Source organism: Eubalaena glacialis, chromosome 19, assembly GCF_028564815.1.
Source record: "Eubalaena glacialis isolate mEubGla1 chromosome 19, mEubGla1.1.hap2.+ XY, whole genome shotgun sequence".
In the NCBI taxonomy this organism is placed as follows: Eukaryota; Metazoa; Chordata; class Mammalia; order Artiodactyla; family Balaenidae; genus Eubalaena; species Eubalaena glacialis.
The window spans coordinates 14,194,087-14,335,018 of record NC_083734.1 but is presented as its reverse complement, the minus strand read 5'-3'; the positions used below and the strand labels follow the sequence as shown (position 1 = coordinate 14,335,018).

Sequence of the window (140,932 nt, the reverse complement as noted above, 5' to 3'; positions counted from 1 at the left end):
AGGCAAGGAGAGGTCACACAGGGTCACCTCAAGATTGGGGCAGAATCAAAGAGAAAAACAAAGACCCATCTTGCTTTTAGACAGGACTGTTAGGATTCTAGAACCTTTCGGCCTTGGGGGCGGGGAGATTTCCCTCTCCTGAAGAGTGACAGGTTTTTACTTGTTTTCCTTCTGTCTTACTCCACTCCACACCTCTTTAGATGGCTGTCACCAATTCAGAGAGCTGTTCCCTGTACAGGAGAGGGTGGATTCCAGCCACTCCCAAAGAATAAAATTCATAAACGAATAGGTGCTCCCCCAAACGTTCTCACAACCCTCCTCCTCCACCAAAACCCCATTAAACCAATGGGGCTGGGGGCATCCCTTCATTTCTTCCACACCCACCTCTCCAAAAGTTTTAAAAATTACACTGATTCTTTTAAATTTTATTATATGAAAGTCATACACAATTAATGTAGAAAATTTGGCAACTACAGAAAACCAAACAGGAAAATTACAACTACTTTATTCCATCATTCAAAGATAACTACTATTATTAACAATTTGGAGTATGTCTTCAGTCTTTTTCAAACTGTTTTATGTATAAAAACAAAATTGAGATCACATAATATACACCATTTTTATATCCTTTTTAATGTTCAAGGAGCATTTTTCTTTCCAGTCAAATGTTCTTCTACGTGACTTTTAATGGCTGCGCAGCACTCCACCCCACCATCCGGATGGATATACAGTAATTTACTTAAGCAACCCCCTCTTGCAAATTTCAATTATAGCAGAAAAGAAATCAATTCCCAACCAGATAGTTGCTTCTCATTTTTCTCTACTGCAATGCTGGGGTGAACATCGTTTAAACTAATCTTTAATTATTTCCTTAGGATAAATTCCCAAATGTAGAATTACTAGGTCAAAGGCCATGGAAACGTTTAGGATGTTTGATACATATTACCAAACTGACATCAGTAAGGCTGTACCAATTTGTACGCCCATATGCAATGTAGAGAGTGTTATTTTAGTACTCCTTTGCCAATAACTGGGTCTTATTTTTTTCTGTTATAGTTTGCTACGGGAAAAATGCTTTCAGCTATATTTGCCTCTCTTTAATTACTAATGAAGCACACATTTTTTCCCACACATTCAAATCCATTTGAATTTCTTTTAAGAATTTTCTGCATATGTCCTTTCACAGCTAAATGACATGGTGGGGAGAGGTGGAAGCAGCAGGATGAAGCCAAGGACGCTTTAACATGGTCCCACATCGCTGAGGGAGGCAGAACGACTGGAGAGCAACGGAGAATGAAGTAGATGGCTGGAAGCTTGTCCTCGATGGAGGCTGGCTGTCCTCCCTCCTCCTGGGGCTCTCCTGGCCTCTATGGGCCCCCCTCTGCAGATGTCCAGACAGGGCCCTGTGCTCTCCAGGCCTGGTCCTTCACTAGTCTTCTGCCTGCCTCTGTGTTCCCTCTGTGTTCTCATTTCTGCTCCATGATGGGTGAGGATGGCAGAGCCACATACCCAAGGCTGGAGGGAGACACTGTGGCCAGTGAAGCGAAGAGGGGAAGAAAGGACGGAAGCAATGTCCAGGGACAGAGCGACCCTTGTGGCAGCCTATGAGTGGACTCAGTCTACCCACCCCCCTCTACCGCAGTCCCACACACATCCAGCTTAGGCTGCAGAAGGGTGGGTTCAGTGATCTACTCTGCCCTAAATCTGTTTCTCATAAATGGAGAATAGGACCCACCTCCCTGCACAACTTCTGCCCCCAAACGGAACAAACAGCTTCCTGTAACCCCTGAACTTGGTCACCTTCAGACAGGGAGACTGGGCCAAGGCTGAACCACACCAGAGCCTGAGCCTGAGAGTGACATTAGATCAGGAGCTGGGGGTGGCAGGTTTACTCTGCCTGATGCCCCTAAAGGGATTACATCCCATAACCTATCTCTTCTGGTTGCTGGAGGGGAGAATTTCCAGCCTGCACAGGCCTGAGCTAAATCGCACACACTATCCTGGAAAAGTGAGTGGGGGAAGAGAGCAGTGGCAGCTGGAACCCCATCAGGGGCTGCAGCCCTGCTTTGGGAGGCAGGGGAAGCCTGGGCCACCTTTGCTTGGTGGGAAGTCAATGCAGAGACTGATTTCCCAGCAGCCCCTTGCATTGGTCTAACCCTATTCCCTCCCTCCAACCTCCACCCCCAGCTCCTGGGGTTCTGGTCAGGGATGGGGGAAGGGCAATAGCTTATGTGAAAAGCTGTTTTGTTCCCACCCACTGTGGAGGAGAGCCCAGGCTCTGAGTCCACACAAGTGGGCTTCTGATTCCCTCACGCATGCTCAACTGTGCGATTCCCCACCTCACAGGTGGAGAAGATGAGACAGGAGGTCTAAGGGTCTCACATAGAGGTAAGTATCCCTGAATCTAGAGTCTGGGCCAGACTAAGGAAATACGGGGAAAAATTAAGAGCAGGGGGATGACTACTCAGATGGGAGTCTCAGTATGACCTTTTCCCTGAAGAGGAAACTTACTTTTGAACTTGGAAAGGCCAATAGGAAAGAAGGGGGGATGAGGAAGGAAGGAGGGTCAGGAAAAGACATCTAGGTAAAGGGGTAGGCAGGGTTTTCTTTGCTCCACTTCTTCCCATTGTCACACAGAGACCAACTAACCTTGGGTGTAGTCAGAGCCATCTATTCCCCAATTCAGCCAAGGTCTCTAATCTGAAATTTTCTCTCCTGCTGGCTCAATCTGGGTGAAGGCTCTCCAGCTGAATAGGGTTCCCTTTCCCAAAGGTATCATCACGCTCGCTGTTCAGACCTTCCCAGACCCAGTTCTGTCACCTTCCAGATGAGGGGAAGGCAGCTCCTTCTCCTCTTCTTCCTCCTCCTCCTCGAAGCCAGGGGCAGAGGGCAACAGTTCTTCAACTGGCAGCTTTAGCTGGGTCAGGACATAAAGCTTGCCACTGAAGAACTACTGCGGCTCAGCCAGGTGAGGATGTGGGAGGTACAGGTTCCTAAAGGGAAAGGAAAGAAAAATGGGAAAGATCTGAGCAGGGCCATGTCACAGGGACACTGTCGCCCTGGCCATCAAAGTGCAGCCCCAGAAGATGGTCAACCTTCTAATGAAGGGTTCTTGGCTCTGACCTGAGCCCCTCAGTGAGAGACAAGAGGCAGCTCTAAACCTATTTCCTTGCTCCTCTTTCCAGAACTGAAGGCTGTAGAAACCCAAATCTGCTCTCACCGCCCGCCCCCTCCTTGCCCCAGCTACCCACAGGGGCCCCCAGCCTCCTCAGCACTGAGAGGGCAGGACTTGGGAGCCTGGACACACCTCACCAGTCACCCAGGTATTAGGTGAGAAGTTGTACCTCAGATCCAGAAATGCGAGTTCAGGGATCAGCCCAACTGACTTGGTCCCAGGGAGTTCAGCTGGAAGAAGAGTTTTGGGGGGCTTACATCTGGGGAAGAGTGAGGAAGGGAGGAGGTCTAGAGTTTGGAAGAAGGTCAGCAGAGGCTCCTGGGACTGTGAGGAGAGGACAGGGGACCAGAGGCTGGAGGGGAGGGAGGTAGGGCACGGTGGTTGGGCAGCTTCCCCAGGACTCTTAAATGCCAGGCATTCCGCTTGCACATTCCGGGTACATCTGGTATGAATTCCAGGCTGTCTGCCGTCCCCTCCATGTCTGAACTTTGTTCCAAGTTCCAAGCCCCGCCCCCACAGTTCCAACGCATGAATCAGCAGGAAAAGTCGGGCCCTGCAGCATGGCCCAGGGAGGGGGCTGGGGGTGTGGCAGTCTTGAGGGCTGTGAGCTAGGGAGGGTGGGTCTGTGCTGACACTTAGTCCAAGGGCACGGCCCATGCCAGTTTAAGGAGCCAAGACGGTCCTGCCTTGAGATTTCTATACTCCGAGGGTAAGAAAGATTAGGGTGGGAGGTTTTCAAATTACAAAACCCTCTTGGGAGGCATGAACTTTGTGGTATCTTCCTTCTCCCAGGTGACCAGTCCAGCTCCTTCCCACTCCTGTCTGAGCAGGCTCTGTTCAGCCCATAGGACTCAGCTGCTGCTGAGAGTCTGTGCCAAGCAGGTGCCCTTGGCTGCAGGGCGGGGTGGGCCCAGGGCACTGACCCTCTGACCAGCTGCTCCATCAGCCCTTTGGCACCCTGACAGCTCCTAGCCCAGTCTGACAGCCAGGATGACAGGCCAAATGAGTTGGAGGCTGGAACTACAGCCGAAGGGAGGTGGGGGCAATAGCCTAGCCAGAGGCCACGGGGAGGGGCCAAGAGTTGGCCGAGAGGTGGGGAGAGAGGGAGCCCAGTGATGACTAACCCAGGCGCCCCACCCAGCCAGCCGGCTTCCCAGGCGGTCAGGGCCAGGCCTGGGCTAGGGGCCCCACAACCGGACAGGCTGGGGGGAGGTGCAGAGGTGACCTTCTCTCGGCCCAAGACGGCCAGTTAGGCTGGGGAGGGGGGGGTTAGAGTTTCCAGGCTCTCCTCCTGCCTTCTCCCCCCACCAACCCGCGGTGAAACCCTAACCTTTGGGTTGCATAAGGCCCCCGCACCGCCGCCCCCTACTCCTCTCCCCTCCCCCCTTACATAACATCTCCTGGAGGGAACGAGAGGAGGGGCCAGCCCGCCCAGAGACCCCTTCCCTGCCAGGGCGCTCAACTGGCCCTGACCCAATGAATGCCGGTAGAGGCAAAGCACCTCCCCGCTACCCGCCCAGTCCAAATCCTCCCCAAGCTGGGAGGCCGGCTCCCGTATCCCGACCAGAGGGCGCCGAGGTTAGCCGCCCCCAGCCCTCTGGCCCCTCGTCTTTCTCCCAGCTACTCCGCAAAACCCTCCGCACGGCTACTGTCCCGGACTCCTTCTTTAAACCTCCTGACACACTACTCCAGCCAGTCCAGGCCCCTCTCCCCCGGAGCGCCCGAGCCTCCGCCGCCCCCTCTCCCCTCCCCCGGAAGGGCAGGGTGTGGCCGTCAGGACCCTACTTTCCCCCATTACCCCGTTAGCATGGTTCCCTCCTGTGCGGCCGGGACCCCATCTCACACCCACCTGGTGCTGGGTAGGGGGGGTGCTGAGGGTAGGGGAGCAAATCAGTGCGTCCGATCCCCACGGCCGGCGGCGCTGTCTCTTCCCAGCGCCCAGCACACCGGCTACAGTCTGCGATCAGCTGGCGGCGTCGTGACGCACAAGCTGCGATTGCACCGCCCAGGGCCAATCACCGCCCACTGCTGGGCAGCGTGACCACACCCACTCGAGGGCGCCAGCGCTTAGCCCTGGTCCCGCCTCCCCGACCGTCTTAGCTCTGACTGGCAAGGAAGCCACCCCTTTGCCTAGTGGAGTAGCGCTAGGCCGCGCCCACCAATTTGCGAGCTGGCCAATAGGTGAAAAGGTGTGGCTCAGCCCTCCGCCTAGGCTAACATGCTTAGAGGGGCGCTACGTCAAACCCGAGTCCTAAAAAGCAGAAGGAAGTAAAGGCGTGTGTGTTTGCAGTGCATACTGGTCAATGTAGTTCTCGGTCTGACACCTCGTTCCCAGAATCCAGCGCGCTCTGTGAGTTGGCATTTTTAAACTCATCTCTGAATCCATCCCGGCGAAGTCCTTAAAGGGCTACAGCCCCTCCTTTTCGGAGCCGTGAGTGGTTCTTTTAGACAGCCCCCAAACGGATTCACTGAACTCTTGCAGGAGGCGATAGATCTCTCAGGAAAGGTGGAGGAGGAGAGGCAGCAGGAGTGAGGAGAACTGAAGGTGGAAATCAGCCCCCAGGGCAGCCAGACCCTTCCTTTGGAATGAGGACTCCTGGGGGCTTTTGGGGGAGGGAGGACTGCCCACCTCGGCTGGCCCCAGCTTTCAATGGAGAGATCTGCTCCACCTCTCCTGGAGCCTTCCTAATCAGAGGAGACTTCTGGTAGAAGATGTCTCGCCCCAGTCACAGAGAGACAAAGCCTCTCAAGCAGCAACTTCCTAACGAAAGATTTATAGCAGAGTCTTCACCTGAGGGTAGAAGGAAGACTTGTGGTCAGCAACCAGGGGACGGGCCGGGCCAAAGTGCAACTGGCTAGCAGCCCTGTCCTCTGCCCAATACCCCCATTCTGTCCCGCCCCCCAGAAGCTTTTCACCGACTCAGGCCTACTTAGGGAAGAGATTTCAAAGGTGGAGACCAATGAGGAGGCTGCTCCTTCCCCAGAGGCCAATCAGAGCATAGAGGGGCGGGAGGATGGGCCAAAGGGGGGGGGGAAACGAAAAACGGAAAGGAACCCAATGACTTGGCAAAAGCTGCAGAACCGCTTAGTTAAAGGGGCAAGTCTGAGACCCACCCCACCTCAATCACTCGCATCTCTCCACCACCACCACCAAAGAGGAACGTGTGGAGAGGGATCCATGACTTTTCCATAAGCTCCCAATTGGCGGGGTGAAGATAACAGCCTGGAGTGTGAGATAGTTCCTTCCGTATTAAAGAGGGGCTCCACCAAGTGATTGCTATGGCTCCTAGGAGCTCCAGAATGCCGAACCTGTGTTCAGAACATTGTGCCTTTAAGGAAACTTCCTGCCTTCCACCCCAGTAACAGCTGATTGTTGGGAAGTGTGACCTCAGGGGACGAATCAGCTGTTACCACATCTTCCTCCAGTTCTGCCCTCCTTTATCCCTTTATCCCCACCCCGCCATGGGTGGTGAGGGAAGGAAGGAGATGAAACTCCAAATATGGGGGACCTGCTTGAGTGTTCTTTCCTCTTCCCTCTCACTCCAAGACTGTCTCCCTCCCCTGCACCCCCCTTCTCCCTCCCTCTTCTCTCCCCCCCTCCCTCCCCCAATCTGCTGGTTAGTTCTTCAGAGGCTCTGAGCCTGGAACGAGAGGTATTTCCTGTCGGCACTGTCTGCTCAGACCCGCCCTCCCCTGGTCTAGTTGGGAGGCCACTACTGGGGAGGCCCAGAATGGTGGCTGCCTGGCTGTGTGGGTGCTCTAGGAATGGGTACTGGGGAAGGTCCAGTGAAGCTGAGGACCAAACCTAGAGAAGAGGAATGGCTGTGGAAACAAGCCTCCTCGGGGTCAGAACCCTGCTCCCCAGGCCAGCTGCCCCCTACTTCCTGCTCAAGTTCCTCCCCAGGGAGGGTCCTGCTAAGGGAATCCTCCTGGCTTTGCCCGTTACTCCACTTCTAACTGTTCATAGACACCGCCTGGCCCTCCACGGCTCCATGTTTTACACTCTCACCCCCCCACTGCAAAGGTGCTAATGTGGAGCCTCCCAGGGGCTACAGGTGGAGCACAAGGGCCCCAGGAACCAGGGGCTTTGGCGGGGAAGTCCTGTGCCAGAAGACCCAGGTAAATATTTTGCCCCAGCTCTGAGCTGGGAGTCGGGGTCACTCCAGGACAAGCTTAGTGTGAAGTCCCAGGACTGACTTGGCAAGGTTGGGAGATACTGAGCAGGGTCTTGGCCAAGCTTGGAAGAAAGAGAAATCTCACCAGCTGCCCCCATTCTCCATTATCCTTAGCATAAAAGTCCCATTCCCTTCTCACCCAAGGCCCTTGGGGTAGGCCCTTTCCCATTTTGTTCTAACTTTCCATGTCCCCACCCTCCCACACTATAGGGCAAAAGCACAGGCTTTGAGTCCAGGGTTTCTCAATCACAGCACTTTTGGGCTGGCTAATTTCTTGTGGCGGCTGTCCTGTACATAGTAGCTTGTTTAGCGGTATCCCCGGGGCACTAGATGCCTTTAGCACCCCCCCCCACGACAACCAAAATTGTCACCAGACATGACCAAATGTCCCCTGGGGGCCAAAATCGCCCCTAATTGAGAACCACTGAGTTAGACAAACTTGGATTCAAATTCCAACTCTTACCAGCTGCGAGCTTGATGAAGATGCTTAACATCTCTGAGCCTCAATTTCCTCATCTACAAAATTGAATGAATAATAAACTCATGGCTTATTGTAGGGTTGTAGAAAGGAATATGTTTGAAAACACCTAGCACAGTACCTGGCCCACGGTTGGTGCACTAAACACTACCTTCCTTCACTTTTCTCCTTGCCAGATCAGCAAGAGCTAACCTCACTCAGCATGCGCGGACTGCTGGGGCTGCTGCAGCTTCCCTCCCCGGCCCTCCAAGCCATGACTTCCCAGAAACTCAATACCGAGTTTGGCGAAGGAGAGTGACTAATTTGGTACCAGATTCCCTAAAGCCCAAGTGTGCTTGGGTTGGGATTCAGGGAGCACTTGGGAATAGAGCTGTTACAGAACATTATATCTCAAGATGTGGACTGCAGATTGCCTGCATCAGAATTATCTAGTGCTTGTTAAAAATTCAGATTCCAAAAAAAAAAAATTCAGATTCCAGCGTCTCAATCAGAAGTACAAATAAAGTTTGAAAAACAATGGTTTTAGGGCTCAGACTGGGGAAGGTGTCAGTACCCCAGAAATCTTAGGGCACCAGTGCCCAGTATTGCAAGAACATCCCTGTTTAAGGGATGGAAAGAACTGTAAGAGATAAGGTTAGTTACACTCAAGGTCATTGCTGCATTGCAAGTCAAAACCACTAGAGGGCAGGGCACACACAAACTTGCAGAAAGAAAAAGTAACTCCTGTTCAGTCTAGGTAAACTGAGAGAAGAGCAAAGATCATGCAGACCAAAATTTTATTGGTACTAAGAAGCACGCACAAAGGAACTTCCCTGGTGGTCCAGTGGTTAAGACTCCGTGCTCCCAATTCAGGGGGCCCAGGTTCGATCCCTGCTCAGGGAACTACATCCGCATGCCGCAACTAAAAGATCCCGCATGCCGCAACTAAAGATCCTGCATGCCACAACTAAAAAAAAAAAAAAAAAATTCCACATGCCAAAACGAAGATCCTACATGCCGCAACTAAGACCCCGCACAGCCAAATAAATAAATAAGTATTAAAAAAAAAAAAAAAAAAAAGAAGCAGGCACTACCTCCAGACCATCCTTTGGTCTCAGGTACTCAGACCAATGTTGCAGATACAAGATTGTCAAGGAACACCTAATTTCCCTGGTGAAAAAACAATAGTGCATGATGGTTACCAAAGGGGAAATGTCAAGGAGGGGAGGGATAAATTAGGAGCTTGGGATTATATATATGGGATTATATATATATATTATATATATATAATAGATAACCAACAAAGACCTACTGTACAGCACATGGAACTCTACTCAGTATTCTGTAATTATCTATATGGGAAAAGAATCTGAAAGAGAATGAATATATGTATGTGTATAACTGAACCACTTTGCTGTACACCCGAAACTAAAACAACATTGTAAATCAACTGTACTGCAATAAAATTTTAAAAATAAAACAAATACTGCATGGCCAAGGAGTATGAAGAACATTGGTTTTAGAATGAGATAGGCCTGGGTTTGAATCCTGGTCTACCACTGCTTAGCTATGTGACCTAAGCAAGTTACCTAAGGTAGTCAGCTTCCTCATCCTAAAAGGGATCTAAAGCTATCTTCTTAAAAGGGGTTGTGGTGAGAGCTAAACAAATCAAAGTATGCAAAGTGCTTAGCACGATGCCTGGCTCCTAATCAGCGCTCATAAGTGGTGGTTGTGGGACTTCCCTGGTGGCTCAGTGGTTGGGAATCTGCCTGCCAATGCAGGGGACACGGGTTCGATTCCTGGTCCGGGAAGATTCCACGTGCTGCGGAGCAACTAAGCCCGTGTGCCACAACTACTGAGCCTGTGCACCACAACTACTGAGCCTGTGCTCTAGAGCCTGCGTGTCACAACTACTGAAGCCCGTGCGCCTAGAACCCCGTGCTCCGTAACAAGAGAAGCCACAGCAATGAGAAGCCCACACACCGCAACGAAGAGTAGCCCCCGCTCACCGCAACTAGAAAAAAGCCCATGTGCAGCAAGGAAGACCCAATGCAGCCAAAAATGAAAAGTAAATAAATTTTTTTAAAAAACGGTGGTTGTAAGTTATTACTGCCCAAGGTCATGTGACCAAGCACATCAGGGGCTCCGGCTGCCCCTTCAAGAAAGATAGATGGAATTAGATCATGGCTGAGCCATTCCTGTCTCCTCTCTAATTAGGACTTTATTTTTTTCTTAAGTGCCTTTATGGAGCCCCCACATCTCCACGCCAGACTCCTACATGAGGCAAGCTCTCCTTCTAGGAGTGGGACTCAAAAAACAGACAGTGGGTTCGCCGCAGACAACGGCCTATCTATCCTGCAAATGAGTCAGAACTGAGACCCCTTGAAGGAGTCCTGTAGTTTTGGTGCCAGCTCACTGGTTTCCGCTCCCTGTCCGTGCTGCACCCTCCCCCCAGCCACCGTGGCATCTGCAAGGCTCTGACCACAGCAGGCAGGCTCTGTAGCAAAGCAGAGGCAGATCTTCAACAGGAAGTCTTGGGGGAACATTTCCTCCCACGAACTTCAGGCCTTTGAGCCTGGGCCTCTTCTCTCCCCCAGACTGCCCAGAATTAAAAAAAAAAAAAAAAAAAGGCGTTAAGAGGTCTGTCAGTGGGGAGGACTCCACGGAAAAGGATCTGTGCGCCACCTTCTAAGTCTCCATTCTGCCTCTTGGACAAGCCTCTTTGGAGGCTCTTGGTTTTCACCTGTAAAATATAAATAGTAACCGTCCCTCCTACCTCACTGAGTGTTGTGAGGGCCAAATGGAATGTTACTGATGAAATATTTTGGAAAACTAAAAGCTCTTTTTTTTGGTAGGCAGCGTGGAGGCGGTGAAGGGACTTATGTCAAAAGTCCCATCTCGGCTTCGGGTTTCTTCTCTGTAAAACCAGAGGGAGGTGGGGTGGTGGCAGGGATGATCAGCCACTTAAAGTCGACCATCTCTAGGGAAAGCCTCCCTAGGTCCGCGACCCAGCACATGAAGAGGAAGTAGGGAGGGGAGGGGAAATCCCATGGGTCGCTCAGTATCCCCCTCCCCTGCCCCTTTCACCCCGAGGAAGCGAAGCCGCCACCGGGCCCAGCAGAGCGCTGGGAGGGAAGGCGCCGAGGCCGGCCGGGCGGTGGCGCGGGCGGGAGGCGGGGTCCCCCGGACTAGTCGAGCCACGTGCGGTTGTTTCCGTGCCGGGGCGATCACGTGAGCAGCGTCAGCTGACCCGTCACAGTGGAGCCCGGCGCTGGCGCCCCGCATCCCCCGCCGTGTCGCTCCCGGAATGCAGGACCTTGCTGAGGGGTAAGTGCGCCCCAGCGCCCCCTCTGTCCCCGGCCCACCCCCGCCTCCTCCGCCCCAGCCCCTGTCCCTCGCCCATCCCCACCCACCCGGCTTGGCACCCCGGAAGCTGTGGCGAGGAGGGCCGTGGCCGGGCTCAGCCCCGCGCCGCCCCCAGGCGGCCAGGAGGGGATGGCCCTGGGGAGCAGGGGGCGGGAAGTCGCTCTTACCACCGAGGCCGAGGGCTGGTCGCCGCCCCCGAGCCCCGACATGGAGGAGCTGCTCCGGAGCGTGGAGAGAGACCTGAACATCGATGCCCGGCAGCTGGCTCCAGCCCCGGGGGGCACCCACGTGGTGGCCCTAGTGCCTGCGCGCTGGCTGGCCAGCCTCCGCGAGCGCCGGCTGCCCCCGGGACCGTGTCCCCGCGCTGAAGGCCTGGGCGAAGCGGAAGTCAGAACTCTCCTGCAACGCTCCGTGCAGAGGCTGCCCCCCGGTTGGACGCGAGTGGAGGTCCACGGGCTGCGGAAACAGAGGCTCTCTTACCCGCTGGGCTCCCTGCCTTTTGAGGAGGGGTCCGGCAGCCCGGAGACCCTCACTCGCTTCATGCAGGATGTGGCTGCCCAGAATTATCGCAACCTGTGGCGCCACGCATATCACACTTATGGGCAGCCCTATAGTCATAGCCCTGCCCCTGCAGGTGTCCCTGCCCTGGACTCAGTACGACAAGCTCTGCAGAGGGTCTATGGTTGCCCCTTCCTGCCAGTGGGCGAAGCTACCCAGTGCCCATCACATGCCAGAGATAGCCCCTGTCCTCCTCGGGGCAACCCTGCCTCTCCCAGTCTTCTGAGAGCTGAGGCTCTGTTGGAGTCACCAGAGATGTTGTATGTGGTGCACCCCTGTGTGCAGTTCTCCCTGCATGATGTGGTCACCTTCAGCCCTGCCAAGCTGACCAACAGCCAAGCCAAGGTGCTCTTCATTCTCTTCCGCGTGCTGAGGGCCATGGATGCCTGTCACCGCCAGGGACTGGCCTGTGGGGCCCTATCTTTGCACCACATCGCTGTGGATGAGAAGCTTTGCAGTGAGCTACGGCTGGACCTGAGTGCTTACGAGAAGCTCAAAGAGGATGACAAGGAGGAGACCTCTGTGGCAAGAAATGGGGCAGGCATTGAGCCTGGAGAGGAGGGAGGAGGGGGACCTGGCTGTCCCACCTGCCAGGAGGAACTTAGGGACCTCGTGCTAGACTGGGTCCATGGCCGCATCAGCAACTTCCACTACCTCATGCAGCTGAATCGGTTGGCAGGTCGGCGGCAGGGGGACCCCAACTACCACCCAGTGCTGCCCTGGGTGGTGGACTTCACCACGCCCCGGGGGCGCTTCCGAGACCTGCGCAAGTCCAAGTTCCGCCTCAACAAAGGGGATAAACAGCTGGACTTCACGTATGAGATGACGCGGCAGGCGTTTGTGGCAGGTGGCGCGGGGGGCGGGGAGCCACCGCACGTTCCTCACCACATCTCTGACGTGCTTTCTGACATCACATACTATGTGTACAAGGCTCGGCGCACACCCCGGTCGGTGCTCTGTGGACACGTGCGGGCGCAGTGGGAGCCCCATGAGTATCCCGCAAGCATGGAGCGTATGCAGAGCTGGACACCTGATGAGTGCATCCCCGAGTTCTACACCGATCCCTCCATCTTCTGCTCCATCCACCCTGACATGCCCGACCTGGACGTGCCGGCCTGGTGCAGCTCCAGCCAGGAGTTCGTGGCTGCCCACCGGGCGCTGCTGGAGAGCCGAGAGGTATCCCAGGACCTACACCACTGGATTGACCTCACCTTTGGCTACAAACTCCAGGGCAAGGAGGCCGTGAAGGAGAAGAATGTGTGTCTGCACCTGGTGGACGCCCACACGCACCTGACCAGCTACGGCGTGGTGCAGCTCTTCGATCAGCCACACCCCCGGCGCCTGGCCGGGGCCCCTGCCCTTGCCCCTGAACCTCCACTCATCCCCAGGCTGTTGTTCCAGACCATCCAGGAGAGCACGGGCCGGGAGGACTTCCCAGCACAGCTTACGAACGGAACAGGCAGGCCGGTTTTGGAGGCCACTCCCCATGAGGCTGCCTGGACCAGGGACAGGCCCGTGGTGGGGGAAGATGACTTGGAGCAGGCCACAGAAGCTCTGGATTCCATCTCCCTCACTGGGAAGGCAGGTGACCAGCTGGGCCCCTCTTCCTCCTCCTCCTCCTCCTCCTCCTCGTCCTCTTCTAGTCAAGCCCCTCCAGGCCTCCTGCCTTTCTCAGGGGCCTCAGCCTCTCGACCAGGCCGCCGGAACAAAGCTGCTGGGGTAGACCCCGGGGAAGGTGAGGAGGGCAAGATTCTTCTTCCGGAGGGCTTCAGTCCTCTGCAGGCTCTGGAAGAGTTGGAGAAACTGGGCAACTTCTTGACCAAAGGCCTGGGGGGCCACTTGGAGGTGCCTCAGCAGCCCCAGGTCCAGCGAGCCGTGCAGCTGCGGGACCTCTTCCATCGGGACATGCAGGCGCTGGGTGTCCTGTTGGCTGAGATGGTGTTTGCCACCAGGGTCCGGACACTGCAGCCTGATGCGCCTTTGTGGGTACGCTTCGAGGCTGTTCGGGGGCTCTGCACACGCCATCCCAAGGAGGTCCCTGTGTCTCTGCAGCCCGTGCTGGACACGCTCCTGCAGCTCAGTGGCCGTCAAGGCCCCGTGGTTGCAGGGAGGGGCAAGCTGGACCCGCTGTTTGAGTACAGGCCCGTCTCCCAGGGATTGCCCCCGCCCTGCCCGGCCCAGCTCCTCAGCCCCTTCAGCTCCGTGGTTCCCTTCCCTCCGTACTTCCCCGCGCTGCACAAGTTCATCCTCTTGTACCAGGCAAGGCGCGTGGAGGACGAGGCCCAGGGGCGGGAGCTGGTCTTTGCTCTGTGGCAGCAACTGGGTGCAGTTTTGGGTGACATCACCCCTGAGGGCCTGGAGATCTTGCTGCCTTTTGTGCTGTCACTCATGTCTGAGGAGCACACCGCCGTGTATACGGCCTGGTACCTATTTGAACCTGTCGCCAAGGCACTGGGCCCCAAAAATGCTAACAAGTACCTACTGAAGCCTCTCATTGGTGCCTACGAGAGCCCCTGCCGGCTCCACGGGCGCTTCTACCTGTACACCGACTGCTTTGTGGCCCAGCTAATGGTGCGGCTGGGCCTGCAGGCCTTTCTCGTCCACCTGCTGCCCCACGTCCTGCAGGTGCTGGCGGGTGTGGAGGCCTCCCAGGAGGAAAGCAAGGGCCTGGCGGGGGCTGCAGAGGATGAGGAAAGTGGGCTCCCGGGGGCCAGGCCTAGCTCCTGTGCCTTTGGGGAGGAGATCCAGATGGATGGGCAGCCTGCTGCCTCCTCGGGCCTGGGGCTCCTGGACTACACGTCTGGCGTCAGCTTCCACGACCAGGCCGACCTCCCTGAGACGGAGGACTTCCAGGCCGGGCTCTACGTGGCCGAGTCCCCTCAGCCCCAGGAGGCTGAGGCTGTGAGCCTGGGCCGGCTGAGTGACAAGAGCAGCCCCAGCGAGGCCTCCCTGGGCGAGGAGCGCGTGGCAGACGAGGGGGGCGCCCCGGCGGACAAGAGCAGCCTCAGGTCAGGTGACAGCAGCCAGGACTTGAAGCAAAGCGAGGGCTCCGAGGAGGAAGAGGAGGAGGAGGAAGGCTGTGTGGTGTTGGAGGAGGGGGAGGGGGAGCAAGATGAGGTCCCCGAGGCGTCTGAGCTCACGCTGTCCAACACGGTGCTGTCCATGGATACGGTTGTGGCCGGTGACGGCGGGGCTGACGGGGAGGAAGAAGAGGAACCACTGACCGAGCAGTCGGAGGGCAAGGAGCAGAAGATCCTTCTTGGTGAGTCCTCAGGCCTGGAGGTATTGGTCTAAGAGTCATCGTGTGCGGAGCCCCTGCCCTGTGCCAAGCAGTGGGTCGAGCAGATCCACACGCAGCAGAGCCATGGGCCTGCCCTCCTGGAGCTCACGTCCATGCTGTAGGCAGTCTTCCGTAAGCACGAGTTCTGTTAGTGCTACAAACAACGTGGCTGGCTACCACGAGGGAATATAACATGGGCTTAGATCTCATTTTCAGGGGTCAGAGAAGGCTTCCTTGGAAGTAGGGCCTGCTGAGGTTCAATGAGGAGGAGGTAGCTGGGCAAAAATGTCAGGCTCTGCGGTGGGAAGAGCATTCCAGGCAGAGGGAACAGCATGTGCGAGGCTCTGAGGCTGTCACGGTTCCATTAAAGAATCTGTGAAAGGCCAGTGTGGTTAGACTGAGAAAGTGAAGAGAAGCGGAAGGGGAAGAGGCCAGAGCGGGTGGTAGCCAGGGCCTGATTTCGGAGCTGGGGGAGATTTACTGAAAGGGTCACCTTCCTGCAGGGTATGCCCGAGTAGAGGTGCCTGGAGCAGCCCCAAAGCCAGACTCCCACAGGCCAGCTCTGCCGCTGCTAAAGGGAGGGTGGTGGCGTGGGGTGGCCAGGCGCTGGCTGGGCTCCTGGGCAGAGTTGGCGTCCGCGTCGGCTAGGCGGGGTCCGTGGGGTGGGGTGGGGGAGTAGTGAGCCGCCGTTATCTGATGAGCTCAGGGCCTGCTCCCGCCCTGCAGATACGGCCTGCAAGATGGTCCGCTGGCTGTCCGCCAAGCTCGGCCCCACCGTGGCCTCTCACCACGTGGCCCGGAACCTGCTCCGCCTGCTGACGTCGTGTTATGTTGGTAAGGCCGGGGATGGGGCTTCCTCCAGCCCTTTGCCCATCTTTGGCTCCCTGTAGTGGATCCTTCCCACTTTCACGTCGGACCACCTCCTGGCCCGGTCCTGGGTCCCAGTCTGTAAGCTCTTTCTTTCCTTGGGTGAGGCACGGGGAGACCCCAAGCTAGAGTGAGCAGGAGTGGCCACCGCAGTCCCTGAAGGCCCACCTCCCTCCTGCCCTCCACTAGCTGCTCAAGGCTGCTGGCCCTTCCTTGGCAGGGCCCACCCGGCAGCAGTTCACCGCGAGCAGTGGCGAGAGCCCCCCGCTGAGTGTGGGCAACATCTACCAGAAGAGACCAATACTGGGCGATATAGTATCGGGACCCGTGCTCAGCTGCCTCCTCCACGTCGCCCACCTGTACGGGGAGCCCGTCCTCACCTACCAGTACCTGCCCTACATCAGCTACCTGGTCAGTCACTGTTTGGCAGCCGGGGTCTGGGCGGCTGAGGAGCCTGAGGGCCGACCCAGGGCCTCTTTGGGTTCCCGGCGGTCTGTGAGGCAACCTGGCCCTCATCTGCTCTGTGGCCCTAGGTGGCCCCGGGTAGTACCTCAGGCCCCAGTCGACTGAACAGCCGCAAGGAGGCGGGGCTGCTGGCAGCGGTGACTCTGACCCAGAAGATCATCGTGTACCTCTCAGACACCACCCTTATGGACATCCTGCCCCGTATCAGCCACGAGGTCTTGCTGCCCGTGCTCAGCTTCCTCACTTCCCTCGTCACGGGGTAGGGCCCTGCACCACCCCACAAGGGAGCAGCCCAGCTGAGGGGGTGACCTGGGGTGCGGGGCGTCAGGAGTCCTGGTTCTCATCCCAGCTGGGTGACCCTGAGCAAGCCACACCTGTCCTGTGCCTTCGTTTCCTCATCTGGTCTGGACCAGTTGGTCTTATAGCTCCTTTCGTTTACAGCTTTGGATAGATCTGGGAAAGCCCTGCAGAGTCAGTGGGGGCTGGAGCTTATAAGCTCTATTTCCAGGTTCCCAAGTGGAGCCCAGGCCCGGACTGTCCTGTGTATGAAAACCATTAGCCTCATCGCCCTCATCTGCCTGCGCATCGGACAGGAGATGGTCCAGCAGCACCTGAGCGAGCCCGTGGCCACCTTCTTTCAAATCTTCTCTCAGCTGCATGAGCTTCGGCACCAGGTGGGCAGACCTACCTGGCTGGGGTGGGCTGGCCAGGGGCCGTGGCCTCCGCTGACTCCCCGGGCTTCCTGCCCACAGGATCTGAAGCTGGAGTCCGTGGGCCGCAGTGAGGGCCAGCTGCCAAAGGTGGCCTTCTCCGATGGGCAGCTGCGGCTGGTGGACCCCACCCTGCTGGATGAGCTGCAGAAGGTGTTCACCTTGGAGATGGCGTATACAATCTACGTGCCCTTCTCCTGCCTGTTGGGTACTGGCCCATCACGTCCCCTCCCAGCCTCTGTGGCTACAGCTCTTCCCCTGGGAGGGCCCCATGCTTCCCCAGCCCCTAGAGTCAGGAGTGGGTGTTAAGCACAGTTCTCTGGGTCAGAGTAAAGGGATTTGGCCTTAGGCCCCTGAGTCCCAGTGACATATAAACAGGGATTGAGCTTTGGCCAGCAAGGAGGCACGGGAGCAGCCTGTCCTGTCCCTGGGGCAGGCAGGGGAGTCAGGCTGCCGGACTGACGTCTTAGCAGCTGTCTGAGAGGAATGAGCAGCCCACTGTTCACGTAGCTTCCCGTATAGGCCAGGCCCTGTGCCAAGCGTCTACGTGTGTCATTGCCCTGAATAGGATGAACAGCGCTGGTCAGATATGTTGTCATCCCACCACTGAAATCTAGGCTGTGGGAGGGAGAGCGTGACCTGTCTTGTTCACCGTTCTGTTTCTGATGCCCAGCATGGCACGCAGCACATGTGTAAGATGCTCACGTGTCCATACTGAAGGAATGAATCCACATTTTCCTGGGGAGGAAACAGGCTCAGAGATGAAGAGTTACTTGCTTAGAGTTGCACAGACAGTACCTACCCTGCCCTCTGTGGTTCCCAAGCCCTTGGGTGGGTGGTGGCAGTCGATTGCCATCTCCCCTAATCTCAGGACCTCTCCCGCTCCCATCCAGGTGACATCATCCGGAAAATCATCCCCAACCACGAGCTGGTGGGGGAGCTGGCGGGACTGTATCTGGAGAGCATCGGCCCAAGCAATCGCAGCCCTGCCAGCGTGGAGCCCACCGCACCCAGCACCGGCCCTGAGTGGGACCCCCAGGGTGGGGGCTGCCCCCAGGACGACGGCCACTCGGGGACCTTTGGGAGCGTCCTGGTCGGGAACCGCATCCAGATCCCCGATGACTCCCAGCCTGAGAGCCCCGGCCCGCTGGGCCCCATCTCCGGGGTGGGTGGTGGGGACCTCGGCAGCCAGAGCGAGGACAACGCGCTGAAGCGGGAGCTGCCGCGGAGCGCGCACGGGCTGAGTGGGAACTGGCTGGCGTACTGGCAGTACGAGATCGGCGTGAACCAGCAGGACGCCCACTTTCACTTCCACCAGATCCGCCTGCAGAGCTTCCCCGGCCACTCAGGGGCCGTCAAGTGTGTGGTGCCCCTGAGCGGCGAGGACTTCTTCCTGAGTGGCAGCAAGGACCGCACCGTGCGCCTCTGGCCCCTCTACAACTCTGGGGACGGCACCAGTGAGACAGCCTCACGCCTCGTCTATGCCCAGCACCGCAAGAGTGTCTTCTTTGTGGGCCAGCTTGAGGCCCCACAATGTGTGGTGAGCTGTGACGGGGCTGTGCACGTCTGGGACCCCTTCACAGGTGAGCGGGCCCAGGTGAGGCCTGTTCTGTTGCTGCTGTCTGGTACTCCACCAAGGGTGGTGGGTTGGGGTGTAATGGTACGTGGTTGAGGGTGACCCAGTGAGGCCACAGAGAGGGGCGTCTAAGACTCGGAATCCGTCATACCCAAGTTTGAATCGGCTCTGCCAACTTACTTGCCGAGTGACCTTGAGCAAGTCACTCTGCTGCTGGAAGTATCAGTTTTCCTATCTGCAAAATGGGAATCAGAACAGCTGCTTTAGAAGATAACGCATAGGGGTTTGGCTTAACATGCAGCACGTAGTACCTGGTTGGTAAACAGTTGCTCACTTATTTTTTGTCATCATTGTAGGCAGAAATAAGGTTAAAAAGCAGGGGGTGAGGAGGTAGAGTAGCATTGAGGTAGGTGGTGGGGAGGTAGCTTTCGGCGGAGGTGCTGTGTGAAGAGAGCGGCCTGGCTTGGCCATGGAAGTAGGAAGGTGGGAGGGTCAAGAAACATCTTTAGCAGCATTTATTGAGGTTTCCTGGGATGTGGGAGGCAGGTACGGGGTGGGTTGGGGGGATAGGAGGAGTCGAGGCTCTTCCATCAGTGGCTGGGACCCAGATCCACCGTGCCTTTACTTCCCAGGGAAGACCCTTCGCATGGTGGAGCCGTCGGACAGCCGGGTGCCCCTGACCGCTGTGGCTGTCATGCCCGCCCCCCACACCAGCATCACCATGGCCAGCTCTGACTCGACCCTGCGCTTTGTAGACTGCCGGAAGCCTGGCCTGCAGGTCAGGGGCATCCTGTTCCCTGAGCCCTGGCCTGGGTGCCTGGCAGGGAGGAGAGACCCCTGAAGAGAGGAGGCCAGGGCAGAGTTTCTCTTTGGTGACAGATCACACGCAGCAGCAAACCCTGGGGTGGGGGGGACTCTGGCCCGGGATTTGGGGAGCCCCCCCTTGATGGGGGACGAGGCTCAGGCCTTCCAGCTGTGTGGGTTGGGGGATGAGCTGGACCTCGGGGAGATGCGGGTGGGAGCAGGCGGTGGCGCCTCAGCTTGTCTTCCTCTGCCCACAGCATGAGTTCCGCCTGAGCAGCGGGCTGAACCCTGGACTTGTCCGCTCCCTGGCTGTCAGCCCCAGCGGCCGGAGTGTGGTGGCCGGCTTCTCCTCGGGCTTCATGGTGCTCCTGGACACCCGTACGGGCCTGGTTCTGCGTGGCTGGCCTGCCCATGAAGGGGACATCCTGCAGATCAAGGTGACAGACCTGGTCCCCCTCCCCTCCTGGCTGACTGCTCCAGCCCTCACCTCTGCTTAGAGCCCACCCAGGACAGGCTCCAGCTGACCTCCCTTATACCTGCCCGAGGACTGATGGGCAGGGAGGGTCAGGAGCCAGCTGCACCACGGGGGCCTCGGCAGGAGGCTGGCCTCTGGGTGGAACCGGGGGGCCGAGCTGACCCTGCTGCTTCCTGGTGATGTTCTAATGAGTAACCCTTGTCCATATTTGTCTTGCTTGGAGGATCAGGGGTCGGGCCCTGTCCGTGACCCAGTCAGGTTAAATAAAGCTCAGCTGGGAGGCTGTTTACTGCCCCCAGACCACTGAGCAGAGTCCATGCCCCCAGCTGGGCTGTCCCGGTGCGGGCAGGGGCGGATCGGGCATGGGAATCCTGCCCCCACCTCCACCCCCAGCCCATTTTCAATCACAGACCTCAGGGAACTGCTCAGGGAGGTGCAGGAGGGGAGGAACAGGGCTCTTTGTGGGAGGGTTTTTCCAGGCAACTGGGACTCCCTCCCCATCCTAAGTGGCAGCCAGGGGACATGCAGTGCCACTGCTGGGGGCAGGCAGCCCCTGGTTCCCTCCAGGGCTCCCCAGGGGATCCTGGGTTCTGGGTGCCTCTAAATTCTGACTTTCCAAGAAAGCATCAGGCGGTCTCTGGGATCAGCCTGGGTGTTAATCCTGGCTCTGCCACTTATTGGTTCTGTGACCTTGTATGATTACTTAACTTTCCTGAGCCTTAGTGTTTTCCTCTGTAAAATGGGAACAATGACAACAACTTCCTCATAGAGTTGTTATGAAGATTAACCATGGTAAGACGTTTAATATACCTAATACAATGCTTGACGTAGTAAGTGCCCAAATTATAATGATGACTAGGTTGATGACACTTAATATATTACTTTTAACTAACGTTAATATAACGTGGGAGGGTGGCAGCCTGTCCCTGGCTCAGGATGCCCTGTCTTCCTGGGAGATACTGTGGGAGGAAACAGGAAGACCCTGGGCCCTGCTGAGGCTCTGCTCTCCCTGGGCAGGCGGTGGAGGGCAGTGTCCTGGTCAGCTCTTCCTCTGACCACTCCTTGACTGTCTGGAAGGAGCTGGAGCAGAAGCCCACACATCACTACAAGTCAACATCCGACCCTATCCACACCTTCGACTTGTACGGCAGCGAGGTGGTAACCGGCACCGTGGCCAACAAGATCGGCGTCTGCTCCCTGCTTGAGCCGCCTTCCCAGGCCACCACCAAGCTCAGCTCCGAGAACTTCCGTGGCACGCTCACCAGCCTGGCCTTGCTGCCCACCAAACGCCACCTCCTGCTGGGCTCAGACAACGGGGTCATCCGCCTCCTGGCATAGTCCGAGGCAAGAGCTGGCCAGGCGGAGGTGGGCACAAGTCCTCCAGGAGTCCATCCCTCACCTTTGTTTCCCCAGCAGCATCCCTCCTGGCAAGCCCCAGGCCCCATGCCCTGGGTACCCACATGGCCTGCCAGCTAAGGAGGCATGGAGGTCTGGGCTCCTGAACCCCCAGAGCCACTGAGGCTGCCAGAAGGGATCTCGTTCATGGCTTGGGGCGATGCTGCCCCACCGAGCCAGCAGGAAGCAAGAGGGAGAGCCTGGGGAAAGCATCGCTGCCCTCTCTTCTCCCCAGCTCCACCCTCTGCCTCCACATGGGGACAGGAGGCTCTGGGAAGGGGAAGAGAGACTCTCCCTGCCTAGCCAGTCTCCAGCCACAGCACCCCTTGCTGGGCTCTCTCTGCCCCTGTCCTGCAAGGACCGGGCCGCCGCCCCAGTCCAGGACACTGATGGTGCTTGGACTTCAGCCTCTAAGGGCTGGCCATGGTCCAGGAGTTAGGGGCCTTGGGCGGGGGTTGAAGTGTCCTCCCAGCCAGGCCCCGCCCAGTGTGGGACCAGTAGGGGAAGAAAGAGGGCAGGACCAAAGGAGAGAAGATGGACTGGGCCCGGTGGTGCCTGCCAGGAGCGACCCCATGCGTTGCCTGCCCACCCGTCACCACAGTGTTTGTGCCTTGAGCTGATGAGACAGCCCCTGGGTCCAGAGCCCCTGGGGGAGTGGGTCCAAGACCCTGAAAGAAGGGGCAAGAAGGATCGTCTCTGCATCTCAGGTCTCCCTCCTCCAGGGGACAGGGAGACCCAGGCATCCCCAGGTCCTCACATTCTGGAGCAGAGATGAGGTCTGAGGCTGGGCCTCTGCTGCCTTCTCACTATTTGCAATAGTTGTAAATATGATCAATAAATTCTTTGGAAGAGCCATGGAACCGAGTGAGGCTTCTCTTTTTTTTCGGCCGTGCAGTGGAAGCACGGAGCCCCAACCCCTGGACCACCAGGGAGGTCCCTGAGTGAGGCTTTTCTTGACGACGGTGCTAGGGTGGGGAAAAGTTGAAACCCTGCAGCTTCCGGGACAGTGAGGAGAGGGTGGGGAGGTGGGGAGGCAGCCTGATCTCTGTTCTTCAGGCGGTACAGGGTACAGGGCTTCTGGTTCGTGCAGCCCCAGGCCAGTTTCCAGAACGCTCACCCTTGAGGAGCGTAAGGAGGTATTGCTCCCGATGAAGTAGGGTGCTGGGAGAGGCTGTGTCCCTCCGCATCTTTTCTCTCCCCACCCCTGCCTTCTGGATCCAGGCTGGAGGCATCCAACCAGGAGCCTGGGCACGTGAGGGTTGAGGATGGGCATCCTATCCTGGGTTCCCTGCGTCGTCTCTTGCAGCTTCCGCTTCCCTCCTCTTGGGAGGGGGAGGCAGTTATGGGGGAGAGGAAAGGACATTGGAAGTAGGAACCTGGATGTAACTCTGAGCCCAGCTCTGTGTCCTTGGGCAGGTCACACAGCTTCTCTGAGCCTGACTAAAACAGGGATAACCTCTCACTTCACGGGGTCACTGGAAGGCCCCTGTCCTTCCTGGATCTGCCCTCCGGCTGAGGACAGCCTCATCGACCGTCTCCTGAACCTCCTTTCTCTAGGCTCAAGTGGGACCCACATCTACGGGGGTTCCAGGTAGCTGTCCCAGTATTAGATGCCTTGGTGGGAAAGGGGTTTTTGGTCCCAATATCAATGTTTAACCGGATGTGCAGGTCAATATTTACCAGAAGAGAAAGCAATTGGAACAGGGGTTGACTGAGAGCAAAGGTCCTGGTGGGAGGGGAGGGCTCAGCTGGGCTGGCTGGAACCCGGGCAGAGCGTGGGGAGCACCCAAGTGGGGCCAGAGGGACATCGTGTGCAGCAGCGAGGAGCCTGCCGAGGTAAGATGGGTGGCTTGGCCTGGAGCTGTCCACCTTGCCGAGGGGGTCTGGGCTGAGTTTATTCAGGAGGCCTGTCCCTTCCCCGCCTCCTGGGGTGATGAGGAGCCAAGGTGAAGGTTCTGGGGGGAGTCCCTTTGGGAAGTGAAAGACTGGAAGCCTTTTCTTGCCAGGAAGATTCAAAAGCCCAGGTTGGAGATCAGGGCCCTGGCCAAGGGTCCTTGTGTGGGATGGGGATGGGGCCAGGGGTGATAGAAGGATGCTTGAGATGGGGGCAGGGTGGGTGTGTGTGAGACCTGCTCCGAGGCCGGACCAAGACCTGCCCATCCCCACCCGCCAGCCTGGCTTCCCGGAGCCAGCCTGGGGCAGAGAGGGGGCCAGGTCCTGTGTTTTCCGTAAGTCCAAAGGTGGCTCTGGCCAGAGTCATTCATTGGGCTCTGCTGTTGGGTCAACAAGGCCAGTCTCTGGCCCAGCCCACCACCCCTGCTGAGACCACAGTCCTGTCCACCCTTGTGGGTGAGAGCAGACCAGCCAGAAAAGGTGGGCCGATGGACAGCCGGTTGGATAGGAGCTCCGGGGTGGGAGCCCCAGTACAGAGGAGGCTTCAGGGCAGGCCTCCCAGAAGAGGGCCCTTGGGCTAGACTGACAACAGCCATTGCTGAGTGCCAGGCTGTGTAGTCAGGGCTCACGAAGACTGACTTAGGTTGGTCCCCGCAATACACGTGGGTAGAGGTAGGGACTTTCGCCACCATTTTGCAAGATGAGGCAAAGCCCAGAGGGGTTAAGGGAGATGTCCTACGTCCTCTGCCAAGAGGCACAGCCTGGATTCAAACCCAGGTCTGACTCACAACACCAGGCCTTGAAGAATGGGGACTTTTTTTTTGTTTGGGTAATATTTTCCCCCTATGAACAAGAACATTTTCAGTGCATGAAAAGTGAACAACCAGAAAACACAAAGGGGAAAAAGCAATTCAGGGAGGAGTTCAAGCACTTCACCGCTCAGAGTGCTGTGCTTTGGGCGTGTGTGCTGCCGCTGTCGCTGTCCCCTCCTTGGTGATGGCTCAGGACTTTGGCTGCCCGTGAGCGTGAGGGTGGGATTCCACGGCGGGTGTGGGCGCCAGGAAGGAACGGAGGCTTCCCATCCCGCACAGGAACATGGCGCTGCTCTGGGGGCTCCTGGTGCTCAGCCTGTCCTGCCTGCAAAGCCCCTGCTCAGCGGTGAGCCTGGGCCGCGGTCTGGGTGGGGCGGGGAGGCGGCTGCGGGAGAGGCCAGGGGTCTCGCGGAAAGAGGAGGGGGGCAGGGTCGAGGGAGGTCTTGGCTTTAGGGGTTCCCTCACCTCTCCTCGTCCCTTTCTCAACAGTTCTCTCCTGTGAGCACCATGGAGCCCTTGGGCCTGCAGGTACTGGGGAGAGAGAGGCACGGCAGGGAGGAAGGCCCCAGGGGGCCTCGCCTGTGGCTGGTGCAGGGTGGGGAGACCTGCGGGAAGGGTTGCTCTCCATCTGCTTCCTCCTTTCTTCAGCTGATGAGCGGGCAGACCCAGCAGAAGCTACCCCTACTTTCCCTCCTCAAGTTGGGCAACCAGGTACAACCAGGTGGGGCTGGGGAAGAGTGGGCGGGGCCTGAGGGAGGAGGGCCATCAGCAGGGGCAAGGAAATGGGGGGAGGGTGGCAGTGAGGCTGAGGCCTGAAGGGAGAGGGTGGGAGGGACCAGAGGAAGGGACCTAGTCCCCTGAATGCCATTGCCCATGTCTGGACCGGGACAAGGCCCTGCTGTCCCCAGCACAGGGGCTTTGAAGGCCCTGCTGTCCCCAACACAGAACCTGGAGCTGACCCCTTGACCCCACTGACCCCTAATCTGTCCCTGCAGGAGCCTGGTGGCCAGACTGCCCCCAAGAAGGCCCCAGGAGACTGCAAGGGGTCCCCAAACCCGGAGCAGACCCGCAGGCTGGCCCAGGCCATGATGGCCTTCACCACAGACCTCTTCTCCCTGGTGGCCCAAAGCTCCACCAGACCCAACCTGATCCTGTCGCCTCTGAGTGTGGCCCTGGCACTGTCTCACCTGGCACTAGGTACTGTGGGAGCACCTGTCCAGACCAGCAGAGCTGGGAGGCCAGTAGGAACTCATTACCTACCCCAGAGTTTACGAGCAGGTGCTTCCTCCATCAGGGTCACTTGGATGTTTGGTAAAAATGCAGACTCCAGTCTCTGTGAATGAGAATCCCAGGGATTGGGCCCAGGATGTGCTTCTGGTGATTTTTGTGCAAGAATATGATAGGTACAATGTCTCCGTTGGACTGGAGGGTCTCACTGTGGGACCTTCCCCAGAGAGGGAAAGCAATAGGATGAGGTTGCCCAGATTGGCAGCAACAGAGATGAAAGTAAACTTGGGAGTCCTGTCCCTCAGACCAGTTCAGGATATGGGAGGAGAAAGTGCGGTCTCGTGGGCATGCTCACCGTAGGTGTTCAAGAGGGATGGGAGAGGGCAGTGGGGGCGGGAAGGACCACAGCTGCTGTGTCCCCTCCAGGTGCTCAGAACCAAACGCTGCAGAGGCTGCAGCAGGTGCTGCACGTGGACTCAGGGCCCTGCCTCCCCCACCTGCTCAGCCGCCTCTGCCAGGACCTGGGCCCTGGGGCTTTCCGATTGGCTGCCAGAATGTACCTGCAGAAAGGTAGGTGCTGGTGGCAGACACTCCCTAGGCTGTGCCCTGGGGTGGACAGGGGTGAGGGAGACGGGTGTGGGCTCAGGCAGCCAGTCGGAGCACAGGTGGTTGTGGGGCCCAAGTCCTGGCAACAGCCTGTGGGCCCTTTTGTGTAGGATTTCCCATCAAAGAGGACTTCGTGGAACAATCAGAACAGCTCTTTGGTGCAAAGCCCATGAGCCTGACGGGAAGGAAGAGGGATGACCTGGCAAACATCAACCAATGGGTGAAGGAGGCCACAGAGGGGAAGATTGAGGATTTCCTCTCAGATCTGCCAGATGACACAGTGTTGCTTCTCCTCAATGCCATCCACTTCCAGGGTGCGCTCCTCCCCTTCTCGGGTCCCTGCCCGCAGCCCCTACCCCTGCCCCGTAGGCACGCTTTTTTCTGAGGGTCCCTCTTCCTCCCCAGGCCTGGGCCGGGAGGGTAGGAGACAAGTAATGGTGTGGCAGGGCGGAGGCCCAGGAACTGGATGGGGCTGTTGTGGAGAGAGTTCCCTAGGAGGAAACCGAGTCTTAAAAGACCCAGGGGAGGTTCCTGGGAACATGGCAGGGCAGGGGAGAACACAAGCCCAGATTCTGCAATCGCTCCAGGGAACAGACCTCAGATTACCTGGGTATCACCTGGCACAGCACCCCCTGGCGCCTCAGCCTCCACCTTTCATCCCTTAAATGGGTTCTGGGTGGGATGGGGAAGAGACTGGTGGGGTAGAATCTACCTTGGTCCCAGTCTGTATGGCCCCTGCCCTCTGCTGGATTCAGGCTTCTGGAGGAGGAAGTTCGACCCGAATCTCACGCAGAGAGACACTTTCCACCTGGACGAGCAGTTCACGGTGCCGGTGGACATGATGCAAGCCCGCACGTACCCGCTGCGCTGGTTTCTGCTGGAGCAGCCTGAGATCCAGGTCACCCTTGACTCCCCAGCCTGGGCTTGGGTGCTGGGAGGTGGAGAAGGGAGTGGGCACCTGTGGAGCAGGCACAGGGGTCAGGGGTGTGCCCCACCTTCCTTGCAGTCACGTCGCTGGGGCAGGTGGCTCTGAAAGGTCTCGCTGTGCCCCCATCCAGGGAAACTGAGGCTCCAGGCACTGCGGGTTTAGTGGAGCACAAGGAAACCAGATCCCTGCTCTGGGGAGGGAAGACACACAGTGCACGAGCAAACATAAATCAACAGGATAATTTCAGATAGTGGGGGGAAAGGTATTTTAGCTAGAGTGGTCAGGGAACCGTCTTTGAGGAAGGGACACTGAGTTGAGTCCCAGGTGATCTTTGGTTATGGGGGTTTATTACAAGGACCCATGGGTCGTGGGGCAGCAGAGGGCCTCAGCACCCTGAAGCCTGGGAGATGTGACCTGAGCTCTCACACGGTGCTCCTTGGAAGGGAGGATCTGATTGGGATGGATTTGTCAGCATCCTGATGGAACATTCTGATTAGAGAGAGTGCTATGTCAAGCTATCTCAGGTGCAGCCTCCCTTGCTTCCAGCCTAAACATGGTCCCCTTGGCCTAAGCGGCTGATCCCTGGGCCAGTCGGCTGTGGCTGAGATGGCAGTGTTGGTTAGTTTCACAAGGCCGCTTCTGAGAGGGGCTGTGGGCGAGGCAGGCCCTTGGAGCAGTGTCCCAGCTTCTCTCCGGTTCCCCCTGACACGTGGTCCATCTCGTTCACCTCCCCACCAGTTCTATTCCTGCTTCTCCTTCCCGCCAGGCTGTGTCCTGCCCACACTTCCTTCACCCTTCCGTCTCCATCCTTGGCCCTCCTTGGTCTTCCTCTTGTCTCGCCCACCCTCTGCGGGCTGGCCCGGGTAGCCAGACACTGGCATTCCCCTCCCGCCGCAGGGGTCCTGCCCCCTGGGTTCTCTGCCTGGAGCCCAAGGAGTCACATCCACCAGGGCCCATGGAGCCCAGTGGTTTTCATACTTCTTTAGCTGCGGAAACTCCGTTCACATGAAATCTTACCCCAAATCACAGTATAAATACACCCCGGCAAAGTCACTGTTGGAGGAGAGAGGAGTGGATAGGGTACCACCCTTGGCAGCGGCTCCTCCGCTAGGGCAACCTGGTCCATTGTACGCATGGAAGTGAAAGGCGGACACAAGGGGTTCCTCACCCTGAGTCACGGGCTAGCTGGCAACAGAGGAGGAGAGGGAAAACTACCAGTTACTGAGCGAGCGCCGCCTATGTGCAGACACTCGGCCAGAAGCTTTAAAAGCTCATCTCTTTCCGTCACATGTCAGCCTGCAGTGTGTGCAGGTAGTGTTACTCCACAGGTGAGGAAGTGGAGGCTCAGGGAGACCCCACACACACCTGTGAAGGGTGGACTGTCTCATAAGCGATGCTGGCCCGGTCCCCACCTCGGCCTGGGTGCTTTCTGGTTCTCATGCTGTCTCCTTGCCTTGTCTGTAGGTGGCTCATTTCCCCTTTAAGAACAACATGAGCTTTGTGGTCATCGTGCCCACCCATTTTGAGTGGAACGTGTCCCAGGTGCTGGCTAACCTGAGCTGGGGCATCCTGCACCAGCCCTTGCTGCGGGAGAGGCCCACCAAGGTCCAGCTGCCTAAGCTGCATCTGAAATACCAAATGGACCTGGTGGCCATCCTCAGCCAGCTGGGTAAGGAGGCGGGGCATGGGACAGCTCCCAGCTCAGGCTGGAGGGGGTGGGTAAGGAGGAAGCCCCCAGCCGGCAGGTCTGAGTCAGAGCTAGACTTGTGTCCTGGCCTTTTTCTGGGGCTTAGGGAGGTGAGAGGGTTTGATATGCACCCTCGGACTCTCTGTCCTGGGCAGGGGGTGGGGCAAGGGAATGAGGACCTGCTCTGCCCAAGATTGAGCATCGCAAAGAATCCTGGGTGGAGAGCCAGGGGTGGCATGTGAGCTTCTCTGGCTCTCTTGCAAGAGGCATGGGGAGCCCACCATGTACAAAGAGCTCAGTCTCACGGGGTCGGCAGATGAGGAATTAGGTACTTACAATTCAGCGTAAGTGATAAGACAGAGGGCTTCTCTCTAGTCCACCCAGGGAAATATTGAAAAGGCATCTGTCTGGACTTCGGGGCAGGGGCTCAGGGAAGGCTTCCCGGAGGAAGGAACCTTTAAGCTGATACATGAAGGTTAAATAGGAGTTAACCAGCAGTCTGTGGGTTCAAGGTGTTCCCTGGCCGGGATGCCAGACACCCTCCCAGGCAGGTCCATGCAGCATATGGGGCAGAAGGCAGCTCTGACCAGCCATCTCCTGGCCTGGGCAGGCCTGCAGGAACTGTTCCAGGCCCCGGACCTGCGTGGGATCTCAGACCAGAGCCTGGTGGTGTCCAGCGTGCAGCATCAGTCCACGCTGGAGCTCAGAGAGGCCGGCGTGGAGGCGGCCGCGACAACCAGCACGGCCATGTCCCGCATGTCCCTCTCCTCCTTCAGCGTGAACCGCCCCTTCCTCTTCTTCATCCTCGAGGACAGCACGAGCCTGCCCCTCTTTGTGGGCAGCGTGAGGAACCCCAATCCTGGCGCGCAGCCGGAGCCCAAGGAGCAGCAAGATTCCCCTGACAACAGGGACTTTTTCCAGCACCAGAAAGTCTTCCCCCGCGGAGACAAGCCCTTCGGCCCTGACTTAAAACTTGCGCCCCCCTCGGAGGAGGATTACCCCCAGCCTAGCAGCCCCAAGTGAGGGGCTGTGGCCGCCAGCATCCCAAGTCCCTGCTTGGACCAGCCTCTCAACTCATGTGACTCTTTCCAAACAGCTTTGCGGGATTGCGGGCGGGGGCCTGGGGGGCAGTCTGGGAGAGGGGAGGAGGGGAGCCATTCTCTCGTCTCCTCTTGGGGACTTTGGGGTGGGGTGGCGCTGGGAGGAGGGCAGGCATCAGGGAACCATGGGCCTTGATCCCGCATCATTTCTTCCAAAGGGGCTCAGAGGGTGTCCTCGTCTGGGGCTTGGGCAGAAGGGCAGCTGTGGATTCATTTTTGTCAGGAAGGTAGGTAGGTTATTCCCGAAGTTGTCTGGGTCGCCTCCACGCCTGTTTACCAGAGAGGGAGGGACAGGGAGAAGTGGACACCCTGGCTGGGGAGACGGGGTGGCCCGGGGGTGCCGAGCACTGTCGTGGGGTTAAACACGTGGGTGGAGGTCGAGCACCCCGTGCAACTGCCTCTGCCCTGAGCTGCCCAAGGCCCACCAGCCTCCAGCGCCCCCTGTCGCCTCAGTCTCCCCGCTGGTCCTCGGAGGTGCCAACACTGCCAGGACTCCCCTTCTTTCCTCTCCCCTCTGTCCCCTCTGCCTGGTGTCTCAGTGGCTGAGGGGACGGGGGGCATTAGCTCCCGAAGGCTCTTTTGTAAAGTTTTTGTAGTGATTTTTATGCCACCTGAATAAAGAATGAATGGGCCTGTCTGCTTTGATGTCACTGTTTGGGGCGTGGGTGGGAGCAGGGGGGCTGGAGGAAGGCGGGAGGAGGCCACAGGCTGGGCCCCGAGGAGCAGCAGCCCTCTCTGTGCCACGTTTGGCCTCTGGCCACTCGCCAGCCCTTCTCCACCGTGCCGTCCCTCTGACTTCACCAGCCCTGTCCAGGGCCACCCCCTTGCCAGCCTGGCTCTGCTCTCAGCCTGTTCCTCTCTACGGACCTCAGGCAGCCGGCAACAAAGGCGACTCAGAATAGCACCAGCCTCCCGGTTTGGGAGAAGAACTGGCAATTAGGGAGCTTGAGGAGTTTCTAATTACATGCCAGCCCTTCTGCCTGGAGCTGGCGCCCGCCAGACGGGGGCGGGCAGGCTGCCGGGAGCACCGGCTCCAGCTGGAGGCTGTCAGCGCCTGAGGATCTGGGGGAAGCAATTGGGGGCACCTTGGCACAGGGCTGGGGGCAGCATGGGTGTCCACGTGGGTGGGCCCTTGTCTGTGAGTGCAGGGCGTCCATGTGGCAGCAGCCACCTGCGGCCCTGTAGTGCGGTGGTTAAGAGCAAGTCCCTAGGATGGGATCTCGCTTCTTACAATCCAGCAGTGTGTGGAGATGGGAAATAAATCAACAGTGAAATACATGGTATGTCAGAGGGTGGTGAGAGCTCTGGTGAGAAATAAAGCAAGGAAGGCCTCCCTGAGGAGGTGACTTTTGGAGCAGAGACTAGAAGGAGGCAAGGGTGGGTACTACGGGGACATGCTGGGGAAGAGTGTCCTGGGCAGAGGAGTGGGAGCTGCTCAAAAGGTTCAGGATGAGCAGGAGATCCGTGGGGCTGGAGTGGAGTGGGTGAGGGGGGAGATGTAGGAAGGACTCAGAGAGGAACTGAGGACAGACCACTGAGGGATTTAGGGCCACTGTAAAGACTGTTGTTGTTATCTTAGGAGAGGTGAGAAATAACTGGAAAGTTAAATCAGCAAGCCCACCAGCTTAATTTTACCTCCTGAGTTTTTCTCTGCTCTCTCTTCCTCTCCATTTGGGCTCTAGCCACGGTTTGGATCTAGTCATCACTCCCGAGGGTCACTGCTGTCGCCTCCCGGGTTCTCCCTGCTACCGGTCTGGCTGCCTTAACTGCATCCTCTGCCCTGTAAATACTAGTCAAGTGCTTTCTGTGTGCCCAGCACCTCCCCAGGCTCTGGGGCTGCAGCAATGAAAAAGCCAACAAGACCTCTACCCCCCAGAGCCTAAATCTGGTGGTAGAGTGGTCTAGACAATAAACAAGTTAAAATTTTGGGTTGAAGTATAGTATGCCAAGTACACAAGTCATAACTGTACCTAAGCATAATGAATTTGTTTCACGAACCAAGTACCCCTGCGAAACCAGTACTCAGATCAACAAACAGTACTCACTCTCCTGGCTTCTGATAACAGACTAGTTTTTTCTGGTTTTGAACTTTATGTAAAGGAATCGTGCAGTCTGTTCTCCCTTGTGCCTGGCTTCTTTCATTCAACCTCCTGTTTGTGAGAGTCATCCGTGTCGTTGGGGATGGCAATTATTCATTCACTGTGGAAGGCTTTTTTTTTTTGGTTGCACGGGGTCTTAGTCGCAGCAGGCGGGCTCCTTAGTTGTGGCAGGTGAACTCTTAGTTGCGGCATGCATGTGGGATCTAGTTCCTTGACCAGGGATCGAACCCTGGCCCCCTGCATTGGGAGCATGAAGTCTTAACCACTGTGCCACCAGGGAAGTCCCTGTGGAAGGCTTTAATTGAGGGGCACCATGGTCTGAGGTAAGCTCTGGAAGGCTCATTTGGCTTCTGTGAGGAGAACAGATTTAGAGGCACAAATGCAGGAGGAGGGAGGCTGGTTAGCAGGCAAGAGACATGGGTGGCTTGGCCCAGGCTGCTGGCTCTGGAAATGCAGGAAAGTGGTCAGACTTCAGGTATATTTTGCAGGTAGACGTTATAGAATTTGTGCATAGACTGTATGGCAGATGAGGGAGAGGAAAGAGTCACGGATGGTGGGGCTCATCATTCAAATCCCCGGATTTTTGTGTTGAGAAAAATGGGTTTTCCTGAGATGGGAATCAGAGTGAGGGACAGATTTTAGGATTGATTGGAGATTTCCATTTTGAACATGACTGAAATGCCACACTAATATAGGGTGACCATATGTCCCAGTCTTCCCTGGGACGGTTCGCGTTATGTCTGTGGTTCCAGCTTAATTCACAGCACCCGCTTTTGTGCTTAGAAGTGTTTGGATGATGAATTGTATGTTCCTCTTACATGCTGGGCATCCATGTGGCTATGTCAAATTGGGCTGGAAGTGTATATTTGGGAGCTCACAGATGCATTGAAAGTTATGGAACTGGCAGAAATCACCTAAGAGGAGATGTAGATGGAGAGAGAAGAAAAGGGCTGCCAGAATCAAGCCAGCAAGGAAGATGGAAAAGATGGGGCTTTTGAGGTGCGAGAAAAATGAGAGGGTATGGAGAGTCAGGGTTTCAAGGAGGGACAGTTTGCTGTCTGCTGGCGAGGGCAGAGATGTCCATTTGGTGGTCAACGCAGACGTCACCCGTGAACTTGGCGACAGCAATTTCAAAGGAGAACTGGGCACAGAAGCAAGTTGGAGAGTGAGGAAGGAAAGACGCTAAGAGTAAATAGCTCTTTCCCGCATGTCTGGGAGGGAAGATGGAGAAATGGACAGTAGCTTTAGGGGATGCGGCAATAAAGGAAGAGTCTTTAGAGAAGGGAGTAGCAGATGCTGTTCAAAGGCTGTGGAATGGTCCTTCAGAGAAGGATTACATTGATTAGGCAGGAGAGGGGCTACCTGCAGGGGCCTAGTCCTTGAAGAGCACCAGTGCAGGCCCTCTCCTTTGGCAGGCGTGGGACACACTGCTTTCACGCTACTTGGAAGAAAGAGAAATCTTCTTTCTTTATAAGTTATTATAAATAATTAGGACATACAAAAGGGTATAATAAATCGTATAAGGCCACCGTCCAGCTTAAAAAATATTCTCAATATAGTGATAGTCCTACATTCCCTTCCTCAATCCTTCCCCTGCCCCCAAAACCATCATTTGTTTTTTTATTATTTTCATGCATTTCTTTTACTTTCACCACATGAGTTTGTTTTTTTTTAATAAATTTATTTATTTTATTTATTTATTTTTGGCTGCGTTGGGTCTTCGTTGCTGTGCACGGGCTTTCTCTAGTTGCGGTGCGTGGGCTTCTCATTGCGGTGGCTTCTCCCGTTGCGGAGCACGGGCTCTAGGCGTGTGAGCTCAGTAGTTGCGGCTCACGGACTCCAGAGCGCAGGCTCAGTAGTTGTGGCGCACGGGCCTAGTTGCTCCGCGGCACGTGGGATCCTCCCGGACCAGGGCCCGAACCCGTGTCCCCTGCATTGGCAGGCGGATTCTCCACCACTGCGCCACCAGGGAAGCCCACCACATGAGTTTTAATCCCTGAGTGGTATATATGAATAGTATCATTCTGTGTGTTTTTAAACCTTCCACAAATGTATCATCCTGCAACTTGGCATCACTCCATATTGTGAGATGAATCTGTGTTGATGTAAGTGGCTTCCCTTTAGTATTTCTCAAAGCTGTAGGCTTTTTTTTTTTTTTTCACCCTTTATCTAATCTCCCGTTGCTGGACATTGAGGGAGCTTCCTTTTTTTTTTTTTTGCCACTACACAGTGCTGCTGTAACATTCTTGCTACATCCTTGTGCACGTGTGCAGAGTCTTTTCGGCTCACATGTTTAGGAGTGGAATTGCTGAGTTGTGGGTTTGGGTTTTCCATCTTTCACTGCCAGGGCTGCCACATAAGGTTATGCACAACCTTGCCATTTGTTGCCAGATTGTTCTTCAAAGGGGTTGTATCAATTTATGTTCTCATAAGGAGGGCCTAAGAGATCCTGGTCCTCCACATGCTCACCAATACTTGGTATTGTCAGATGTTTCAATTTTGCCCATCTGATGAGTGTGAAATACACTTATCAAAGTATTTAATCTGCATTCCCCTGATTATGGGTGAAAAACGTCTTTTCATAAATTTATTGGCCACTCAGGAGTCTTCATCTGTGAATTACCTGGGCCTATTTTTCTGTTGCATTGTTTTTTTCTTTCTTTTTTTTTTTTTAAATTGATTTGTAGTTCTTTCTATATTACAGTTAGTAATCTTTTTTTGTCAGTTATCTGTGTTACAAATATTTTCTCTTAGTGTGAGGCTTGTCTTTTCATTTTGTTTTACGGTATCTGTTCATGAAAACAAGTTTTTGATTTTAGTGCCAAATTTATCAATCTTTTATAATTTGTGCTTTTTTTGATGTCGTGTCTAAAAAAAAAAAAACTTTCCTACTGAGAGATCACAGAGAAATCCATCTATACATTTTTCTAAAATATTTACATTTTTTCTTGTTGTGTATCTGTGTTTGCATTTGTTTTTTAAGCCATTAAAATTATCTCTGAAAGGATACATATGAAAGAGATTAACATCAGCTGTCTCCAGGGAGTGGAATCAGGTGACTGGAGATCAGAGTGAAAAGGAGTCATTCACTGTATATCTTTAGTTGCTTTTGAGTTTTGAACCATATTAAAAAAAATACCTATTCAAAAAATAAGTGAATAATTTAAATAAAAAGTCATTAAAAAGGTTCTGCAGGGAACCCTCCTACACTGTTGGTGGGAATGTAAACTGGTACAGCTACTATGGAGAACAGTATGGAGGTTCCTTAAAAAACTAAAAATAGAGCTACTGTATGATCCAGCAACCCCACTCCCGGGCATATATCCAGAGAAAACCATAATTCGAACAGATACATACACCCCAATATTCATTGCAGCACCATTTACAATAGCCAGGACGTGGAAGCAACCTAAATGTCTATCGACAGAGGAATGGATAAAGATGTGGTACATATATGCAATGGAATATTACTCAGCCATAAAAAAGAATGAAATAATGCCATTTGCAGCAACATGGATGGATCTAGAGATTGTCATACTGAGTGAAGTAAGTCAGACAAAGACAAATATCATATGATATCGCTTATATGTGGAATCTAAAAAAGTGGTACAAATGAACTTATTTACAAAACAGAAATAGAGTCACAGATGTAGAAAACAATCTTATGGTTACCAGGGGGGAAAGTGGGCAAGGGATAAATTGGGAGATTGGGATTGACATATACACACTACCATATATAAAGTAGATAACAAATAAGGACTTACTGTATAGCACAGGGAACTCTATTCAGTACTCTGTAATGACCTATATGGGAAAAGAATCTAAAAATGAGTGGATGTATGTATATGTATAACTGATTTACTTTGCTGTACAGCAGAAACTAACACAACATTGTAAATCAACTATACTCCAATAAAAAAAATTAAAAAATAAAAATATTAAAAAAAAAAAGGTTCTGGGCTTCCCTGGTGGCGCAGTGGTTGGGAGTCTGCCTGCCAATGCAGGGGACACGGGTTCGAGCCCTGGTCTGGGAAGATCCCACATGCCGCGGAGCGGCTGGGCCCGTTAGCCACAATTGCTGAGCCTGCGCGTCTGGAGCCTGTGCTCCGCGACAGGAGAGGCCGCGACGGTGAGAGGCCCGCGCACCGCGATGAGGAGTGGCCCCCGCTTGCCGCAGCTGGAGGGAGCCCTCGCGCAGAAACGAAGACCCAACACAGCCATAAATAAAATAAATTAAAAAAAAAAAAGAAAAAAGGTTCTGCAAAAACAGAAATTGTTTTTCAGAAACATTTAAACCTCTAATGCACCTACAGTTAATCTTTGTGCATGGTGTGAGACAGGGATCCAGTTTTAAATTGTCCACAGGATAGTCACGCCTTCCCACCTTTCTATGCTTAGCTCATTCTTATTCAAGACTCAGCTTAGATTCATATATTCCAGCTGTGCTGCCATGACACCCTATAGAGCAGTGCTGTCCAGTAGAAATACAATGCAAACCGCATATGTAATTTAAGATTTCCTAGCAGCCACATTAAAAAAGAAATAGGTGAAATTAATTTTAACAATATATTTATTTAACCTAATATATGTAATCAGGGTCAAAATTATTGAGACAGTTCACATTCTTTTTCATACTAAATATTCAAAATCTAGTGTGTACTTTATACTTATAGCAGATCACAACTCAGACTGGCCACATTTCAGTTGCTCCATGGCCACATGTGGTTAGTGGCTATCATATTGGATGGCATGGCTGTAGAGACCGCTATCACAGAATATGCCGAATTATACTGGAAGGATCTATCCTCACATCATCCTCTGTTATTAGCCAGTGAGCTTCTGAAGGGCGGGCACTGAGTCTTAGTCATCTATGTACTCCTTCTCTGTGTACCTAGTGAGTGCTTTGAGTAGAGGTCCTCAATTTTTGGTTGAATGGATTGAGCTCTGGGGACTTCCCTGGTGGTCCAGTGGCTAAGACTCCGAGCTCCCAAAGTAGGGGGTCTGGGTTCGATCCCTGGTCAGGGAACTAGATCCCACGTACCGCAACTAAGAGCCTGAATGCTGTAACTAAAGATCCTGCAGACAGCAACTAAGATCCCTCATGTCACAACTAAGACCTGGTGCAGCCAATTAATTAATTAATTAATTAAATTAAAAAAAAGAAATGATTGAACTCATTTTTTTTTTTTGGCTGCGCCACACAGCCTATGAGATCTTAGTTCCCTGACCAGGGATTGAACCCGGACCCCGTGCAGTGGAAGTGTAGAGTTCTAACCACTGGACTGCCAGGGATGAACTCTTGACTGTTGATACACTCTTCCTTATATAAAGTTGAATCTGGTTCACTGGAAATTTCCAGGGGCCCTAGCTCTGCTCCCTGGAGCCTCACAGGAGGTGAAGTTCCCCTAAATTTTCTCTTCCTCTAAATATCCCAGAGGCTCTCCCTTCCTTTTCTGATCCCTCCTTCTCTGAATGACCACTGGGCTTCTGACCAGGATCCACACATGCCTAGAAAATGTTGTGGTACGTTCTCTAATTATTTCCCAGGTCACTATTTTAGTTTCACAACTGCATTGCAAGTTCCTAAACGCCCCAAGGTGAGCAAGGCCTCGGTGGTCTCCTCCCAGGTGATCTCTGCGGTGCCCAGGTGGGCGGCAGGCACACACGCTCCGCCTCCTCTCAGGACTAATGTTTACAGTTCATCTCATTCTTCCTCTGGTCAGATATTTCCCCACTGCCTTTCCTGATCTTCAGAAATCATAGCATTTCAGGGCTGAAAAAGCACACAGACATCCCAGTACCAACCCCTCATTTTCCAGCTGAGGAAAGGTAGGAGCCATGAGTGATGTCTTGCCCCAAATCCGAGTACCAGAACCAAGGACCAGGAAAAACCCAGAGTCCCAGTTCTGGGCCACTGTTTCCTCTATTCCGGCCTCCTCCTGGGCCTCCTCCTGCCAGACTCTTCCTCAGTCCTGGCTCCCACCCAGGCTGGCCAGGCTGTCCTGTCGGGTGGGAAGGCCAGGACCCCGAAGAAGGTCTGGTGGAGCAGTAGGGTGTGTGAATGTGTCTGTCTGGGGGTGTGTGGTGGAAGGGCAGCAGTGGGTTAAAGTTAACACCGGACAATGATGCAATCACAGACTCCAAATTGAGTGCAGGTCGCTTTAAGAAAGGAGTAGCTGTAATCTGAAGCCTGCTGGACGCTGGATTAGGAGGCAGCAGAAAAAGCTCTGGTGCTTACAGAAGCCCCCTCAGTGTGCAGACCTAGGCTGGGCAATGAGCTGCAGCGCACTCACAGGTAAAGAGCTCCCTGTCTGGTCTGCATGTGTGTCTGGGCGGACGGGGGTGAAGCAGGGGTACTTCAGGGAGCAGAAAAGAGGGGTGTCAGGGAGAGGAGGTGGGGAGACAGTAGTTCCTGCAGCTTGGGCACCAGGGTGAGTAGGTTAGAGAGGGCAGAGGGAGTTGGGGGTCAGAACCCACTTATCCCCCAACCCTACTGAACCACTAGGAGAAGAGGCTGGAAAGACTCCTGAATGAAATGGGTGGGAAACAATGGAGGGGGGTGGTGGCGGGGAAGAAGCAGAGAGCTTGGCTGCTGGGTCAGGTCTGAGCATCACTTCAGGGGGCTCTGCAGCCTTGGGGGAAGGAGGCTGTCGAGGAGCTGTACCTCCACTGGGGCAGCCAGGGAAGCAGCCCATCCTGCAGCCCGGCCATGGCTTGGGCTCAGCTCCCCGCTGCCTTTTCAAAATCAACTGGTATTGATTTCAAAGGTAACTTCCCGACACTGCCAAGCAGCTGGCCTGTGGGGAGGCTTCCGGGCAGGGCTGGGATGGAGGACAGCTGGGTCCTTCTATCCAGTGCCCAACCTTTTTCTTTGGCCAAATCAGCTGCCAGTAAAAGCTGGGCGACCAGTGGGGTTTTGGCCTCTCACCAACAATGACCGCTATTAGCCCAGCCGGTGTATGGGATTTGGGGGTTCAGCTGCCGGAGCTGGAGAGAAGGGCTGCCCGCACCCTTGGTGCTCCCTGGGACAAGCCACAGCAAGGAGTGGGTCTGGGCCAGAGAAAAACTTCAGGCTTCCCAGAAACCCCATCATTGTCTGGCCCAGGCGGGTCCACCAAGAGTTCAGCCCTCAGGCTGAGGGGAGGGAGGGGAAGCGGGCCAGGCACTTCTGTCCCTAAGGCTGGTCCTTCTGGGGTGTGGGGAGGTGAAACTCATGGGTGCCCTGGCCCCGCTCATTCAGGTTCCAAAACTTCAGAAAAAAAGTTGCCTGCGCACTGATGGGGTCACTACGGTGGGGTGGGCCTGGAGGGACCCCTCGGAATCTCCCTCCCAGAGCCAGGGCAGAGGGTGGTGCCCTTCCCTGCACTGCCCATGAGGTCCACTGCAATGTGGCTTGGAGGCTGTGCAGTCCTGGGAGGAGGAGGGATGGTGTTCGTCTCCAAACTGGGTTTAATCTGAAACACATGTACTGGCTCAAATTTATCCTCCCAGCTTGAAGGCAAGATCACAAAATCAGTTCCTTGTGTTTCTTGATTTGGCAATGTGGTAGGAAGGCAGGCCTGAGTTTGGCCCAACAGGGAGGATATCTACCTCCTCCCCCTGCCCTCCCCTGCCTGGTAGGACAGGAATCTGGCTTGGACACTGCCCTTTGGACAGGATGGCACCATTGTCCCTGTGCCCCTGGCCAGGCGATGGAGGCCTGGACAAGCCCACGGAACAGTCATCTTAGACAGGGCACCGAGTGTGCTCAGAGGGGGCCCCCGTGCAGACCCTTACTCTCTACCCTCTCACTGCCCTTGCAGGGGGTTTTCAATCATCTCTCCACTTCCCTCATCCCCAGGGCTTGAGGTGGAGGATTCAAAGAGGGGCCATTAATACTATGCGTCCTGGAGACTGGCTCTGGGCCAGCTGTGGACCCAGGTGCCTTTCCCTGCCAGGGTGGCTCACCTCATCTTTAGTCCTCAGTCCACTGACGTGGTGACAGTGATCACATGACCCAAGGTTTGGGCTCAGACTCTGTAGGGACTCCTACAGAGAAGATCCATCTTCAAGTGCATTTGAACTTGGTTTCCTTAAACACCATGCCAGGATGACATCTCCCACCTCCTCCCTCCTATCTCAGTTCCCTACCCTGGCCCAGGAACTAGAGCTAACAGCTTTCCCTCTAGCCCTGCACCTCACTGAATTTCCAGTCTCCGCTAAACCAGTCTGCTGAGGCTCAGGCAGGGAAGGCCCCTGCCAGCTCTGGGTGGGGCTGGCTGGGTGGAGAAAGCAGCTGTGAGCCTGGATGGCTTTAAGGGCTCTATCTTGCACTGCAGAAAGCTTTTCCCGTTGTCTCAATGGAAGATTTCTCCCTGAGTGGCAGGGGCAGCCGTGGGGAAGAGCAGCTGGCTGGGAACACAAGGGTCTGTGGAACTTACTGCGAGACACATGCTCGAGATCAGGGTTTAGAGAGAAAGCCGGGCTGGGGCCCACTGGCCGTCCAGCCGTAAGCCGAACAAACTCAGAGGCCATCTTTTCTTTTGCAGCCTTTCATGCTCTACAATGTTGTCCAGTGGCTTATTAGACTTAATTTTAAGGACTTTGACCAAAAATCACACACTGCACTCTTAATTTTCCTATTTGTTCTGAGAAGTCAGGAAAGCGTGTGTGTGTGTGTGTTTATGGGTATATGAAAGGAAGAAGGAGCTTGAGACCCTTGGCCTGTGTGTGTTTGTGCACACACCGGTGTATTTGTGTTGCAGGGGAGGGGAGGGGCAGGGAAGACAGATGATAAGTTCTTTTTTTTTTAATAAATTTGTTTATTTATTTATTTATTTATTTATTTATTTATTTTTGGCTGCGTTGTGTCTTCCTTGTTGCACGCGGGCTTTCTCTAGTTGCGGCGAGCGGGGGCTACTCTTCATTGCGGTGCGCGGGCTTCTCATTGCGGTGGCTTCTCTTGTTGCGGAGCACGGGCTCTAGGCACGCGGGCTTCAGTAGTTGTGGCTCGCGGGCTCTAGAGCACAGGCTCAGTAGTTGTGGCTCACGGGCTTAGTTGCTCCGCGGCATGTGGGATCTTCCTGGACCAGGGCTCGAACCTGTGTCCCCTGCCTTGGCAGACAGATTCTCAACCACTGCGCCACCAGGGAAGCCCAGATGATAAGTTCTTGACATGGCAGTATGGATGGAGGGAGAGCAGAGGTCCTGGTTGCTGAGACCTTGTCCCACTTTCTAACCAGAAGGCCTCTCAGAAGATCTTATTTGTGAACACCCCCAGCTGCCTGCATCCCCTCCCACCTCCACATCCTGATTCCAGGGGTGAGCTCATAGAGGCAATGAATGTAGGAGGGCAAGGGATGGGGGAGCCCTAGACCCAGAGTTCCCTTTTCCCTTGTGGTCCAGGGGTCAGACCAGAGTCCTGTCCAAAGAGGCTACTGCTCAGGAGGTAAAGGGACTTGGGTGGTCTAACTAAGAAGTGGGGTTACTTAACCTGAAGGAAAGAATTCTTGGAGGTTTCAGCGCTAGATCTGAGCTAGCAGGGGGAAGAGGACCTGGCTTCCCCCAGAGAGAAGGGGGGCCCTGGGGTTCCAGGAGTAGGGAGACACATTTTGGCTCAGGGATCATTGGAGAACTCACCTGTCTCTGGTGTCGCTTGCTAAGTGCTATGAAGGCATCATCTAATTTAATTCTTATCACAATAGGTAAGTACTATTTGATTTCCATTTTACAAGAGAAGACACTGGGATTTAGAGAGGTATTAAGACACAGAATTGAGGGGGATTCCCTGGCGGTCCAGTGGTTAGGACTCAGCACTTTCACTGCTGGGGCCCGGGTTTGATCCCTTGTCGGGGAGCTAAGATCCCGCAAGCCGCACAAAGAAGACACAGAATTGAGATTTGAACCCAGGCTGTCTGACACTAGACCCAGCACTCCTAACCATGAGAGTAAGAGCTTTTGACACAGAACTGTCCAAGAAGGGAATGAGTTGCTTATGAGGCCACAGGTTCCAGGGCAGAGGAATTCAAGGAGAGAGTTTGAGAACTTGGGGGTTGCAGGGGCTGGACCGGATGCCCCCATTCTCTATATTCTGTGACCTAGGTTCTGCCCCCATGCTTTTACTAGACATTGACCCAAATCCTATATCAAGAGCTGTTCAGTGTGCCCGCAGGGAAAACCCATGTCCACACAGAGGAGCCCACTGCTGGGTCTTCACTACCCTGGACGTTTAGGCTCAAAGGTGGGTCTCCTGCCACAGACAATGGATGAAAGCACAAGCTCACCATAGGACCGTGGGCTGTGAGGCAGGGGGAGGTCTGGGGAGGTGCTGAGAGGGAGGGATCAGCTAGCTGAGGGTCCACTTCCAGCCCGGGGAGGCTGGAGGGAAGGTGCCTAGCCCTGCCAAGACCCTGCTACCTGCCCAGGGCGGCCGGGTGTTGCAGGGTGGTGGGTGAGGGAAGCAGCCTGCTTTCCCTTTTGCTTTCTTGCAGGCCCCAGGATGCAGGCGCTTGTGCTACTCCTCTGGACTGGAGCCCTCCTCGGGCACGGCAGCTGCCAGAACACCAGCCTGGAGGAGGTCAGAGGCGGGGGGTGTGTGGTGGGGGCCTGGGGGGGGGCATCAGCAATTCCAGCCCCTCCTCAGTAGGCAGCATGGGAGACAGGACAACACCCAGGTTGCAGGCCAGGCTCTGGCCTTTCTGTCCAGACAGGGCCTTGGTTTTTCCATCAGCAAAACATAGTGTCTCACCCTGCCTTTCACAGAACAGAGTGGGGACAAACGTAAGATCCAACAAGGTGAAAGGCAGAAGCGCTCTAACAAGTCCAGGGCTGTCCCTTCAGTGGAGACCTTTTCTCCTTACCTTGCATTACTTGTGGGTCTCACTGAGTGGATGGTGGCCTTGGATATTTGTTCCAGTCCTGACCAGGGTGCAGCAGAGGTGTAAGAGTGTGGAAAGGCCTCTTTCCTGTCCAGAGAGAGCACAGTCGGGTTGCAAAGGCAGATGCTGAGAAGCCTATGCTATGTGACAGTGGGCGTGGGAAGTGACTGTCACACAAGGGACCAGGGCACTTCTGGACCAGTCCCTTGTCTTTTTTAAAAAAAAATTAAAATTAATTAATTAATTAATTTTTGGTCGTGTTGGGTTTTCATTGCTGCATGCAGGCTTTCTCTAGTTGGGGCGAGCGGGGGCTACTCTTCGTTGCAGTGCGCGGGCTTCTCGTTCGGTGGCTTCTCTTGTTGTGGAGCACGGGCTCTAGGCGCGGGGGCTGCAGTAGTTGTGGCACGCAGGCTTCAGTAGTTGTGGCTCGTGGGCTCTAGAGCGCAGGCTCAGTAGTTGTGGCGCACGCGCTTAGTTGCTCTGTGGCATGTGGGATCTTCCCAGACCAGGGCTCGAACCTGTGTCCCCTGCATTGGCAGGCGGATTCTCAACCACTGCGCCACCAGGGAAGTCCCTGGACTTTGTCTTGAGTTCCGAGTTTGAATTCTGGTTCAACCTCTCACTAGCTTTATCATCTTAGACAAGTCACTGTTACTTGAGTCTGTTTTCTTATCTATAAAATGGGATTAAAAATATCCTTACAGGGCTATCACAGACAGTCACTTATTTTTTATCTACTGAACACCTACTCTGTAGGTGCTGGGGATGGGTGGAAATATGAAAGACTCAGTTCTGGCTTTCAAGGAACTCAGTGTTTTGAGATAGTAGTCTTTGGTGGTATCATCTACATTGACTAGAATGAAATGAAGTAAGTCAAATAAAAAGAACTAGCACAGAGGCTGGCACATGGTAGGTGGTTAATACAGAGGTGGTAGTTGACTCTGAAAAAATGGTCAGAAAACCAAAAGGTGCCTTCAGATTGGGGCCATCAGGGAAAGTCTGTGGTGGAGGGGGTGATATCTAATCAGGGCCATGAAAGACAGGAAGGGTTTGATAGGAGGGTCCAGGTGGAGACCCCAGAGCAGTGAGCAAGGGTAAGCAGACAGGGAGTCTGTCTGGCCTGAGAACAGAATTTCTTCGGAAGGGGGACTCCTCTCCTTTTATTTATTTATTTTTAATGTGTTACAGGCCTGAGGCTCACAGGTCACTGCTGCTTAAAGCTGGCCAGCTAACCTCTCCCCAGCAGAGCGCCCCTACAGGAGCAGCGGGCACAGACTCATTCCGTTAGGCTAAGCGTACCATCCTCAGGCAGGACAGCCCTCAGGGACCAGAAGGACAGTGCCACACAAAGCGATGAGGCCAGTCATCCCATGCTCATCTGCACTGGCCCTTGTGCTCAGATGCAGGGCTCCCTGACCCCCGAGGCCACGGGGGTGCCAGTGGAGGAGGAGGACCCCTTCTTCAAGGTCCCTGTGAACAAGCTGGCGGCCGTCGTCTCCAACTTTGGCTACGACTTGTACCGCGTGAGATCCAGGGAGAGCCCCGCTGCTAATGTGCTCCTGTCTCCGCTCAGCGTGGCCACGGCGCTCTCTGCCCTTTCGCTGGGTGAGTTCCTGGATGCAGAAAGCCCTGGATCCTAGAGCTGCCCCCCGGCCTCTGCACATATCTGACTCTAAGCCCTGGAGACACTTCACTCAGGGAGGGTGAAGAGGGCCAAGAGGCTGGGCCTGGTGGTCCCGGCGTGTGCGGAGTGGGAGCTCAGGGGGGCAGAGCACTGCTGACACGGGTGTGTGGCCTCGGGACCACTTATTGACATTCCTTAAGCGAGCTTCTCCTATGTGCCAGCCTCGCCAGTGTGGCTAGGTTCTGGGGACATAACTGCACACAAACAGGCACGGTCTGTGCCCTCGCTCGGGTCACACAGCTGAGCTCACGGGGGAAACGAATAAACAGGAAACTGCAGAACAGTCTGGTAAGTGTTGTGATGGGAGAAGCACGGGGACTTGAACCCTCACTCCCACCCTTATATCTCTCTAGGCCTGATGCCTTTAGCCTACCTTCAGGAAAATCTATTTTTCCTCCATTGCCTTCAAATTCCTTTCCACCTAGAATGTCTCCAGTACCAGCAGACAAGAAGACTTAGGGTGCGGTGTCCCTGCCCCGTCCCAGGAGCTGGCCTGACTTGGGCCCCAGTGGGCAGTTACAGAGGTTCACACGCCCATCCCTCTGGCAGGAGCGGAGCAGCGGACAGAATCCAGCATTCACCGGGCTCTCTACTATGACCTGATCAGCAAGCCAGACATTCACAGTACCTATAAGGGACTCCTTGCCTCCGTCACCGCCCCAGAGAAGAACCTCAAGAGCGCTTCCCGGATCGTCTTTGAGAGGAGTGAGTCGCCCGGGCTGCCTGAGGCGCATGGGGCTCTGTGCTGCACATGGGGGTTTCCTTCTAAACACCAGAGCACGTCTGCCCTGGCCAGGCCTGGCCCTGGTGGGCAGGAAGGGGCCCTGTGAGCCCAGAGAGGATCGGAAAGAGGAAATGAGCTGAGGGAGGCAGTGGGAGGGTCGGGCAAGGGCAGTAGTGTGAAGAGAAACAGTAATGAGTGAGATCTGTTGTTCCCCGTCCAGTGCCTGGGGAAGCTGGCGCGTCCCGGGAGGATGCCAGGCAGGAAGTCAGGGCCTGCTGAGGGTCAACCAGAACCTCTCAGAGAGGATGCTGGGTTAGTTCTCAGAGCACACTAACCTCTGCCCCGTCTCTTTGCAGAGCTGCGGATAAAAGCCAGCTTTGTCGCACCCCTGGAAAAGTCGTATGGGACCAGGCCCAGAATCTTGACTGGCAACACTCACTTGGACCTTCAGGAGATTAACAGCTGGGTGCAGGCCCGGATGAAAGGGAAAATCGCTAGGTCCACGAGGGAAATGCCCAGTGGAATCAGCATTCTCCTTCTTGGTGTGGCTTACTTCAAGGGTGAGGGCTTCTCCACTTGGCTCTTGGCCAAGGGTAGACAATGAGTGTCAGATGGGGCCAGGAAAGAGGGGGAGTCAAAGGAGGCAGAGGAGGACCCAGGAGAGGCACCTGCCTGAGGGCTGCCTGCTTGTCATCAAACCCAAGGCAAACATTGTATAAGTGCCTACAAAGTGTAAGGGGCTGTGGAGAAAGACTAGCAGAGATAAGGGGGCACTCCCACTCTTGCACCTGTTTGGGGCAGGCACTGGTAGATTTCTGGCTGGAGCCAGGTGAGGGTCCAGGCCCAGCTCTGCCTGTACTGGCTGGAGAGCCCTGCACAAGCTTCATAGCCTTTTTGGGCCTGTTTTCTCGTCTCTCACTTGGGGATGATACACTGACTTCAGGGACACTCTGTCTGTGTCGTCTCCCATCTTTTTTTAAAATTTTTTAACATCTTTATTGGAGTATAATTGCTTCACAATGGTGTGCTAGTCTCTGCCTTACAACAAAGTGTATCAGCCATACATATATATATATCCCCAATATCTCCTCCCTCTTGCGTCTCCCTCCCACCCTCCCTATCCCACACCTCTAGGTGGTCACAAAGCACAGAGCTGATCTCCCTGTGCTATGCAGCTGCTTCCCACTAGCTATTTTACATTTGGTAGTGTATATATGTCCATGCCACTCTCTCACTTCATCCCAGCTTACCCTTCCCCCATCTCCCATCTTCACATGGACCCTAGCATCATGCCCGGGGCACACGACAGGTAGTTGATAAACCGTTGTTAGTTTTCTAACAACATTCTTCTAGGCTGTGTTGATATGCCCAAGTCTATTCCACGGGCCCAGTGTGAGGCCAGCCCTATTCATATGAGCCTTGGGTGGGATTTTGGGCAGCCTCCCCTTAAAATGTCTATCAGGCAGTGTTGAGAGTGGACCCCTAAACTCCTAGAGTAAAGTCCTCCCTGAAGCACTGAGCTCCAGGACATGAAAGAAGCCATTACAGACCAGCATGTTAAAGGCCACATTAAACTATCGACTTGCTGTGTGAGCGCTGGCAATCACTTCACCTCTCTGGGGTTCCGGGCTTTTTCAGCTATGAGAGGGTTGATGACATGACGTCGAGGTCCCTTCCAGCTCTGGCCTCCCTGGATTGTCTTCCGGACACAACACTGTAGAAGTGTACACCAGTTTATCTTTCTCCTAGGCTATCACAGAACTTGAATAAACCCGACAATCAACCTATTTCCTCCTGAGTTTACATATGGAAGGTATTCAGGACCCTAGAAATTTTGTGGTCCAGACTGCACATTCTGAGATAGAGCTATTCCCTGATGTGTCAGGGCCTCTGACGACTAAGATTCCTGTAGCCAGGCAATTTTCAGCAATATGCTTTGGCCTCAGCAAGGTCCCAATGCCTTTCTGGTCTCCTGGGGCTCAGGGCACTCCATTTGTTTCATTCCAGGGCAGTGGGTAACAAAGTTTGACTCCAGAAAGACTTCCCTAGATGATTTCCACTTGGATGAGGAGAGGACCGTGAAAGTCCCCATGATGTCAGACCCTAAGGCCATTTTACGCTACGGCTTGGATTCTGATCTCAACTGCAAGGTCTGTAGGGGTAGGGCGAGCAGTGGGTGTGGGGACAGGCTGGATGGTGTAGTGGGAATAGAATGACTTTTGAGATCTGACAGCTGTCTAAATTTTCCCTGCTGTGTGACTTTCAGTAAGTTAATAATTTCTCTAAGCCTTTTTTCCTCAAAATAAAGGGGCATAGTTATCTAAACTTATCCTCTCACTCAGGGTTTCCTGTAAGGGTTGATAAGGTAATATGAAATGGGCCCTCAAGACTGGGCACTCAAGGGACTTCCCTGGTGGTCCAGCGGTTAAGACTCTGCGCTTCCAATGCAGGGGATGTGGGTTTGGGGAACTAAGATCCCACATGCTGCGCAGCCCCCCCAAAAAAAAGTATGCAGGGGAGTGTCATGATCAACGTATACTATACGTCTGAATAAATCTGAAAAAATGTTAATAAGCATGAAATTAAAAAAATTTAAAAAAAGATTGGGCACTCAAATGCTGGTGTTAATTCTTGTCTTTTCTTTCCTTCTTTTTCTCTTTTTTTTTGGGAGAACTTGTATTTCTAGAAGTCAAAGTTAAACTTTCAAAAACTGTCACAAACTCCAAACTGCTGGCATTCTAAGTCTTTCATACCTGACTTTTGAAAATTCGAAGTCAGTAGTTCTTAACTTTTTTCTTTGGAAATCGGACAAAACACCTGAAGCACTGGAGAGAAATGCCACGTGTGCATTTCTGTAGATGATTTCAGGGGCTCTTGGGACCTCTGATGTCATCTGTCCTGTGGACCTGAGGTTAAGGACCTCTGCTCAAAGGACCATTGTATTGCTGTTTCTGTGTGCTCTGCCCGGAGTCCCCATTTCTAATCCAGGGCTCTGTACATAACAGATGATCAGTAACTGTTGGCAGACAAACCTTGGGAGAAAACACAGACCTGGAATTCAATTCTAGCTCTTTAGAACCACAGGAGATAATTCTTTCAGCAGATAACTTCAGTTGGTATTAGGCCCAGGTAAGAAAAGACAACGGCCTACTTTTTGCAGAAACATCAGTAGACATCTTGCTGCCGGAAAGCAATAGCTTAGAGGGACAACTGTTACATAGATGAGGGGCTGGGAAAGCGTGGCAGGGCCTGGTTACAGGAGAGGAGAAGGCGGCTTGCGGGGGGGGGGGGGGGGGAGTGTGTATGTCTCTCTCTAGGCTCCTGGGCTCCAAAGGACTAACGCATGTGCTTCCTCCCTGTTGTTTCAGATTGCCCAGCTGCCCTTGACCGGGAGCATGAGTATCATTTTCTTCCTGCCTCTGAAAGTGACCCAGAACTTGACCATTATAGAAGAGAGCCTCACCTCTGAGTTCATTCATGACATAGACCGAGAACTGAAGACTGTTCAAGCGGTCCTGACCATCCCCAAGCTGAAGCTGAGTTACGAAGGCGAACTCACAAAGTCCGTGCAGGAGTTGAGTATGTTTCTTCAAGACCTCTTTGCCCCTGGGGTGGGTGGGGTCGAGTCTTTGAGCCTTCCACCTTGCTAAGCAGGACGCAAAGGCTCCATGGCATTGTACTGAGGCCACGGATGATTCCTTAATTCTAATAGTGCTGGAGGGGAAGACTGAACTGCCTTCCTTATCAGACTCATTCCTCAGCCCCAAGAGCATATGTCCTATAACAGCAACTCAGAACACTGCCTCTGAAGATAGGTCTGTTGACCTGGTTTCTAATCTTAACCTCACTTGCTGTGTGCTCCTGGGCAAGTCACTTAACCCTTAACCAGCCCAGAGCTCTACATACCTCACGGAAGGTCAAAAGTGGTGTTCCACTCCCGGCTTGCTTGCCTTCTTGAGAATCAGAATTTAAGAATCAGGACTGTACTCTTCCTCGGGGTGTTGACGAGGCAAGGTTTTAACGGAAATCTCTCTCAATCTCTGCAGAGTTGCAGCCCTTGTTTGATTCACCAGACTTTAGCAAGATCACGGGCAAACCTATCAAACTTACTCAAGTGGAACATCGCACTGGCTTTGAGTGGAATGAAGATGGGGCAGGTACCACCCCCAGCCCAGGGCTTCAGCCTGCCCACCTCACCTTCTCCCTGGATTATCACCTTAACCAACCTTTCATCTTTGTACTGAGGGACACAGACACAGGGGCCCTTCTCTTCATAGGCAAAATTCTGGACCCCAGGGGCACTTAATACTCCAATTTAATGTTCAAATACCCCAGAAGAAGACAACGCTAGAGGGATGGCAGGTTATATATTACATGAAGGCTGCCCCTATGTTTCAATGTATACTTTGCAATAAAAGTGCTTTATCCTTAACTTTTGTTACCCTGTTCCTCCTCCTATATTGAGCTATGTTAAATTTAATATGAAGATAAATAACCCTTTAGGAATTTGCTGGTCCCGTATTTATAGTCTGGGTCTAACTAAACTCTGCAGAAAGTCACCAGGTGAGATAAGAACTGTAGTTGTTTGCATTGTATGATGTCGGGATTGATTCTCTGCTCTGTGGGGTTTACACTCTAGGACACTAATCCCCCTGGGAAGGGATTTCCTGTCCCCACAATCAGTGGACCGTGCTCTTAAATACACCAGACTTTAGGTTTTAATGCAAGCACGGATATCCCCCAGTCAAGCTAATGTCACCTGACAACACAGGATAACATGCAGACAGATAAGGGAGGAAGTCTGTAACTTCAGGAAATAATTCTTTATTTTATAGAGCATTTAAAGAAAGCTCTCAAGTTCACATAAAATGAGGTCTGCAATGTAAAATTCTACACATATTCTTTTTAAGGAAGGGGGCCTATTTTACAAAGTACAACAGAACCTCCTTTTTCAGGAACATGAAACATGCCAAGTGTCTGGAAAAGAACTACAGAATTGGTCACAAGACTAAATTTTTCTTCTTGAAAGAGTTAGCTCTACCAAAACATCTCATTGGCCACAGCCCTTGCCGAAGTGAGTGAGTAGAAAGGAAGATAAATGCGATTCTGCCTGCCCTTCATTCAAATATTTGAGCGTGAACCATGTTCTGAACACTCAGCTTCCTGAAAAGCTACTGCCAGGCAGCTTCAGGGCTATTCAGTTCCTGATTATAATGCCGGGGCAACCACTGGGCACTTCTTGGGCATGGCCGGGGTGGGCAAGCTCTCAAAGCAGCGTGTATTCTTTTCCACCAACTCATCTGAACCACTTGGTCCCCAGTGGTGACAGAGCACCCAGGGTTCAGACCCAGAGTCTCCCGGCCTTCTGACCGGGATGGGGTTTAGACTATTGCTATACATCCAGGTAGACAACGGCTATCATTCCTACTTTTTGTCTCTTAAGTGTGAAACCGCTAGCAACAATGCCCGCACCCTTAGCATCTTCTGAAGTTTTTTTTTTTCCCTTCTCAGTAATTATGCAGTCTGTATTTCATTTGCCTGCTTGGGGAGGTAGAAAAAAGCGGTCTCTTTTCAGGCTTGCTAATAAACAGAACTCAGAAACAATGTGTTACAAAGTCATTGCTACAAGTTTGATTTTATTAGTGTTTGGTCAGTGAGTCTGCCCAGAGTATAGAATGAAAACCAGAGAATAAGGACTCGAAAACTGGTAGAAAACAAATTTAGAGTTGCCATCCTAGGAAGAAATTGCCCAACAATAAAATGGCCCCATATTTATTTCTCTATTCACAATTTATACTCCACCGGTTTTAACAAAGGATTCAAGGAAGCTAGGTACCATAAATGAAACTATATCTCCAGAGGTAAGGAGCCTCACTAATTTCTTGCTTATAATTATTTTTCAATTACAATACAACTATTAAGAGTTTAAGTTCCCACTGGAGTGGTACACAACATTTCATTACTACTAGAAACCATAGGAATGTTCCAGGGAAACAGACTATCATCATTTAGTGAGGTGGCATCTAGCCAAAACCCCAGGCTAACATCCAGATGCCTGCAGATCAGCTAAAATCCTTTTAAAGGGCTTAGGCTCTCCAGATACCAGTTTTAAGTTTTTTCTGGGAACCGGGAGTTTTTGTTGCAGAGCAGTCAACTACTTCAAGAAACATGCATCAAAATAGGTGAGCACGTCTCCAACTGCAAAGCTTTCTAAGCCCTCCCCTCCCCTCATACACTAGGCTTGTGACTGTCGGGCAAGTCCTGTATTGTTTGGCGACAGCTCAGCAGCAACAGACCCTCTTTAACTCCTCCCACGCGGGCTCCTTTCCTGTTGGTCAAGGTCCCCTTGGGACCCTATTCGTTGGGTCCCACAGGGATGGGCGGCAAGTCCAACAAACAGGATTTCATCTTTTGTAGCTCCTGGATCTCATCATTCCAAGGGCCATAGTGCACCAGCAGAACCTTTTCTGCCTGTTGTATTGTGTTCAGAGCTTCGGGTATTGCAAACCTGAACCAAAGGAGGTAAGAGGAGTGAATCCACCCATTCAATCAGGCAAACATTAACTGAGAGCCTACTCATACCCTGTGGAGAATGTGAAGTAGATCTTTTTTGTCTTCAAGGATCTTACAATCTAGAAGGGCAGATAAGACTCTCAGAAACACACTGAAAGGCAGAGTTTGAGATGAAAGTTATGAAAAAAAGGTATAAAGATTCCAGGATTCTGAGAAACAGGCAGATCTCAAAGCACTAATCTGATATTTACCCCAAGGTTTACTCAGGAGTCTCTGCCTTAGAGTCACGGAGTCTGCCTATGGCCTGACTCTGCAGCCCTTTCCCTCTCTCTGACGGGGTGGACTGCCTCTATGTCTTGGGTATCAGGTCCACCCACCTCATAATCCTAGGACCGAGCTTCAAACACTTTACCACACAGCAGGTTTACCAAGGTTGGACATATTCCATCTAGAAATACTGACATTAGGGCCTCCTAGTGATCTCAGTTACAAAAGCGGGTGAGGCATCAACTCATCAACCCTACTGTTCTTTCCTTTGAACCTTTAAAGCTGGGTTTCTCAACCTTGACACTATTGACATCTGGGGCCGGATGCTTCTTAGCTGTGTGTGCGCGGGGCTGTCTCGTGCACTGTCCTCCACCCTGAGTCATGACAATCAAAAATGTCTCCAGACATTGCCAGATGTCCCCTGGGGAGCCAGATGACTCGTGCTTGATTACAGCTGCTTTAAAAGGAATAGGACCAGGCAGCAGGAAGAGGCCCAGGAGCTGAGGGTGCTGAGAATGAGTGCTGAGGGGGGGAGGTGTGAATAACTGCCTGGGGGGGGGCGGGGCAGGGGAGGGGACTGAGAAGAACCACTATGACGTGGCGGTGGCGGGTTGGGGGGCGGGGGCCTGGGCAAGTTCTCCCTGGGAAACTCCCTTCAGAGCTAAGAGCTTCCCCATATCTCTCAGGAGGAAATTCTAAAGTTTCAAGTCTGTCAGCAGAACAGAAGGAAGAATCTCTCCTAAAGGGGAAATAAAGACGTGTCAACATGCTTAAAAGCACTGTAGAAAAAAAAAGGAATACACAGAAGAGCCTAATAAAAGAACAGTATGCAGCCCGGTGAAGTGCTAGGAAACAAGAGAAAGACTTACCCATTGAAGAAGATTTGGGCCAGTTTGAAGAGTTCATGGCCCATCTCAACACTGGATGGCCCGTGGCGAACCTCAACCACTCGGAGACTCTTCTGTAGATGGGTGGCTGACTTCTCCCAGTCCCCTGCAAAGAAAGGAAAATCTGGTTCCAGAAAAGAACCACAGTCAACTATGGATGAACATTTTCAGGGTAAGGAAAGCTAAATGGAAGTGAGAGCAGCCTCAGCCGAAAGATTAAGAGAGAACCAACCAGACGAGGCTAAGATCATGACCAAACACACAAGGCAGGCTCATTCCTTGGAGCGGAAGGTGAAGACACACACCTTACCTAAGGCAGCATAGGCCTGGGCCAGGTCATCCTCGATTTCTCCCACCACGCTGTGTTCCGCCAACAGGAAGCTCTCAGCATCATGCTGGCATCCCAACAACAGCTGAATGGCTTGCTCTATCAATTCAGAGGAAAGTGGCCTCGTTACAGACACAAACCCCGTCTTAGAAATGAGAACCCAGCCCTTAAATTCTCTATGGGCTGGGATGAATGTGGAAACCCCACTTTGTCTCCTTGGCTTGTGATCAACCCACAATTTTTGTTCCAATAAAGCTGTTCTCTTATGTTTTCTCTTTCAATAGCAAAAGGTGCTGGGTGAGGCCTCCCCTCATTTATTGTGGGTTTCCAACTTCAGTTTGAAGTGGAATGACTACATTCCATTTATGGTCATTATTTCTCTTGACTCAGAAATCTAAGCTAAAGGTCAACTTTCATAAAAATAGGGTAAATAAACTCCCACAATGTCAAGCTCTAAGGCAGAGTTTTCGAAGGTAACGAGGGGTTCCATCACTCCCTTTCTGGAAAAAGTAGGATACTTACACCCATTGGGCACATGCCCCACTGCCCTTTATTTTTATTTTTAAAAATATTTATTTATTTATTTATTTTTGGCTGCCTCAGGTCTTAGTTGCCACACGTGGGCTCTTTTGTTGTGGTGCGCGGGCTCCAGAGCATGGGCTCAGTAGTTGTGGCGCTCGGGCTCTCTAGTTGTGGCACACGGGCTCCAGAGTGCTTGGGTTCTGTAGCTGCGGCACGTGGGCTCTCTAGTTGTGGTGCGTGGGCTCAGTAGTTGTGGTGCACAGGTTTAGTTGCCCCGCAGCATGTGGGATCTTAGTTCCCTGACAAGGGATCAAACCTGCCTCCCCTGCGTTGGAAGGCGGATTCTTAACCACTGGACCACCAGGGAAGTCCCCCCACTGCTCTTTAGAAGAGGGATGATGCTCTGATGAGGGCAGAACAATTTCTCTAGGAAATTAGGTCATGAGGCCCTCGAATTAAAATAAATGACACTGAACTTCTGGATATGCACAAAGATCACGGATGTCAGAGATAACCCGTTAGTCTTTAACTAACTCTCTGATGCCTAAGAGAACAAGAGCTTAAATCAGTTGGCCCTTTTTCAAGGACACCATGCAAACTGAGCTGGTACGGGTTTGGTCTCATTGGCCTACATAGCCATCTTGTGGCTGGCAGGGGGATAATTAAATTCAATTCTTCAGTCTTCACTGAGTAGCCCTGAATTCAAGGTGATCTCAAAATGAATAAAAGGGAAGGGGCTGGAGGACCAAAGCAGGGAGCCACTCTCACCTAGTTTGCCATTTCTGAGAAGCTTCCGGGCCATCCCCACCTGCTGCTGAAGGTCCTGTAGCTGAGAGACTAGGTGATCTCTGCTGACTGATTCCGTGCAAGATGTGCTGCCACAGCTCAGAACATCACCTCCCTGTGGAAGTCAGTTTTGTCTTTATTCCTGTAACAGAGTCTGCTAGCGACACTGCATGTGCTTACATTATAGGATTGTTCCAGAGCTTCTGACCCTACTGGGGGAAAGACTCCTGCAGTAACACACCATGACCAAGGGCAGACTGAATTTGGTTTGATGGCGGCAACTGCAATGAAAGCAGGAGCCGATCCCTGCTTGAGATTTACTTTTTGCAACCAAATTAAACTGGTACAGACCACAATTTCTTTCCATCTTGATAGCCCCTCTCTTATTTCTCTTCGGGGCTGGGACTTTGGATGACAGACACATTTCTAGTGGTTATGAAAAAGCCATAAGGAAACAAATAGAAAAAAGGTGCTGGGTGAGGCCTCCCCACATTTGTCCTCGGGCTTGTGACTTCAGCTTTCCAACACAACCAGCTCCATGTTCTACTTACGGTTCTAAGACATTTGCTGTTTTTCAGATGCCAGAATCTGTGGCCCCATTTGGCAAGAGCAACCTGACTTCTCCGGAGGATCCTTTCCCACCCTCCTGAAGTCAGGGCCTGGGGGCTGAGTGGGGAGCATGTGGCTCCCATCTGGCCCATTCCTCTGGCCCAAATGGCTGGGGGGAAACTGTGAGTCTGATTTTCCTCCAGACGCAGGTATCAGGTTGATAAAACAGAATAAGATTTTTGCCCAGATCTCTGTTAGAGTACATATGTTTTTATCCTTCTGGACCGGGGGGATCTGATGCTGGAGCTGCTAGCAGCCATCTGGTCACCACAAGAGGGAAGTCTGTCTGAGGTTGGGCTAAATAATACAGAAAATGGAGCTGAGGGAGGTAGAAAGAAAAATTAGGTCTTGGTGACATTATCTGAGCCCCTGGATCACATTGTATTTGAAGTACCCCTACCCTGGGACTTCTTAGTGATTTACTTGAGCAAATAAATTCCCGGTCTCCCTGAACCCCAAATCAGTTTAGGTGGGATTTTCTGTTCTTTGCAAGAAAGAGATCACTAAATCCAACCTTTCCCTGTGGTTCCTGCAGGGGGGTAATCAATGTGCGGGGAAGATGGGCAAAAGGGAAGAGAGAGTACTGCTATCAGCACCTCTAAGTCCCAACGGCTTCCTCCTAAAGATTTAAGGCCTTTAGGCTGGATAACTGACCGCCAGGAAAAGCAAAGAGAAGGGAAGGGAGAAAGAGATTCACCTGCAGGAGTGCTCCGCAACGGTGACAACAGAAGGCTTCCCACCTGGGCCCCTGCGAGGGTCTCTGCTTCTCACGTTCACAAGGGGGACAGTTGCAGTCAAAGAAATACTGAGACCTCAGCTTCTGGCGCCTCTCGGCAACACCCATCCTGCTCTCGTGGGGCCCTGCAGAGACACCACGCTTGGCCAATATTTGAAGCAAGAGAGCATCAAGCACTACTTAAAAAACTTCAGCTTAGCGGAGGGTCTGGTCAATCACTCATCATGCGGCAGGTACCTTTCACTCAAACATTTGTGGAACTAGATAGAGAAACAGGCTTCAAAGTTGCGGGGACAGGAAGAAAAAGAAACCAAGAAGTTGTTCTTGGCCTATTTTCAGAATAGGACATTTACAGGGATGCAGCAGGGAGTGTCTACACGATAGTGCAGACACAACAGGGCCTAGTGAGGAGGCTTTGCTTCCCCGTAAGTATGCACTGCCTCTGCCAGGATGCAGACTCTGCACAGGTGAGGCACCTGCCCTGTGGCTTGCTCAGGCGAATTCACCCCGTCCTTTTCTGCTGGAGAAAGGTGGACAGGAGGGAGGATGGATGGCTCACCATAGCAGTGGAGAATCTCCTGCCCTTTTCCAATCTGCTGAGATGCCCGAACGGTGGCGACGGTGCTAGTGAAGGACACGCTGGTATTGGGGCTGCAGGAATGGTTCAGGAGGCTGACGACGGGGAACAGCCCCGTGGCAAGGCGCACCTGCCTGCTGTCGGTAATGAGGTTCTCTTCAGATCCTGAGGGTGCAAGGGGAAAAAGGGAAAAATGTGTCAGGACACTCGTCCTGGCCTCGCCCTCCATTCCTCAGAAGATGAGCTGGGCAATCGGGCCTGAAGCGCAGCTGAGTCAGAGCTCCACAAGCTGGATCCGAGATAAATCAGATGCAGCATGACTCAGAGCCAACTCTGGTTCCCGGGAAGCAAAGCGAATGAGCACATGAAAAGTCCACCAGCATCTTGGAACCTAACCACTGTGTCTCAATACCACAAAAAATCCAAAGATTAGAATTTATAGAGAGTAATAAAAAAAGAATTATCAGTAGGGAGCCTTCCAGATAGACAGTTTCATAATGTTCATGACAACATGGAAACCAGAGTACCAGATGAGGTTATTTCCTAAAGACTTTTAGAGTCCAAGTGCTTTTGTTTAACCGGTCTTTGGTTGGTTAATAGAACAAGTAACCTAAGTACTATCCTAAACTAAATAGGCCTGTCATATATTTTAAAAAATCAGTATTTCTTATGCTCACCTCTTCATTCTGCCCTTTGTCCCAACTTGATGGGACATCAGTCAAGCAGTAGTTCTCACTGAAAAAACTCTTTGGACCACGTCTATTCCAGACAGTCTCATGTCCTTAACCATCTCTTCTTTGAAGCACAATTAAACCAGCAATTTAACCACGTGATTGAAAATTAGGAAGGAAGGAAGAAAAAAGCCTCTAAGCAGTGAGGCTATTTCTGCACCAAGGCTCATGCACTTACATTCATATGTGAATTCTCTGTATTCTGCTGCAGGCCCACTTCCTCTTATTTTAGCCACAGTTCGAACTGGCGTGGTTATTCAGTTTCTCAGCCCACCACAGTCCAGAAACAGAGAATTAATAAGAGGCAGGTTTTCTGACAATGGCAAAGGAGACGGGGACAGACTGGAGGAGGAGGCAGAAAACTAATACAAGAATAACAGCCTCAGGCAAACAAAAACACGAGCACCATTCAGAGCTTAACCAGAGGTTCTCAGACTGACACCATACTTGCACGGGTTTTTGTCATAGCTATCTATGTCTCAGGAAGACGCATGTACAGATAACCTTGAGCATACAGAAAGGCTTAAACTGTGTTCAGCAGCCGTGGTGTAAGCATGAGGAGATAGTGTTTCTGACAAAGCTGGATGAAATATGAAAGATATTGGTACTTAGAGGGGAACTTTCAGTTTTCTGGAAAACTGATAAGCCATCAGATAATTGTGGTATCACCATATATGCCAGGAATCTCAATGCACCAATCACCAAATAATGCGGTCTAGATACATATGAAATGAATAAAGAAAATACAAACCATCATGTGAAAATGTTCTAGAAAGGAAAACATTAACTATAAGGAATAATACTGTCTCTCTGCAGACAATTCTATTACCTGCTGCCGTGGAAGACAAGAATTAGAACAAGTAAATAAAATTTGCAGGGAATCCAAATGACTCAATTTTAGTCAACAGTTCTACAGATTGTATTGAAATCTTTCATTAGAGCTTCTCCTAAAAGCTTAACTGATTTTAGTGTCCCCTCCCCCCTACCCTTGTCCAATGCCTACCTTCTGGTACATGTACTAATGAGCAGTAGAAATGCTAAAAGGTAAGTAGGCAGCAGGAAGGAGCAGCACAGGGCACAGTTTGTCGTCTGAATAATCAGCCTCTGCATAATTAAAAGTTGACTTGCATTCCCAACTACTGATAACTGGCAATCTATATTAGAACAGCTGCTAAAATTTTCCCAGAGAAAATTATCACAATACACATGAGTAATGTCAGCTTCGTGAATTATTTATGGATTATCCTCTAACAGAAGTAGGCCCAGGAACACAGTGGGGTGAGTATTTATGTCAGAGTTGAATTTCTCTCTAATTATCTCTACAAAATTAAGTATTGATTTTAAAAATTATTCAATATTTTGCATTAGTCATCTATTAGCAGAGATCGTAGAAAGTGAGAATGTGTATGTACCTTAACTACCAAATTTAATATGTGACATTTTGTGCACAAAACAAACAAAAAACAAAAAAAGAGGGCCTGAATATTTTACGAAAAGTGTACCTCGCTAATATCCTTAGTACATTTAGTAAAGAAAAAAAGATTCATTCACAATACTTTCAGAATATACCTATTCTGGTAGATATTTTACAAAACAAGAAATTTTTGTGTAAAACAAGTCATCAAGGACCCACAGTGAAGGTAGATTCCTCGGTTGCTGAAGAGTGAAAGCAAACGGCAGTGAACTGATCTGAACCTCCACAGAACCTCATTAAGCCTCGTTATGACGTGAATCTAGATACATCACGAATATGCCATTCCCACCGAGAGAGATCCACATACACCAAGGTCTGGAATACCATCAGTGGCCAGTTCTATCCCTTAAAATAAGTACCAAAGAGAGATTTCTGAGGAACTTTGATTAAATAGGATTTATACAAAGATAATAACATACATTTTTATAGGTTTTGTCAAAGTCTATCCAAGTTAACACTTTAATCCTTCTTCTGTGCTACTAATGAAACAGCTGCTAATGAAATTCAATGAGAACACTAAACTGGGAGGTGTTGGAACCCCAAAGAATTAATAAAAAGGGATGAAACAAGATTAGAAATATTAGCAGACTGAGATAAAATTAGACTGAATTAACAAATGAAAGTGAACATTGCTGGTGGGCGTGTAACTGGTACAACTTTCCTGGAGGGCAATTTTGCAATATGTATCAAGTGCCTTAAAAATGTTCATGTAAAAAAATGCTCTTATCATTTGAACTATTTTATTGTTTAAAGAAACTAATTAAATTAAAAAAGAAATACATGGCAGCGAGAAAAAAATTAAAAAACTGAAAATTATAGAGAAAATAACAGTCATTTATAATCCTCCCAGTCAGCTTTTTTTTTTTTTTTTAATTTTTATTTATTTATTTATTTTTGGCTGTGTTGGGTCTTCGTTTCTGTGCGAGGGCTTTCTCTAGTTGTGGCAAGCGGGGGCCACTCTTCATCGCGGTACGCGGGTCTCTCACTATCGCGGCCTCTCTTGTTGCGGAGCACAGGCTCCAGACGCGCAGGCTCAGTAGTTGTGGCTCACGGGCCCAGTTGCTCTGCGGCATGTGGGATCTTCCCAGACCAGGGCTCAAACCCGTGTCCCCTGCATTAGCAGGCAGATTCTCAACCACTGCGCCACCAGGGAAGGCCAGCTATAAGATTTTGGTGCATTTTCTTAGTCTTCTTTCTAGCCTTATACATGGATTTTTAACATAATTGGCAACATGGTGCACATGGTGATTTGTAAGTTATTTCTTTTTTAAAATTATTATTTTTTATTTTATTTTAAAAGTACATTTATTTATTTATTTTTGGCTGTGTTGGGTCTTCGTTGCTGTGCACGGGCTTTCTCTAGTTGCGGCGAGCGGGGGCTACTCTTCATCGCGGTGTGCGGGCTTCTCATTGCGGTGGCTTCTCTTGTTGTGGAGCACAGGCTCTAGGCGCGTGGGCTTCAGTAGTTGCGGCATGCGGGCTCAGTAGCTGTGGCTCACGGGCTCTAGCGCGCAGGCTCAGTATTTGTGGTGCACGGGCTTAGTTGCTCCACGGCATGTGGGATCTTCCTGGACCAGGGCTCGAACCCGTGTCCCCTGCATTGCCAGGCGGATTCTTAGCCACTGCGCCACCAGGGAAGCCCTGTAAGTTATTTCTTTTTCACTTAATATATCATGGCCATTTCTTTATACCTTAACCTGAAATGTATATTAAAGTTAAAAAAAGGACTTCTCTGGTGGCGCAGTGGTTAAGAATCCGCCTGCCAATGCAGAGGACACGGGTTCGATCCCTGCTCCGGGAAGATCCCAAATGCCCCGGAGCAACTAAGCTGGCGAGCCACAACTACTGAGCACATGTGCCACAACTACTGAAGCCCGCACACCTAGAGCCTGTGTCCTGCGAAGAGAAGCCACTGCAATGAGAAGCCTGCGCACCACAACGAAGAGTAGCCCCCGCTCGCCACAACTAGAGAAAGCCCGTGTGCAGCAACGAAGACCCAACACAGCCAAAAATTAAAAAAAATTAAAAAATAAAAATGAGCTGCATAGTTGCTAGAAATGTTCTCTCATTTTGTCACTCACATTTTAATTTTTGTTTACGGGTGTTTGGAGGTGGGGAGTGTTAAAACAACAACTATTTCATTTGCTGACAATGCTGTGTGCCAGCAACTTTGCTTGGGCTCAGCTGAATGTTTTTTCTGCTAGTCTTGCCTGGGATTACCCACATGATTGCAGTCATCTGGCACGTGGTCTTTCGTCCTCAGGGAGGCTAGCCCAGGCTTGTTCACAGTCCACACCATCATTTTAAGAAGGTAACAATGGCAGCTGCAAGGTCTCTCTCTTTTTTTTTTTTAAATAAATTTATTTATTTATTTTTGTCCATGTTGGGTCTCCGTTGCTGCGCGCGGGCTTTCTCTAGTTGCGGCGAGAGGGGGCTACTCTTCGTTGTGGTGCGCGGACTTCTCACTGCAGTGGCTTCTCTTGTTGCGGAGCACGGGCTCTAGGCAAGCGGGCTTCAGTAGTTGTGGCACGCGGGCTTCAGTAGTTGTGGCTCGCAGGCTCTAGAGCACAGGCTCAGTAGTTGTGGCGCACGGGCTTAGTTGCTCCGCAGCATGTGGGATCTTCCGGGACCAAGGCTCGAATCCGCGTCCCTCGCATTGGCAGGTGGATTCTTAACCACTGCACCACCAGGGAAGCCCCTGCAAGGTCTCTTTTAAGGCTTAGACTCATTAAGTCACATAACATCACTTGTACTGCATTCCATTGGTCAAAGCAAGATTCAGCAGGGGTAACAGACTCTACCCCTTGATGGGAGAAAAATCAATGTCAAGTTGCAAAGGGGCAAACATACAGGGATGGGAGGAACTGTTGTGGTCATTTTTGCAAAGAGTCTTCCCTAGAGGCCTGGAGGTTCATCTAGTCCTCTTATTATCCGTATGAGAATACTGACCCACACAAAGGTTCAGTACCCTGAGCTGAGAGTAAGTGGTTAGACTGAGCGGAACAGGAACTCAGGTCTGCTGCCTCCTAGTCCAATGTTTTCATTCCTTCAAGGACCTCTTTCACCCACATTCTCTGTCTTCTTTTCTGATTATAGTGTTTTTGAAATTTGGTATTTAAGTTAAATCTAGCTATCTTCTAATTACCTAAATTTGGTATTATATACTTTAGAAAGCTTCTCTTACCACCTTAAAACTATGTAAAAGTTCACTTATCTTTTTCTAGATATTTTCTGGTTTAATTTTAATTTATTAATTATTATTATTATTATTTGGCTGAGCTGCATGGCTTGTGGGATCTTAGTTCCCCAACCAGAGATGGAACCTGGGCCCTTGGCAGTGAAAGCTTGGAGAACCACCACTGGACTGCCAGGGAATTTCCTGAATTTTTAAATATTTAACTTTTTAATGGCTTGAAGAAAGAATCTAATACTTTTGGGGGGCTATCACATTAGTGCCATACTGTTTTTAATTACTGTAGCTCAATGCTGATATGAAATCTGATAGTACCAAGCCCCTTCAGTACTCTTTAAAACAAAAAGGCTCCTCTTTTTTTTTTTTTTAAATATTTATTTATTTACTTACTTACTGATTTTGGCTGTACCAGGTCTTAGTTGCAGCATGTGGGATCTTTAGTTGTGGCATGTAGGCTCTTAGTTGTGGCAGGCGGGCTTCTTAGTTGCGGCATGCAAACTCTTAGCTGTGGCATGCATGTGGGATCTAGTTCCCCGACCAGGGATCGAACCTGGGGCCCCTGCACTGGGAGTGCAGAGTCCTGCCCACTGGACCACCAGGGAAGTCCCACAAAAAGGCTATTCCTACCCATTTATTCAAGATGAACTTTAGAATCATTGCCATATTTTAAGAAAAATCCAACTGTGATTTTGTTGGAAACTGCATTAGACTGATTAGGTTAATGTGGGGAAACTGTCATTTTTACAGTGTTCCGTGTTTCTGTCTAAGGATCTGGTATGTCTCTACATTTATCCAAGCCTTCTTTTATATCCCTCCAAATTAAAATATCCTTGCATTTCTGGAAGAAATCCTACTTGGTCATATATGATTGTTCCTTTAATAAACTGCTGGATGTGACATAGCAGTGATTTTTTTTCAGGGTTTCTACATCCATATTCACTCACATGTGAAACTGGTCTATAGTTTTTACTCTGGGCTTTGTAAAATGAGTGGGAAAGGGTTCTCGGTTCCTCCATGCCCTGGAACAGTTTATACTGTATAAAAATGATCTGTTCCTTGAAAGATATTTTTTCCTTTTATCTTTAAAAAATGTGGCTAAATATGTTCCTTAAAAGTTTTAAAGAACTCACATGAAAAAGAGTGGGTATGGCTTGTTTTTATGGAACTATTTTGATAACTTTTTCAATTTCTTCCACAATTACTAGATTTTTAAAGTATTTTCCTCCCTCTGGAAAAATTTAGCCCATTTATATATTTCCACAAAGTTGTCTATTTACTATTTTCAAATTCAATAATCTAAAATTGTATTAAATATTTGCTATAAATTTTAGAATGAATTCATATCATTGGCTATATCCCCTTCATCGTTTCTAATTTTGTGGCGTTTTCCCCTAGATTTCTTAATTAGATTTGCCAAATCTTTGTCTCTATCAGGAGTCTGTAAACTGTAGCCTGTGTGCCAAATCCTGCCTGGTGCCTCTTTCTGTACATATGTGGTCTAAGAATGGTTTTTACTTTTTTTTTTGGCCACGCCATGAGGCTTGTGGAATCTTAGTTCCCCAATCAGGGATTGAACCTGGGCCCTCGGCAGTGAGAGCGTGGAGTCCTAACCACTGGACCACCAGGGAATTCCTGTTTTTTACATGTTTAAGTGGTTGAAAAAAGGTGAAAAGAATAATTCTCATGACACGAAAATTTTTAGGAAATTCAACTTTCAGTGTCAATAATAAACTTTTATTGGAGTCCAGCCAGGCTCATTCATATGTATACTTTCTACGGTTGCTTTCATGCTACAAGGGCAGTTGAGTAGTTGCAAAAGAGACCATACGTCCTGCAAAGCCCCAAATATTTACCATGTGGCGCTTTACAGAAAAAGTTGGCCAAACCCTGGTCTATAGGACACAAGCTTTGGTGGATATATCTCTGAATCCCCTATTTTATTATGTTATCTTGGTTTCCAGATCCTTATTAATATATTTGATCGAAGTCAGAGTGGTATATTAAAGTTTCTTATAACTATGGAGTTTTTGCCAGTTTCTCCTTGTATACTCAGTCACTTTTGTTTTATAGACACAATCTCTATGTTCCTGAGAGCTAAGGTTGATGATATATTGCAGAAGAGTCTCCTTTACAAAAATAAAATGCCCTGTTTGTTTTACTATATATCGTACCTTGAGCCCTACTGTTTCATATTAATATTAATACCCTGATTTACTTGTGATTCCTGACATGTCTTGCCCACTTTGTGTTGTGTCACTTTTGTAAACAGAATATACTTGGATTTTAATCTTTTTGACCCATTCTGAAAGATTAATTTAAGAGTTTAGCCCATTTTTATTTACTATTATAGACTCCTTTTTATCATCTTCCTATCTTTTGCTCTGTGAACTATTTTTTTTAATGTTTTTTGTTTTTTCCCTAGAATGAAGGGAAAGGTTTACAACCAATTTTAAATTTACTAAAGTTACCACCATGTGAATAAGTGTTTTTAATTTTAAAAATATAGAACAGTTCAAAGAAAAAAGTAGCAATCACCCATATTTCCACTTTCAGAATTCATCACTGTTAATTAAGATTTTGGTATTTTTACTTCTAGTGTTATTTTTTTCTATGTATATATATATTTAAAACATCATATAAGTAAGAATAAATCATGCATAAAATATTAGAACCTCATAGATGAAGACAGAGTCTCCAATCCTCTTTCCGTCACTCCAGGTCTCCAGTATTATGCTACGTATCTATTTTTCTAGTCCTTTTTAGCCACAGAAAATACAGGTGTTTCTGGCTATACACAGTCTTCCTACCAAAATTCACTCTTAACAACTTGTGAAAAATTTTACTCAAAACTTGCTATGCAAATAAAAAATTGACTGTAATGAAATCTCATGCACAGGGAGCAACAAATTTTAGGCTAAGATCCTCTGACTGTAAGAGGGAGGCCAATGAAGGAAGGTGGACGGAAAACACTTTCGTTTGTCCCTATCGCTCTGCCATCCTGCCTCAGGGATTCAGCCTGAGTTAGTGGTCGCTGCTATTGTTTACCCAGAAAATAGTTTCCATAGTTTTTAGAGTTACTGACATTTACATCTTTTTTGTATGTTCTACTAAGTATTTTAGAGGCAAGACACAACAGAATCAAGAGTTGGCAGCTTTCTGCCGTATAATCTGGAAGCTCCATATACTATTTTTTATATTCAGAAAAACAAAACAAAATGAAAACAGTAGTTTTTAAAATGCCAGTGAATGTACCCTAGGGGAAATATAATTCTGGAAAAACACTCAACAGATACATATTTTAGAAGGTAGCAATGGCTCAAAGCAGCAAAAGCAGAGAAGAAAACGGAGACTAGCTTGCAGTGTGATTTTGTTGTATCATGGGATGAGGCCAGTGCTATTTTTGGATGTTCCATGCACTTCAGGATGCGGAATTGAGTCCTGCCCCAAAATACCTCTAGTGAAATACTATACACTATACAACTTGGCAGCTGAATTAAAATTAAAGGTAAAAATATATAAACAAAAGGTTGACAGAATTCTAGATTACCTAATATGACACGATCAGAAGACTTAAGCATGTATACAGTTTAGTGAAGCCACATTTAATATTAATCTGCCTATAAATCCTAGGTGTAGATATGACCTAATTCCTCCCCTCCACAGGGTTAATTAGGAAATTGAGAGAAGTATAATGAGCTGATTGAATTGAAACACATTATCTGCTAAAATGGAGATCACACAATAGAAATACTGGAAACGCCATTTCTTTTCTAATAATAGTACCCATTGTCAGTACAGTCGTATTAGAGATGGCACTCATGATGCTGGGCACGTGCAACCTCCCCATCTACCTTAACAGCCTCTTCTATAGGGTCTGGTTCAGGAAAGCAGGGCTAGGCTGGTCTGTGTCTAGAGGTGGCCCCCAGATTGTTGGCCCCCTGACCAGAAGCCAGCCCAAACACAGGCTGGCCAACAGCTTACAGCAGCATTGTGTGAAAAGCTGTGATGGGCCAGAGTCCTCTCTCGGAAATTTAAAACAGAAGAATGGGAGAAAACCTGGCAATTGAAAACAGAAGAGAGTAGCTGAGTCAAAGGAGTGAGTTAAGATTCTGATACCTTAACTACAGACCCTGCTCCTTCTGCAGTCTTGTTTATCCATTGTTTCAGCCTTCCTCGGCAATCAGAAATTAATAGTGTAATAGGTTTTTTTTTTAAACAGTGTAGTTTTTTTTTTTTAAGATTTTTTTTTTGATGTGGACCATTTTTTTTTTTTAAGTCTTTATTGAATTTGTTACAATATTGCTTCTGTTTTATGTTTTGGTTCCTTGGCCATGAGGCCCGTGGGGTCTTAGCTCCCCGACCAGGGATTGAACTTGCACCCCCTGCATTGGAAGGCGAAGAAGTCTCAACCGCTGGACTGCCAGGGAAGTCCCCCTTTTTTTTTTTTTTTTTCGGTAATAGGGTTTTAAAGTATTTTTACAAACAAACACATCAGCTTCACAACTCTGTAAAGTTAGGTGCGATTAAACTATCCACTTTACAAATGAGAAAGCTGAGGCAGAGTAGGATCAAAATAATTTGAGGTCACATAGCTTCTCAATGGCATAATCATAACACAGCTGTGTTTTCCCTTAGGCCACTGATTTGTATGAATGCTACTGTTTTCCTTTACAGTCCTTTCTCCGCAAACATTAGCTACATCAAGAAGAATATTGTAAGGCAGAACACAGAGTTTCCCTCTTACCTGTTTGCTGTATGGTTGTTATCGCCTGAGCATTACACTGTAGCTGTAACATGTGTCTCAGCATGGCCACTCCCCAAACATTCAACTCTGGATACAACACAGGAGCCGCTGCTGCTTTCAGCTTAGACGATTTCAGACCTGTTGTGAAGGCCTGTAAACTGGCTGCTTCGAGCTGCCTGCACAGTGCAGAAACACTCAGAGCACAGAGGAATTTGTGCACAGGGCTATGGTTTCTGGCATGGGGTAAAAGGCTGAAGACAGCATTATAATTATTTTCATACTTCCCGTTAATATCACACCCAGGAATTGGGGTCTCAACTGTTTTCCCCTTTTTTTTACTCTCCCCTCCCAGGTCATAACTGAGTATTTGCGCCAGATTCTTGCTTTCAGGTAAACAGATATCCCTGTTAGTAATCTCACCACAAAGCTTATTTATGACTTTGCCAGCCTCCTCAAATCTAGCTAAAAGAGTTGACCTCAGGGCAATGTGGCAAAAAACACCCAGTGTGAGAAGCAGCCCCCCTAGAGAACACTCTATACTATGGTAGAGATCCCAGGCCTGCTGCAAACACTCTTGGCTGCAATACTTGGCATAACTGCATCCATCACAGGGAACTGGGGCCAAAGTGTGCTTCAAACATCGGTGACAGTAGAGGTCCGCATTGGTAGCTCTGGTATCCCACTTGCTCTCGAGGCCATGATGCCATGGTGGCATTTCTCCTGGGTTAAGGACACTCACAAAAGCCTCCTCTTTCACCAGAAGCTCTCCTGGGAGAATATCTTTTGTGGCAACCAGATAGCGGCCTTTTAAAGGGTCCGTACATAAGCTGACAGATGATGATGTGTTGCAAATTTGTTCATTCTCTTCCCTTAGGTCCATATCCTCAAAGGCTTTGGTTAGAGCTGCTGGGGAGGTTTCTGTGAGATTCTCCTTTTCTTGTACCTTTACTTTCAGACGACAGAGGGTTCTCTGCAGAATCTGAAATTGGGAAGCTGCTAGGGTTGGTTTGGCAGCAAAGTTACTTTCAAGATCACTGATGGTCTGGCTTGCCTCGTGTGGTCTCCCCAGGGTCACCAGACACTCCGCCTTACGCAACAGCAACTTGGGTTGCAATCCCTCTGGATATCCATGCGTCTGTGCTCTGACGATGTCTTTAAGGCATGTCTGCAAACAGAAAGAAAATCCCAAAATGACCCTTGGTCCCTACTCTTAAATGTCCACTTGAAAGTCTTAACAAAAATCTACAAGTTAAGGATTATTAAAAATGGAGCAACTAAGATCATGTGCTTATTTCTTTAAATCATATTCTACTGTGATCTTTTAATTGAATGATTAGAAACAGAAGAAGATATTATGTTTAACTGTCATTAAATATTTCTGATTCTAAGGAAAAAAGTCTTACAGGTAGAAGAAGCATAGTATGATGATTAAGAGGGCATCCCAGTACGGACTCTGCCTCTTGCTAGCTGTACGACCTTGTGCAAATGAATTAATTTCTCAGTGTCTTAGTTTTCTCATCTGAAAAACAGGGATAATAATACCTCACAGGATAGAAATAAAAATGAAAATAAGGTAATATATCTAAAGTGTTAAAAAGATGCCTGGAACATAGTATGTGCTCAATACATGGGAATCATTATTGTAAGAAGTAACAATATAGGGAAGTTATAAAGGGCTAAACGTTTCACAAGGTCTTCCCACTGCTGTCTATAGTAGCCCAGGCCTTTCTTGCTTAGGGCCTGGACTTAGATTCTTGCTCTTCTCTCTTAGTCCAAAGGGCTTAAGTGTGAATTTGCGGTGACTCAAATAGTTCTTAACTCTAGGGTATACTTTAAATTTTTGTAGAATTCCAAAATGGATGTGCCCAAGTGGCATTTTAGAGTTTGTCCTTAGACCTCAATTTGGGGATGAGGAGGAAGCCACTCATCTGAAGTCCCCCCACCCAATGGGCATTTCAGTGCAACTTTTACTTTCCCACTCAAAATTTATATTGAGGGTGAGACTTATTATTGCAGGGATATTCTTGAACATGCTCATCTACTTATTAAAAAATACCACCCTGAACAAGTAAATAGTGTGCAAACACTTGGAACCTGAAGTATTATTAGCAACGTATCTCATAGCTGATCTTGACACTGAGCACTGCTGACCCACTGGATAGAGTCCACGGCCCCGGGGAATGTGCATGTCTCTTTCCTGCCAACCCATACTACCCCATGTAATCACCTGAGACAGGTGAAGTGAATCAGGAGAAAGAACAAGTTCGGGAGGGTGTCAATTTGCTTCCAATTCAACCAGTTCCAATTTTAGCTTTCTAATGTAGAAGCAGGGATGAAGGTCTAGTCCTCCAGGGAACCCCCCTGCAGATCCTCTCCAATCACACCAGGCATCCTGATACTCACCTCATACTGACCCAGGTGGAAGAGGGCTGCAGAGCGATTGGCGTAACACAGTGAAATGTCCTCAGAGTTGGGCCTTGAATGCGATACTCCCTGCAGAACAATGCACCGGTTAAAGGTATACATGGAAACTAGCATCTTTAGAGTTTTGTTATGTTTTTTCCCGATAATAGGGGCTCTGCTACTAAAGACTGTATGAAATTGGGTAAGTTACTGGATCTCTTTGTGCTTCATCTGCTTCATTTTTAACTACCTTAGAGCAGAGGTGTGAAGATCAAGTGAGGAAATAAATAGGTAAAGCACTTTGAAGACAGCAGCTTCAGACACAGCTTCAGCCACAAACAGTACTAAAGGTAAATGAAAACTGAGGAGCATAATCTGGCACATAACGAAGTGTGAGTGGAACAAACAGAAATTCACAAATGAAGAAACACGAATGATACGTGGGAAACAATTCATATACAGATAGTCAAATACATGAAAATGAAAGCAGAAAAGGGCTACTTTTTTCTACCACCAAATTGGCAAGGATTAATAATAATCATAAAGGTGGGACTTCCCTGGTGGCCCAGTGGTTAAGAATCCGCCTGCTAATGCAGGGGACATGGGTTCGAGCCCTGGTCCGGGAAGATCCCACATGCTGCGGAGCAACTAAGCCCGTGCGCCACAACTACTGAGCCTGCACTCTAGAGCCCACGAGCCACAACTACTGAAGCCCGCGCGCCTAGAGCCCATGCTCCGCAACAACAGAAGCCACTGCAGTGAGAAGCCTGTGCCCCTCAATGAACAGTAGCCCCCGCTCGCTGCAGCTAGAGAAAGCCCGCGTGCAGCAACGAAGACCCAAACACAGCCAAAAAAAAATTTTAAAAAATAAAAATAAAGGTGGCATCTCCAATCACTGGAGAAAAGATAGGGATTATTCAATAAAAGTATTGGGACAAATAGCCACTGAGGAAAAATAAAGTTGGTTCTCGATATGTGATAATAAAACTTTCATTAGAATAAATAACAAATGGATCAAAATCTTAATATAAAAATTGAGGACTTCCCTGGTGGCGCAGTGGTTGAGAATCTGCCTGCCAATGCAGGGGACACGGGTTCGAGCCCTGGTCTGGGAAGATCCCACATGCCGTGGAGTGACTGGGCCCATGAGCCACAACTACTGAGCCTGCGCGTCTGGAGCCTGTGCTCCGCAACAGGAGAGGCCGCGATAGTGAGAGACCCGTGCACCGCAGTGAAGAGTGGCCCCTGCTCGCCGCAACTAGAGAAAGCCCTCGCACAGAAACGAAGACCCAACACAGCTAAAAATAATAAATAAATAAATTAAAAAAAAAAAAAATTGAAACTATAAGAGTACCAGAAGAAACTATATAAATAATCTAAAGTGATGTTGGAGTCAGAAATACCTTTCTAATTATGACACAAAACCCAGAAGTCATAAAAGGTTAATGAATTTGACCACATAAAAATAAAAAATTTCTTTGTGGCAAAAAACCAATAAAAGCAGTATCAAAAGACAAGCGTTGAACTGGAAAAAATATTTGCAACTCCTATTACAGGTAAAGGGCTCATTTCTTTACTTTATGAACAGTTCCTACAGATCAATAAGATGGCAACCAATAATTCAGTAGGAAAATAAGCAAATGATATGAACCATTCTAATGGGAAATATAAATGGCTCTTAAACAAATGAAAAGATGCTCAACCTCATTCATAATCAGCAAAATGCAAATTAAAACTCTACTGAGATGCCATTTTTTACTTATCAGATTCGCAAAGAAGTAAAATTGATAGCATACTGAGTTGGCATAGGAGTGGGATAATGGTCATTCTCATACATTGCTAGTGGGAGTGTAAACTGGTCTCACAATTACGGAGGCAATTTAGCAATGTATATCTCTTAATACATATATCTATATCTCATTGACCCAGCAATTCCTCTTCTAGGGATTTATCCTACAGATATAATCCTTTATCCTATAGATATGTGCAAAATAACATACATGCAAAGTTTCTCATCACAGAATTGTCTGAAGTAACAAAAGATAGGAAAAAAGGTAAATAGTGATCTAAAGGACTCTAATTAAATAAATTACTATTATATCCATATAACAGAACATAAGTGGAAAAAGCACAGTGCTGAACTGTGTGTATAGAATGTTATTTATATAAAAAGAGTATGTGTGTGCAGGAGTGGGAGATTATTTGTATTTATTTATATACGCTGGAGTACCTCTGGAAAGATAGCTTTAACAGTGCTAGCTTCTGGGGATGGGAAACGAGTGGCTGGGGGACAGAGGAAGTAGACTGCACTCTATACTCTTGCATCTTAAAAATTCTAACTATGTAAACACATTTCCTATTCCAAAATAAAAAGATAAAATAATGTTAATAATACCAAATAACCAATATTGCTTAGGATATAGAGAAATGAACATTTCCATACTCTGCTAGAAGGGATATAACTAGTTTTTTCCTGGAGAGTGATTCAGCAACAAGTGCCAAAGGCCTTAAAAAAAATACATTCAGTTGACCCAGCAATTGCCGTTCTAGGAATTTATCCTTAGGAAATAGTCAGGTGTGTACAAATATTTACATAGAAAGATGCTCCTTGCAGCTTTATGATACCAAACACTCCGCCAACACTAGGTGTTAAATCAAGTATAGTTCCCTGTAATGGAACACTAAGCCAGCTGTAAAAAATCATGTTTTAGTGGAAAATTTAATAACATGAGAAAACAGTCACAATAAATTGTTGAGGGGAAAAAAAGCAGGTTACAAAACAGTAAGTACAGTATTATCGCCGTTTTGTACACGAAAAACATATTTTCAGAGGAAAAAGTGGCTGGCTGGATATAGGCAAAAATGTTAACAGTGCTTATCACTGGTTATGGGATTTTTTTCTTACTTTTTATGCTTCTCTATATTTTCCAAGTAAACATATATTACATTTACAATCAGACAAAAACAACAAATATTATTTTAAAAAAGAAAGAAAATAGCAGCTCTATGGAAAACTGCAAAGTACCACAATCAACAAAATACTAGTTTCATGAAATAGGAAGGCTCAATTTTTTTGTCTGATTTCACTTTTTAGTTTACTTATTTTCCTTGAACAGCTTCCCCTGTGATCACATTTATGACACACATGCATACAGTTGAAGAAAGATTAGCTCTGAAAAAGAACTACTATTAAGCCATTTATCAGTGATCATTACATGTAATGGATTTTAGTTCTTCAGCAATCACTAATGCTTACATTATTCAGCATTACAAAGCAGGGCTTTTATCAATTTTAAAAGATGCTGTTGTAGGTCTGATAGTTTTTCGAAAACTAATTCCAAACTTTAAGCATAGGCCTGTTAAAGATGCAAAGTAGGGGGTACACTCTTCAAATTCACACTCATTCTTTCAATATACAGGGTCCACAGACCTGGTTTACGAGGTTGATATATTCTTGCTTTAAACCCGTATTTATCTCTAAAAAATTATGGAAGGAAATCTCTCAGGGATCTTGTTCCAGTTTCCACTCTGGAAGCAGGACAAGAGCAACAGATTGTTAAAAGCCACCATTCCGGGGCTTCCCTGGTGGCACAGTGGTTGAGAATCTGCCTGCCAATGCAGGGGACACGGGTTCGAGCCCTGGTCTGGGAAGATCCCACATGCCGCGGAGCAACTAGGCCCGTGAGCCACAATTACTGAGCCTGCGCGTCTGGAGCCTGTTCTCCACAACAAGAGAGTCCGCGATAGTGAGAGGCTCGCGCACCGCAATGAAGAGTGGCCCCCACTAGCCGCAAATAGAGAAAGCCCACGCACAGAAACGAAGACCCAACACAGCCATAAATAAATAAATAAATAAATAAATAATAAATAAACCCAAAAAAGTTAAAAAAAAAAAAAAAAGCCACTATTCCTCCTTGAAACCTAGTTCACTGATGGTTAGTGTAATAATTTTAAATATTTGTTGACAACCTTCAAAATGCAGTTCAACTGGGCTGTGGCGATTGAGCTTATTTTCCTTCCTAACTTTACCTAAGTCATACTGGCTATAGCTAACATGGTGGCCAACCAAAACCCAGCTGTTCTCTAAACTGGGACTATCACACCAGCAGCCTCACCAGTTGTTCAGACAAAAAAGGCACACAATTCAGTAAGAGCTGACAGACATGGAGGAGGGAGGCCAAGGCATCCAACAAGACTTGCTACACTGTGTCTGAAGGAATATGAGAATGGAAGTTTCTTGATGGAATTCAGGACATATAATACAAACTATCCTTTGTTTCAGAATAGGACCAAAAGCTGAGTTGTGCCAGTTTTCTTTTTCAAATCCAATCCAAAATTCATAGGCAAAGCTACTAGTGGCTACACAATTCACAATTCAGCAGTAACGGTTCTATCTTTTGAAGAAATATGCATTGTTAAATTGTTGAGACAGCCCCTCCTGCTGAGCCGGGCCGGGGGTCGGCGGGGGGGGGGGGGGGGGGGGGGGGCGCGTGGTGGCGGGGTCGTCTTACCTTAGAGTACAGCACTGTGGCTCCCATATAATCCTTCTTCTGAAATTTTTTGTTTCCTTCTTCTCTGTAGAAAAGGGGAGCATTGGGGTCCTTTCCAACAAGGTAACCTCTAGAAAGCCTTTTTAAAAACATCTCATCCTCCTGTCTTCATGAAGAAAGAACAACCACAACAACAAAAAAGCACAAATTTGTTATTTCTAGGAAAACTCCTAACCACTACTGCACCTGAAACAGGAGTGACTACCTACAAAATACTGGGACAAAAGAGGTTGGATGTGTTATGTAATGCGACTGGGGGGAAAAATCTTTGGTCTCAGAGACATAGGGACTGGAATTTCTATTAGGACAGAATATAAGTTTTTTATTCAGTTACTGGCCAATAAACCATTCCTTGGATAATGCATTATAGAGAGGCTTGGGTGTGGAGAACGACATAATACACAAGTCTTTGCACCAAGGTATACTCGCCACCTAAACTTTGTTGAAAATACCTGAGTGAATGGCTGACAGAGGGGAGGGAGGGAGAGAAGGGGGAGGGAGAGACAAGAAGCAGGGGCAGGGAAGGCAGAGGGAAGGAGGAGGGGGAGGGAAGGAGGAGGAGGAAGAGGAGGAGGAGAAGGAAGAAGAGGAAGAGATGGGATGAATCATAAAGTAAATGTAGCGAAATGTTAACATTCGGGGAATCTGAAAGAAGGGCATTGCACAACAATTCTTTATCCTATTTTTGCAAGTAAATCTGAAATTATTTCAACCTGCAAAGTTTTTAAAAACAAGTATATGAATTCTCTAATGTATAAATACACAAACATACACCTTTTTTCCAATAAAAAGAAATAGTATAGAATAACCTAGACTATACTCTTTGACTATACAATGCAATGAAGCAAAATATGAATACCATGGGAACTAAAAATTCTCTTAAGGAACTCCTGGGTCAAAGGGGAAATCAAAGACAAAACTGCAGAATGTTTAGAAAAGTGTTTAGCAAATTTTTGTTTACAAAGACCCACAGTAAGAAATACCTTTCATGGGCTTCCCTGGTGGCACAGTGCTTAAGAATCCGCCTGCCAATGCAGGGGACACGGGTTCGAGCTCTGGTCCAGGAAGATCCCACATGGAAGATCCCACATGCCGCGGAGCAACTAAGCCCGCGAGCCACAACTACTGAAGCCCGCGCACCTAGAGCCTGTGCTCGGCAACAAGAGAAGCCACCGCGATGAGAAACCAGCGCGCCACAACGAAGAAGAGTAGCCCCGGCTCGCAGCAAATAGAGAAAGCCCGCGCGCAGCAACAAAGATCCAGTGCAGCCAAAAATAAAAAATTAAAAACAAACAAACCAAAAAGGCAGTAATGGAACAACAACAAAAAAAAGAAATACCTTTCACATTGAGATTCAGTAAGCTGCATCTGTGTATGTATATATGGAAATTTCACAAAACACTATTGATCTTTAAGTTAATATTAAATATGATTTTATTAATATTTAAACACAATACAGAAAAAAATCTCAAAATAAATAACACAAAAAGAAAAATAAGGAAAGATTTTATTTAATTCAGAAGGTGTGCTTGCCTGTTCAAAATTTATTCCAGTCCAGAAAATATGAGGACAATACCCCATGAATATCTGGTACACCATAGATCCTATTCTTTGTTGTTTGTTTTTATGTTGTTTTAAATTAGGTTAAACCTGAAAACCCTATTCAAACAAAGAAGTTGTGGTGAACAGTAATAATAGCAAAATTCTTCTTGCTTAACAATGGATATTCTTTAATCTTAATCCAAAATGATGACAAACTCAATGTTTTTTTTTTATTTTTTGAATTTTATTTATTTATTTTTGGCTGTGTTGGGTCTTCGTTTCTGTGCGAGGGCTTTCTCTAGTTGTGGCAAGTGGGGGCCACTCTTCATCGCCGTGCGCGGGCCTCTATCGCGGCTTCTCTTGTTGCGGAGCACAGGCTCCAGACACGCAGGCTCAGTAGGTGTGGCTCACAGGCCTAGCCGCTCCGCGGCATGTGGGATCTTCCCGGACCGGGGCACGAACCCGTGTCCCCTGCATTGGCAAGCGGATTCTCAACCACTACGCCACCAGGGAAGCCCTTAACTCAATGTTTCTGTAATTGTTCTTGAGTGTAATTAAGAACTAAGCTGCAATAATTCATTCTTCTAGCACCAGCTTTAACTCAGTAATTAATTGAAAGTTTTGAAAAGCTTTCTTTTTTTAATATTTCAAATTTTCTTCTGGAATGTTATGATAAAAAATTTGGGGAAGTGAGATGGAACAATTTTCTAATTAATTTTTTTATTGTGCTAAAATATTTAAAAACTTGTCATTTTAACTAAAGTATATAGTTCAGTGGCATTAAGTACATACACAATATTGTGCAATTGTCACCGCTATCCATTTCCAGAACTTTTTCACCAGCCCAAACTAGAACTCTGCACTCATTAAATGATAACTCTCCATTCCTCCCTCTCCCCAGCCCCTGATAACCTCTATTTCACTTTCTGTTTCTATGAATTTGTCTACTCTAGGTACTTCATGTAAGTGGAATGGTATAGTATTCATCCTTTTATGTCTGGCTTGTTTCACTTAACATAATGTTTCCTAGGTTCATTCCTTTTTTTTTTTTTTTCATTCCTTTTTATAGCTGAGTAATATTCCATTATATGTATATATCACAGTTTATCCATTCGTCTGTTAATGGACATTTGGGCTATTTTCACTCTTGGCTATTATGAATACTGCTCTGAACATTGGTGTGCAAATAAATCTGTTCAAGTCCCATTTTCAATTCTTTTGGGTATAAACCCAGAAGTAAGATTGCTGGATTATGTAGTAATTCTATTTTTTTTTTCTTTAAATTGGTGCCTTACTTGTCTTTTTTAAAAATTAATTAATTAATTAATTAATTAAATTTTTGGCAGCATTGGGTCTTCCTTGCTGTGTGCGGGCTTTCTCTGGTTGCAGCGAGCAGGGGCTACTCTTCGTTCCGGTGCGTGGGCTTCTCATTGCGGTGGCTTCTCTTGTTGCGGAGCACGGGCTTTAGGCTCGCAGGCTTCAGTAGTTGCAGCACACAGGCTCAGTAGTTGTGGCTCACGGGCTCTAGAGCTCAGGCTCAGTAGTTGTGGCACACAGGCTTAGTTGCTCCGTGGCACGTGGGATCTTCCTGGACCAGGGCTTGAACCTGTGTCCCCTGCCTTGGCAGATGGATTCTCAACCACTGCGCCACCAGGGAAGTCCCAGTAATTCTATTTCTAATTATTTGAAGAATTGCCATACTGTCTTTCATAGTGGCTATACCATTTTACATTCCCACCAACAGTGCACAAGGGCTCCAATTTCTCCACATCCTCACCAACGCTTGTTATTTTCTGTTTTGTTTTTTTGGATAGTAGCCATCTAATGAGTATGAGGATAATAAGGTATCTTGTTGTAGTTTGATTTGCATCTCCCTAATGATTAGTGATGTTAAGAGCATCTTTTCATATGCTTATTTCATGTGCTTATCTTCTTCGAAGAAATATCTATGCAAGTCCTTTGCCCATTTTTTAAAAAAATTTACTTATTTATTTTGGGCTGTGTTGGGTCTTTGTTGCCGCCCATGGGCTTTCTCTAGTTGCGCTGAGCAGGGGCTCTTTGCCTTTTTTTTTTTTTTTTAAATTAATTAATTAATTAATTAATTAATTTTTGGCTGTGTTGGGTCTCCGTTTCTGTGCGAGGGCTTTCTCTAGTTGCGGCAAGCGGGGGCCACTCTTCATCGCGGTGCGCGGGCCTCTCACTATCGCGGCCTCTCTTGTTGCGGAGCACGGGCTCCAGACGCGCAGGCTCAGTAGTTGTGGCTCACGGGCCTAGTTGCTCCGCGGCATGTGGGATCTTCCCAGACCAGGGCTCGAACCCATGTCCCCTGCATTAGCAGGCAGATTCTCAACCACTGCGCCACCAGGGAAGCCCCTCTTTGCCTATTTTTAAACTGGGTTTTTTGTTGTTGTCGTTGAGTCTTAGGAGTTCTTAATATGGTCTGGATATTAATCCCTTAGCAGATGTATGATTTGCAATATTTTCTCCCATTCTGTGGGTTGCCTATTTAACTCTGTTGATAGTCACTTGATGCACTAAATATTTTACTTTTCATGAAGTCTGATTTGCCTATTTTTTTCTTTTGTTGCCTGTGCCTTTGGTGTCATAGCCAAGAAAAAGATGCCAAATCCAATGTCATAAGCTTTTGGCTTATGTTTTCTTCTAAGAGTTTTATGGTTTTAGCTCTTAAGTTTAGGTCTTTGAGTTATTTTGAGTTAGCTTTTGCATATGGTGTAAGGTAAAGGTCCAACTTCATTCTTTGGCATGTAGAGTCTAACTAGGAAGCAGATAGAAAGAACCAAGTTCCTTCTTCTAGCCGTGCCTTCTCTTTCTAGAGCCCTAGAGAGGTAAAGCCTCTTATAAGGTCCATTGGCAAAGCAGAAAGTCCCAGCCCCAGCCGAGAATACAGAAGATCACAGCTGAGAAACTGTAGCTTAATAACTTGCACACATTCACACATACACATTTTTTTTCCTGAAAGTAAGTGCACTCATCATGGAAGTTCACCTCTAAATATTTCAGCATGCCTCTGCTAAGAATAAGGACATTCTCCTATATCTTGATATCACAATAGCATTATCATGCCTAAAAAATTAACACTAGGGACTTCCCTGGTGGCACAGTGGTTAAGAATCTGCCTGCCAATGCAGGGGACACGGGTTCGATCCCTGGTCCAGGAAGATCCCACATGCAGCGGAGCAACTAAGCCTGTGCACCACAACTACTGAGCCTGAGCTCTAGAGCCCGTGAGCCACAACTACTGAGCCCACGTGCCAAAACTACTGGCGCCCGCACGCCTAAAGCCCGAGCTCTGTAACAAGAGAAACCACTGCAGTAAGAAGCCCGAGCACCGCAAAAAAGAGTAGCCCCCGCTCGATGCAACTAGAGAAAGCCCACGTGCAGCAACGAAGACCCGATGCAACCAAATAAATAAATTAAATTAAATTTTAAAAAACCCACTAATTCAAATATCATTTAAAATTTCTCCATTATTCCTAAAATGTCTTTTCTTTCTTTTTCTTACCCCAACCTGATGCCGGATCAAGGTTCTAACATACTGCATTTAGTTATTTCTCATTAGTTTCTTTTGAGACAGTCCCATAATTTTTTTGTTTTTTATGATTAAGTTTTTTTGAAGACTCAAGGCCAGGAAAACGTTACACATTCTGGTTTTGTCTCATTGTTTCCTCATGATTAGATTCAGATCGAACAATTTTTGTCAAGAATATTAGTCCATCGTTAAATCTGTATACTTCTTGTTGTTTCAAACCAGGAGACACATGTCAGGCAGTCCCATCACTACTGGTGATGTTGTTTGGTCACTTGGTTAAAGTGGTGACTGTTGGATTTCTCTAATATAAAGATAACTTTCCCCTTGTGATAAGTAACATTAATAAGTAATCTATGGGGCCATACTTTGAGACCATGTGAATAACCTGTTTCCCAGTGATCTTTCTTCTAATGTTTTGAGCATCCATTGACGATTATTGCCAGAATCACTTATTACACTGGGAGTTACAAAATGGTGATTTTCTAATTCTATCATTATTTCTAAACTTATTAATTAGCATTTTTCTGTAAAGACAAATGTTTCCCCCTTTTCTTCTTTTACTTATGTATTTTTTTGAGTATCACCATGGACTTAAAAAAATTCATTCTTATAAACCATTATCATCATTATACTTTTTGATGTTCATATTGTCCTAAATTTGGCCAATGGAAACCTCTTCAGACTGGCTCCTATGTTCTTTTTTTACTTAAATCCGTTAGTCTTTGAGCATTTCCTTGATTTCTGGCAAAACAAAGTATTCCATTTAAATCAGTATAAAATCAAAACAAATAGGAAGGCAGTGAGTGCGGACAGTGAGTCTGTTAAGAATTCCCTAGGACACTGTAGATTATCAATGGGAGAGGTCCACTTGTCTCAAAAGGTCTTTGATATTGACAAAACGCATCTAATTTGGGAAAACATTCCTCAAAGACTGTAAATGGCAAGAAAGAAGAGTGTATGCCTGGCTTTAAGCTTTAAAGGCCCAATTCATACTTTCATTTACTGGGCAAACATATGGAGATTAGAAATTTAAATCTTTTTTGGTCATTTTAGATTATGATTGAATAGTTTTACAAACAGCTCTTTGGAACTAACTTGTTAAGTAGAGAAGTTCGGGGATAAAGTAGTGAGAGATACACAGAACAAATAAAAATAGAGGCAATTATTAACTTCAGGGAAAACAAGAGTTGTACAAGAAAGGAAATGTAATTCAAAGTATACTTTGTGGTTCATATGATATTTACATAGACATAATGATATACACGTTGAAAACTGGTTTAACCAGTATCATATTCTACTGGTTATATATTATAAATTATAATATAATTATGATGATAGAATGAGGGAAAAACAAAGTATATACATGTGAGTCGGGGGTAAGAGAGCTAGATTTGGCAACTAAAACTAAAAATTCAAAAATAGCAATATTAGCATACTGTTTAGTAATATGAAATTAAATGCTGGAAGAAACAATGATTTTAAGTATCAGTCTTTGCAGAATAGAAATGGGGAAGAGTAAGTGAGAGTTGCTGTTTTTCTTTATATGTTTTGAAGTACTATTTGACTTCTTACACTATATGCATATTATTCTGATAAAAAATAAACTAAAAAAGGAAAATATTTCCATGTAATAAGGTACCAGGTCTAAGGACTTCCTTGGTGGTCCAGTGGGTAAGACTCTGTGCTCCCAATGCAGGGGGGCCCGGGTTCGATCCCTGGTCAGGGAACTAGATCCCGCATGCATGACGGAACTAAGAGTTCGCATGCTACAACTAAGACCTGCTGCAGCCAAAATAAATAAATAAATAATATATAAATAAATATTAAAAAAAAAATAAGGCACCAGGTCTACATAGTTTTACAGGATTTTTCTACCAGCTTTAAAGAATCAAATAATCCTTACATTATATAAATTATTTCAGAGCATAGAGAAATATGGGAAGCTCTCCAATTCATGCTATGAGGCTATCATAACCCTGATACCAAGAGGTGATGAATAGAGCACACACACAAAAAAATATATAGTCTAATACCATTTAAGAACATAGATATAAAAATCCTAAAAATAACCTCAGCAAATTGAATCTAGCCCTGTGTTAAAAAAAATGTTAGATGATAACCAGAGTTATTCTCCAAAACAGTTCAACTTCAGTAAATCTACTGATGTCAATTCTGCCTTAACAGATTAAAGTGGAATAAGAAAATGATCATTCCTCCCAAAATATATCAAAAAAAAGGGCTGATAAAATTCAACACTTATTTATGATACAATATAGCACAACTTCCTTAAACTGATAAAGGGTATACATTATAAACCTATAGCAATGTCCTAAATGCCTGTTACTATTCAACATTGCACCAGAGGTCTAACTAATGCTATAATTAAAAAGTAGGGCTTCCCTGGTGGCGCAGTGGTTGAGAATCTGCCTGCCAATGCAGGGGACACGGGTTTGAGCCCTGGTCTGGGAAGATCCCACATGCCGCGGAGCAACTAGGCACGTGAGCCACAATTACTGAGCCTGCGCGTCTGGAGCCTGTGTTCCGCAATAGTGAGAGGCCCGCGCACCGTGATGAAGAGTGGCCCCCACTTGCCGCAACTAGAGAAAGCCCTCGCACAGAAACGAAGACCTAACACAGCCATAAATAAATAAATAAAAATTTTAAAATAAATAAATAAATAAAAATGGATACCATTTTGCTAAACTGTGATTCAAAGCCAATGTTCCCGATCATCAAATCGACTACAAATATTTATCTGTAAAAACCATTCTTAGCTGATGGCCACACAAAAACAGGCAGTGGGATGGATTTACCCTGTGGGTTGTTGTTTGCTGACATCTGTTTAAAATATAATCAGATCGTATCACTCTTATCTCAAAACCCTGTGAATTAGTTTTCTATTGTTGTGTAACAACTATCACATATTCAGCAGGTTAAAACAATACCCATTTATTATCCTCAGTTCTGTAGATCAGAAGTCCAGGTGGGCTTGCCTGGTCTCTCTGCTTAGGGTCTCACAAGGCTGAAATCAAGGTGACCTCTTATAGAGAGGATCTGGGAAAGAATCTATATCTAAACTCATTCAGGATGTTGAGTTTAGAACTGACAGAAGCCAGTTCCTTGCAATTGTAGGTCTGAGGTCCCCATTTCCTTGCTGGCTGTTAGCCGGGAAGCACTCTCTGCTTTTAAAGGTCTGGTCTGATTGGGTTACACCCACCCAGTAATTATATCTCAAAGTCAGGGGGCTTGGGACTTTCATTACATCAGCCCAATCCCTTCCCAGCAGTGCTTAGGTTAATGTTAGATTGAGTAACCAGGGGACCAGGATTGAGTAACCAGGGGACCAGAATGCTGGCGTGGCGGCGGCGGGGGGCATCTTTAGAATTCTGCCTACTATACCCTGGAATAACCTCCTACTCAGGATAAAAAGATAAGGCACTAAGAAAGGGTCAACTCGATTTGTGCCACCTGCTCTTCCCCAACTCCCATGCATGTCCCATTACCTCTCTGATGGTATTTCCTACCACTCTCCCTCTGGCTTACTCTGTTCATCCACCACTAGCTGTTCATCCAGCTTGCTGTTGCTTAAACATGCCAGACACGCTCCCACCTTAGGATCTCTGCCTGGAATGCTCTTCTCCCAGATATCTACTTAGTTAACTCCTGTATCTCCAAGACTGTGCTCCACTTTCACTCTTTCAATGAGGCATATCTGACTATACTACTTAATACTACAATCTGTACTCTCGCTCCCGGCACTGCCTATTTCCCCTACCCTGTTCAATTTTTCCTTTTTTTCTACTCTACTGTATTTATCACCTTTAACATACTATATATTTTATTTATTTATGATGTTTATTGGCTGTGCCTCCTTGCTAGAATTAAGCTCCTCAAAGGTAAGGATCTTTGTCTATTTTTTTTAAATGATGTATTTTTTGTTTACTAAGCACTGAGCACAGTGGCTGGCACAAAACAGATGTTCAATAAAAATTCACTGAATGAAGTTTGGGAAACTCCTGCTTCAGTTTTTCATTTACTTATTTTTTATTTTTTTGGCCACGCCATGGCATGCAGGATCTTGGTTCTACGACCAGGGATGGATGCCGTGCCCCCCGTAGTGGAAGCACAGAGTCTTAACCACCGGACCACCAGGGAAGTCCCCTGTTTCAGTTTTTTATATACGTATGTGTGTACTAGGTTGTGATGTAAAATATATTTCTTATTGAAGAGTGTAGTCAAGAGTGTTTGAAAACTACTGGGGTTAGACTGTATGACCTCTATGGTTCTTTCCAGATATGAGCATTCATGAATTTCTATGTGCAGCTAGTAAATCTCCACTATATCCTTTGGGATACAGCAAGGTGCAGAGCCTAGTGACAACAGCAAGGCACTGATTACTGAAACATAATATTGACACTGAGAAAGCTAAATAGCATCCCTACCTGTTGTATAATAATAGGTTAGAAAGAACTGTGGAAACAGCAAGAACTGTTGAATGCCCCAAAATATAAAAATCTAAACGTAACTCTTCCATCAAAAAGAGATGTAATTTGATGGGCTTCCCTGGTGGCATAGTAGTTAAGAATCCGCGTGCCAACACAGGGAACACGGGTTTGAGCCCTGGTCTGGGAAGATCCCACATGCCACAGAGCAGCTAAGCCTGTGCAACACAACTACTGAGCCTGCGCTCTAGAGCCCGCGTGCCACAACTACTGAGCCCGTGTGCTGCAACTACTGAAGCCTGCGCGCCTAGAGCCCGTGCTCCACAACAGGAGGAGCCACTGCAATGAGAAGCCCGCGCACTGCAAGGAAGAGTAACCCCCACTCAACGCAACTAAAGAAAGCCCAGGCGCAGCAACGAAGACCCAAAAATAAATAAATAAATAAATTTATAAAAAAAAAAAAGATATAATTTGAGAGCAAATCACAAAAGACAACGTTTTCCGCATCAAAATTTCCCTGGTTAAAGCTTCCATTCACTTACTGAAGAAGCGAAGATGAGTGAAGAAAGAGATCGCTTAAAGTCTCTGCTGTAGAAATTGTAACCTGAATGGACTTGGGGAGCAAAGACCACTTCTGAAGTATGTATGATTTCCACTCATCCACGGGCAGATCCATGCTACTTTAAATCTAAAAAATGAATAAGAAAATAAGGAATTCGGATTTCTACAAATGCACAATTCTAGAAAGTCAAGATTTCATTCAAGCATGCATGAAGCAACAAAATCAATTCTTGTGGTCTCTTCTTATAGCTGTTTACATGCTAAGGAAGCATCTATTGTTTCTCACCCCAATTCACTCAACATCCCTTCATTCAGAAATATTTATTGAAAGCTTACTTTGTTCCAGGCATCATACTAGGTACTGGTTATACAATGATGAATCAGAACTCTTACCCAGTTCAGTTTTTTCTTTTCAATCCCCAGGTCACTCCTTTAGTTCAAGCCCGCACCATTTCCTGTCCGGCATTTTTTCTGGAGTGTCATAACTAGTCTCCACGCCCTCAGACCCCCCACTTCCCCATTCCAAATTCAGTACATCCTCCACATTGAGACAGATGTCAGTACTCTGCCTTAAATTCATCAATGCTCCTCCTAGCATTTAGGGAAGCCCAGTACAAACCCTTCATTATTTAACTCTTCGCTTACTTTCTAATGCTCAAGTCTCACTTCCTCCTCTGTACCCTACTATCCTAGCTACTCAAAGCTATCCCCAGCTTGCCAGGCTATTCATCTCCCTAGGTTTTACAAAGACTATTCATTGGCCCTACCCTCACTTGGAGTCCACCTGGCAAATTTCCAAACATTTTTCAGGACCCAGTTCAAATGGTACCTCCTCCGGGAAGCCTTCCCTGATTTTTCCACCTGTGATAGCAGCACACTTTGTGTCTCTCCTGGGGCCCAAACCACGTCTACCTTGAGTTAGTGCTCCTCACAGCAGAAACTCCCTCGACAGACTGTGCTCTCCTCTGAGGGTAGGGACCAGGTCTTATTTACCTTGAGAGATCCCCACTGTGCCAAGCTCAGGGTCTGGAACCTGCGGGAGTTCAGCTCTGGGTTGCTGAAGGAAGCAAGTCAATGCTTTGACTACATCTAGTAGCACAGTTACTATGGCAACAGCTCTACCACTCCTCTGAGCTACCAGTCAGTGTCTGCCCACCAAAGGCCGAGTGGGGTACGTTTCCGAGAGTCAGCTCGGAAAGCTGCCGGAACTCGTCCTCTCCGCGCCCTTCGCTGCGACCGCGTCACGCTTCACGCATCACGCTTCGCACGCTTCGCGCGCTCCGCGGTTCCGCGCCCCGCCCCCTGGCCCCGCAATCCAGCGACTAGGCCCCGGACCTGGGCTCCGGTGAGTCACGTGGGCCACCCGCCGCGCCTCGGCCAATGAAGTGGCTGCTCGGCTCCTAAACCCGCCCCCGTGCCGTGCGCACGTCCGGAGGCCGCCGCGGTGCACGCAGGTCCTCGGGCCAATCGCTTTGGAGCGCGCGGGTTCCCTGGAGTAAAGCCAGGGCTGCAGGGCAGTCGGAGCGCTGGAGTTGTTGCGGCGGAACCATGGTGGGCCACCTGAGCGAGGGGGTCATTGCGGTGAGGAGACGCCTGCGAGCCGGGCGGGGGCCGGGGTGGCTGTGGGCCCTGGGGCTGTGCGGGGTGGAGAAGGGGGAGAGAACACGGGAGGAGGAGACATAGGGGGCCGGGGAGGAACCGCCGGGTGACTCCCTAGAATCATCACTCCTCAAAGCATTTTTCCCATCGTCTGTTAAACACGCTCATGTTTTTCCTGCTTAAGGAAATGAAACAAAATAAACTGTTGATTTTCGCCCATCTCTCTCCCGCAGCCACTCTCTTTCTCCTCCCCTTCCCCCATCCGCAGCCTAACTTTCCTAGAGTTGTCAGTTTTCAGTTCTTTCTTTTTCTCGCCTCCCATTAACCCTTCAACAGACTCCAATCAGTCACTCCCCTGATCACTATAGAGGGAACCCTGGCTGAAGTCAGCAGTGCCTCCAGGTCGTTAAATCCAACAGACACTTGTGAGAGTTAAATTTACCCGAGTTCTCAGCAGCGTTTGACTATTGAGCATCGCTTTCTTTTGGTAACACCCTCTTCTTTCGGTTTCTGTGGCTCAGCTTGGCTTGTCTTTCCCCGTCTTATTTGGAGATCTCTCTGTAAATTTTTGTTGACTCTTCTCCCGAGACAATCAAATTACCATCTATATGTCAATTGATCACAAATTTCTGTGTCCGGAGCCACCTTTACTCTGAAAGACAAACCTCTATCAGCTGCGTACTTGATATCTCAAAAACATTTTAAATTCAACATGTCCCAAAGCAAATCCATTATCTTTCTAAATTTGGGCCTCTACCGTTCCCTGTCTGGATGAATGGCACCATTATTCATTAAGTTATACCAGCCAGAAATTGTGGAATCATTCTTGCTACACATTCAGTCACCCTGGATGTCCAGTCCCTCCCCAAGTCTGGTGTGTTTTACCTCCACATATATCTCTTAAATGCATCTACTTCTCTCCATCCACACTGGCACCATTGTTTCTGCCTGGCCTTCTCACTTCTACCCAGCATAACCCTCCTCCTGCCATTCCCATCATAGCATATTCCCACCAGTTCTTTCCTCCTTTCCAGCCTTTCCTTTTTTTTTTTTTTTTTAATTTAAATCCGGGTATATTTCATACTCCTGCCTTCCACCGAGGCTTTGGACATTCTTTAACCTGTGCCTACTGCCTGGGTGGTTGTTCATTCTCCCCTTGCTGACTAACGTAACCTTCAAGTCTCTGCTCAGTTAACTTCCTCAGAGAAGCCTTCCTTGACTCCCCTTGCTAGGCTAAATCCCTTTATTTTCAGCCCCTAATTCCTGTTTGTTCACGATATTAAACTCTGCCTTTCCTCTTCTGTCAAATGAGGTTAATCATACCTAGTACGTATTGCCTAAGGTTAGTGGGACGATTAAATGAGCTATTAATTTAAAGTGCTTAGTCCATGCCTGATACATAATAAATGCTCATTATATGTTACCTATTATTAATAATCACAGATGTGATCTTACATTTATATGTTGTTTATTTGATTCATATCGGTTACTTTCTGTCTCCCTCCACTGGATTGTAAATTCTTTGAGGCCTGAAATTATGTCTTTTTTTGCTCAACATAGTCTCCCCAATACCGGAAGGACTGCTGGCAAGTTTTAGGTGCCCAATAAATGTTCGCTAATTGCATGAGGCAGGGAAAAGAAAGGGACAGAGATGGATGGGGAAGAACAGTTGGCAGAGTTGAGTGACTATTTTAATAAATTAGAAATAACCCCGAGAACTGATTGCAAATTGTAGTCCTTGTTTACTTTATAGCTGCTACCTTGCATCTTTAAGACAAATTAGGAATTGTTCTTCACTTTCAAGGAAAGTGACTGGTATTTTTCAAATAATTTGATGAGTTAGTTTTTGCCATATTCAAAATTTAGGAAACATATTTCCAGTGTTAGGTGAAGTATCACTTAGGTTTTGTTCGTAAATGATAAGGAAAATTTGTGTGTGTGTGTGTTTGTGGTGAAGGAGTGTAGAGTACCTTTGTCAAGTTTGTTTATCAGCTAAAGCAGGTAATATCATTTTAGTTCAAAAGACATAGACCCCAAAGGGTAAGCACTAACCCACAAATAGTGCATTTTCGGCAAGAGCTAACATAAAATAAGAGATTATGCGTGGAACTATTGTGGTAAATAGAATTAATAGCATTTGTATCTTGAGTAATTAGGTAATACAAAGAAAGGGGAAGGGAACGAATACTTTTGATCATTTCCAATGTGCTAGATACTTTATTATAGTCAGTAGTTACAGTAACCCTGTAAAGTAGATTTTTATCATTAACCCCGTCTTACAGATGAAGTAACTGAAGTCCAGAGAAGTTAAGTAATTTGTGCATGAGGTGAGGATTTGAACATGTGCTCTGAACCATTCCATTCTGTTGTTTTGTATTTTTTTCCTTCCAGTTTTATTGAGATATAATTGACATACAGCACTGTATAAGTTTAAGGTGTACAGCATAATGATTTGACTTACATACATCATGAAACAATTAGCACAGTAAATTTAGTGAATGTCCATCACCTCATATAGATGCAAAATAAAAAGAAAAAAGTATTTTTTTTCTTGTGGTGAGAACTCAGGATTTACTTTCTTAATAACTTTCATATATAACATTGTTAATTATATTTCATATATAGCATTGTTAATTATATTAATCATGTTGTATGTTACATCCCTGGTACTTATTTATCTTATAACTGGAAATTTGTACCTTTTGACCACGTTTGTCCGGTTCCTCCTCCTTCTACTTCCTGCCTCTGGTAACCACAAATCTGATCTCTTTTTTTCTATAAGTTTGTTCATTTGTTTGTTTGTTTTTGAAGTATAATTGGCTTACAGTACTGTGTTAGTTCTTGGTGCACAACATAGTAATTTGATATTTCTGTACATTACAAAATGATCACCACTGTTGCTTTGTATTTTTATTAGCAATGTTAATTTGGAAAATTTAAGTCAGTTCTGTCTTAAGTGTATATATCATGCTATATGTCCCAGAAGAGTAAGTCTTATATTCACTATTTATGACACAAATAAATTAAAAAGAATGATAAAGTACTACATGTATTTGGTTTTAGAATCAAATAAAACAGAAAGGTGCTTGATGAAATTACTGACCTGTCCCTTCCCCCAGTTCTGTTCCTTTAAAAAAAAAAAAAAACCACCTTTACTGAAGTTCAATTTGATTTACATATAACAAAAACTATAATACATATTGTTTACAAACTATATCAGTCTGTAATACATCAAACTATATGCAGTTTGATGAGTTTTGACAAATGTATACACCACCCCAATCTGCTCCTTTCCCATCCCCTGCCCTTACCCTAGGCAACCACTGTTCTGGGTTCTGGTTTCTATCACTATAGGTTAGTTTCCACTGTTCTAAAACGTCATATAAATGGAATCAAATAATATGTACCCTTTGTGTCTGGCTTCTTTCTTTCAGCAAAATGATTTTTGAGATTTATCCATGTTGTTTCAGTAGTTTGTACCTTTTTATTGCCCAGTAGTATTCCATGGTATGAATAAACACAACTTGTTTATTTACCTGTTGAACATTTGGGTTATTTTCCTTTTTGGCTATTATGAATGAAGGTGTTATGAACTTTTATGTACAAGTCTTCTTATGGAAATATATTTTAATTCCTCTGAGATAAATATTGGGGAGTGCAATTGCTGGGTCATGTGATAAGTGAACATTTAACTTTATAAGAAATTGCTAAACTATTTCCAAAGTGTTTATGAGAATTCTGTTTGCTCCATTTCCTCACGAACACTTAGTTTTGTCAGTCTTTTTAGGTTTACCTATTCTAGTGAATGTGTAGTGGTATCTCACTGTGATTTTAATTTGTGTTTCGCTGATGATTAATGATCTTGAGCATCTTTTCATGTGCTTATTGGCTGTTTGTATTCCTTCTTTTGTGAAGTGTATGTTCATATCTTTTGCCTGTTTAAAAAATTGGGACGTGTTCTTATTAGTTGTAAGAATTCTTTATTTAATCTCGACATGTCTTTTGTTAGATAAAAGCATTACATATATTTTCTCCCAATCTGAGGCTTTTCATTCTTTTAATGCTGTTTCTTTTTTTAAATAAATTTATTTTTTTTATTTATTTATTTATTTTCAGCTGCGTTAGGTCTTCGTTGCTGTGCACGGGCTTTCTCTAGCTGCGGCGAGCGGGGGCTACTCTTCGTTTTGGTGCGCGAGCTTCTCATCACAGTGGCTTCTCTGTTGCAGAGCACGGGCTCTAGGCGCACAGGCTTCAGTAGTTGTGGCACGTGGGCTCAGTAGTTGTGGCTTGCAGGCTCTAGAGCACAGGCTCAGTAATTGTGGCGCACGGGCTTAGTTGCTCCGCGGCATGTGGGATCTTCCCGGACCAGGGCTCTAACCCGTGTCCCCTGCATTGGCAGGCAGATTCTTAACCACCAGGCCACCAGGGAAACTCAATGGTGTTCTTTTAAAAGAGCAGTTTTAAATTTTGATGTTCAGTTGGTTTTTTTTGTTTTGTTTTTCCTTTTCTGAATTGTATTTTTCTGTCCCCAAAAATCTTTGTTTCCCCCAAGGTTACAAATCTTTTGTCCTGTGTTTTCTTCTAGAAGTTTTATAGTTTTAGTTTATATTCAGGTCTGTAATCCATTTCAAGTTTACCTTTTTATGTGTGGTGTATAGATCATTCTTTCCATTGCAGATATTCAGTTGTTTCAGCCCCATTTGTTATAAAGACTATAATGTTCCATTGAATTGTGTTGTCACCTTTGATAAAATTTATATATGTGGGTCTATATCTGGAATGCCTATTCTGCCATTGCTCTATATGTCAGTACTTACACCAGTACCACATTGTCTTCATAACTGTAGTTATATAGTAAGTCTTGAAATAGGGTAGTATAAATTCTCCAGCTTCATTCTTTTTCAAAATTGTTTTACTGAATCTAGGTTCTCTATATTTTCATATATATTTTAGAATCAGCTTGTCAATTTCTAGTAAAGAAAGCCTGATGGGATTTTGATTGATAGTGCATTACATTTATAGATCAATTTGGGATCAATTGACTTCTTACAGACATTGAATCTTTCAAACCATGGACATGCTATATCTCTCATTTACTTAGGTTTTCTTTAATTTCTCTCAGTGTTTTGTAGTTTTCAGTATGCAAGTCTTGCATATGTATTGTTAGACTTAGGTTTTTTTAATGGTATTAAAATAGTATTTTTAAAAATTTCATTTTCCATTTGTTAATTGGCAGTATATAAAAATACAGTTGATTTTTGCATATTAACCTTGTATCCTGAAAACTCGGTAAATTGACTTAGTAGTTTTTTGTAGATGCCTTAAGATTTTCTACATACATGACTTTATCTGCACATAAAGACAGTTATTTCCTTTTCAATCTTTATGCCTTTATTTCTTTTTTTAAAATATATTTTTAAAAAAACATTTATTTATTTATTTATTTATTTAGGCTGCGCCAGGTCTTAGTTGTGGCACATGGGATCTTCGTTGTGGTATGCGGACTCTTAGTTGCAGCATGCGGGCTCTTAGTTGTGGCATGCAGGCGGGATCTAGTTCCCCGACCAGGGATCAAACCCGGGCCCCCTTCATTGGGAGCTCAGAATCTTACCCACTGGACCACCAGGGAAGTCCCTATGCCCTTATTTCTTTTTCTTGTCTTGTTGCATTAGTTAGGAGCTCTACTGCCATATTTAGTAAAAGTGATGAGAGTTATATCCTTGCCTTGTTCCTGATCTTAGGGGAGGTCATTCAGTCTTTTGCCATTAAGTGTGATTGGTAATTAGATTATTGGGTAGATGCCTGCTATCATTTTAACCCTATCTTCTATTCCTAATTTGCTGAGACTTTTTATAATGAATAAGTGTTGAATTTTGTCAAATGCTTTTTCTGCATCTATTGAGATGGTTGTGGTTTTTCTTCTTTATTCTGTTAATGTGACAGACTACAATAATAGATTTTTGAATGTTGAGTAAACCTTGCCTTCTTGGAATAAACCTCACATGGTCTTGACATATTATATACATTTTATATAGTGCTATATTTGATTTACTGATTTTTGTTGAGGATTTTTACATCTTTATTGATGAGTGATATATAGATCTGTAATTTTTCTTTCTTACAATGACTTTGTTTTTTCTATCAGAGTAAAGCTAACATCATACAATGAGTTGTAAAGTGTTCTCTTCTATCTCCTAAAATAATTTATGCAAGATTGGTGTTTTTTGTCATTCAATGTTAGATAGAATTTACCAGTAAAGCCATCTGGACCTAGAGTTTTCTCTTTTGGAGTATTTTAAATTATAAATTTAATTTCTTTAATAGATGTAGAATTATCTAGATTTTTTGTATTTTTATGTAGTTTTGATAATTTGTGTTTTTTTTAAGGGACTTATCCATTTAATCTAAGTTGTTTCATAAAGTTCCTAATATTCCCTTATTATATATATATAAATATATATAAAATTTTATATATGTATGATTTATAGTGATGCCTTTTTCATTCCTGGTATTGAAAATGTGTGTTTTCTTTTTCTTTACCAGACTAGCTAGAAGTTTATCAATTTTATTGATCTTTTCAAAGAACCAGCTTTTGGTTCAATTGTGTTTTTCCTATTATTTATCAATTTTCTATTTCATTGATTTTTGCTCTTTTATTATTTCTTTCCTTCTGTGTACTTGGGTTTAATTTATTCTTTTTCTGGCTCCTTATGGTGGAATCTTAGATAATTGACTTTGGAGCTTTTTTCTTCTCTAATGAGATCATTTAAAGCTGTATTTTCCCCTCTAAGCATTGCTGTAGGTACATCCCACAAATTTAGATAGATTGTATTTTAAGTTTCATTGTTAATAACTTTCTAATTTCTCTTGTGATTTCTTCTTCAACAGATGGGTTATTTAGAAGGTTGTTGTTTAACTTCCAAGTATTTGGAGATTTTCTAGATATCATATTGTTATTGATTTCCAGTTTAATTCTAGTGTGGTCAAATAACGTACTCTGTATGATTTCAACTTTTCAACATTTATTGAGAGTTTTACTGCCCAGTATATGGACTATCTTGATGAAAATGTTCCAGGTACACTTAAAAGAATGTGTATTTTGCAGTTGTTAGATGATCTAATTAGGTCAAGTTTGTTGATAGTTTAAGTTTTCTATATTCTTATTTCTATATTTTTTGGTCTATTTGCCCTGTCAATTACTGAGAGAAGAATGTTGAAACCACCAATTATAATAGTGGGTTTGTCTATTTCTCCTTTTCATTCTGTCAGTTTTTCCTTCATGTATTTTGAACCCTGTTGTTAGGTGAACACATTTATCATTGTGTCTTTTTTTTTTTTTTGGCCATGCTGTGCAGCATGTGGATCTTAGTTCCCCGACTGGGGATCGAACCCGTGCCCCCTGCAGTGGAAGCGCGGAGTCTTAACCACTGGACCACCAGGGAAGTCCCCATTGTGTCTCCTTTAGGAATCAACCCTATTATTATTATGAAATGTCCTTTTTTATCCCAGGTAATATTCCTTGTCCTGAAGTCTACTTTGCCTGCTTTTTTTTTTTTTAAATCTTGAGTGTTACGTCTATATATATATATTTTTAACTTTGGGTTTATTGATTGATTGATTGATTGATTGATTGATTGCTGTGTTGGGTCTTCGTTTCTGTGCGAGGGCTTTCTCTAATTGCGGCAAGTGGGGACCACTCTTCATCGCAGTGCGCGGGCCTCTCATTATCGCCGCCTCTCTTGTTGCGGAGCACAGGCTCCAGAGCGCAGGCTCAGTAATTGTGGCTCACGGGCCTAGTTGCTTCGCGGCATGTGGGATCTTCCCAGACCAGGGCTCGAACCCGTGTCCCCTGCATTGGCAGGCAGATTCTCAACCACTGCGCCACCAGGGAAGCCCTGCCTGCTTTTAATGATACATCTTTCTCCAGTATTTTATTTTTAATTTGCCTTTTTATATTTGAAGTGCGTTTCTTGTACAGAGCAAATAGTTGGGTCTGTCTTATTCATTACAATAATTTCTTCCATTTAATTGGAGTACTTGAACCATTTACACTTAATATAATTACAAGTTTGGGTTTAAGTTTTTCATTTTGTTGCTTGTTTTTTTATTTGTTCCATCTTTTCTTTGCTGTTGTTTTTCTATTTTTTAACTTTTCCCAACTTCTGGATTATTTGAGTATTTTTTATGATTACAATTTATTTCCACTATTGGCGTATTAGTGATGCTTTACGTTTTTAATGATTGTTTTAGGGCAACGCATCCTAGCTTGGACTACTATAACAAAATACCATAGACTAGGTGATGTAAACAGCATATTTATTTCTCACAATTCTAGAGACTGAGAAATCCATCAAGGCACCAGCAGATTTAGTTCTGGGTGAGGGCTGTCTTCCTGGCTTGCAGCTACTATCTCACTGTGCTCACATGACCTCTTCTTTGTGTGGGGAGAGAGTGAGTTCAGGTGTCTCTTCCTCTTTTTTTTTTTTTTTTTCTGGCTGCACCTTGTGGCATTCAGGATCTTAGTTGCATGACCAGGGATTGAGCTGTGCCCCCTGAAGTGGAAGCGCAGAGTCTCAACCACTGGACTGCCAGGGAAGTCCCTCTCTTCCTCTTTTTATAAGGACAGTAATCTCATTATGGGGGCTCCACCCTTGTGACCTCATCTGAAAGTAGTTGCCTCCAAAGACCCCATCTCTTGATACTCTCACACTGAGGGTTAGAGCGTCTACATATGAATTGGGAGGTGGGGTCAGGACACAAATGTTCGGTCCAGAACACAGTGGTTCTCAAATGTTTTGATTTTAGAATACCTTTCATTTGTAAAAAATCATTGAGCACCCCCCCACCAAAAGCTTTTGTTTTTGTGGGTTGTATCTCCCTTACCATATTTGAAATTATAACAGATATTTAAAAAATATTTATTCATTTAAAATAGTAATAAAACTCATCTGTTAACATAAATAACATGTTTTAGGAAAAACAGTTATATAGTTCAAAACAAATAGAAAAGTGACATTGTTTTACATTTTTGCACATTGCTTTAATACCTGGCTTACTAGAAGACGTGACAGCTAGATTTTCATACCAGCTTCTGCGTTCAGTATATGGATATATGGTTTTTTTGGTCGAACTATATGGAGGAAATCTGGCTTCAAATATGTAGTTGGAAAAAGGAGTATTTTAATAGCCTTTTCAGGCTTCTTTTCTGATCCTTGTGATCTTGTAATATAATAAGAAATATGTTTGGTCTTTGTCCAGTTTTTGGTACACAGAACTCCTAAAACCCTTGGAATTTCCTGAGTGATAGGGTGGGAGGAGCTTTTTTCGTTACTTATGATTAGCCCCTTTCAACCATACCTGAAGTTTAATGAGGTAACTCTTGGTGGGCCCCAGGGTAGCTTCAGGACAGGGGTTGATTGCCAGGAACCATTCATGTGATTAAAGAGTTGGAACTTTCTGCTCTACACCTCACCCCACAGGATACAGGCTGGAGATTGAGCTAATCACCAATAGCCAGCGATTTAATCAATCATGCCTATGTAATGGGGCCTTCAGAAAAATCCTTAAACAACAAAATTCAGAGGGCTTCTAGTTTGGTGAACACATCTACATGCTGGGAGGGGGCACACCCCCAGACTCCACAGGAACAGAATCTCCTGTGCTTGGGACCCATCCAGACTTTGTCTTATGTGCCTCTCCATCTGATTTTTGTTTGTATCCTTTTAACTCTCTCTTATAATATACCAGTAACACTAAGTAAAGTGTTTCCCTGAGTTCTGTGAGGGACTCCAAGGAAGTCCCCACGATTTGTAGCCAAGTCAAATAGAAGTGTAAACTGGGTCACCTGGGGACCCACTACTTGAGATTAGTGTATGAAGTGGGCACTTGGACAGTCTTGTGGGACTGAGCCCTTAACCTGTGGGGTCTACACTAATTCTGGGTAGTTAGTGTCAAAATTAAGTTGACTTGTGAGACGCCCAGTTGGTGTCTGCAGAGAATTGCTTCATGTGGAAAACCCACACATTTGGTGTCAGAAGTGTTTTGAATAGAAAATCAGGTTTCCTTTAATACTGTATCAAAACTCAACAAATGGTAGTTTCTTAAAGGTTAGTTGGAATGTAGATTTGGCCTGTCTTCCATTTTGAATAGATCTTTTACCTATGCATTATTTGTAATGCCATGTTTCAGTCATTTGGAAAATATTGGTTCATTGCATTTTACAGATCTTCCAAATGTTGATATATTTTGTTATATGACAAAAATTCATGCTTATTAACATCATTACTGGTTTAATTAAGAAAAGTCAGTAAGTATTAGGAAGCTGGTGAATACAAGTTTTCAAAAGTCCTGACTTTCATTAGAAAACTCCTTTATCATTGGCAACAAATACAGTTAATTGTCTCACTTTATTTTTGAGAAGATATCCACTAAATTCCCAAGTCTGAATAACCACAGTTTGTCGTTTGCCCATTCAAGTTGAAATGACGTTCCATGAGAAAAAAACGGCTGGTTCAACTTGCAGCTTGAACAGTTGTAGCAGTGCTTTTCCTCAAGGCCGCAGCCGTACTTCAGCAGAAGTACTTTGGCATACTTTCTGTATGGTTGCATAGAATATTAAAATTTTTTTGTCCTCAAGGTTAAGATTTAATGTAATAAATAATTTTATTTCTTCAAGTTTCTTTTTTTTTTTTTAGTGAAACTCTGCTCCCCAGTGTGTTCAGGGCAGTGAAGCATACAGTGACTACTACTATAGTAACTCGGCTAAGGCATCCGTAGTTTACCTACCACTGCTTTGCACCATCAGTGCAAATGTCAACACAGCTGTTTCAGGATAAACCATGAGTTTTGAAAGTGATTCAACACTTTGAGTATTTCAGCATAGTCTGTGTTTGCTGTCAAGCATTCACACGAAAGAAGATCTTACTAGATGATTAGTTGGTGCTGATAGGGGATGAACACAAGCAAAGCAGCCAGTCCAGCCACATCTATCTATTCATCCATTCATAAGGCAAAAGTAGAATTCTGCGGAAGAGATATTAACTCAGTCTTCATGATGTATCTTGTTCTTTAATTCAACAAGTTGCTTTATTATTAGAAAGTGGAACTGCTGTGATTTCTATTACTGATTTTTCATCCAGTAGACATTCATAAGTGGTAATAGTATAAAGTTTTATTAGTCCTTCAGCCAGTTTTTCATTGTATTGAATGAACGAGAGTGAGGAGGACAAAAGCTTGTTTATTATGATGAAAATAGTTTTCAATTTATGTACCCTCTGAAAAGGTCTTGGGACCCCAGATGGCAATGGACATTATGAACAATACGTTGTTCAGTGTCTAGATTATGTGTATAGAGAATATTGAGTTGTTCTGGCAGACTGTTAACTTACTTGCAGATCAGCTGAGCCCTTTGAGACTGTAGTGGGTCTAGAGTAGCTTTTACTTTGGGGATAGTTTAGTCTATTTCTAAAGCATGGCCTTTCTGGGGTTTCTACTGAATGCACCAGGTGTTTACTGAGTTCTCTCCACTCAAATGGCTAATTGGAACTCAAATGTATTCTAGCCTGGGTGAGCGCCAGTAACTTTTCAGCTTGTAGCTCTCTAATCTTTACCTGGCCTGTGGCACCTCATTCTGTGTATGCACAACTGAGAATTCAGCCAAAAACTCAAGGGAACCCCTGCATAGGTTATTGAAGCTCTTTCTCTATGTAGCTCCCTCCTGTCGGGTACTCTGCCTCCAGGAAGTCCAGATAACTCACCTCCCCAAACTGATCTGTGCTCAGCAGGACTGCCATATTCTTCTTGGGTTCCCTTCCCTATGCTATGGTCCAAAAGTGCCTCTGTGCAGAAACTCATTTGTTTTCCTTTCAGGGATCACAGTCTTGTTCTACCTGTTGCCTGGTATTTGAAAACAGTTTATATATTTTTGTCTAGTTTTTAGTTTATGGTTGGAAGAGCTAGTCTGGTATCACTTATTTCAGCATGGGCAAAAGCAGACGTCAGACAACGAGTTTTAGCTAGCTAGTTTTTCTGATGGTTACCTTTAAATGATGCCTTTTTAAAAATGAACTAAAAGCCTGATTAATAGTTATTTTGCTTTTGTTAGAAATTATTTTTATAATTGCTAATAGAGTCATGAGATTTAACATTCAAAAAGTATAAAAGAGGATGCAGTGCAAGGTCTGCCTCCCACACGTGTCCCCCATCACCCAATTCCTCTCACAAGAGGCAACCAGTGGTATAGAAACATCTTCTTTTTTTTCTTTTTTGGGCTGCGCTGGGTCTTTGTTGCTGCGCGCAGGCTTTCTCTAGTTGGGGCGAGCGGGGGCTACTCTTCATTGCGGTGCACGGGCTTCTCATTGCAGTGGCTTCTCTTCTTCTCTTGTTGCGGAGCACGGGCTCTAGGCGCGCGGGCTTCAGTAGTTGTAGCACGCGGGCTTCACTTGTTGTGGCGTGCAGGCTCAGTAGTTGTGGCTTGCAGCCTTAGTTGCTCCGCACCATGTGGGATCTTCCTGGACCAGGGCTCGAACCCGTGTCCCCTGCATTGGCAGGTGGATTCTTAACCACTGCGCCACCAGGGAAGTCCCTAGAAACATCTTCTTAAGGCTGCATAATATTCTGTTTTAAGGATTTGCTGTACTTATTTGTTTCATTCCCTATTAATGGGCAGTGTAGGAAAATAAATGTGCTATTATGACTAATGAGTACATATGCGATGCCAGCTTTTTAGATGTAGTATCCTTGTCAGTAAGTATGAATCCCACTTTTATGATTTTATGATTTGTCCAGAGTGATAAAACTTGAAGTAGATTTTCAAATGATAAGCTCCGAAAAGGGTCTTTTAATAATGTCATCTGTGGTTTATTCCAGACACCAAATTAAAAATGTCAAGTTTTAATCATGATTTGAGTGCCTATCTCATAAGCATCTGTTTTTACTTTTTCAGGCCATAATGCAACAAGGAGATACATCCATAAAACCCATTCTCCAAGTCATTGTGAGTACCTACATATTTTTATGTCAAACGTTTTTTAAACTTACATATAATTATAAATTACATTTGATAGAGGACATACAGTCCACTTTAGGAAATGTGTCCACTTTACAAAATTCTCTTCATCATCACAAAAATAGTCCAGTCCATGTTGTAACTCTGAGAGGGGAACCAGGCTTTATTTTTAATGTTGTGTTAGCCAGAGTTTGACCTTTGAAGGTTCACATTTGAGGCTTTGCCTTTCTGTTCTTTCCACAGTTGGTGGATACTGTAGCGCTACACATCATTACTTCTGCCTCCTTGGTTGTCTTTCTGCCCTGGGGTTTGTCTTGCTCAAATCTGCCTTACATATGGCCTCTGGAGAGATCTACCTGAAAGGAACTTGTCTGCTTAAGATTCTTCATTAACCCTATCATTCATTTAAGGAGGTCTCAAATTTTAGTGAGAATTTTAAAAATCAATAGGAGCAGAATCCTGGATCACACTTGCAGATTGTGAGTCAGTAAGCCTGATGGTCTGTCTCCCTGTTATTCCCAAACTCCCTGCCAGTCATCTTTTTTTTTTTTAAAGGCAAATATCCCAGTTTTATTATTTTATTTTATTTTTTAAAATTTTGTTTACTTTCAGCTGCGATGGGTCTTCGTTGCTGCGTGCGGGCTTTCTCTAGTTGCGGTGCACGGGCTTCTCATTGCGGTGGCTTCTCTTGTTGCGGAGCACGGGCTCTAGGCGTGCGGGCTTCAGTAGTTGTGGCACACAGGCTCAATAGTTGTGGCTCTTGGGCTCTAGAGCACAGGCTCAGTAGTTGCGGCGCACGGGCTTAGTTGCTTCCCAGCATGTGGGATCCTCCCAGACCAGCGCTTGAACCCGTGTCCGCTGCATTGGCAGGCGGATTCTTAAGCACTGTGCCACCAGGGAAGTCCCTCCGTGCCAGTCGTCTTAAGGCTGTTTTTGTATTTCATTTTCTTCAGAAAGCTGCCTCTGATTTCCTTCAAGCTGGAATAAATGTCTTGTCATTATGTGCACACCTCTGCTATGTCTCTCTGCCTCCGTCTCCACCCCAGTTGTAAGCCTCTTCAGGGCAAGGAGTTTTTCTTCCATTTTGTATTTTTATCATGTTTCCTGCATAGTACTATACATGTATTAGGTGCCTTATTGTATGTTTTTTTAAATTAATTTTCAATCAAATTTGAGTTAAGGGAGAGAGAACAGAAGAGTATTGGCAACCTATTTTATTCTCGTTTATGTTGTGTTTAGTGTTAGTAGAGAGAGGTTGGTGGGAGAATCATCAAATCCAATTTTCTTTTACTTGGATTTAGGTGTCAAGAGAATGGGCAAGCAGTTCAATTGTGTTGAACTAATGGCAAACGCACTCTCCTGCCACTTAAGTTTACTGATCCCTGGGGACTGAGCAGACAACCTGGCTAATGAATCATGTTTTCTCTCCTAGAACATCCGTCCCATTGCTACAGGGAATAATCCACCCCGTTATCGACTGCTTATGAGTGATGGATTGAATACTCTGTCTTGTACGTATGATGTATAAATCTAGGAATTTGTATTTAAATAATAAAAGCGCACCCAACACTTTGATTGCAGTAATTGGAGCATTCCAGAAGCCTACATTGGCTTGGCTGTGCCTTCGTAAAGACAGAATTGCAGCTGGCAGAGAGCATTCTAACAATAGACTAGGTCGAGTGGAAAGCTGCCACTTGGCTTAATTAATTTTGTCTAACTGGTGCTCTGTGCTTTCTTTGATTAATTTCCCTTAGGGTGATATTGACGTTTAGTGAATATGATTGGTTAGCTGTCCTATACTTGTCTTTTTGGGGTTTTATTTCTGTGTTGGAAGCTTTACAGGGAGAAAGGAGAGAATTTGCAGAGTATATACTTACTATCTAGTCACAAGGTGAAGGACCTAGAAAAGATTTTTTAGTCTTTGTCATGAAACCTGAATGATGGAAAAGATGATTTGGGGCACTTTAAGAAATACTTAATTTCAAAGTAGCAACAGCTGTTTAATGCACATCAAATTAGTACTGTTTTTCACTATGCAGAGTCTGAGTAGTTTTAATATTTAAGGCATTGTTTTTCTTTGCTGGTACAGGTATGATCGGCTTTTAGATTGTCATGACTGAAATGTTTTAGAGACTGAAGTAATCTCTGTGCTTTTCAGCTTTCATGTTGGCAACACAGTTGAACCCTCTTGTTGAGGAAGAACGATTGTCTAGCAACTGTATTTGCCAGATTAACCGATTTATTGTGAACACTCTGAAAGATGGAAGGTATGTGGTATCTTTTTTTCTGTTCTATTGTGTTGTATAATGGGACTAATTTTTGAACAGAGAAGTTCATTGGATGCCAAAATTCAATTAGAAGTCGAAAAGCTTTCAGCTAAGAATTTACAACTATTGAGTTCTGAACTCAGGCAACTAAAATGTGGCACCAAAAGGAGAAAAATATGGAACTGAACTGGAGGTTTCACAGCAGAAAATTAAAGCCGAATGCAGAACTCTTATTTCTAATCTCTTCAGCAGCACTGATTTTAGGATTCTCTTTTTAAGTATCTTTTAATGAAATGGGATCACTTATTAGGGCAAAAGAAGATATAATTAATTATGTAACACTGCTCTTTTTGCAGTCTTGAATCTTTCATAGTAAACGCTTTCTTCAGCCAACAGAGTATGCTAAATACCTACAAGATGCTACATGCTAGAGATACAGTGGTGAACAAAACTGTTATTCACACCTGATTAACCACTGCTGAAATATGACGTTTTTTGTTGGCTAGCAGAGTCATATTTGCCAAATCTAGGGCAATTTAAAAGTCGAAATAAAAATAGGGACTCCCCAGTGGTCCACTGGTTAAGACTTTGCACTCCCAATGCAGGGGGCCTGGGTTCGATCCCTGGTCAGGGAACTAGATGCCGCATGCTGCAACTAAAAGATCCTCATGCCGGAACGAAGATCCTTCAGGCGGCAACGAAGATCCCGCCTGCCACAACTAAGACCCGGCGCAGCCAAATAAATAAATAAATGATTAATTAATTAAAAGTAAATAAGTAAATAAATAAATAGTAACAGACTGCAACCTACTGAATAAAATAAGAATTCATAAGTCTATACTGAATAAATGAATACGGGGGGGGAACAGAAAGCTTTTTCTTACAATAGAATGTCATGTAAAAATGTAAATGGATTGATGGAATTAGAAAATCACCATTTGGCAACCGTCGTAGTATTAATTCAGGCAGGAAACATTAATAGGTGCTATGTAAGTTTCTTGTGGCTGCCGTAACAAATTACTGTAAATTTGGTGGTTTAGAACAACAGAAATTATTTTCCCTGGAAGTTAGAAGTTGAAGTCAGTTTCACCGGGCTGAGATCATGGTGTTGGCAGGGCCCGCCTCCTTCTGGGAGCTCTCTGGGGGAATCCATTCCTTGCCTTTTCCAGTTTCTGGTGGTTGCTAGCATTCCTTGGCTTACGGCTGCATCACTCCAATCTCTCCCTCCATGGTCACATTACCTCTTCTTCTGTCTATGCCAGGTCTGCCTCTGCCTCCTTCTTAGAAGGATATGTGGTTGCTTTTAAGGCCCATCGGATAATCTGGAATAAAATTGCCACTTCAGTCCTTAGTTTAATCACATCTGCAAAGTCCCTTTTTGCCATATAAGGTAACATTCATAGGTTCCAGGGATTAGGACTTGAATATCTTTTGGTTGGGGGTGGTCATTTAGCCTACCACAGATGCTGAAACAAGTGGTAAAAATTTGATGGAGGAACAAGTTATTTATAGGGTAAAAGTACCTCCCCAGAGCATAATTATTAATTGTAAAAGGAAAAGAAGCAACTTTACAGTGGAAAAAGCTGGCAGACAACACCTTATTCCAATGATTGACGTTAACATTACCAGTAATGGGACAAACAGAAGTCATGTATTACCTGGTAGGATGCAGTGAGAAGAACATGGTATCAGTACTATTATATTCTTGCCAAAGATGCATAATCTGTATCTAATCATGAGGAAGCCTCAGGTAAATTGAGGGACATTCTATAAAATAACTGATTTTCAAATTTCAAGCATGAAAGTAAAAGAATCCTTCCAGATTCAGGGAGTCTAAAGAGATATAATTAAATATAACAAGTGATCCTGAACTGGATCCTATTGCTATTAAGCATATCATTAAGACAATTTATGAAACTTGAATGGATTCTGTGGATTAGATGGAAGAATTCTTTATGTTTCAAGTTCAGTAACTTAACCAGGCTATGTCTCAAATGTCAGTGGTTCCTTTTTTTTTTTTTTCCCCTCCTGGTGCATGGTGCCCTTTCAGTCTGCAGTTAGGAGTTAGATCTTTCTTTTTGATGAGATTGTTCAGTTATTCCTTAATGATCTTTTCTGTTTCATTTGAGTTCCAGTTTTTACTTATGTTTCTGTTTCATTTGAGTTCCAGGATAACTTTGTTCTCCATGTACGTCTTCAGTTTGCTCTAGTCTTTTTTCTAATGCATGCATTGGATTCATTTAAGATTTTCCAACGTATTATATATTATAGTTCAGTTTTTAGCTTTCTCTGTTCTGTTCCTTGATGTTTATAGTTTAAGTATGAGAAGTATAATGATACTGCTTTTGTTCTGTTTTTTCCTTAACTTTTCAAGCTCCCTTTTCTTCTCAGTCTCTTGTTTCATCTCATCTTTTGACTTTTATTGAATTCTTAGTCTTATTTTGCACACCACACTTGGGAAGTATTCCCTTTCTTGGCTTATGCTTTCCTCTAGATGGGATTGTTAATTGTCTCTGCCTCTTCTGTTCCTTTTATTTTTATACACTGTTGTGTGTTACATTGTTGCTATGTCATTTCTTTTTATCTTGTTCATGCTTAATGTGGACAGTTTTGTCCAGACTTCATTTGCTCTGACATAGTCTAGGCTAGGTACATCCCCTTGCCAACCTTCCCACTTGGGACCTGTTATCTTCCATTCTAGGCTACCTTGGAGTGCTTGGGTGGTGCTTTCTAGCCACTTTTCTCTCCTCTAGGGCATGGTATAGGGGAGGGTGGAGAACTTTGCTGTGGTTGAGTACTAAACCTGGAGCTCCATTCACTCCAGTCTGGGGTGGAGTTCCACTCCCATGGGCTTTGCCTTATTTCACCGCCTCAGCATGGCTGCATGCCATGTGTTCCTTCCTGCCTCTGCTGAGAACCTGTGTGTGTACGACCAGGTTTATTCCTTACCTTGACGGTCAGTTAGGTTTGATGGTCATTTAGGTTTATTCCCAACAGTGCTTTAGCAGTCATCCTTGTACATTTATCTTTACATGCTCATGCTGTTATTTCTTAGGAGTTGTGGGGATCAAAGGACGTCTGTTGTAGAAAGTATACCAATTAACATACTCAGGAGCCTTGTGTAAGAGTACCTGTTTCTGAATAGGCAAATACACAGACAGAAATTAGATTCGTGGTTTCCAGTGGTGGGGGAATGGAGAGTGACTGCCATGGAGCACAGGGTTTCTTTTTTGGGGTGGTAGAAATGTTCTGAAGTTAGGTAGTGGTGATGCTTGCACAACTCTGTAAATATACTAAAAACCACTGAATTATACTTTTAAAGGATAAATTTTATGGTATGTGTTCAATAAACCTGTTTTTAGGGGGGAAAAAATACTTGTTTCCCCTTAACCTTGTCAACATAGCAGATATTACTGATTTTTAAAAAATAATTGCCAGTCATCATTATTTTAACTTAAATTTCTGTATTATAAAAGGAAAACAATAGATATATAAAATAATAAATTCCCCTGTTAGTGAGGTCAAGTGTCTTTTCATATACTTACTCTTTATACTTTTTCTCTGAATAGCTTTTGATGATATACTTTGTCTTTTGCGTGTGTGTGTTCAGGGAGATGTGGAGGATGCGCTTTGTAAATCAGGGATATCAATGAATTCTTTGTTAGCTAATTCTTTATTAGACCTTGTAGTCTACCTTTATAGACTGTTTATGGTGTCTTGTGATGTGGAATTAAAGAATTTTTAAAAAATTTAGTCAGTTTTGTCCATTTTTTTCTTTATGGCTTCTGAATTTTGTATTTTGCTTAGGAAGCTTCTTGACTGGGTTATTTAAAAATACTTCTTAGTTCTTCAGACATTCTGTGGATTTTTTAAAGTAGATTTTGGTTCATCTGAGGTTTTGTTTTGTTTTTTAGTTTTAAAAGCAGTGGGATTATTTTAAGTTATTTAAGGTTTTGATTTCTGTTTTTTATTGAAGTATAGTTGATTTACAGTATTGTATTAGTTTCAGGTGTACAATGTAGTGATTTGATATGAGGTTTACTTTTATATAGGGTATGAAGGAGTAATTTAGCTTAATTTTTGCCAAATGGATAGTCCATATCATGGAAGACTTACAGTAAGGAGTTTATTTTATTCTAAGTGTGATGGGAAGCTATAGGCTTTCGAGCAGGGGAGTATTGGTACAGTCTGATTTAAGTTTTTTAAAGTTTCCAAGAGATTATTTTGATAGCTGTGTGGAGAGTTGATGGTTGGTGACAAAAACAGATAAAGAGAGACTAGTATTCCATTTATCTGACTCTGTTCTGTTTGCCATCTTTTCCTTTGATCTGCTTGTCTAGTCCCGTGTCAGTGCCAGAGTTTGTTTTTTCTTTCTTTTTTTTTTGGTGACATCTTCTTGAGATATAATTCATATACCATACAGTTCATCTATTTAAAGTGTAAAATAGTTTTTACTATATTCAGAGTTGTGCAGCCATTACCACAATTAATTTTAGAATATTTTATTGCCCTCCAAATAAACCCTGTACCCTTTAGATATCACCCCCAAACTCCCTATCCTCCCAGCCCTAGACAACCGCTAATCTACTTTCTGTCTCTATAGGATTTGCTTATTCTGGACGTTTCTTATAAATGAAGTCATATAATATGTGGTCCCTTGTGGCTGACTTCTTTTACTAAGCATGATATTTTCAAGGTTCATCCATGTTGTACCACATGTCAGTACGTCATTCCTTTTTATGGCCAAATAGTATTCCATTGTATAGATATGTCACATTTTGTTTATCTAGTCGTTTGGACGTTAAGGTTGTTTCCACCTTTTCGCTATTATGAATACTGTAGACGTTTGCGTACAAGTTTTTGTGTGGACATATTTCCATTTATTTTATATATATCTAGGAGTAGAATTGTGTGTCAAATGGTAACTTTATGATTAAATTTTTGAGGAACTGCCAGACTGTTTTCCAGAGTGGCTACAGTAATTTACATTCCCTCTAGCAATGTATGAGGGTTCCAGTTTCTCCACATCTTCATCAACACAGATAATTACATCTGCCGTAGTGTTTCCAGGTAAAGTATCATCTGTAGAATATTTTAGTAACTTACAGATGATGTCTTCCTTTACTTTTTTCTCCCCCCAAATTTTCTTCGTAGTTTTTCTTTCTTTTTTTAGTTTATTTATTTTTGGCTGTGTTGGGTCTTTGTTGCTGTGCGCAGACCTTCTCTAGTTGCGGCGAGTGGAGGCTACTCTTAGTTGTGGTGCTCAGGTTTCTCATTGCGGTGGTTTCTCTTGTTGTGGAGCACGGGTTCTAGGCGCACGGTAGTTGCAGCATGCAGGCTCAGTAATTGTGGCTCGCGGGTTCTAGAACGCAGGCTCAGTAGTTGTGGTGCACGGGCTTAGTTGCTCCGCGGCATGTGGGATCTTCCCACACCAGGGCTTGAACGTGTGTCCCCTGCATTGGCAGGCAGATTCTTAACCACTGCACCACCAGGGAAGCCCACCTGGTAGTTTTTCTATATTTATTCTTCCATATTTATTCTTCTTCTTCCATGTTTATTCTTTCAAGTATCAAAAGAAAAAACAAAAGTCCTGTCGGAATACAAAGAACTGCAGTAAATTTACATAGTATTTGATACTAAGTCCATTCAAGAATATGGTATGTGAATCCCTATATATCCTGTTATCCATCTTCAGATTATCACTTGATATCCAATCTTGTTTTATCTAAATGCCTTCCACATCTACCCTCCTCTATAATTTTGAAGCAAATCTCGGACATATTATTTCCTCCACAAATATTTTAGCATATATCTTTAAAAGGTAGTAATTCTTTTTTAAAAATTCCATTTTTACACCTAAAATATCAAATATTCTGTCACTGTTCAGTTTCCAACTATTCGTGTGTGTGTGTAATTAATTTGTCTGTATCAGGATCCAAAGTAAAGTTCGCACTGCAGTAGGTTGATAGTTCTTTTAAGTCTCTATGAATCTAGGTTACTCCTCCATATCTTTTTTCCTCCCTTAGTGTTTATTTGTTGAAGAAACCAGGTCATTTGTACTTTATCCTCATGCACCGTTTCCCACAGTCTGGATTTTGCTGATTGTATCTTTATAAAGTTGTAATGTGTCCTTGTCATCTGTGTTTTCTGTAAGTTGATATTGGTGTATTCTTTTGATGTGCTGCTGGATTCATCTTGCTGATATTTTAGTTAGGATGTATGTGTATTACAAAATAAAATTAGTGGGTTTTTTTAGTGTGTTTTTTCTTAGGTTTTGGTATTAGGGTAATGCTAAATGATAATAAGCCTTCCATTTTTCTATGTTATCCAAAATTTGGATACTTTTGGAAGGTAGTTAAAATACCACTAAATATCTATCAGAGAGTTTTTTTAGTGAATCTATGTAATATTCAGACACAGATAGTTTCAAGCTTATTTTATTGAAGTAATATAACCTTGATATGAAAACTTGATAAAGGTAGCACAAACTGATCAATTGCATGTGAAAATCCAAAATACAGCAGTCAGACCATTTAAAGAATCCATCACAATGAGGTTGGGCTTATTATTGCTTAAATAATTGCTCCAGACCATATACTCTTTTTTTTTTTTTTCCTTTTGGCTGCGCTGTGCGGCATGCAGGGTCTTAGTTCCCCGACCAGGAATCAAACCTGTCCTTCCTCCAGTGGGAGCACGGAGTCCTAACCACTGGACTACCAGGGAATTGAATTTCCCATCTACTATATTTAATGTCCATCTCAACTATGCTAATTCAGGCCCCGTCAGTTCTTCCTTCTGTTGTTCCCCCTGCCTCCAGTTGTGTTCCCCTCAGACTCCTTCATATTGCAGTCCTCTTTAAAATACGAACGTGATCGTGACATTCTTGTTCAAGCACGTATTGAGTAACGACTGTGGACCAGTTGCTACAGTAAACACTGGAGGATACGTGCCATTACCGAAAGTGCAGTTTAGTAAGAGAAATAGATAATAAATAATGAATACACAACTAAAATATGAGTAAATAATCAAATAATGAACATAATTAACCCAAATATTAATAATTATATGTCAATATATATTAATTAAACCTGAGAGAAGTGACCTGAAGGAAAGAAATGATGGCTGTAGAAAGGAGTATAACAGAAAACTGATCTAAACCAAAGATTAAGGAAGCGTCTGAATATTAGATGAGGCAGAATGAGAGACCATCACAATCAGAAAGCGGCGTGTACAGAGGCCTTGTGGCAGGAGAGAGCGGAATGTACACCAAGAGCTGGAAGGAAACAGATGGTGGAGAGCAGAGCACCACGGGGAAACGGCGCGAGGTGAGCTGGAGAGGTTAGTGCGAGGCCAGGCCTTACAGAGCCTCGTAGGCTGTGTGAAAAGGTTTTTAACTTTTGGCCGAAGGTCCTTGAGAAGTTATTGAAAGGTTTTAATCAGAATTAAAGATGGACAAAGAATTGGAAGTTCTTAGTTAATAGTAATCACAATTAAAAAATATCTATAGTCATGGTTTTCACTGGGAAAAGGTAATTGTTCAGCTAAATATATGTTTCTGAAAACAGATCATCTCTTGTGCCACATATTCTTGGGTTTAGTAATCTAAATTCTTATCATGTCATTTGCTCCTTGAAGATACAGCATGTAGTAAGGACACTGCATTTTAATTAAGGAACTAGCTGGGAAATGAAAACCCTGCAATCATAAAAGCCCTTGATAATGATACAATGAAAGATTAAGGGAAATATTTATGTAGGAATTGATATCATATGTTTCTCAGGTTATTCAGTAATGAAAAACAATTGACAAAGGGAAATAGTTTTATCACAGTGATTATTGGGGGAAGCTTTTTAAGTAGCTTGTCGTTTGAAGGGCTTCTGAATTTATTTTTTCTAACATGTTTCTATTTCTTTGCCTTTGTAGGAGAGTGGTTATTTTGATGGAGTTAGAAGTTTTGAAATCAGCTGAAGAAGTTGGATTAAAGATTGGCAATCCAGTGCCCTATAATGAAGGTAAAATGTTTTTTATAGGTTGTAGCACTCAATTGAATACCTCTTCATAGATTTGGAATTCTTCCTTTTGATATAGTTTGATTTGTTACTCTTACTAAAACTAGTGATTTGGGAGTCTAGCAACCCAGGTTGTTCTTTCATTTTTTTTTTTTCAGTACTGAAGAAATGATGGTAGGACTCTGTAAAGGAAAACCTCTCCTCTGTTTTTCTCTACACACAACAGTCATACATACTTCTGGCTCTTCTGTGACCAGATGTATGGGGTTTTTTTCTTCCCCCTGCTAAGCAATTCTCCAGTTCTCTGTGGACACCAGCTGGGTCTCCTACAATTCAATTTAGTTCTGACACTAGCTACCTGGAGTTAGCCTCAGATTTCACAGGGTAAGGGCTCAGTTCCACTGGACTGCCTCCACCCCTCACCCCCGCTCCCCTTCAGTCCAGAGTCCAGGCTGGGACTTCCCTGGTGGCGCAGTGGTTAAGAATCTGCCTGCCAATGCAGGGGACACGGGTTCGAGCCCTGGTCCGGGAAGATCCCACATGCCGCGGCGCAACTAAGCCCGTGTGCCATAACTACTGAGCCTGCGCTCTAGAGCCCCCGAGCCACAACTCCCGAGCCCACGTGCCACAACTACTGAAGCCCGCGCTCCTAGAGCCCGTGCTCCGCAACAAGAGAAGCCACCGCAGTGAGAAGCCCGCGCGCCACAATGAAGAGTAGCCCCTGCGCGCCGCGGCTAGAGAAAGCCCGCGTGCAGCAACGAAGACCCAACGCAGCCAAAAATAAATAAATAAAATTTAAAAAAAAAAAAAAAAAAGTACAGGTTGTTATCTGTGCTTCTGACCAACTGGCTATAAATTGTAGCTTCCTACAACTCCCTCCTCAGGTTCAATTAGAGTGATTTGCTAGACTGGCTCACAGAACTCAGAGAAACAATTTACTTACTAGATTACCGGTTTATTACAAAGGCTATAACTCAGGAACAGTGAGGTAGAAGGGCAGGCATAAGGCGAGGTATGGGGAAAAGGGTGCAGAGCATCCATGCCCTCGGTGTGCCATCTGCCTCGGACCTTCATGTGTTCACCAACAGAGGCTCCCCAAATCCTGCCCTTTGGGGTTTTTATGGAGGCTTCCTTACTTGGGCATGATTGATTGAATCATTGGTGATTAGTTCGACCTCCAGCCCCTCTAGCAGTTATTTTGAGTATCTTAGTCTTTAATGTCGGTCTCCCCAAAGGGGAAGAAGAGAAAAATAAGTGGGAAGAAAGGGTGCCAGCCCTTTAAATCCCTGGAAAGCACTTCAGCAGAGGGCTTAGGGCTTGCAACACTGGAGGAAGCAACAGCAATGGTCACTGTCTCTTTGCACCTCTGTGATCAGAAGCAGCATTCACAGCACAGATCGCCAATATATGAAGGACAGGGTCCTTTCTGCCCACCTCAGTTCCAGAAACTGTGTGCAGGCTGCTCCAGGAACAGGTCCACTGCTGTGTGCCACATGGCTGAGGGGTGGGGAATGGGTAGCTGTTACTGTTCTAAGGGCTGGTATTGGTGGAAATTCACCAACCAAGCCTTCCCCTGAAGTTGCAAGCCTTCTATAGACTTCTGAATTCAAAGTAGTTATAACAGGGGCTTCCCTGGTGGCGCAGTGGTTGAGAATCTGCCTGCCAATGCAGGGGACACGGGTTCGAGCCCTGGTCTGGGAAGATCCCACGTGCCGTGGAGCAACTGGGCCCGTGAGCCACAATTACTGAGCCTGCGCGTCTGGAGCCTGTGCTCTGCAACAGGAGAGGCCGCGATAGTGAGAGGCCCACGCATCGCGATGAGGAGTGGCCCCCGCTTGCCACAACTAGAGAAAGCCCTCGCAGAGAAACGAAGACCCAACACAGCCATAAATAAAAAATAAATAAATAAGCCCTCCTTCCTCCTTGATAGTCTATTAAAAAAAACAAAACAAACAAACAAAAAAAGTAGTTATAACAGACGAATTCTGCCAGTGCAGTTGTAGTCTAGGTTGAGAGATAGATTCCTGGTGCTTCCTCCTCTGCTGTCTTTCCAGAATCCTTTCAACAGTGATTATCTCTTGATAATAACTTTTATTTTCTTGTGAAAATATATAGGAAAGCCCAATGAAATCAGAAAAATTTAATTACTTTAAACGAGAGACAATAATAGTTTAGAAAAAAAGTCAAAGAATCATCAAATCACTGACTCGAGAAGGCTTGTCTGCCCCTCCATCAAGTCAAATAAACATAAAATTAGAGGGAATTCCCTGGTGGTCCAGTGGTTAGGACTCCGTGCGCTCACTGCTGAGGGCCCGGGTTCAGTCTCTGGTCTGGGAACTAGGATCCCACAAGCCGTGCGGCACGGCCAAAAAAAAAAAATTAGAGCCTCATTGTTCACCAAGATAAATTCCAGATTTGTTTAAAAAGTTAAAAAATGAAACCATTATAAATAATAAAAATGGGGACCTCCCTGGTGGTGCAGTGGTTAAGAATCCACCTGCCAATGCAGGGGACACAGGTTCTATCCCTGGTCCGGCAACATCCCACATGGAGCAACTAAGCCCATGCTCCACAACTACTGAGCCTGCGCTCTAGAGCCCATGAGCCACAACTACTGAAGCCCACGCGCCTAGAGCCCGTGCTCCGCAACAAGAGAAGCCACTGCGATGAGAAGCCCGCACGCAGCAATGAAGACCCAACACAGCCAAAAATAAATTTAAAAAAATAAATAAAGAGAATGGGGGGCTTCACTGGTGGTCCAGCCGGTAAGACTGCGCTCCCAATGCAGGGGGCCCAGGTTCGATCCTTGGTCGGGGAACTAGATCTCACATGCATGCCTCAACTAAGGCGTCCACATGCTGCAACTAAGGAGTCCACATGCCGCAGTGAAGATCCCGCATGCCGCAACTAAGACCCGGCACAGCCAAAATAAATAAATAAAAATAAAATAAATATTTTAAAGAAAGAAAAGAGAATGGGGCTGTATAAATGGATTGGAATAGTTCACAATGAATATTTGATTACATTAAAATTTAAAATTTTGCATGTTAGAAATAGAAAGGTGTGCAAACATAAACTAGGATAAAATAGTTACAAAAGATAAGTCTGACAAAGTGTTAATCTTTAATATTTACTAAATTTTTTACAAGGGAAAATTTTTAAATATTTATTATTATTATTATTGATATTATTTTTTTCAAGGAAAAATTCTCCGGTAGGAAAGCAGGCATTGGATGAGAAGAAACACTTCACAGTAGAAGGAAAACAAATGGCCAATACATAAGAAAAAATATTAACCCTTACTGGTCATTTTTGTCTTGTTCCTTTATTACGTCTTGTTCCTTTAAGTATTATCACCTTTAAGTATTATATTATGTTAGCTGTAGGTTTTTCATAGATTCTTTTTATCACTATGAGGAAGTTTACTTCTGTTCCTCGGTTGCTGAGAGTTTTTATCAGGAATAAAAGGTGAATTTTGTCAAATTTTTTTCTGTGTCTGTTGATGATCATATTGTTTTTCTTTTTTCATTGGTTAATTACATTCATTAATTTTTGAATGCTAAACCAATCTATGATTTCTGGGGTACGTCTTATGTCATGATCTCTTTCTACTTTTTATGTATTATTGGATTTGATTTGCTAAATCAAGCAAATCCACTTGATGTGATGTGATTTTGTTTAGAATTTTTACATCTATATTATGAGGGATATTGGTCTGTAATTTTGTCATACCTTGTCTAATTTTGGCATCATAGTAATCCTGGCCTCAGAGAATGAGTTAGAAAGTGTTCCCTCTTAAATTTTATGCAAGAGTTTATGTGGAATTGGTATTAATTCTTTCTTAAATATTTCATAGAGTTTACCAGTGAAACCATCTGGCCCTGATACATATATATTTTTTTATGGAACGACTTTAAACTACAAATGCAGTTTCTGTAACAGATACATAGTCATTCACATTGATTGTGTGTTGCAAGAAATTTGACCATGTTATTTAAGTTGTTGAATTTACTGGCCTATATCAAAGTAAATAGAATAAATGTTCCAATTAAAAGGCAGAAACTATCAGATTGGATAAAATAAATATAGTCCCTTATTATCCTTTCAGTGTCTGTAGAAACTGTGGTGATGTCACCTCTTTTAGACCTGATACTGGTGATTTGTGTCTCTTTTTTTTCCTGATAAGTCTGACTAGGGGTTTATCAATTTTATGGACCTTTTCAAAGAATGAAGCTTTTGCTTTCCATTGTATATATAGACCATATCTTTTTTTTTTTTTTTTAATTATTTTTGGCTGTGTTGGGTCTTCGTTGCTGTGCGCGGGCTTTCTCTAGTTGCGGCGAGCAGGGGCTACTCTTTGTTGCGGTGCGCGGGCTTCTCATTGCAGTGGCTTCTCTTGTTGCGGAGCACAAGCTCTAGGCATGCAGGCTTCAGTAGTTGTGACGCACGGGCTCAGTAGTTGTGGCTTGTGGGCTCTAGAGCGCAGGCTCAGTAGTTGTGGCGAATGGGCTTAGTTGCTCCATGGCATATGGGATCTTCCCAGACCAGGGCTCGAACCCACGTCCCCTGAATTGGCAGGTGGATTCTTAACCACTGTGCCACCAGGGAAGTCCCTTAAGGTGGTTTTTTGTTTTGTTTGTTTGTTTGTTTTGTGGCCACGCCATGCAGCTGCAGGATCTTAGTTCCCCGACCAGGGATTGAACCCAGGCCCCCTACAGTGGAAGCCTGGAGTCCTAACCACTGGACCACCAGGGAATTCCCCCTTCAGGTGTTTCTTAATGAAAATATAACCAAATACATAAATTATATATTTTCATTCATAATCCACTTTGCTTACACCAAAGGCAGGATACTATGTACACTATCTTGTCTCTTTTTTTTATCCTGTTGTGTTTTTTTAAAATTTCGGCCTAGAGGTATTTTCATACATATACTTAGAGATCTTCCTTAATTTTTATTTATTTTTTTAACAGTATAGAGTATTCTGTTGTGTGACTGTTCCATAGTTTAAGCAGCCCTCTATTGATGGGCACTTGGGTGTTTCCATACTCTGGCTATTAAAACAGTGCTGCAGCAGATAACTTTATACATATGCAGGTACATGGTCAGAGGGTGTTTGATCGCCAGAGGTGAGATTGTTGGATCAATGGATAAATGCCTTTGTGGTAGGTAGATATGCTTGGGTTCCCTCCATAGGATAGTATCATTTTGCATTCCAGCAGTATGTGAAAATACTGGTTTCTTCACAGCTATGCCAACAGAGTATGTTGTTAATCTTTTGATTTTTTTACCAATCTGATAGATGAAAACTCTCATCTCAATGTAGTGTTTAATTTGTATTCTGAGCAAGGTTAGCATCGTTTTAAATGTTTAAGGGCTTTTTATTCTCTGTGAACTGTTGTGTTGTCCATTTTTCTTTTGGGTTGTGTGTCTTTTTCTTCTCAATTTTTAAGAGAGTTCTTTAAAAAAAATAGAGGGATTAGTCCTTTGTCTCTGATATGAATTACAGCGTCTTTCTGACTTTGCTTATGGTGGTTTTTTTTTGCTATGCAGCAGTTTACTTTTGTTTTTATGAAGTTGAATTTTCCAGTTCTTTTTTTTTTTTTTTATGACTTTGGGGTTTTGAGCCATAGTTAGAAAGGTCTTCCTCACTGAGTTATAAAGGTATTCACCCATGTTTTATTCTAGTACTTGTGCGGTTTCATTGTTTGTATTTAAATCATCCATGCTGCTTCTCTCTTACAGTTGTGATGTCTTGATTTGTGGTGTTTTGGGCTTCACTTTCACATAATTTGCAATTTGTCTTTTTCCCCTAGTTTCACTAAAGATGCAGTCTGTATGTGGGATGTTTGTTTATGGGATGGGTATTCATTCTTGTTGCTCTCTATGATTTTTAGAAGAAGTGGGAAGGTTTTGGACTAGGTCATCACCATGCTTCTTCCAGAAATGGAACGTTCTAGATTTAATTTTTACCTACACCAAACATAATAATTTGGTGCTTTAAATTGGAAAGGGAAAGCTGGAGCCTATTCAGGTAAAATTCTAAAATATTAAATTGGAACATCACAATTGTTTTGCAGTAGTAAAATTTTGTTAAAATGAGCACATTGGTTATCTTATTCTCAGCTTTTAGGAAGGAGAGTCAAGACAAAGTGATACTTAGAATCTCTATGAAATCTTTGGATGCCGTAGGGGTGAGGGAGAGATGATTATGCCCAACTTATCACCTTTGGCCAGATTTCTTACATTTTTTATGTTGTATTTAATTGAATGGTTGCTTTGGACATTTTGCCTTTCAGAGGCAAAAGTATTTGAGGTAAAGATGGAGATGAAAGGGTTAAAAGATGATTACCACTTGAGGTCAGAACTATACAACTGTGGAAAACACTCCTTTGTCTCAATACCCAGTTCCTCTGGCTCTTCCCTTTCTTCAGGGTCTGTTAAAGTGCAGAGGGATTAGACGAAATTTTGCTGTTAAAGAGTATTTGCTATTGAATTTCATTGTAACCGGATCAGTAACACATTGTTACTTGGGCCATCATGAAAATAGTTTTGTTATAGTGACTACTACCTTATGGGTGTATTTGACAGAAGTGGTTTCTAATTGTCTATTGGAAAGCAAGGAGACTGTTATTAATAGATAGAGAACTAAAGTTAGATTTGTATCCTCCTAGCACCTAACCCAGACCTGTGACGTATCAGATGACCTAACTCACTAGACCCAGCCCAGAAATAGGCAGAGGAATTCCAAAGTGTGCATTGAAATTGTCTCCTGGTACTAGTACCACATTAAGTAAAGATACTTAGAGAATTTTCAAAATGTGAGAAGTAAAATTTCAAACACAGTTCATTTTTCATACAATATTGGGTTGGATGGCTTTAAATCTCCCATATTTACCATTATATATTTTTTAATCAGTATGTATATTAGTTCTATGAACGTACACTATTTCTAACCACAGTATTATACTTAGACTTAAATGTCTTAGCTTGTTGCTTCATTGTTAGTATCACTCATTATTGCAAGATACTAGCTGGAATTTTTTTCAGCCTGACTCTGTCCATTTTCTGCTAATAAGAAATTGTAATTATTGGATTGACTCTTCCTTAAATTCTTTGTGGTGGTTGTTAAGAAAGTAACTGTTGGTAGAAATTGAGTTTTTTGTTACTCTGTATACTCTGTTGTCTGTTGGCTGATTTTTCTCAGCTGGTGGCTCATTTACTATTATAATGATAATAAAAATGATAGGTGTGAGTGCAAGTAACTTGAGGAGCTAGAGTCTGCTTTTAAATATCCTGTATCCCTCCTGGGTCAGAGCCAGTGATAGGAAGCTAGCATACAGCAAAAAGGTCTAAGAATTATGACCTTGATCCACCTTATTGGAATGATTTGGTTTGAAGGTGACATAAAACTGAAGATTATCAGAAGTTGAATATCTGTATTACTGCTTTGGGGTATAATTTTAATTTTTAGGAAAATTATTATTTAGTTGTATACTGATTTCTTTTACATCTTATGGTCATTGGTTGTATTGCAGTGCATTAAATTGAAGGGCAGTTGTTGCTATTTAGAATGCACCAACACTCTTGCCATCCATTTGGCTTGGGAATGTCTCTTGTCTCTTGTGCCAGATTTACAAATGTGGTCCAAAGCAGGAATTAAGGATTGCTCTAATAAATGGATTAGTAGCTTTTCCTAACTACCAGATATTGTGGTTATTAGTTATGTTTTATATAATTAGAGTTCTGGCTTCCAGAATTGGTTGCTTAGGATTAAAAATTAACTAGATGGTGGTGAAGTTGAATAGATCTAGTCAGACAAACCTGGGTTCAAGACTAGGTTCTGTCTCTTCCTGTGTGACTCTGGGCAAGTTCCTTGACCTCTTTTTTTTTTTTTTCCATAAATGGTCTTAAGATCTTTATTTTTTTTATTTTTATTTTTTTAAAGATTGATTGATTGATTGATTGCTATGTTGGGTCTTCGTTTCTGTGCTAGGGCTTTCTCTAGTTGTGGCAAGCGGGGGCCACTCTTCATCGCCGTGCGCGGGCCTCTCACTATCGTGGCCTCTCTTGTTGCGGAGCACAGGCTCCAGACGCGCAGGCTCAGTAGTTGTGGCTCACGGGCCTAGCTGCTCCGCGGCATGTGGGATCTTCCCAGACCAGGACTCGAACCCGTGTCCCCTGCATTAGCAGGCAGACTCTCAACCACTGCACCACCAGGGAAGCCCCTCCTTGACCTCTTAAACCCACTTTTCTCATCTGTTAAATGAGTACAATAATACTATCTATATATATTTTATATAGAGAGCTAAAGAGTAAACGGAATAATGCACTTAACCTTGTACCTGGTACATAGTAAGCATTCAGAAAATTGTAGCTATTATGAACATGTCTATTACAGGGCCTAATTGGAGTCTTGTTAAATATACTATTTTCATTGACTCTAAGAATCCAATGATTATAAAACTATACCATTATATTATGTACTACTAAAAAGAAATTATAGCATTAATTTTAATCCATATGTTAAAATGTTTAAAAATCTTGATCTTGCAATAGGGAAATAGATAAGTTACATTTTAAAAAATTGTGGTAAAATACACATAACATAAAATTTACATCTTAGTCATTTTTTAAGTGTTGTATCGTTCAGTGACGTCCAGTACAGTCATTGTTATGCAACCGCCACCACCATCCACCTCCAGAGCTCTTTCGTCACCCCAAACTGAAACTCTGCACCCATTAAACAGTCGCTCCCCACTCCCACCCGTCCCTGGTAACCACCGTTCTACTATAGATACCTCATAAAGGTTAGTTACATTTTGATGGAAATGAATGTAAGAGATCAGCAAGATCCTGTGACCATGTCCTGTTCAGCAAGATACTTGGAGAAGCAGGCGTGGTGAGGAGGAAGGGACTTGAGAGTGTAGATGTGTTTGAGACAGTGGGAGGGGGAGGAACTAGGGTGGAGTATAGCAGGGATTTGTGTATCTTCATGGTTCCATCTTTGAATGTTTAAATCTTTTGGTTCATTTGAATAAAATTTCATGAAGCAGGTACAAATACAGATTAAGGGAGTTTCCTGGTGGCACAGTGGTTAAGAATCCGCCTGCCAATGCAGGGGACACGGGTTCGACCCCTGGTTCGGGAAGATCCCACATGCCGTGGAGCAGCTAAGCCCGTGCGCCACAACTACTGAACCTGCGAGCCACAACTACTGGGCCCACGTGCCGCAACTACTGAAGCCCACGCCCTCTAGGGCCTGCATGCCTCAACTGCTGAGCCCCTGTGCTGCAACTACTGAAGCCCATGCGCCTAGAGAGCCCGTGCTCCGCAACAAGAGAAGCCACCGCAGTGAGAAGCCTGCGCACTGCAACAAAGAGTAGCCCCCGCTTGCCGCAACTAGAGAAAGCCTGCGTGCAGCAATGAAGACCCAATGCAGCCAAAAAAAAAAAAAAATTACAGATTAATTTTTTTCCAACCACTTGGCCCCAATACTGTTTACTGAGCAATTCATCTTTTCCCTACTGATTTAAAAAAAGGTTCACTGTAGAATTTCAGAATGTTCCTTCATAAGACACATTGTCAAAGGAGAACAGTCCTCCCAAGCAATCTCATATGACACTCTATAAACTCAGAGGTAATGGAAAAGCTAAAACGTAAACACAAAAATTCATTGTCAATAATCTTGGCTCTTTTTTCCCTGTAAATGAGGCCTCTCAATTTTTCTCTTTATAGGAAGAACTAAATAAACAGTTCTGTTTAACCCTTTTAATTTGATGCTAAATTAATTTTACTCTAATGGCACTGTTAACTCTCATTTAGTTGTACCAGTTAAGATGTACCTTTGGCAGGAGGAAAGGAAATCAGTGTGCAGTGTGCCCATGTGAGTTAGGGCCTTGGAAAACCCAGCAGGAATAAACTCAGTGGTGGAAGAAGCAGAGGCAAGGCGGCAGGCAGGGAGCTTTTCCAGGGGTGCTCGCCATGTCTGTTCTTAGGGCTCTCTAGGATATGCTTTGAGCTGCACTTGTGTGCTGCAAGTACTCTTAGTGAGCAGCTCAGATTGGGTTGACTTCTGCTTTTAGTGCCAATCACAAAGGCAACATCAAATTCCATAAATCTATTATTTTTTTAAATTAAGTGTATTTTTGCAATTTTAACATTCTTCAGTTTCATAAACATTTGCAGAAGGGGTGAGGGGCAAATAAATACTCTGATGGTGTGGCATTTCTTATTTTCTGCTTGAGAGACATGTTTGTTTCCCCTCCTTTTCCTTTTAATCTTACTGTCTCCCCGCCACAGCTGCTTCTGAACTCCATCCTCATCTCTCCTGCTGTGACAGTTCACTAGCCTTCACAGTACCGAAGGCGCTTTCAACTCTTATTTTCCACCAGCTGTCAGTTGCAAAATAAGGTTGCTTTGTTTGGGAGGGAAAGGGTAGAATCCTTTCTGAATGTCTTCTTTCCCTTTGAAGCAGGAGCACTTCAGAGACAATTGAACTGCTTTTAGGTTTTTGTTACCACCCAGCTTTTTCTTCTGATAGATCCTGCCGTGAACACAGTTCTGTTGATAACATCGATTTGTTGCTATGGAAATAGTGGTAATGTCACAGATTCAGCTCAGTGACTTTACTTCAGGTTCTCGCGGGAGAAATGGGCAAGGCTTTAGGGGAGAACCTCATTAAAACCAAAAGCTATCAATTATAAGCAGGTGAAAGGTAAATGGAGCCAACCTTTTAGGTAATGAAAACGTAAGTGTGAACCCCTAGCACATTCGCTGCATGCAGTTGAGTGCCCCAGCGTGAATTCCAACCCACAAGAGTCTTTGACAAAATCACAAATTTACACTTCCTCAGAGTATTTCTTCTACTTAAGTTTAAGTCTCTTAACCCAAATTACTTGCACTAAAATGGTCTTTCTCTTTTGATCACCAGGGCACGGACAACAGCCAGTAGTTCCTCCTCCAGTCTCAGCAGCAAGTCCGCCAGCCAGCAGGCCCCAGCAACAGAATGGGAGCTCGGGAGTGGGTAAGGCTGCCACATGAGGATGCGTGCTGATTGTGTGTGGCAGGCTTTCGAATGATGGTTTGAAATTTAATCTGAGACTAAAGGGAGTTTTCAAAATGCTGTTCCTGACAGTTGCTTCTTGCAAAGAATAATTCCAGTTCTTCTTGGAATTATTGTAAAGTGTGTGATTGAAAAAATGATTAAAGACTGTCTTTTAAAGATACTTAATGCTTTTTTAAAAAAAAATCAGAATGATACACTGTTCTTTGTTAACAGTTTATCTGGTAGTTTCTCACTTACACCCTCTTGACTTTGTGAATTACATACCTTTTAAATTCTCACCTTTTAACTCTTTAGGATCTGCTTATTAAATTTGGCTTGTCTGTCTCCAGGTTTCCCATCTGGGGCTCTTGTGGGTATTTATCTTAGCTTGAAGACAGTATCATTTATGTTGGTCATAGGTCCTGCTTCTCTGTCTCATGGATGAGAAATAGTTTCTTCTTTTTAACTTTCTCTTCAGCAGGTCTTGAGAGGCTGTAATGGAATCATCTTGTTTACTTTCTGGCCTTTGCTTTAGGAACCTCCTCGTGTGGGATGTCACCATTGAAAATTATGATTTGTAGAGTTTGGTTGGAATTTATTTTTAGAGTTTCTTTTTTCTGTCCCAGCTTCACATACACCACCTATTCCCCTCCCCTCAACTATTAGTTTCTGTTTCTCAATGCTAAGATTCTAAGAAAAGCAGGGTTAAGATGTCACTGATGTTTCTGTGAAACTTGCAGGACATAAGTCTTTTTCCCCATTAGTCTTTGATGTTTTTATCTACCTTGCAAGAGCTAGGTATCTTCTATCCATCTCCCTTTCTAAGTGGATCTATTTATACAGAACTCTCAAATTATGTACTGTTGAAGAGGGGTGGTAGAATAGATTATCTAAAATGGTAAATACCCTAATAGTCACTTCCTTATTAGGCTAAAATACAAATAGTATGTTATTCTTCTTCCCACCCCCCACCCCTACAGATTTATCTTTCCAGTGGTCTATCTTTGGCTTATATTGAGATTGATTTTAAAAAATCAGTTAACATTCCCTAAACACATAACTGGGTGCTGAAAGAAAAAGGACTGGAAGTGTATGAGGGGAGGCTGCCTGCCAGCATGAGAACTGGATGTGTGTGTGTTTTATGTAATTGTGTATTGTATACTAGGTATGTATAGACACACACACATAGGTATTCTGCAGAGTATGTGTGCTTCCTTGTGTCACCTTGAGGTAATTGTTACTGTTGTGTGTGTAGTCGTTTCTTGACTCCCCAGTTAGAGGAGAAAATTTGAAGATCTGGGACCGTGTATGTATATTTTTTACTAAGTGCTACAAATGCCTAGAATAGTGCAATACGGGCTGTGGAAACTCAATAAATAAATGCCAAGTAATGGAAGATTTACATTTCTAGCCAGATGCCATTCTGAAGAAATGTTTTGATATAGAATATATGAAATCATTGGACGAAATTATCTTTTCTGAATTTGGAGGTTGAAGCTTTATAGAAACAGCATGCATGTAAAAGATTTCATCTGCTTACAGGCTTTACGTAATTACGTATCCTTCCCAAGTGCAAGACAGCTTCTTAGGCTTGGATAAAGGAGTCAAGAAGGGGTCCCGAAAGCCAGCCACCTACTTGTCTTGAACCGAAAACTGATTCTTGCCCTTTGCTCCCAACTAAACCCAATCCCGTAAACTTCATTCTAGACTTTCCGTGCCTGTAAGACCAGTTGAGAACTGGGAGTTTTCTGGGGATGTTTTGAGGCGATATATTTGTGATAGGTATCCTTCACCTCAGATGGTTCACCCACTGTGTCCCTTAATTCCTAGCATTTCCTTTTGCTTTTTCTCTTATGCAACTAGTGACTTGTCATCAGTTTTACCAGTCAAGAAGGTTGATTTTCTTTCTCTGACCCATTATCCTGCCTGTTGATACATGGGAAAAGTTTAAGAGGGTTGACCTCCGAAATAGCAGTGTCTGGATTCATTACCATTATTATCTTGACCTCAGGGCGTAAGTCAGCAGATACAGTCGTGAACATCTGTGTGCCCAGCCTTCATCCTAGATCTGCCTCTAGCCTCCTGTTTCAATCTCTGTTTGATGTCCAGATCTCTTGATTATTTAAAAGGAAAAACTTTGTCTCTCATCTCTTATGATGTCACTAGTAATTGAGAGTTCTTGCAAAGCTTACTATAAAATTTAAATAAAATAATGATTGTCCTTCTTTGTGTTTGTTTTTAAAGGTACCACTGTATCTAAGATTTTTGGTGCCTCAAAGACATTTGGAAAACCTGGAGGTACCAGCCTAGGGAACACCTCCGGGGGAACACAGGCCAAAGTGGTACCCATTGCCAGCCTCACCCCTTACCAGTCCAAGTGAGTTATTTCATGGAATAAGTTCAGAAGGGACTTAGAAAAGAATATAAGAGGTTATTATGGGCTCTTGAGTTACTTATATGTGAACTTCAGGGTTACCACACATAAAATAGGTTTCCTCCTTTTTTTTTTCTCTAGAGGGGGAGGAGATAACAAATTGTGGCAACCTTTAACTCTCAATAAAAGAATGGCAAAAAGAGCAATCATCTATAGCCTATGGAATTTCATTCGTTTTAAAAGAATTTGAAATTTAAAAGATTTAATGTTTCAAGAATCAGTTGGTAGTCCTATGAGTAAGAATAAATTTTCTAATTCAGAAGGTATTTCATCTTATCATATAAATAGGTGACTTTTAGTCTAAAAATTATTACTCTGATTTAGTTGGCTAAAAGAATCTGTGCTGTTTGTATTAACCATAGTAATATAACCTGAACAGATATTTCTTTTATATGACTTCTTTCCATTCAAAATTAATTTTAGCTGCGGAAAATTAGTGAGTACTCGTTTCAGAATTCTTTCAGATATGTTTTTGTTTGTTCTTCAATTCTTTGCAATATAGGGAAGATCTGTTCCCCTGTGAAATTATGAGTAAGGTAGCTAATGTGCCCAGCACCTATATTCAGGATGGGCGCTAGGACTGGATGTCAGACCTTGTGCCTCCTTTTTTAGTGGCCTCTGTCTGAGGTCATAGTGCTTGAGGGTGTTTTCTTTTGGTGCCTGAACCAACACCGCGTTCCATACCCCTGTATTTATATTCAGTGTGTCTTGGAAACGAGACAGAAGTTTGACATCAGTTATATCAGCTCCCATGATTGAAAATAGTGGCAAAATATAATTGCTGGTATTACTGCATTTTTTAGCGTAGAACCTTTCATTAAGGGGATAGTGTTGCCTTGGTGATGCTTTTTGGAGAAGGGAGAGCGTTCATAAATTTACTTATTTGACAGGAGAATGAGTCAGTGTTAAATCACCTTGTGTGTTTTACTATTTGCTTATTCTACAAACCTGGATGTCATCGTGGGGTTTTAATTAGCTGGATTAAAATACAGCTTACACTGAAAAATGGAATATGCATAAGATAAGAAAGGCTATAAGAAGATGATAGGGAACCTTTCAGATCTTTCCCAAGTAAGACTCCAAACACTAATATAATCTATTTGGTTTTTAGGTGGACTATTTGTGCTCGTGTTACCAACAAAAGTCAGATCCGTACCTGGAGCAATTCCCGAGGGGAAGGGAAGCTTTTCTCTATAGAACTAGTTGATGAGAGTGTGAGTATCTGTCAAGTGGGGAAAGAGGAGTCTTCGACTCTGAGAAACAGAGGGCCCATCTCTGTGCAGGCCTGTGAGGTGAAAAACAATAGTAAGCCAAGAAGAAACACGATTCTTCTTGTTTTTCTTCTATTGTAGTCTTCTGATGCTGTCTGGGGGCAAAGGGTTAAAGTCATAAATAAAATCCTTGATCTCAAACGAAAGCATTTGTTGCAGTAGAAATTAGTTTTCTAAAGGTAAGTAGCCTCACGGGCAGGAGAAACCAGAGACACTGTCTGACTTGCTGGCAGGCTTAGTCGAAGCCCCAGGGGGTTATATCTGCTTAGGAGCCAAGTGGAGCTTTGGGCCACAGCAGAAGGCATGCAGCAGCCTTGATATGTGATAAGTGATCGGTTTTGTGGGAGATGGATTCTGGCTGTGCAGACACTATATGCTTTTCTTTTCTTTTTTTTTTTTTTAAATAAATTTATTTATTTATTTTTGGCTGCGTTGGGTCTTCACTGCTGCACACGGGCTTTCTCTAATTGCGGCGAGCGGGGGCTACTCTTCGTTGCGGTGCACAGGCTTCTCATTGCCGTGGCTTCTCTTGTTGCGGAGCACGGGCTCTAGGCGCGCGGGCTTCAGTAGTTGTGACTCGCGGGCTCTAGAGCGCAGGCTTAGTAGTCGTGGCGCACGGGCTTAGTTGGCTCCACAGTATGTGGGATCTTCCCAGACCAGGGATCGAACCCTTGTCCCCTGCATTGGCAGGCGGATTCTCAACCACTGTGCCACCGGGGAAGTCCCTCTATATGCTTTTCTTAAAGAAGACCAAACCATGATGAAGAGACAAAAAATCCACGTTGTGGAGTCTCCACAAAGTCTTGTCATGCTATTTCTCTGTCCATTAGTTATGTTTATAACTCCTAATGTATACTTCAAGCATTCTTTTCAAATTGCTGCATATTTCCTATTTGTTCAAACCTCTAACAGGGCCGAAAAAAAGTTGGTTTGTTTTTATTTTTTTGTTTGTTTTTCGAAGATGGGATAATACCCTAAAATGTATTGACTGTGAGGGCAGAATCGGTGTCAGAACCTAATTTTTTTTTACCAAATTATTGGTCTCATCTGTCATTTGGCTAAAAATTCAGCTGTTAATTTAAGTTTCTTCTCCATCTGTAGCATTTTGACTGATGGAAAAGTAAAAGTGAAAATCCAATCACAAACAACTTGAAAGTATGACTTGTTTTTAACATTTTTGGCAGTGACTCCTGAGTATGAAGTAATTCCTCGCTGGGTGCAAACATGAGGGAAACTGGTGAATCACAGTGGCTCAGCACACTTCCCTGGGGGCTTCAGTCGTGTCACTCAGTGTTCTAAAATTTTTATTTTTTTAATTTTTTTAGGTTTCTAACTTGAGGTTAATGAAGCACAATAACGGGATCAACCAGTTAAACTTGGGTTGTTTCATTAGGGTTACTAACTTGAATATGTGACTGTGAACTGTGTGTTTCTGGGGTGACTGTGCTACTGCTTTAAAGATGTCATTTTGACACTAAGATGTCCTGTTTTTCACTGGTAAAACTTGAACTCCCCAATTCTAACCTGTTCTCGCACGCTTCTGCAGGGCGAAATCAGAGCGACTGCTTTCAATGAGCAAGCGGACAAGTTCTTTCCTCTTATTGATGTGAACAAGGTACAGTAGCATGGAGTCTAGAACGGGAACAGCCAAGCGGTGGGGTGAGGGGGTGCTGTCTGTTGGAGAGCTGTGTTATCTGTAAAGGGTTTTTATATCCGATTTGATGGCCTATCCCACGTTCCATAGCTTGGCCTCTTTTACAGGTCTATTACTTCTCTAAAGGCACCCTGAAGATCGCCAACAAACAATTCACAGCCGTCAAAAACGACTATGAGATGACCTTCAATAATGAGACTTCTGTCATGCCCTGTGAAGATGGTCATCATTTACCCACAGTTCAGTTTGATTTCACAGGGATTGGTGACCTAGAGAACAAGTCTAAAGACTCACTTGTAGGTAAGTATGTGTGTGAGAATGAAGAGAGTGGTGATTATTAGTTGTGTTTGCAACATACAGGGGAGGCATGAGACTTCAGTGCTTGCTGTCCAACCTCTGGTCATGCTGTAATGGGAGCCTTGACCATCTCTTGCTAAAACGTTGTGCCTGTGTTTTAGACATAATCGGGATCTGCAAGAGCTATGAAGATGTCACTAAAATCACAGTGAAGTCTAACAACAGAGAAGTCTCTAAGAGGAATATCTATTTGATGGACATGTCAGGGAAAGTGGTGAATGCTACTCTGTGGGGAGAAGATGTGAGTACCCGCGTTGAGTGGTCAGAGCATGTGCAGAGAGGCGAAGACGTAAAGAGCTTCCAGGGTGGTGGTCTTGCCCCGGAAGCTGTGGGGCTTTGGCCATGTCGGCTGTGTAGACCCTTCCTAATGAAGGGTTGGACTATCTGGGGAGTATTTGAAAACCTTTATTTGATTTACTTCTGTGAGATTTGCTATGATTTAGATTTTACATAGTGAAACGCTCTTTCCTCTAATTATCGATTAGTTTTGATGTATCTCTGAGCAGATTCTTGTGTGTGAGGTTCTCTTGTATAGATTCCATGTGCCATTTATTGCATTCACTCTACTGTTGGCTGTTTCCCTTGTTTTCTGTAAAAATGTTCTGTGCATTCTTCCTGCTAGTGACAATTGTTTGTATTTGTTTGTTGTCTTTGTTGTTATGCAGGCTGATAGATTTGATGGTTCTAGACAACCCGTGATGGCTATCAAAGGAGCCAGAGTTTCTGATTTTGGTGGACGGAGCCTCTCTGTACTGTCTTCAAGTACCGTCATTGTGAACCCTGACATCCCAGAGGCCTACAAGCTTCGTGGATGGTAGGTTTTATGGGGCTAAACACAAGGGTTATTTGAGCCTTAGTTTGGAGAAGAGCTGGTTCTTTTGGTTCCCACGATCGGTATATGAGCTGTCTGCCAAGCAGAGAGCTTCGTTTCTGAGTGGAGCAGTGCCTGTATTTCTTGGAGACAATGTGCCTTCTGAGAGGATGGCTCTAAAGCCCTTCAACTGACACACCTGTGATCCCATGACAAACCTGGAGAGTCTCAGGGAGCAATTAGGACGGGAATGCTGCCTGCCGACCTTGATCCTGTGAAGCAGGTGAGGCTGGCAGTAGCAGCTGTATGGTGAAGCTCTGTGAGCGGAGGCGTCTTTCTTTTCATGACTCAAAGCTGTGGGCTTCTGCGGCGTCGGGGGAGAGAGTGCTTCTTGCTCCGTCCAGTCTCTGGTGCCGATTGCATCTTCTAGTATGTATTCACTGGACTCTGATCAAGTGCGGTGGGCACAATGGGCCTTTGTGGGCGTCGCGTTGTTATTCATGGAGCGCTCGGGGGATGAGGAGAGCCTACTAAGATCTCCTCGCTATGTCTAGCTGTTTAGGGTGTTAAAACTCTGCCTTAAAAGAGCACTTCAAACTGAAGCATGGTATGCAAGCATTGATGTGGTCAGGGAAAGCCCTGGAACTAGCTTGAGCTTAAATAATTTGTGTAGCTACGGTCACAGGGGGGAGTCTTAGGGTTTGAGTGACTAAGGAATTAGCTCATATTACATACTCCCCACTTTCGTTTGAGCCTCATGTGAACCAGTTGCACTAGTATTTGAATAGTTTCATGAAATATCTACGGGCATGACCATGTCACTTAAGCCAGCCTTGTGCATGGGGTCCCTGTGGATCTGTATTTAACTCTTCTCGTAGCTGGCATTGCATTATAAGGGAAGGCCCATTCGTTAATAACCTGACCAGACGTAATCACAGCTTTGGTTTGTTCTTATTGCTTGATTTCCTTTCAGGCTCTGGAGCTCGACCCCAGTTTAATTGCGTGCCCACATTAAGGTCTTCATATTTTACTTGTCGATAACTGTGATCCCAGTCAACATAAAAAGACATGGCTGCCTCTAGAATAAAAGAACTTGGCATTGATCAAAGAGAAGCTCAGTGTACACGTCCCACCTAGGCAAGGACTGGAGATGTTTAGATCTTGGTTGCAACGATGTAGAGTTTTTACTGTAAGAAGGGCTGCCTCTCTCCTTGCTCTGTTGACTCCGGATAGCTGTCTTCGGTGGCAAATGTCTCCATTGAGTTTTTGAAACCGTAAACTCATGTAGCTAGTTGTGGTGAAACAGATTTATGGACCTTGCTGTGCCTCTGTGACAGATTTAGCCGCTGATCTGACAGAACAAAAAGGCAATTGTCTGCAGCTTAGGGCAGCATCCATTAGCTCCATTAGCATTCCACGCTCTCTTTTTAAGGAGCCTGTTCTGTATGTGGTTACTTCTAGTCATCCTCCTTTTGGGTGACATTGGCATGTTTTTAATCTCAGACTGACTCTTCCCTGCCACAAGTATGTTTCTGAGACACTTCCTCTCGGGCCCCCTTTCATTCATATTAGCTGATATGTGATCAAGAAATGTAATCAATTTTATAATAATTTAACGTAAATTAATTTCAACTTTAATAACGGCATAAATGGGACTTCCCTGGTGGCGCGCCCAGTGGTTAAGAATCCGCCTTCCAATGCAGGGGACGTGGGTTCGATCTCTGGTCCAGGAAGATCCCACATGCCGCGGAGCAACTAAGCCCGTGCGCCGCAACTGCTGAGCCTGCACTCTAGAGCCCACGAGCCACAACTACTGAGCCCACGTGCCACAACTACTGAAGCCTGTGCGCCTAGAGCCTGTGCTCTGCAAAAGGAGAAGCCACAGCAATGAGAAGCCCGTGCACCACAACAAAGAGTAGCCCCCGCTCGCTGCAACTAGAGAAAGCCCCCGTGCAGCAACAAAGACCCAACACAGCCAAAAACAAAATTAAAAAAAGAAAATAACTTAAAAAATATATATATATGTGTGTGTGTGTGTGTGTATATATATATATATGTATATATATTGGCATGAGTAAAATCTTGCTAAGAAGGTAAATCTACAAGGAAACAGATAAATACTTTCTAATAAATTACTTTGAATCATATAATCTTTTGACATTATACCAGGCTTAAAAGATCTTTCACCATGGGAACACTTTTTGCTACCCTGTTAAAATATGTCAACTGTCCCCTTCTATCCTGGTACATTTCAGTGATGATAAAAATGCAGCTGCTGAGCAAGAATGAGCATCAGTAGCCCAAAGAACTATACCACAGCTCTCCACTGTTGCTTTTTTTGTTGTTGACTTTCTGGGTTACTGTTTTTAGGCCTTGGGCCCTCTGGCCAGCGTTGATATGCAAGGCTCATTTAAGAAAAGTTTCTGTGGTAGTTGGGCACTGTCTTTCTTGACCACTGGGGGGCATCAAAGCAATTGAGATAAAAAAGGGTCATTCCATTTCTTCAGTAGACTTAAGATACAATGAGGAAGATACTACCATCAGCTCACTTGGCCATGACCTATGAAAGTTGGGTGAGGGGGCTCCCCTGGTGGCGCAGTGGTTAAGAATCCGCCTGCCAATGCAGAGGACGCGGGTTCGAGCCCTGGTCCGGGAAGATCCCACATGCCGTGGAGCAACTAAGCCCATGCGCCACAACTACTGAGGCTGCTCTAGAGACCATGAGCCACAACTGCTGAGCCTGCGTGCCACAACTGCTGAGCCTGCGTGCCACAACTACTGAAGCCCGCGTGCCACAACTACTGCAGCCCGCACACCTAGAACCCGTGCTCCGCAACAAGAGAAGCCACCACAATAAGAAGCCCACATACTGCAACGAAGAGTAGCCCGCACTCACCGCAACTAGAGAAAGCCCGTGCAACGAAGACCCAGCGCAGCCAAAAAAAAAAAAAGAAAGAAAAGAAAGAAGTTGGATGGGGAGTGGATAGCCCGTATATAGCATGTAGGAGCAAGTATCATATTCCATAAGCATATATAGTGCCTGTTATTCTTTGTTTTTCAGGTTTGACTCGGAAGGACAAGCCTTAGCTGGCGTTTCCATCTCTGATCTAAAGAGTGGAGGAATAGGAGGGAGCAACACCAACTGGAAAACTTTATATGAGGTTAAATCAGAGAACCTGGGCCAAGGTGACAAGGTATCTGCATTCCTAACTTTCTTCACAAAAGCATGTAAAAATGTGCGAGACAATAGTTTTCAGATCCCAGTTCTGGTACCAGCTGTTAGACCTTAATTCAGAGCTATGAGTCTTACCTGGGGCTCTGCCCAGAGCATGGCGTGATGGTTGAGGATCCCAGCCAGAATGAAGGAGCTGTGCTTTCTGATAGGAGTATGTTACATCCCTCAGGTAGGTTGAGGCAGAAAGATGTTCAAGCTTTGACTTAGAGAGTTGTGTAGTTCTCAGAGGGATCTTAGCGAAGTGGTAGTAATCAGGTTGTGTATTTTATGAACTGCCTTCGGGTCCATATTTCTTTCCTCTGATTGTTCCTGCAAACTGAAATGCCCGTATACCAAGAAGGTGGCTTTTGACATTATAGCTCACAGCGAGCATTAGTCAGTCTCAGCGTCAGACATCGGGCGGTTCACATGTGCCCTCACTGGCTGTAGAATATTAACGTCTCGTGGGCTGAGCGCTGCTGGTATTCTCTGACAAGAATGGCTCTGGTATTTGACTTTATTTGCAACTTCCCTTTCAATGTTTGTATTTAATGACCCTCCTCCCATCTTAATCTAAACCTGTATTCTATCAGCAGTTCAATATTTAAATCATTTATTTCTCCTTTATGCTCCCCAAACCAGTAATTCCTGCTTTATTATTTTCATATTACACAATATAGTTTTTATTCCTTACTGTCTCATTTCGCTATACTCTCTTATTCATCATTGTCAATGACTGCAATTCATAATGCTGTTATACAGCATCCTGAGAATGAAACATTGGACAGATCTGTGTCTCTTGTCAACCAGTTTCTTTCTTAGATCTAGGGGTAGACAGTATGTAACAAGAAATCAGGCCTAGAGAGTACCTGTTTGCACCCAAACTTTCAAGTCATACTTTGAATCTGGACTTTACCTGGAAATACAGAAACACCCTTCAGGCATTCTCCTCAGAGACTCCCCTTCTCTAGGGCCTTTTAGAGTGAGGATTTGCCCGAGCTCCTTAAACATCCACTGTATTGTTTTGCCTCTTCTGTTCTGAAACATCAGGAAGCCCCAGAGGCTGCTGACCTGGCCCTGAATTGAGTACACCCAGAGGGAACTGCTTGCCCCCCAAAATTATTCATCCCGTATCCTTTCCATGAGAGTTAAAAAGCAAAGCAAATAACAACATAAAGCCCATGCACATGACTTGGCCCTTGCTACACTTACTTATCAGTGACGTCTCCACTTTGAAGACACTTGTTCAGTCTTTTTGCATTCTAAATTTGATGACTTAGACCAGGGGTTCACAAACAGGCCCACGGGCCATATCCAGCCTGCTGCCTGTTGTAAATACAAGTGCACTGAAACCAGCCACCCGCTCTCATCTCCATGCTGTCTGTGGACGATCTTGCACCACAGCAGCAGGGTGAGTGGCTGCAACAAAGACTGTGACCCCGTGGCTTGTAAAGCCTGAATTAGTTACTATCTAGCTCTTTACAGAAAAAGCTTGCTGACACCTGGCCAAATAGAGATAAAGTTGAATCTAGACGCTAGAAATCATTGCTGTTGTTTTTAATGTGGGAGGAATGGTTGAACATAACTGTGCTAGATTTTACTGCATTCCTCTGTATTTCCTGGTTCTGTTACCTTTGGAGGGTCAGAGGAACAGGAGGAACAAGTCTTTGTCTTTCATATAATCTGTTTCAGTTTTAATTAATTTAGTCTAATTTAGAATTAATTCTTTTACTGTTAAGGAATAATATGCTTTATAACTTGGTTTATTACCTTCATGGGTTTTATAATCAGCACAAGTGACTTCTAGAACTGTAGAATGAATTATTCCCAGTAATCACATTGTGATCATGAGAATTAGAATATGTAAACACTTACTCCTCATGTGTAAGGGCAAGTCCAGTCCTGAACATAGGCCTGTGTTCTGTGTCTCATGTCACTCTTTTCTCCTGAAGCCCGACTATTTTAGCTCTGTGGCGACAGTGGTGTATCTTCGCAAAGAGAACTGTATGTACCAGGCCTGCCCAACTCAGGACTGCAATAAGAAAGTGATTGATCAACAGAATGGATTGTACCGCTGCGAGAAGTGTGACAGTGAATTTCCCAATTTCAAGTACCGCATGATCCTGTCAGTAAGTAGAATGGGTGGATGAGGACCACTGTGGTGTTTCTTGAGTCCCTACCACGTGCCTGGCACTGTCTCTTAGTTCGTGCTTTCAAATTGTCTGGGATGCCAGCAGTGACTGAGAGCTGTCTTATGGAGTGCCTCCTGGTGACTGAAGGATGTACAATTTAAAATGCAGAGGACTTCGGTGGCTTGTTCAAAACCTTTAGTCCAAAGGCCATTGTGGCTGGAGGGCCACTGAGTCCAGTGTGCCCAGATTCTGTGTCTGAAGGAGAGTTTAGCTGGGCTGTATCTCCACTGAGATCTGAAATCACACATCCACACCACATCGTGTTCCTGCTGTGATCCAGACTTACATTTTGGACTTCTTTCTTGGATGCTTTTTACATTCTTTGGAAAGAATATGGCATATATAGTGGAAATGGGTTTTTTCCCTAGAAATTATTTTAATGAGTAGGAAAAGTTAATCTCCCAGTCTCCTTAGTGTGTCTTCCTTTTATTATTTCTTTGCTGAAATAACGTAGAGTTGTGTTTTTTAGGTAAATATTGCTGATTTTCAAGAGAATCAGTGGGTCACATGTTTCCAGGAGTCTGCAGAGGCCATCCTTGGACAAAGCACTGCTTATCTTGGAGAGTTAAAAGAGAAGGTCAGCTGCGTCTTGTATTATTACTGTAATAGTTCCCATGCTGTAACACTTACCCATTTTTTGCTCTTTAATATTTTTTGGTTTGTTGCTTTTGGGTGTTGTATAGTTTCTCACTGATGATTATTTGAGAGCTCATCCGATTCTGTCTAATTGTGTCCACCTTGGATGTGCTAACAATGAGGCATGAAGTAGTGTATATAAAATGCTTTAAAAACAGCACTTTCCAGCATTTTTTTCTCCTGTTACTGTTAGCATACCAAGAGTTGGTGTGCCTGCAATCACTTGAGATCTGGAAGGTGTCTTCTGAAATAAGCTGAAGTACAGATGTGCCTTTTTTTTTGAGTCTGTGTTGGACTTTAAGTCCATTATGGTTTATCCATTATGGTTTATCCCGGGACATTGAATAGTTCCCTGTGCTACAGTAAGACCTTGTTATCCATTCTAAATGTAATAGTTTACATCTACTAACCCCAAACTCCCAGTCCATCCCTCTCCCCACCTTGGCAACCACAAGTCTGTTCTCTATGTCTGTGAGTCTGTTTCTGCTTTGTAGATAGGTTCATTTGTGTGATATTTTAGATTCCACATGTATGGTATTTGTCTTTCTTTTTCTGACTTATTTAGTATGATAATCTCTAGTTGCATCCATGTTGCTGCAAGTGGCATTATTTCATTCTTCTTTTATGGCTGAGTAGTATTCCATTGTGTATATGTACCACATCTTTATCCATTCCAGATGTGCCTTTTTAATGTAATAAACAGTTTTCTGAAAAGTTGAGTCAAATCCTGGTTTAAATTCACGTATAAGGTACTTGCTTATTTCATGTTGTCAGATGGAATTCTTACGAAGTAACTTTCTTTCATAAGATAACTTTCTCCATTTCATTTTTATAAGTTAGTATTTTCACATATTAGTTTCTTTTTAAAATTTATTTATTTATTAATTTATTAATTTTTTGGCTGCGTTGGGTCTTCGCTGCTGTGTGTGGGCTTTCTCCAGTTGCGGCAAGCGGGCGCCACCCCTCATCGTGGTGCGCGGGCCTCTCACTGTGGCGGCCTCTCTTGTTGCGGAGCACGGGCTCTAGGTGCGCGGGCTTCAGTAGTTGCAGCACGCGGGCTCAGTAGTTGTGGCTCACGGGCTCCAGAGCACAGGCTCAGTAGTTGTGGCACATGGGCCCAGCCGCTCTGCAGCATATGGGATCCTCCTGGACCAGGGCTCGAACCCGTGTCCCCTGCATTGGCAGGCGGACTCCCAACCACTGCGCCACCAGGGAAGTCCCACATATTAGTTTTATTTAATTCAGGGAATAGATTACTAATTATCCTAAACTTAAGAAAGGTACTTGCTCAGATAAAACATGTAAAGACCAATAAAAGCTATATTTTCTGGGCCACACAAATTAGCATCTATCTGTAGATTTTTTTCCCCTGTTTTCCTCCAAATCGGTTAGGATACTTATAAAAGCCACTAACAAAAAAAGGATTTGTCATTTGTTTTGGTGTGTGTGTGTTTTTCTTTTCTGTCTTCTCTTCTGTCCGTTTAGCTCTGCCCCTGTGTCTCTTTGAAATTGTCCATGAGCTCTCTAAAAATAATCCCAACAAACCCTTTTACAGAAATAACTGGAATTGACTTTAAAGTATGATGGTATCTTTTATCTGTTTTGCCTGGTCCTCTATTTTCATATCAGATTTTAAGGCTCGAGGCAGCCTTTCAGGATTTTTTATGAGCTTATTACATTTGGCTGGTTTCATTGCCAGTGAATGAGGACATATAGAAACTCTTTCCTCAGGAACCATGATATTCTCGGAGTATGCGCTCCATGCTTTCACTGATCTTGAAAGAATGATGGCAGCTGGTATGATTTTCTGAAGGTTTAACACATTGTTTTATTTACATACCCGAAAGCCTGAGGACTTTGTGTGTGTAGTAACCTTTACACAAAACAGTTCTATATATAATAAAGCTATTTTCATGTTGCAAGTGGCTTGCAAAGAACTGTTTTTTAAAAAGTTCCTGTACATTTATTTTATGCATATTTATATAAAATGCTTTCTCTGATCCCTCTCTGTTTACCAGACTTTTTTTTTTTAATTCAGAAGCTTAATCAAATAGTATTTGAGGGGCCAGAGAAAGAGGGAGAGAGGAGTATCGTTTTTAAACTTTTTCCCTAACCCTTGCCTACTTTTCCTGTCTTCCTCACCAAATCCATAGCTGTAAATCCAGAGGCTGAAATAATGCATATGACAACTTGAACTTTTTTCTGAGTGTGTCCTCCCATTCTTAATTTGTGATGAAGATGCGAGCCTCAGATCTATTCCATCACAGACTTTTAAAGTTTAGAAATGTGTTTCCTAAGAGTGTTTCAGTTTTTTTTATTGTGGTAAAATATACATAAAATTTACCATTTTAACCATTTTTAAGTGTAAGTTCGGTGGCATTAAATACATTCACATTGTTGCGCAACCATCACCGTCATCAAGCTCGAGAACTTTTTCATCCTCCTAAGCTGCAACTCTGGACCCATTAAACACTAACTCTCCACTGCCCCTGGCAGCCATCATTCCACTTTCCGTCCCTATGAATTTGAGTACTCTAGGTGGAGCATTTCAATTTTTAATAAAATTCTACCTAAACAGTTTTATGTGATGAAATGTCACCTTAGTCATTCCTAAGAAATTTTAAACCACTGGGGCTGATCATTTTCTCAAGGATTTTCCTCAAAGTCTTTTCAGAGATCTTACGAACATTTTCAGATGGTCTGGTAGTTTCCATGCCTACAGTTTTACGTTTGTTTTTGCAGAACGAACAAGCATTTGAGGAAGTTTTCCAGAATGCCAACTTTAGATCTTTTACATTCAGGATCAGGGTCAAATTGGAGACCTACAATGTAAGTAACATCACCCAAGGTGCAGGAGGGTTAGCAGTGGGGAACTGCTGTTTGTCACCCCCAGCAACATTATAGTGTTAACTGTCAGTTCCTTGCTTACTGTGTTCCAGACCCAACACTAAGCACCCTGCATTTATTACTCATTGAATCTTCCCAGCACTGGGGTACCAAGCATCATCCTGTTTTCAGATGAGGAAACAGACTTAAAGAGAGGTTAAGGGTCTCGTCCAGTGTCAACATCCAGAGAAAAAAATGCTGTGTGGCCTTTTTTTTTTTTTTGGCTGTGCCATGCGGCAAGCCAGATCTTAGTTTCCCCAGGGATCAAACCTGTACCCCCTGCATTGGGAGTGCGGAGTCTTAACCACTGGACCTCCAGGGAAGTCCCGCTGTGTGGCCTTTTCAGTTAAAACCTGGGGTTTTTTGGTTTGTGTCCCAACAAAATGGACTCACATCTTCCACATGGTTTGGGTTCTAAAGTCAGTATGTGAAACAAAGACCATACATAGTTAAAATTACCTTGAAAATTCCTTAAATTGCTCATAACATCATACGGTTGTAAAGTCATGATGAAACAGCCTTTATTGAGTACTTACTATCTGCCAGATACTGTTCTACACTCTTTACATACATTGTCTCACTTCATCCTGGCAGTAACCCTATGTGTAGAAACTATTGTTAGCCCCGTTTTCACCAGCAAAAAAATGTAGGCATACGGAGAGTGAGTAACTTGCCTAAATTCATATGCTAGCAAGTGGCAGAGCTAATAATGGCACACAGGCAGTCCAACCTCAGAGCTTTGCTCTCAGCCGTGCTTAGAAATACGACTGGGTTTAGTCAGTACAGAGCACACTGTAGCGTGTGAGCCCCTGAGCTGGCCTCACCCTGTTCTGCCTCTGCAGGCAACGTCCAACCTGGTGAACCGGCGAGGGGAGAGAATTCAGAAAACTTCTCTGCTTGCCTCAGGGTTTACTCGTTCTGTTTTATTGTCAGACCTTAACCCTAATACCTGCTGATAGCTGTGCTTGGTTTTGTGAGCGTTAAATGAGACAGGGACTCCAGATGTCAGTGATACGATGTCAGGGTGGTGTCGGGAGGGAGGGATGGAAGTGTCGCTCGGTCCCTGAGTGGTGTGGACAGGGGAGGTGAAGGGCAGCGAGGTCGCCTCTCTCAGGGCTGAGGTGGGCCCACGGCAGGCCTCCCTCCTCTGCCGCGGGTGCTTCTCCTCTCCCCACAGTCCCTGCTTTCAGAGCCAGCTGTGTGGCTTTAGGAAGTCACTGTCTTCTCTGGGCTCCTGTTTCCCCCTCTGTAAAGCGAATAAATTGAACTTCATGAGCCCTGTAAGGTCCATCGCACTTGGAGTCTAGGCTCCTGAGCGTTTGGGAGCACGAGGGACAGGTGAAAGGGGTCTGTATCGAAGGGAGGCCTTTGTCCACTCTCCCGGCCCCAGAAACTCTGCCCTGGGCTCTCACCATCATTGTTTCTTTATCGGAATGACAGAACTCTGAACCCAGCGAGTCTTTGTGATTTCTCCTGCTGGGATCATTGAAACCATTGCCCCATGGCCACAGGCTTTCCTCCGTTCACAAATCGCTTTTCTCTTTTCAAAGGATGAGTCTCGAATTAAGGCCACTGTGATGGACGTGAAGCCCGTGGACTACAGAGAATATGGCAGAAGGTTGATCACGAGCATCAGGAGAAATGCCGCGGCGATGTGAGCCGAGCCTGCTGACGGGGCAGGAGTTTGTAGACAGAGGGCTAAAGCGAACTGACCCCCGCCCCCTGACCTCCCCCCGCCGCCCCCCCCGCCTGACGACTCCGCGTTAGCTGCACGGTGCAGAGTGCTTCTCTGTGGGGGGCTAAGCCATTGCCTCTTGTGCGCATCTGGGAACCCACTGGCAGCAAAGGGAAATACGCTCGGAGGGCTGTGGTGTAAACCGTGTCAGACCTCGGAGTCAGCTGGCGGGGAGTGTAGTACCAGTCACTCCCTCTGTCTTTAGGCTTTTGTCAGTTTTATTAAGATTTCATTATCTTCAACCAGGAATTATGTCATGAGTAACTGACCCGAAATCTGCAGACAGTGAAATAAATTATGTAAGTAGGGTTTCCACTTCTCCAGTGGTGACACCTCCAGGACTCGGGTCCCTTCTCGGGAGGGAGAGCCGAGGAGTGATTGTGCAGCGGAACCTGGGTGTTTTAGTAGGCGTGTCTTCCTAGAATTCAAAGGCTCTCTTTCCAGAGGTGCCACATAGTTGTTAATGCTTGGAATGGCAATAGGGTAGAATTATTAATCAAAGTCATATCTTTTCTATCTGAAAATATCCTTCCTTCAGGGTCTAATGGACTGAGTCAGATGGGTCTGATATTAATCAAAATTGTCTCTTCTGAGGAAGGCTGATAAGCATTGACTTGCTGTCCCCTAGGGACATCCAGGCAACTACAGAGCACTGCTTTAGTTTTCCCTTCCGTTAATGTTGCATTTTGGTTGGTATGCCTTTTCCACCTGTACATATTTCTTGCATTTGTATGTTTCTTTTCTTGATTAAAGCTATGTTAAATAGAAGGGATTTTGAAAGGAGAAGCCCTTTGTTTCCATTGCTTTGTTTAATAAACAGTATATTCTCTGCTTGTGAATCCTACTTTCTTTGAATGCAAAGGGCTCTTGTAACTGGAAAGCAATTAATTAGCCTTCATAATAAATGTTCACTGGGGGGAGATGTTAACTCATTACAAACTCGAAGATTAGTCCAAAGCATGGAGATGATTCTTCCTAATGTTTGCAACCCTGAAATGCAATCTTTAAAAGAATGAAAATACCAAAAACAAAGAGCCATTGTGCCCTGGAATGCTGATGATCTGGCACTTTGGGATTTTATTGATGTTTACACAGCAGTCTTAACACCAGCCAGGCTTTGAAATGTGAACAGACAGTGAGCTGGTAAGAAAACAATAATTATGCTACTGGGCTTTTCAGTCGGCAAGAGCATGCCTCCTCTCTGTGTTCCTAATCATATTAATTACCTATCTGCTTGCTGCAGCCCACCGCTTGGCATTTGCTGCGCACCTCTCTCCAAGCATCTAGGCAGCGTCGCAGTCTTCGTGCAGCACCAGGCCCTGGTTTTTAATCTGGGCAAGTGGGGCACGTGGAGGCCCTTGGTGGAGGCGGGCAGTGATCACGTCCTGTCTGTGTCATCCTTAGCTGTCCTCTTTCGGGAGGAACCAGCCGGCGCTAGGCAGGGTGACTCCCATTTCCCAGAACATAGAGCAGCCCTTTCTCAGGCCCACTAATTGAGCACATTCTAGTCGCAGAAGATGGCCACTGGGCTGCACTTGATTCTTTGGCCGAGGCCTCAACGATTTTTATGGAAGCTCCTTTCTGTCTGACCTGGCGTGTAAAGCGCTGACTAGAAAATTATACTCTTCAGCACTCTGGTGGATTGACAAATTGTGGGTTAGAAGTGGCAATCTAGCTTTCAGTCCGGTAATGAGTCTTTTATATCCGCTGCTCCCAGCATTGCCTTCTTTCCCCATCACGGCTTCCACCCCGTGAAGAGCACTGACCAACAGTGCAACCCTGATGCGTCTCTGGAACATTGTACCAGCCGCCACGCGTTCTTGATGCCCACGCGGTGAGACGAGTACGTCTACGCAGATGCAATTAGAAGTCCACAGGGGATGTTCTGAGATAGGGCGGCTCCCTCAAGGGAGGATGTTTAGCAGATTTCCCTACTAAAAATCAAATCACCAGTAACGGAGCATCAGATATTGGCTCCACTGTTATGCTTTTAAGAGCTTCAGGTCCCTAAGGGTTGCCTAAATAGATTCTGGCCCACAGTTCTTAGAATTCTCTTGGAGATAGTTTACCTCGAAAGGCTGTTCGTGTTCTATTTCTCATCTTTCACTTAGAGATCAATATTTATTTTGCGTACACCATGACATCAGCGTTAGGCAATTAGGAAAAAATCTAATCATTTCACCTTTATTTTAAATGGCTCTTGAATTCCCTCCAGTCTCATTGTGAAGGAGGCAGGGGGGGAAAAAAAAGGGTAATAATCTGATTTCTGTCCATATTTTCAGTGTTTTATGCTTTCCATTAAAGCCTTGCTTATCTCCAGCGTGCTTGTGCTGACTTTTTGAACTGCAGGGTCGAAAACTTCCCCTCCCCGACATTTTTTTCCTGAGTGGCCTGTCTTTGAAAAGTATAAATAACATCGATCGTGGTGTTTAATACACTAATGAAACCCATGGTTATTGACTATATAATTAATATACTGTCTAAAAGTGAAGTTTGGTGGCCCAGTATATAAAGGTTTATATATTGATGTGTTTCTTTGGCAATATGCCTTCTGAGGTTTTATTTATAGAAAATGAAACTGTTCCATCTCCTTTCCTTGTCACTTGTTAGAAAGCCACTTCTCCCCCCAGTAAATTGATTGTTTCCTTATCTCAAAGAGAGGATTTCCTCCCTCGTTCTCCCCCTCCCCTTTTTATGCGGTTTGTTAGCTCTTAGTTTTATAATCCACTCTGCTGGTAGAGTTCTGGCTTTCAGAAACACTTTTGGGAAGTCATTTTTTCCCTCAAAAAAGACTTTAGATGTTTAATTTTCATTGTTTTGGAAAAAAAACTCAACTGAGCATGTTTTATTATTAAGCTGATAAGTATTGTTAATGTCAAGGAAAAAAAGGAAAAGAATGGGTACTGTTAGGACCATTGATTACTTCTTAACACAAGTAATCCATGTTCATCGTAGAAAAGTAACCTACAGACAAGAAAAAACAAAAAACAAAATTGTCCCACCAATCAGCAATAACTGCTTGTATAGCTGACTACTTTTCTCTATGCTTGTATGTGTATATAGTTTTAACTTAAAAATGGGATGATATTATGCATATTATTCTGTAACACTTTGCTCCTAGCACTAAAGGATGGACCTCTTTCCTACTTCAGTAAAAATAGATCTGCGTTATTTTTTTTAGATCTGCATAATTTTAATTAGTATTTGCCTATATGAACGTGTAAATTTATTGAGCCAATTCACCTACTGGATATGTATATTTTCTAGCTTTTTAAATTTTATTTTTATTGAGATATAATTGGCCTATAACATTGTATTAGTTTAGACGTACACATGCTTCCTAACCATTATTATAAACTCAGATTTTGATAGGCAGAAGCATTATCCTTTGTTGCACTGTGAAAATGTGTGCCATCGCTTCTTGTTCTGTACGTTTCTCTGTGCTTTCTTTGCCTCAGTCCAGTGAGAGCTCCTCTGACCCTCAAGGGCTGGCAGATGATTTGAGCAGGCACTAGAATCCCCCGGGGCAACAGCAGGTAGAAGACCAGGAAGGAGAGGCGCAAGGAAGGCCCAGAGCCACCGGTGGCTTCATTCTAACTACCATATGGACGGGGTTGTGGCTGCGAGAGGAGGCTTGGATCCTCTTGTTTTCTGCTAGAAATGGCCTCTTGAACACATCTGACTTGCTTTATAAATCAACCTGATTCTTTATCTAAAGCTATTAATGAATGATTATTAAAAATCTTTTCATTACATTTGCGATGGAGGTTTCAAGTCACTGATAAAAGTATGTAACACCTGTCTTCATTGACCACCTGTGCCACCCTCTCTCTAGGTGACTAATTTTGTTGGTTGGTTTGTTTTTTGGCCACACTGCACAGCTTGCGGGATCCTAGTTCCACAACCAGGTATTGAACTCATGCCCTCAGCAGTGAACGTACGGAGTCCTAACCACTGGACCGCCAGGGAATTCCCCTAGATGACTTTAAATCAAGATAACCGGGACTTCCCTGGTGGCGCAGTGGTTAAGAATCCTCCTGCCAATGCAGGGGACATGGGTTCAATCCCTGGTCCGGGAAGATACCACATGCTGCAGAGCAGCTAAGCCCGTGCGCCACAATTACTGAGCCTGCACTGTAGAGCTCGCGAGCCACGACTACTGAGCCTGTGTGCCGACAGCCCGTGCTCCGCAACAAGAGAAGCCACCGCGATGAGAAGCCCACGCACCGCAATGAAGAGTAGCCCCCACTCCCCGCAACTAGAGAAAGCCCACGTGTAGCAACGAAGACCCAGTGCAGCCAAAAAAAAAAAATCAAGATAACCTTGTCCCCAAGAACTGCAGTCTATTTGGAGCAAGGCTTGGGGCTAAGTAGAAATATCACAACTCAAATTAAAATTCAGTAAATGGAGAGATCACTGGAGACTGGAGTCATCAGAAAAGAGTTCACAAAGAATTGGTTGATTTGAGACTCACAAATTG

At 45.7% G+C, this 140,932-nt stretch overlaps 5 protein-coding genes and 1 long non-coding RNA gene across 10 annotated transcripts; 4 read left to right on the top strand and 2 right to left on the bottom strand.

Moving 5' to 3' along the window:
* Positions 1-471: 471 nt before the first annotated feature.
* LOC133079907 (uncharacterized) lies at positions 472-5,150 on the bottom strand. The gene is made up of 3 exons (XR_009698340.1): positions 5,025-5,150; positions 3,345-3,405; positions 472-2,993 (listed from the first exon to the last, which is right to left on the bottom strand). It is a non-coding gene; the product is annotated as an uncharacterized LOC133079907 (long non-coding RNA).
* Positions 5,151-11,019: 5,869 nt separating this feature from the next.
* Positions 11,020-22,163, top strand: WDR81 (WD repeat domain 81). 2 transcript variants are annotated; one of them, XM_061175433.1, is made up of 10 exons: positions 11,020-14,993; positions 15,738-15,845; positions 16,099-16,289; positions 16,412-16,602; positions 16,852-17,017; positions 17,096-17,261; positions 17,947-18,636; positions 19,262-19,407; positions 19,691-19,870; positions 20,926-22,163. In XM_061175433.1, exons 1-10 carry the CDS (start codon positions 11,303-11,305, stop codon positions 21,244-21,246), a joined length of 5,850 nt encoding a protein of 1,949 aa, XP_061031416.1. In that variant the 5' UTR covers positions 11,020-11,302; the 3' UTR covers positions 21,247-22,163. The 2 variants fall into 2 exon arrangements, with proteins under 2 accessions (XP_061031416.1, XP_061031417.1); XM_061175434.1 differs by lacking the exons at positions 19,691-19,870; positions 20,926-22,163 and having other exon boundaries at positions 17,947-18,650; positions 19,262-19,386.
* An 868-nt stretch (positions 22,164-23,031) lies between these two features.
* Positions 23,032-29,590, top strand: SERPINF2 (serpin family F member 2). Of its 2 annotated transcripts, none has more exons than XM_061176032.1 (10): positions 23,032-23,139; positions 24,288-24,354; positions 24,498-24,536; positions 24,657-24,719; positions 25,004-25,205; positions 25,662-25,805; positions 25,952-26,155; positions 26,597-26,739; positions 28,234-28,438; positions 29,067-29,590. In XM_061176032.1, exons 2-10 carry the CDS (start codon positions 24,292-24,294, stop codon positions 29,477-29,479), a joined length of 1,476 nt encoding a protein of 491 aa, XP_061032015.1. In that variant the 5' UTR covers positions 23,032-23,139; positions 24,288-24,291; the 3' UTR covers positions 29,480-29,590. The 2 variants fall into 2 exon arrangements, with proteins under 2 accessions (XP_061032015.1, XP_061032016.1); XM_061176033.1 differs by having other exon boundaries at positions 23,044-23,139; positions 24,657-24,729.
* A 12,542-nt stretch (positions 29,591-42,132) lies between these two features.
* SERPINF1 (serpin family F member 1) lies at positions 42,133-49,296 on the top strand. The gene is made up of 7 exons (XM_061175641.1): positions 42,133-42,210; positions 43,912-44,116; positions 44,745-44,900; positions 45,276-45,479; positions 46,927-47,069; positions 48,288-48,498; positions 48,966-49,296. The coding sequence occupies exons 1-7, from the start codon at positions 42,133-42,135 to the stop codon at positions 49,223-49,225; spliced, it is 1,257 nt and encodes a 418-aa protein (XP_061031624.1). The 3' UTR covers positions 49,226-49,296.
* Positions 49,297-50,741: 1,445 nt separating this feature from the next.
* SMYD4 (SET and MYND domain containing 4) lies at positions 50,742-84,591 on the bottom strand. 2 transcript variants are annotated; one of them, XM_061175554.1, is made up of 11 exons: positions 84,328-84,591; positions 83,316-83,461; positions 73,201-73,345; positions 68,690-68,779; positions 66,287-67,451; positions 56,127-56,309; positions 55,529-55,692; positions 54,205-54,337; positions 52,897-53,013; positions 52,569-52,692; positions 50,742-51,427 (listed from the first exon to the last, which is right to left on the bottom strand). In XM_061175554.1, the coding sequence occupies exons 2-11, from the start codon at positions 83,447-83,449 to the stop codon at positions 51,274-51,276; spliced, it is 2,409 nt and encodes an 802-aa protein (XP_061031537.1). In that variant the 5' UTR covers positions 83,450-83,461; positions 84,328-84,591; the 3' UTR covers positions 50,742-51,273. The 2 variants fall into 2 exon arrangements, with proteins under 2 accessions (XP_061031537.1, XP_061031538.1); XM_061175555.1 differs by lacking the exons at positions 73,201-73,345; positions 83,316-83,461; positions 84,328-84,591 and adding an exon at positions 67,690-67,805 and having other exon boundaries at positions 68,690-68,723.
* A 181-nt stretch (positions 84,592-84,772) lies between these two features.
* RPA1 (replication protein A1) lies at positions 84,773-137,283 on the top strand. Of its 2 annotated transcripts, XM_061174850.1 has the most exons (17): positions 84,773-84,915; positions 97,877-97,927; positions 99,372-99,450; positions 100,098-100,206; positions 108,130-108,218; positions 119,149-119,241; positions 121,507-121,639; positions 122,808-122,910; positions 124,514-124,582; positions 124,729-124,921; positions 125,080-125,219; positions 125,644-125,792; positions 128,851-128,983; positions 130,956-131,132; positions 131,665-131,772; positions 134,574-134,660; positions 136,268-137,283. In XM_061174850.1, exons 1-17 carry the CDS (start codon positions 84,883-84,885, stop codon positions 136,373-136,375), a joined length of 1,854 nt encoding a protein of 617 aa, XP_061030833.1. In that variant the 5' UTR covers positions 84,773-84,882; the 3' UTR covers positions 136,376-137,283. The 2 variants fall into 2 exon arrangements, with proteins under 2 accessions (XP_061030833.1, XP_061030834.1); XM_061174851.1 differs by lacking the exons at positions 84,773-84,915; positions 97,877-97,927; positions 99,372-99,450; positions 100,098-100,206 and adding an exon at positions 107,388-107,531.
* Positions 137,284-140,932: the final 3,649 nt, after the last annotated feature.

Coding starts and splice junctions, on each gene's coding strand:
- WDR81 (XM_061175433.1), top strand. CDS start 11,303: ATGGCCCTGGGGAGCAGGGGGCGGGAAGTCGCTCTTACCACCGAGGCC. Junction 15,846..16,098: donor GCTGACGTCGTGTTATGTTG/GTAAGGCCGGGG, acceptor CTTCCTTGGCAG/GGCCCACCCGGCAGCAGTTC. Junction 16,603..16,851: donor CTCACTTCCCTCGTCACGGG/GTAGGGCCCTGC, acceptor CTCTATTTCCAG/GTTCCCAAGTGGAGCCCAGG.
- SERPINF2 (XM_061176032.1), top strand. CDS start 24,292: ATGGCGCTGCTCTGGGGGCTCCTGGTGCTCAGCCTGTCCTGCCTGCAA. Junction 24,355..24,497: donor TGCAAAGCCCCTGCTCAGCG/GTGAGCCTGGGC, acceptor CTTTCTCAACAG/TTCTCTCCTGTGAGCACCAT. Junction 24,720..25,003: donor TCCTCAAGTTGGGCAACCAG/GTACAACCAGGT, acceptor CTGTCCCTGCAG/GAGCCTGGTGGCCAGACTGC.
- SERPINF1 (XM_061175641.1), top strand. CDS start 42,133: ATGCAGGCGCTTGTGCTACTCCTCTGGACTGGAGCCCTCCTCGGGCAC. Junction 44,117..44,744: donor GCTCTCTGCCCTTTCGCTGG/GTGAGTTCCTGG, acceptor TCCCTCTGGCAG/GAGCGGAGCAGCGGACAGAA. Junction 44,901..45,275: donor CCGGATCGTCTTTGAGAGGA/GTGAGTCGCCCG, acceptor GTCTCTTTGCAG/AGCTGCGGATAAAAGCCAGC.
- SMYD4 (XM_061175554.1), bottom strand. CDS start 83,449: ATGGATCTGCCCGTGGATGAGTGGAAATCATACATACTTCAGAAGTGG. Junction 68,780..73,200: donor CCACAGTGCTGTACTCTAAG/GTAAGACGACCC, acceptor ATTGTTCTGCAG/GGAGTATCGCATTCAAGGCC. Junction 54,338..55,528: donor GTTGCGGAGCACTCCTGCAG/GTGAATCTCTTT, acceptor TGACTTCCACAG/GGAGGTGATGTTCTGAGCTG.
- RPA1 (XM_061174850.1), top strand. CDS start 84,883: ATGGTGGGCCACCTGAGCGAGGGGGTCATTGCG. Junction 84,916..97,876: donor TGAGCGAGGGGGTCATTGCG/GTGAGGAGACGC, acceptor TTACTTTTTCAG/GCCATAATGCAACAAGGAGA. Junction 122,911..124,513: donor TAGAACTAGTTGATGAGAGT/GTGAGTATCTGT, acceptor ACGCTTCTGCAG/GGCGAAATCAGAGCGACTGC.